This window comes from Arachis stenosperma, chromosome 6, assembly GCF_014773155.1.
Source record: "Arachis stenosperma cultivar V10309 chromosome 6, arast.V10309.gnm1.PFL2, whole genome shotgun sequence".
NCBI classification, from domain to species: domain Eukaryota; kingdom Viridiplantae; phylum Streptophyta; class Magnoliopsida; order Fabales; family Fabaceae; genus Arachis; species Arachis stenosperma.
This window is the reverse complement of record NC_080382.1, coordinates 136,074,117-136,218,295: the sequence shown is the minus strand read 5'-3', so window position 1 is coordinate 136,218,295 and position 144,179 is coordinate 136,074,117. Positions and strand designations below refer to the sequence as shown.

General features: G+C 32.3%; 10 protein-coding genes and 1 long non-coding RNA gene across 15 annotated transcripts; 5 read left to right on the top strand and 6 right to left on the bottom strand.

Moving 5' to 3' along the window:
* The first annotated feature begins 13,142 nt into the window (after positions 1-13,142).
* Positions 13,143-13,612, top strand: LOC130934735 (uncharacterized). The gene is made up of 2 exons (XM_057864276.1): positions 13,143-13,320; positions 13,374-13,612. The coding sequence occupies exons 1-2, from the start codon at positions 13,143-13,145 to the stop codon at positions 13,610-13,612; spliced, it is 417 nt and encodes a 138-aa protein (XP_057720259.1).
* A 22,608-nt stretch (positions 13,613-36,220) lies between these two features.
* LOC130935885 (protein ABIL2-like) lies at positions 36,221-39,873 on the top strand. Its single transcript, XM_057865796.1, has 10 exons — positions 36,221-36,491; positions 36,785-36,953; positions 37,211-37,293; positions 37,368-37,518; positions 37,800-37,899; positions 37,979-38,071; positions 38,147-38,189; positions 38,489-38,580; positions 38,656-38,810; positions 39,572-39,873. Exons 2-10 carry the CDS (start codon positions 36,828-36,830, stop codon positions 39,737-39,739), a joined length of 1,011 nt encoding a protein of 336 aa, XP_057721779.1. The 5' UTR covers positions 36,221-36,491; positions 36,785-36,827; the 3' UTR covers positions 39,740-39,873.
* Positions 39,874-42,418: 2,545 nt separating this feature from the next.
* On the top strand, positions 42,419-47,044 carry LOC130935672 (uncharacterized). The gene is made up of 2 exons (XR_009067939.1): positions 42,419-42,530; positions 46,540-47,044. It is a non-coding gene; the product is annotated as an uncharacterized LOC130935672 (long non-coding RNA).
* LOC130935671 (uncharacterized) lies at positions 43,525-50,183 on the bottom strand. Of its 3 annotated transcripts, none has more exons than XM_057865530.1 (11): positions 49,300-50,156; positions 49,018-49,198; positions 48,296-48,378; positions 47,756-47,856; positions 46,583-46,678; positions 46,353-46,406; positions 45,860-46,008; positions 45,278-45,395; positions 45,042-45,129; positions 43,930-44,158; positions 43,525-43,815 (listed from the first exon to the last, which is right to left on the bottom strand). In XM_057865530.1, exons 1-10 carry the CDS (start codon positions 49,448-49,450, stop codon positions 43,944-43,946), a joined length of 1,236 nt encoding a protein of 411 aa, XP_057721513.1. In that variant the 5' UTR covers positions 49,451-50,156; the 3' UTR covers positions 43,525-43,815; positions 43,930-43,943. The 3 variants fall into 3 exon arrangements, with proteins under 3 accessions (XP_057721513.1, XP_057721514.1, XP_057721515.1); XM_057865532.1 differs by lacking the exon at positions 43,525-43,815 and adding an exon at positions 44,919-44,953 and having other exon boundaries at positions 43,928-44,158; positions 49,300-50,183; XM_057865531.1 differs by lacking the exon at positions 43,525-43,815 and having other exon boundaries at positions 43,917-44,953; positions 49,300-50,183.
* Positions 50,184-60,764: 10,581 nt separating this feature from the next.
* On the bottom strand, positions 60,765-61,878 carry LOC130934734 (uncharacterized). The gene is made up of 3 exons (XM_057864275.1): positions 61,867-61,878; positions 61,187-61,348; positions 60,765-61,031 (listed from the first exon to the last, which is right to left on the bottom strand). The coding sequence occupies exons 1-3, from the start codon at positions 61,876-61,878 to the stop codon at positions 60,765-60,767; spliced, it is 441 nt and encodes a 146-aa protein (XP_057720258.1).
* A 22,649-nt stretch (positions 61,879-84,527) lies between these two features.
* LOC130935330 (uncharacterized) lies at positions 84,528-89,915 on the bottom strand. Of its 2 annotated transcripts, none has more exons than XM_057865029.1 (3): positions 89,548-89,915; positions 87,008-87,951; positions 84,528-85,226 (listed from the first exon to the last, which is right to left on the bottom strand). In XM_057865029.1, the coding sequence occupies exons 2-3, from the start codon at positions 87,901-87,903 to the stop codon at positions 84,770-84,772; spliced, it is 1,353 nt and encodes a 450-aa protein (XP_057721012.1). In that variant the 5' UTR covers positions 87,904-87,951; positions 89,548-89,915; the 3' UTR covers positions 84,528-84,769. The 2 variants fall into 2 exon arrangements, with proteins under 2 accessions (XP_057721012.1, XP_057721013.1); XM_057865030.1 differs by having other exon boundaries at positions 84,528-85,211; positions 89,548-89,907.
* Positions 89,916-93,596: 3,681 nt separating this feature from the next.
* LOC130936820 (acyl-CoA-binding domain-containing protein 1-like) lies at positions 93,597-97,793 on the top strand. Of its 2 annotated transcripts, none has more exons than XM_057866981.1 (6): positions 93,597-94,305; positions 94,668-94,776; positions 94,899-95,008; positions 95,878-95,969; positions 96,693-96,786; positions 97,082-97,793. In XM_057866981.1, the coding sequence occupies exons 1-6, from the start codon at positions 93,818-93,820 to the stop codon at positions 97,137-97,139; spliced, it is 951 nt and encodes a 316-aa protein (XP_057722964.1). In that variant the 5' UTR covers positions 93,597-93,817; the 3' UTR covers positions 97,140-97,793. The 2 variants fall into 2 exon arrangements, with proteins under 2 accessions (XP_057722964.1, XP_057722963.1); XM_057866980.1 differs by having other exon boundaries at positions 93,602-94,305; positions 96,689-96,786.
* Positions 97,794-97,947: 154 nt separating this feature from the next.
* LOC130936610 (glucan endo-1,3-beta-glucosidase-like) lies at positions 97,948-100,362 on the bottom strand. The gene is made up of 3 exons (XM_057866701.1): positions 100,090-100,362; positions 98,472-99,801; positions 97,948-98,297 (listed from the first exon to the last, which is right to left on the bottom strand). The coding sequence occupies exons 1-2, from the start codon at positions 100,169-100,171 to the stop codon at positions 98,732-98,734; spliced, it is 1,152 nt and encodes a 383-aa protein (XP_057722684.1). The 5' UTR covers positions 100,172-100,362; the 3' UTR covers positions 97,948-98,297; positions 98,472-98,731.
* A 20,362-nt stretch (positions 100,363-120,724) lies between these two features.
* On the top strand, positions 120,725-124,215 carry LOC130935978 (uncharacterized). Its single transcript, XM_057865927.1, has 3 exons — positions 120,725-121,148; positions 121,322-121,551; positions 123,490-124,215. The coding sequence occupies exons 1-3, from the start codon at positions 120,845-120,847 to the stop codon at positions 123,766-123,768; spliced, it is 813 nt and encodes a 270-aa protein (XP_057721910.1). The 5' UTR covers positions 120,725-120,844; the 3' UTR covers positions 123,769-124,215.
* A 375-nt stretch (positions 124,216-124,590) lies between these two features.
* LOC130935764 (uncharacterized) lies at positions 124,591-128,046 on the bottom strand. Its single transcript, XM_057865649.1, has 5 exons — positions 127,703-128,046; positions 125,671-125,711; positions 125,232-125,291; positions 125,093-125,149; positions 124,591-124,982 (listed from the first exon to the last, which is right to left on the bottom strand). Exons 1-5 carry the CDS (start codon positions 127,830-127,832, stop codon positions 124,908-124,910), a joined length of 363 nt encoding a protein of 120 aa, XP_057721632.1. The 5' UTR covers positions 127,833-128,046; the 3' UTR covers positions 124,591-124,907.
* Positions 128,047-131,102: 3,056 nt separating this feature from the next.
* Positions 131,103-136,209, bottom strand: LOC130932721 (uncharacterized). The gene is made up of 8 exons (XM_057862129.1): positions 136,109-136,209; positions 134,421-135,690; positions 134,212-134,302; positions 133,934-134,091; positions 133,799-133,850; positions 132,891-132,970; positions 132,695-132,788; positions 131,103-132,559 (listed from the first exon to the last, which is right to left on the bottom strand). Exons 2-8 carry the CDS (start codon positions 135,579-135,581, stop codon positions 132,045-132,047), a joined length of 2,151 nt encoding a protein of 716 aa, XP_057718112.1. The 5' UTR covers positions 135,582-135,690; positions 136,109-136,209; the 3' UTR covers positions 131,103-132,044.
* Positions 136,210-144,179: the final 7,970 nt, after the last annotated feature.

Genomic DNA, 144,179 nt, shown 5'->3' with positions numbered 1-144,179 from the left:
TTTATTCTTCCGATTCGATTTGGGGGTACAAGTGGAGTAAACAATGTTCAAAATCCACATCAGCAATCCGAGCATTCTCGTGATTATAATGTGGGTTCTACATCAAATGCTTCTAATTCAATAGCAACATTTTGACAACATGTAGAAGAAAGCTATCATGATTTAGTCAATTTTTTGACACAAATGACCACAAATCCTATGATGAATGATCACGAATCAAAGTTCGATCGTCTTGCGAGGCAAATCGAGCGAATTGCACGAATCGTTGATTATGATGAAGGAGAAAGGCAAGATGCTAGAGGAAATAATGAGGGTTTTGAAAATTTATTTCAAAACGAAAATGATATTTTTAGAAACAGAGAAAATCCTTAATTAGTTCCTCGTGGTTAAAATGCAGATGATGTCCTCGGTCGATTACGCGCTAATCAAGTCGGTGAACCTTATCAGGTTATAAGAATTGTGGAAGATGTTTTAAATAGGGTTGGATTCAATATAGGATTCATGAATTGACCCCACTTTGTGTCAGCTTTTTCTTATAATGTTCAAATGGCTGAAGTGCCAAGAGGAGTGAAAAATCCTAAGGTAATCACAAAGTGTGCAGGAGAAGTTGGAGAATCGACTACTGAACATGTTGCTCAATATTTGATTGAGATTGGGAATTTGGCTAATGATAAAATTTTGAAAATGAAGTTTTTTCCTTCTTCGTTAATGAAGAATGTGTTTACTTGGTTCTCTAATCTTAGACCAAATTCGATAACAACATGGGCTCAGTTAGAAAATGCTTTTCATGCCCAATTTTATCTAGGAGACCTAAATGTGGCAGTTACTGACCTAGTGGCTTTGAAGTGTGGAGATGGTGAAACCATCGATGAAAGTCGTTGTTATCTGTCTCTTCCTGAAAGTGAAGTAGTAAAGATAGCGATTATGGGGTTAGAATTATATATGCATCGAAAATTACTCAATGTGCATATTTCTGATTTAGTCCATTCGGCTGAGAGAGTTCGTCAAGTAGAAATTGTGAAGAAAGAAAAAGAGAAATATAAGAATGAAAGGAGGTAAAAAAGTATACCTTTCTCTCGTAAGAAGAAAGTTTCTTATGTGGCCATGGAATCTTCTATTAAGGAGTCCGATTTAGATGTAGAAGTTGATTTGGCTGAACTTAGGAAAGGCCCTCCTTATGTCTGTTCTTTACTTAAGAAAATCCCTAGCAATAATAAGTCGAATGATTCAAAACTGAAAAGTGGAAAAAGATATAGTTTTGATATTTCGAAATCTGAGCATATTTTCTATGTGTTGCTTAAAGATAAACAGTTAATTTTACCTAAAGGCAGAACTTTGCTTTCGATAAAAGATTTAAAAGGAAAACTTTACTATAAGTTTCACCAAGCAACTAGTCATTCGACTAATACTTGTATTAGTTTCAGGGATTTGATACAAGAAGCCATCATGGAAGGACGGTTGAAATTCGATGATGGTAAGAAAAAAATGAAGCTTGATTCTGATCCTTTCGATAGTGAAGCCAGTTTTGCTGAACCGTATTCCGGGGTTAATATGGTTGGGATGTCTTATGACTTTGACATGGCCCTGGGAAACTTTGAATCAGATGTTCAATCTGTATACCCTAGCGCAAGGATGGGTTGTTGGATTTCCTGGTGCAACAGAAATTAAAGGATCGGGATGTATCTCTGTGTCCTCGATGCAATACGATTTTCGACGTTGAAGCTGCGACAATTTTTAAGAAGAAAAGGATGAAGAAGGAATTGACTCACAGAGAGGAACATGCCCATCAAAAACATCCTATTCGACGAATGGAAGGGCAAAGTTCTAGAGGTCCTCAGAAAGGCACTATTGCACCTATAAACCGTTCTCAAGTTATAGGTGTACAGTGGATTCGAAACTGCCAAGAGTTTCAAAATAGGGACGCTCATTATAAGTGTAACCCATAGTGGAGCATAGAGGTCCTTCTCGAGGTCGATATCCTTACTTCCATGGCCGAGCCAGAGTGTATCCAAGGGGTAGAGGACGGAGAGGACAATAGCCACCCAAGGTATCTCCAGTTGATAAAGTCAATGGGTCAACACCTTTCGTGCATTCTCGAATAGTCTTCTCGACTGATGGAGAGACATATCCAAAGGGAGTTTCCTCCCCTATGAAGTTGGATAAAGGAAAAGCAGGGGTTACTGTTTCTGATGGTGATAAGGACAAGGTTATTGGTTTAGATGAAGAGTACTTCGAAGAAGAAGAAGATGAAATGGTCGGTACCATTTCGATTATCCCGATTGAGTATTTGGGAGAATATGAGGGTAATCCAGTGGAGTATTATGATGTTGATGATGAGGAAGCCTTTTCATTCATTCGATATGAGGATGAACCTACTGGTTATTTTCAAAGGCCTTCCGAGAACAAAAAATCTCATTTGCGCCCATTATACATTACCGCAACCATGAGTGGGATCAAAATAAACAAAGTTCTGATTGATGGAAGATGTTGATGAAGGTCGGAAAATATCATGATGATTTAATCCTTACTAATATTTCAGTAACAGACTTCAGTGGTACTTCGACCCCTGCTAAAGTTTTGGTTACTTTGGAAGTGAAAGTTGAATCCTCATATCGAAACACTGTTTTTGTAGTGTTGTCTTCAAAGGCTAGCTATAATTCCTTTCTAGGACATGATTAGATCCATGGAATTGAAGTTGTGCTATCCACTTTGCATCAAAGCGTCCTTCTTTCAACAGATGATGGAAAACCTGAAGTAGTTAAGGCTAATTCGAATCTGTATGTCGAGCAGTTCACGTCAACTTCAGGGTGTATAATCCTAAACTAAAACCTTTGAATGTTGACAGGGTACTTAATTCTTTCAATTGTGAAGGGTGCTATCTGACTTCAGAGGGTTTAAGTGTGAAGCTTCGTCTTAGTATTTCTCCGACTGGGTGGGATTGTTCAACAAGATGTCTCGGATTATCTGGTAACTTTAAATAAATATTTAAGTAATTTCTTTTCAGTAGAGAATAAAAGTGATTCTTCTGATGAAGTTAAGTCATTTAGGAAAGTAGTTTCACCTTCTTCTTATAGTGTAGGTTCGATCCCTTTGGTCGAATTTAGTCATGGTTTAAATTCTTTCTGTTCCCGTAATTCTAGTAAAATTTTCAATCAAACTACTGCTAATATAGCAGAAGTACATTATATTGAAAACAAAGCTGTTGTTAATCTAGTGAATGATCAAGTTTGTTTCAATCCTAATGAATTTGTTAATTTATCTTTTGTTTGTATCTATGATTTAGAACCGTTGGGTTTTGAAAAGTATTTGGTAAAAGATGATGAAAATATGAGAGGTTTTGTGTCGCAAGATCCTTTAGAAGAGATTAATCTGGGATCTGTTGATGATGTTCAAATTACTTACATATGTAAGGACCTTACAGTCCCATTTTGAACTGAATTATATCACCTTTTGCACGAGTTTAAAGACAGTTTTGCTTTGGATTATCATGAGATGTCTGATCTTGATCGTTTTCTTGTGGAACATTGACTAGCGTTAAAGCCGAATGTTCGACCCACAAAGAAAACGCCTCGTCGATTTGCTCCTGAAATTAATCAAAAGATTAAAGAAGAGATTGAACATTTGATTAAGGTAAAATTTATTCGAACCGCACATTATGTTGGATTCAAACATTGTCCCTATAATGAAGAAGAATGGGAAATTGAGAGTGTGTATTGATTTTCGATATTTGAATAATGCCACTCGAAGGATGAATATTTTATGCCCATAGCAGATATGTTAATTGATTTTGCTACAGGTAATGAGATTTTAAGTTTTATGGATGGTTATTCAGGATATAACGAAATCTTCATTGCAGAAGATAAGGTGTCCAAAACTGCTTTTTGATGTCCTGGAACATTAGGTACATATGAATGGGTCTGCCATTCAGTTTGAAAAATGCTAGTGCAACGTATCACGTGCCATGAATACTATTTTTCATGAGTATATCGGAAAATTTATGGAAGTATATATCGATGATGTTATGGTTAAGTCAAATTCTGTGACTCAACACATCGATCATTTGAAAAAAGCATTTATTACTATGCGAAAAACGGGACTAAAAATGAATCCTTTAAAATGTGCATTCGGTGTATCAGCCCGGAATTATCTGGTGGGCTGTAGCCTGTGGCACGATCCTTATGACCTTACCACTACTACGTGTTAGGCATGCTTTCTCTCTCTCTTTTTGTCTTTTTCCATCAACCCTTACACTTTCTTCTTCGACTAGCCCTCTCCACTCCTCTCTCTCTCTCACTACTTGTTCACATTTCTCAATTTTCCTTTGTCCCCCATTCTCACTCTAAATCAACATGAACGGGGCACGCCAACTTCTGTGTTGCCAACGGCCATCCCAACTTTCTCAACGGCCATCCTAATGGGCACGTCGAAAACGGCCATCTCCACTTGCCGGCCGCCAACAGCCATCCCAACGAGCCCATCAAAAATGGCTATTCCAACGGCAATATCAATGCCAATATTAGTAGCAGCGGCAGCGAAGGAAGAAGTAGCAGCAGTGATTGAGGCACCAACGGCAGCGACCGCAACGGGGCGATGTCGAGGACGATGACACGGACATGGACATCGATGGCATTGACGATTCGGACAACAGCGACCGCGGTGGGGGCAACGTCGAAGACGATGACACGGACGTAGAGATCGTCGGCTTTGATACCGACAGAGAAGCCGTCAACGGAGACATTGGCTGAGACGACGACAGTAGCAACGTCAACGAGAAAAGTGAGGAGGCGATAAGGAATGTGACAGCCAAGATGACGAAGGCCACGGCGACCATGAGGAAATTGATGACCACGATGATAAACCTTAATCGTATCTATAATGGTCCAATGTTTCTTCTATATTATATGATTATGATTATATTCCGTTATTAGAAAGCATATGATAAACAGATTGATAAGCTAATCTATGCTTAATTCTGTTGTTTTGGACGGGATATTATTTTATTTTGTTGCCTTTTATGGAATGAGAATATTCTAATTGTCTCTACTAAAGAGATCTTAAAACTTAAAAGACTATTTTTTATACGGTTCAAGTGTGTTAAAGTTAAAAGTATAGTGTAAGGGTAGCCCAAATGTTGATAATGTCAAAATTAATTAGCATATATCGATATTAATAGTTGCTATTTGTTATTATAATTATATATACCTATATACAAGTAAATAACAAAATTTTGTTATAGCAACCTTACCACTGGTCACCAAAAAATGATTTCCACTTCGTTGGAAGAGAGAGGTTTGCGGGTTGTGGCCTGTGGAACGATCCTTATGACCTTACCACTACTACGTGTTAGGTGTGCTCTCTCTCTCTTTTTGTCTTTTTCCCTCAACCCTTACACTCTCTTCTTCGACTAGCCCTCTCCACTCATCTCTCACTCTCTCACTACTCGATCACACTTCTCAATTTTTCTTTCTATCCCATTCTCACTCTACATCGACATGAACGGGCACACCAACTTCTGTGTTGCCAACGACCATCCAGACGGGACCGTCAAAAATGACTATCCTAACGGCCATCCCCCCTTGCCGGCCGCCAACGACCATCGCATCGGACACGTAAAAAATGGATATCCCAACGACAATGCCAATGCCAATATTAGCAGCAGCGGCAGCAAAGAAGGAAGCAGCAGCGATAGAGGCACCAGCGGCGGCGACCGCAGCGGGGCGACGTCGAGGACGATGACACGGAGTAGACATTGACGGCATTGACGATTCGGACAACAGGGACCGTGGCAGGGCAACATCAAGAACGATGACACAGACGTATACATCGTCGGCATTGACACCGACATCTTAGCCATCAATGGAGGCATTGGCTGAGACGGCGACAACAGCAACGTCAACGAAAAAAGTGACAAAGGCAATAAGGTAGGCAATAGCCAAGATGACAAAGGCCCCGGCGACCATGAGGAAATTGACGACCATGACAATAAACCTTAATCGTATCTATAATGGTCTATTCTTTCTTCTACATTATATGATTATGATTATATTCCATTATTTGTAGGCATATGATAAACAGATTGATAGGCTAATGTACTGCTTAATTCTGTTGTTTTAGACGGGACATTATTTTATTTTGTTGCCTTTTATTGAATGAGAATCTTCTAATTGTCCCTACTAAAGGGATCTTAAAACTTAAAAGACTATTTTTTGAATAGTTCAAGTGTGTTAAAGTTAAAAGAATAGTGTACGCGCAGCCCAAATGCTGATAATGTCAAAATTAATTAGCATATTTTGATTTTAATAGTTGTTATTTATTATTATAATTATATATATCTGTATATAAGTAAATAACAAAATGTTGTTAAGCAACTTTACCCCTCGTCACAAAAAAATAATTCCCACTTTGTTGAAAGAGAGAGGCTTGTGTGCTGTGGCTTGTGGCACAATCCTTATGACCTTACCACTACTACGTGTTAGACGTGCTCTCACTCATTTTGTCTTTTTTCCTCAACCCTCACACTCTCTTCTTCGACTAGCCCTCTCCATTCCTCTCTCTCTCATACTACTCGTTCACACTTCTTAGTTTTTCTTTCTCCCTCATGCTCACTCAACATCGACATGAATGGGAACGCCAACTTCCTGTTGCCAACGGCCATCCCCACTTGTCGGCCGCCAACGGCCATCCCAACTTGTCCAACGACCCCGTAAAAAATAGCTATCCCAATGGCAATGCCAATTCCAATATTTCCAGCAGCAGCGATGAAAGCAACAAAGGCGACGACAGTGGCGGTAGCCGCGGCGGCGGAGACCGCAGTGGGGAGACGTCAAGGACGATGACACGGACGTAAACATTGATGGCATTGACGATTCAAAAAACAGCGACCGTGGCGGGGACAACGTCGAGGATGATAACACGGACGTAGGCATCATCGGCATTGACATCGACAGCGAAGCCGTCAACGGAGACATTTGCGTAGACGGCAACAGCACGTCATCGAGAAAAGTCACAGAGGCGATGAGGAAGGTGACAACCAAGATGAGAAAAACCACGGAAACCATGAGAAAATCGACAACCACGGCGATAAACCTTAATTGTATCTATAATGGTCTACTCTTTCTTCTATATTATATGATTATGATTATATTCCATTGTTTGCAGGCATATGATAAACATATTGATAGGTTAATCTACTGCTTAATTCTATTATTTTGGACGGGATATTATTTATTTTGTTGCCATTTATTGAATGAGAATCTTCTAATTGTCTCTACTAAAGGGATCTTAAAACTTAAAAGACTATTTTTTGTATGGTTCTAGTGTGTTAAAGTTAAAAGTATAGTCTACGCGCAGCCCAAATGTTGATAATGTCAAAATTAGTTAGTATATATCGATATTAATAGTTGCCAATTGTTAGTATAATTACTAGTAGGATACCACATATTCGCACGATCTTAAATATAATTTTTTCTATTAAATATAATTATATATGTATAACTTTAAACGGTTATGTATATTAAACATATAAAAATATTTAACTTAATGTAATAGAAATATTTAATTTACAGATATAATAACATTAAAATTTTAAACACATTCAACAGTTTAATTTAAAATTTTGGCATTAACACAATCAATTTCTAAAGATATTTATATAATAACGCATTTAATATATAATCAACTAAAACACATATTAATCAAAATAAAATATTTCATACAAAGTTCACCAACATCTTAATACAATTATAATAGTCTTTACTACATGAGAGATAACGAAAATACATATTAATTCATTCTTGGATAATTTTACTCTAAATTCATGAAACCAAGATAAAATCCAAAAAGAACAAAATACAATTGAAAACATATTTTCATTTTAACATTGAGGTCGGATCAGATTGATGTTGCATGCATATTTTAAATAACTTATCTATATTGAATTAACTATAAAGTTAACCAATAAACATGAGCATTACAAACAACATATATTCCACTAAAAGTAACTCATTCAATGAAATGAATGTATAAACATTTACCATAATTAATTCCAATGGTTTTATCTCCAAGTTTTCTTTTAACAACTAAGAACGAACAAACCATGGATAGAAGAAATAAATAGGAAATGAAAGTAAAACCAATAAACTTATATTAATAACTATGACCGACTCTAACCCAGTAAAAAGAAGGGCAACACACCTCTTATATTCTCATATTTCAATGCTTTCTTCCTTTTCCAAATATTAGTTCTTTTCAACCTCGAAGCCTCAGGATTGGAAGACATGATTTTAAAGGAAATAAAAGACAGTAGTCTACAAAAAGACAAAATGACGCATCACTTTATCGAGAAGACTGTTGAATCACACATACGCTTGGATTTTTTATAAGCACAAGTAGAAGTAATGACTAACCATCGCATGGATATTGCTCTGTATACTTATATACATAACACAAAAAAGTTGAGATATAAATCGATAGAAACAAAAGATAGCATATAAGCACAAATACAAAAGGATAGTAGCAAACTTGCAATATAAATCAAATATTCGATCAATTACAATACAATCAAATGAGACTATTACATTGGAATCTACTGTAACTATATGATATGTTGAATTAAAACACATGTTCAAAGGCAATTATGGAGCATAAAAACAATTAATCATGAACAACACAAATGAATAAAAGACAACATACGAAAAAAATAAGAATTAAGACTAATGAAGCTATTTTCTTCCATTAATATTATTAAATTCATTACACTTGCTTGCTTACATTCACAAAAGTGACATTATAATTCAACACTCTGTCTATAACCTAGGTCCTTCTAAATACATGACAAAATGTCCAATCTTTAACAGAGTACATTTGAAATTAACACAAACCCTTCCTGTTCAAAAAAGCATAACATTACTTACAACAGACAAACCAAAACATGAAGGAATAAGTTGTGACTCTCCTAACAGTTTGACATATCTTAAAAAAAAAGACACTTCAAATATAAGTCAACATGAGAAATATGAAATCTAATTCAGAATTTAAGTCATATAACCCTAATAAAGCTGCTAACTTTAGTTAAATAATTGTCCATCCTAATTATCTTCAACCTTGATCATCTTTGATGAAGGACCAATAGTTTTCTCCAAGGCTTTCTGAAAATCTGATTCAAGATTTCTCTTTACTTTGGAATGCACACAATCATTGCAAATAGAAGAAACATCAATGTTGTCCGAATTATCCAGAAGATGAGATAAGAAGTCCTAGACAGATAAAAAAAAATAGAAAATAACACAAAACCAATGAATAAAAAGAGAAAATGGAATGAAATAATAAATTGAATAAGAGATTTGATTCAATGGAAAATTCAGACTGTGTGACCTGAGTTTCTTCAACACCTGAGTTGAGCAATGAGCCAACTTCATCACTAAAGACCTTTAAGTCTGAACCTATAACGACATCACGATAAAATAGAAAAAAATAATAAAAGACCTTGTTAGAATTTAAGTAAACAAAAAGAGCAAGAAGTAATTATTTGAAAAGCTACAAATCATGAAGATAGAAACTTTGGAATAACATTTGTCACATGATACATGCAAACATCACAGAAATAGACCCTAGACTCAGGATAAATTGCCTTTCCACACACACAAGTGGAATACCACCAACAACCCTCTTCAAGAATATCAGTGATAGTACTCATAATAAAAAAAAACTCTCATCCTGCATACCATGCACAACAGAACACCACGTGAAGGAAAAAAAATCTAATCGAGGAAAAAATTAGTTAAAACCACCTTCAAGTGTATTCAAACATACGAATTATGTATAAACATAAGAGGGCAGAATGAAAAAAAGTACAAATTTATAAACCTCTTTGTTATCATGTAATTGATCTTTTGTGGATGGCCTAGTTAAGCGCATGAAGTCATCCTCCAATGAAATGAACTTTCCCTCATTCGCAATGAATAAAGGTTGAGTGCCATTAATCCCTTGTTCTATCATGCTAAGATTTAACAAACACTATTCAGTTTCACATCAACAGAATAAAAAAAACAAAGAAAGGACTGCAACATAGAGATAATTTGGGAGGGATAACACAAATCTTTTTCGAAAATCAATAACTTCTGACAAATCAGTATTAAAGTAAATTTTTGTTGCTTTCATAACATTCTGGAGACCAGGTTGACATATGGGTAATAAAAGAATGTCAACAGATCTAAAGATCAGGATAACATAACCGTACATATAATAAAAAAATATTTAGTTACAACACCTCGAAAAAGTTTAATCTTAGCAAGTTGAACAATGACAACCGGTTGCTCAACATAACCAGAAGCAAGAAAATCATTTAATTGGTCCATGTACTCTCCAAATAATGCGCATTGCAGCATCATCTTACCATAAAAAAAGGAAAACTCAGTAGAAGCTTTTTTCAGAATGGAATCCAATAAATCTAGAAACAGAAACAAAGGATGAGAGAAACAAACTTTTGCGAAGAAAGTTCGACAACAACCATCTTAACCATTTTACCATCCCTGTCATAGTTTTTCTCTTCCCTAAGCAATGTCAAAAGACCAATTACATATACATAGATATGTTAATAGGAGTAAAAAAGATGTAAGAATTTTCAGAAGAAAAGAAACTGAAGAAGAAACTGAAAGACACGAGGCCAAGACTCACCAACTAAATAGTCATAATCCTGACTCATTTGCAATATGTCTTCAAAGGGATATATAGAAAAATAAGACTTGGGTATTATATCATTAGGAATTGTTGTCACTGTTGTACAAAACAAAAAAATAAGTTTGAACTCATGCTTTGTAGCTCTATAAGAGCCTTGGTTTGAAACAACAACAAAATAACTCATCTTATAACAACTACCTTCAAGAAGATGATCTTTAAACTTGTGTATTAGTTGCTTTCTTATAGTGGCCTGGATTTTGGTAGACTATGAACAACCAAAAGAACAAAAACATACAACTCATTAAGAACGAAAACAAAAGCACAACAAAAAAATTGAAAAAATTAATAAGAAGAAACTGAGTATATGAACACAACAAATAAAAAGAAAAGATCAATCGCTCACATTTTCATTAACCAGAATAAGTTCCATTGAATTTGGAACATCTGCATTACCAAAGCTAGGTACAGTCCAACCCCTTAGTACCCTGACTTTGATCCTCCAGGCCTCACGTGGAGGAATGATCTTACTGATAGGATCAAAAGGAGGACTCATTGCAAAAAAATCAAATCTCACAATATCACACTTACAAAAGGCAGAATAAACTCAACAAAGAACAAACAACAGAAAAGAGAGCAGAAAGACAGAGAAGAGATGGGGGTAGAAAATGATGTGCACGATATCAAAGAGAGGCAATAGCCTTTTATAGGCAAAAACTAAAGAACAACTCAACATTTGAATTAAAAAAATTATTGATAGTGGAGGGAAATCAGCATTGCTTACCAATTGAAATCTTTCTCATATCCAGGAATGATAACATCAACCATTCCACCCCTTCTCTCAAACATCAAAACAACCACCACCTTCATCCCAGTTATCAACCTTACCTTTTATTAGTAGCTCTAGTTTTTAGTTTAGCTCTATAGGAAGAAAAAAGAGCAAAAAGATGGAAAAAACTAATGAAGAGAATGTCGTAATCTATTTAAAAGAAGAATATATTGTAATATTATATACCAACTAACATGACATGAACAACATTCCAACTGACATCAAGAAGGAAAAAAAGTAAAAATGCATACCACACGTCACAATCTCCTACCTAAACTATGACATCAGTTCCAGATTCAGAAACATCACTATCCATCAAAATTCAATTCAATGAATGACCATAAACCCTAAAATGGGACAAGATCAGTAAAATTATACATAAATAATCTAATTTAAGATTTCAGCAAAACATGTATTATCCATAGTTCACACATAGATGGATAAAGACAATTTAATAGTAAGAAGAAGATAGAAAGAAACAAATAATCGAAACCAGACATAACAAAACATGTATTATGGTTCATTACAAAAACATGGATACAAACAATTAAATAGTAAGAAAAACATAATCTTACTTTAAATCGATTACCACAATGAAAGTAAGAAGATGACGACTGTCACTCTGTTGCCATCGATCTCCATATCCAATAGCTATGCCAATTTCTTGCCCTAAGCAACATGTTTTGTATATACATAATAAATATAAGCTAAATGTTATCCTAAACTTCTAAATCCTTAGATCTCTGCATCAAAGAACGCACCTATGTAACCCTTCTCAATCCTAATATTTACCCTACCCACTCTTTCTCAATACAACTTTATCTTCTGGTATAGATATTCACTTTTATTACTTCACCATTATAAGAGATTGGATTGTTTTTATTTTGTTTTTTTTTTAAACCAAATTTGGTCTCTTTTTCAAAAACCTGTAATGATACTTTCTTGAAATGAGGGCCTCTAACCTTTTTTATCCGTATACACAAGCACAAACACATAAAGTGTGGGCCAAGTATAATGAAAAGTCATATCCACTACTATTGATTATACATAAAAGCCTAAAAATATTACCAACCCTACTAAAACCTATAAATACAATTGGTAGTGGTTGAAACCTAGGACCTACACTACAAATAGATACATAATTACATACATAGATATATAACAGAAATGAAATTTGTTCATGTTAAAAATAAATTTACAAAAAAGTCTAAATTATAGGAAAATTCCATGTCAGCTTGACTTCTTCCTAGTTTACCAGTTTAAAAGATATATACCTGTATACAAGTAAATAACAAAATATTGTTATAGCAACCATACCACTCGTCACCAAAAAATGATTCCCACTTCGTTGGAGGAGAGAGGCTTGTGGACTGTGGCCTGTGGCACAATGCATACGACCTTACCACTACTATGTGTCAGGCATGCTCTCTTTCTCATTTTGTCTTTTTTCCTCAACCCTCACACTTTCTTCTTTGACTAGCCCTCTCCACTCCTCTCTCTCTCACTGCTCGTTCACACTTCTCAGTTTTTCATTCTCCCCCATTATCACTCTACATCAATATTAACAGGCACACCAACTTTCCTGTTGCCAACGGCCATCCTAACTTGCCTAACAGCCATCCTAACGGGCTTGTTGAAAATGGCAATCCCAACGACTATTCCCACTTGCCGGCCGCCAATGGCTGGCTATCCTAACTTGCCCAACAGCCATGGCAACGGGCCCGTTGAAAACGGCTATCCCAACGGCAATGCCAATGCCAATATTAGCAGCAGTAGCGGCAGCGACGGAGGCGACAGCAGCCTCGACAGCAGCAACAGTAGCAGTAGAGACCACATCGGGGCGACGTTAAGGACGATGACACGTACGTAGATATTGACAATTGGGACAACAGCGACCGCAGAGGGGGAAACATTGAAAATGATGGCACTGACGTAGACATCGTCGACATTGACACCAACAGCGAAACCATCAATGGAGACATTGGCAGAGACGGCAAAAGCAGCAACGTCAACGAGAAAAGTGACGGAGGCGATGAGGAAGGCAACAGCCAAGATGAGAAAAGTTATGACGATCATGAGGAAAGCGATGACCACGTTGATAAACCTTAATCGTATCTATAATGGTCCATTCTTTCTTTTAAATTATATGATTATGATTATATTTCGTTATTTGCTTGCACATGATAAACATATTGATAGGCTAATCCACTGCTTAATTTTGTTATTTTGGACGGGACATTATTTTATTTTGTTACCTTTTATGGAATGAGAATCTTCTAATTGTCTCTGCTAAATGGATCTTAAAACTTAAAAAGTATCGTGTTAAAGTAAAAAGTATCATGTACGCACTGCCCAAATGTTGATAATGTCAAAATCAATTAGCATATATTGTTATTAATAGTTGTTATTTGTTATTATAATTATATATACCTGTATACAAGTAAATAACAAAATGTTAAGCAACCTTACCACTTGTTACCAAAAAATGATTCCCATTTCGTTAGAAGAGAGAGGCTTGTGGGCTGTGTCCTGTAGCATGATCCTTACGATCTTACCACTGCTACGTGTTAGGCGTGCTCTCTTTCTCATTTTGTCTTTTTTCCTCCACCCTCATACTCTCTTTTTCGACTAGCCCTTTCCACTACTCTCTCTCTCTCTCTCACTGCTCGTTCACACTTATCAGTTTTTCTTTTTTCCCATTCTCACTCTACATCGAAATGAACGGGCACGCCAACTTTCCTGTTGCCAACGGCCATCCCAACGGTCCCGTTGAAAATGGCTATGCAACGGCCATCCCTATTTGCTGGCCGCAAACAGCTATCTCAACTTGCTCAACAGCCGTCCCAATGGGCCTGTCAAAAATGGCTATCCCATCGGTAATGCCAATGCCAATATTAGCAGCAGCAGCAGTGAAGAAGAAAGCAGCAGTGGTGATGGAGAAAGCAGCAGCAACGACGACGGCGGCAGCAACGGTGACAGCTGCATGGGCAACGACCACAGCAAGGCGACATCGAGGAGGATTACACGGACGTAGACATCGTCTGCATTGACGATTTGGACAAAAGCAACCGTGGTGAAGGCGATGTCGAGAACGATGACACAGACGTTGACATCGTCGACATTGACATCGAGTGCGAAGCCATCAACGGAGACATTGGCAGAGACGGCAACAGTAGCAAGTCAATGAGGAAAGTGACAGAGGAGCTGAGGAAGGCGACAACCAAGATGAGAAAAGCTATGACAATCATGAGGAAAGCGATGACCACGTCGATAAATCTTAGTCGTATCTATAATGGTCCATTCTTTCTTTTATATTATATGATTTTGATTATATTTCGTTATTTGCAGGCATATGATAAACAGATTGATAGGCTAATCTACTGCTTAATTCTGTTATTTTGGACGGGACATTATTTTATTTTGTTATCTTTTATGGAATGAGAATCTTCTAATTGTCTCTACTAAACGGATCTTAAAACTTAAAAGACCATTTTTTGTATGGTTCAAGTGTGTTAAAGTTAAAAGTATCGTGTCTGTGCTGCCCAAATATTCATAATGTCAAACTTAATTAGCATATATTGATATTAATAGTTGCTATTTGTTATTATAATTATATATACCTGTACACAAGTAAATAAAAAAAGTTGTTATAGCAATCTTACCACTCGTTACCAAAAAATGATTCCCATTTCATTAGAATAGAGAGGCTTGTGGGCTGTGGCCTGTAGCATGATCTTTACGATCTTTCCACGACTATGTGTCAGGCGAGCTCTCTGTCTCATTTTGTCTTTCTCCCTCAACTCTCACACTCTCTTCTTCGACTAGCACTCTCTACTCCTCTCTCTTTCACTTCTGGTTCACACTTCTCAGTTTTCCTTTCTCCCCCATACTCACCCTACGTCGACATGAACGGGCACACCAACTTCTCTGTTGCCAACGGCCATCCCAACTTGCCCAATGGACATCTCAACGGGCTTGTCGAAAATGGCTATCCCAACAGTCATCCCTACTTGTCGGCCGCCAACGGCCATACCAACTTGCCTAACGGCTATCCCAACTGGCCGTCAAAAATGGTTATCCCAACAGCAATGCCAATGGCAATATTAGCAACAGCGATAGTTACCGCAGTGGAGCAACGTCGAGGACGATGACACGGACGTAGACATCGATGCCATTTACGATTAGGACAACAGCAAGCAGCGGGGGCAATATCGAGGACAATGATACGGACATAGACATCATCGGCATTGACAACGACATTGAAGCCGTAAACAGAGACATTGTTGGAGACAGTGACAGTAGCAACATCAATGAGGAAAGTGACGGAGGCGATGAGGAATGTAACAACCAAGATGAGGAAAGCCACGGCGACCATGAGGAAAGCGACGACCACGGCGATAAACCTTAATCGTATCTATAATGGTCCACTCTTTCTTCTATATTATATGATTATGATTATATTCCGTTATTTGCAGGCATATGATAAACTAATTGATAGGCTAATCTACGGATTAATTTTGTTGTTTGGATGAGACATTATTTTATTTTGTTTCCTTTTATTGAATGAGAATCTTCTAATTGTTTGTACTAAATGGATCTTAAAACTTAAAAGACTTTTTTTATGTGGTTCAAGTGTGTTAAAGTTAAAAGTATAGTGTACACGCAGCCCAAATGTTGACAATGTCAAAATTAATTAGCATGTATCGATATTAATAGTTGCTATTTGTTATTATAATTATATATATACATGTATACAAGCAAATAACAAAATGTTGTTATAGCAACCTTACCACTCGTCACAAAAAAGAGGCTTGTGGAATGTGGCCTATGACACAATCCTTTATGATCTTACCACGACTATGTGTCAGGTGTGCTCTCTCTCTCTCTCATTTTGTCTTTCTCCTTCAACCCTCACACTCTCTTCTTCGACTAGCCCTTTCCACTCCTTACTCTCTCCCTCACTACTCGTTCACACTTCTCGGATTTTCTTTCTCCCCCATTCTCACTCTACATCGACATGAACGGGCACGCCAACTTCTCTATTGCCAACGGCCATCCCAACGGGCCCGTCGAAAATGGCTATCCCAACGGCAACAACGAAGGAGGGAGCAGCAGCAGCGATGGAGGCAGCAATGACAACGACCGCAACGGGGTGACGTCGACGATGATGATATGGACGTAGACATCGACGGCATTTACAATTCGGCCAACAGCGACCGCGGCGGGGGTAACGTCGAGGACGATGACACAGACGTAAACATCTTCGGCATTGACACCGACAGCGAATTCGTAAACGAAAATATTGTTGGAGACGGCAACAACAACACATCAATGAGGAAAGTGACAGAGGCGATGAGGAAGGTGCCAGGCAAGATGAAGAATGCCACAGCGACCATAAGGAAAGTGACGACCACGGCAATAAACCTTAATCGTATCTATAATGGTCCACTCTTTGCAAGCTTATGATAAATCAATTGATATGCTAATCTACTGCTTAATTCTGTTGTTTTAAATGAGACATTATTTTATTTTGTTGCCTTTTATTGAATGAGAATCTTCTAATTGTCTCTACTAAAGGGAACTTAAAATGTAAAAGACTATTTGTTGTATGGTTCAAATGTGTTAAAGTTAAAAGTATAGTGTATGCACAGTCCAAATGTTGATAATGTCAAAATTAATTAGCATATATCAATATTAATAGTTCCTATTTATTATTATGATTATATATACCTTTATACAAGTAAATTACAAAATGTTGTTATAGCAACCTTACCACTTATTCCCAAAAAATGATTCCCACTTCGTTGGAAGAGAAAGGCTTGTGGGCTGTGGCCTGTGGCACAATCCTTACGACTTTACCACTACTACGTGTGAGGCGTTCTCTCTCTCTCATTTTGTCTTTTTCCCTCAACCCTCACACTCTCTTCTTCTATTAGCCCTCTCCACTCTTCTCTCACTGCTCATTCACACTTCTTATTTTTCCTTTCTCCCCCATTCTCACTCTACATTGACATGATCAGACATGCCAACGTCCCTGTTGCCAACGGCCATCTCCACTTGTCGGCCGCCAACTGCCATCCCAATGGACCTGTCGAAAACGACTATCCCAACGGCAATGCCAATGCCAATATTAACAGCAGCGGTAGCGAAGAAGGAAGCAGTAGTGATGGAGGCAATAGCGGCGGCGATGGCAACAGCGGCTGCAGCGATAGTATCGGGGCAACATCAAGGACGATGATATGGACTTAGACATTGACGGCATTAACAATTCGGAAAATAGCAACCGCGGCAGGGGCGACGTCAAGGACGAGGACACAGACATAGACATCGTCGACATTGACACCGACAGTGAAGCCGTCAACGGAGACATTGGCGAAGGCGGCGACAGCAGTAACGTCATCGAGTAAAGTGACGAAGGCGATGAGGAAGGCGACAGCAAAGATGAGAAAAGCTACAGCGATCATGAGGAAAGTGACGACCACGGAGATAAACCTTAATCGTATCTATAATGGTCTACTATTTCTTCTATATTATATGATTATGATTATATTCCCTTATTTGCAGGCATATGATAAACAGATTGATAGGCTAATCTACTGCTTAATTTTGTTGTTTTGGACGGGACATTATTTTATTTTGTTGCCTTTTATTGACTGAGAATCTTCTAATTGTCTCTACTAAAGGGATCTTAAAACTTAAAAGACTATTTTTTATATGGTTCATGTGTGTTAAAGTTAAAAGTATAGTGTACGCGCAACCCAAATGTTGATAATGTCAAAATTAATTAGCATATATCGATGTTAATAGTTGCTATTTTTATAGATTAATAGTCAAATTCGTACTTAAAAGATCACCCATTATTCAAATTTGTCTTTGTTATATTAATTCTTAAAAGATAAAATGTAAGTCAAATTGGTCCTTCCGTTAGTTAGATGATTATGTGTCACGTTAAGTGCCATGTGTCACCAGATGATTGGTTGACGTGCTAGGTCAGTGACACCTAGCACGCCACGTGTCACTTGACATGTAAAAAAGTTATTTTTGGCGTGCTAGGTATCACTGACCTGACACGTCAACCAATTATCTGGTGATACGTGGCACTTAACGTGACACGTCATTATCTAAGTAATGGAAGGACCAATTTGACTTACGTTTTATCTTTCATGGACTAATATGACTAAAAAAAATTATTTGTGAACCAATTTAAAGAATGGATGATCTTTAGAAACGAATTTGACTATTAACCCTAATTTGGTATAACAATGACGAATATTATCACAAAATCATTTGATGACGTGTTATTGATATGAGTATTTTATATATGGTCAAACTAGTCTCTAATTTTAATGTATAAATTATTATAGTATTTGAAAATTTTTTAAATAAATGAGTAAAATATAATTTTGTCTTTGGTAAAATTTAAAAAAATATCACTACTATTAATTTGATTTAATTTTTTTCTCGATGTTTGAAATAAATTTAAATCTTATCTTTATCCTTAATTTTTTTTAAATCAATAATTAATCAATTTATTTTTTATAATTTTATTCTTCTATAATTATAAACCCAAATTCATTTCGAATTACAACCTCTAACTTTAATTTTAATTCAATTCAACTCAATCTCATTTCTAAATTTAAATTCAAATTCAACCCTAATAAGTAATGTTTCTTGTTGTCATTGCCACCACTTCTATACTACAATTAGCACCACCTTTTTACCCACAAATAAGAGTGTTCAAGACTCACCTCAGCTCAAAATTCGATTCAGACTCAAAATATATTTTGTCGGGTTTAAATTTTTATTTTTTATCCAGTGTTATTTTTAGATCGAATTCAAATTTTATTTCTGATCACTCGGTCCAGTTTAAAGTTACTCTTTACAATAAAAAAATACATATTTGAGTTAATTAGTAATGTTATATTATATTTTTATAATTTAATTAATATCTTTTATATTATACAGTATTTTTTGTTTTAAAATTATTTATTTTAATATAAATATGATATAATATTTGTTAAATTTATTTTTTAAAAATAAAATTTTATTATTTTAATATATAAAATTTACAAATTTGTATATAATAATGTTTCATTGGGTCACCCTCATTTAACCCGATTTTTTTTTAGTCACTTCGAGTCGGGTTAAAATAGACATGTTGTTCTTTTAGGACCAGATCTGAATCTACTTAAACTTAATTCGATCCGGTCCATGAACACTCTTACCTACAAATAGAGAGAGACAATGATCAGAACATATATAACAACAAAAATCAAAAGATTTTTTCAATAATATTTTGATTCTTGAGATTAATAAAATTATTTGTTTTGCTCTTTAAAATTTAAAATATTATTTTATTTTTTAATTTTAAAAACTAAAATAATTTATTCATTAAAATTTGAAGATTAATTTAATCAAATATAAAATAGTAACATGATGATTTGTCATCAAAATATTTTGTGACATGGACAATTGGACATGGTCAAACAAAATCAGCATGCGACATATCAAACAAAAGATGTAATAAGCACAAAATTTACTTATAGTTTTTATATTAATTTACCACACGGAAGATGCAGGAATGACCCACGGAAAACTACTATACTTCTCAAGAGAGGACAAAGGGGAGTCCCTAGCTGCTTCACTATCACTATCACTATCACTGTTGCTATCTTTGGTTGATAACAAAATTATATGGAAGCTTCTTGGCTAGTAGGTTCAAGATTTTTGGTGCTGGTCTTAAAACTTATAATAATAAGTTAACAACTTCTATGTTTAGTTGAATGTTTTTTTACCAAGTACACTGAATTTTGGTTTGATCCTAAAGTTTTTTCTTTTCTAATTTTAGTCCAAACATTTTGTTTATGTCCCAATAATTATTTTGTTTGGATTTTGCCATAAAAAAATTTATAGAGATCAAAACCTGATACTTCGGAAACTAGGTAGAGGGAAAGTACAAAAATTATAGAAAAGAAAGTAAATATTTATCATATTTACAAGAATAGAAAAACTTAATAATGTCTTATTTCAGTTTTTGACTATTCCCAATAATCTAGAAGATAATCTTGGCATGGACAACGCGTATTGGCCCTATTTTTCCAAATGGTAACTCAAATCCGTGAGTTATTATTTAAGATAAATTTATGAATGTTCGTATGAAATTAACAAACAACAACAGTCCTATTTGATTAGGTGGGATCCACTGTATAAATTAGACAATATTGTTGAATTCTATCATACATATTGTCTATAATGAGATTATTTGCATATAAATTATAAAGATATTTTTTTATCATTTTATCTATGATTTTTTGAATTTTATACTATCTTTTATCTTTTTGTCTTTTTTTTTATCTTATCTATCATCCTAACTTATTTACAAATCTTCTTTTAACATATTAAATCATCTGAGACAAATTTTTAGGATCTTTTAATAATAGATATTGTTCCAATTTTTTCTTTTACATCTTCATTCTAAAATAAATAAAAAAAACTTATTATTTCTTTATAATATTTTATTATCAAAAAGGCTAATTTAGTCATTTTTATTTTTTGAAAATAACTCATTAAAATTAATTTTTTATGTTTGATAAATCTAACTAAAAATAATTTTTAATAAGTATAAATAACAATAATTATATTTAGTAACACGAATTTAAAAATTTAGAAAGATCATAACAAACATAAATATAAAATTCCCTCTTATATTTATTGAGTATCCCACTGAATGAGAAAAGGATCTTTATCATATTGAATCCGAAATTAAAAGGATATGATTTAGATTTAGGTTTAGTTTGGTAAAACTTTTATTTTTTAAAAATAGCTTATAAAAGTTAATTTTTAAAAAATAATTTTAAAAGTTGCAAGTACAAGCACACGGTCTTTTTGATTTACCAAGCACACAATGAGAAGCTTGAACTTTTAAAAGTACAAACACCTCTTCAAAAAGTTTTACCAAACTAAGCCTTAGTATTTTTTTTTTTTTTGTGTCAAAGGATAAGAAGAAACAAAAGAAAACACACTAAACACTAGGGATGTAGTCCCGTTGCAACAACATTGTTAAATCTTTCTAAGGCTCATCCCATTCCAATTGCTGTGTGCAATTAGATGCTGCATATTTGGCCAAAGCATCAACAATTTTGTTGGCATCTCTTTGAATTAGATTGATTTCTGCTCTCCAATTCCAACTTAAAACCTCTTTGATTTTAGTCACCAAATCATTATTAGAACTTTGCATTTGGTTGCTTCTATCATTAACTTGGATAAAATCATCCAAGCAATCCGTCTTAAAAGTGACCTCTCTAAACCCAGCTTCCCATGCTAGAATTAGCCCTCTCCAAATTGCAAAAACCTCGCTTCAAAGAATAGTAGCAGGTGGTAAAGAATCAGCACAACCATGCAACCAAGAGCTATTATAGCCACGCAATACACACCCAAAACTAATAGATTCACCAAATTTACTAGCATCACAGTTTACTTTAACCGAAAATTGGGTAGGAGAAGACCAAGAAAACAGCAAATAAGAAGGAGTAGACACATAATGCATAGATAAGAACTTATGAAGTTCAAATTGAGAAGCATGAATAAAAGCTATAACCTTACTCATTCTCCATGGATTTGACAGATTAAAAACATCATTGTTACGATCCCTTCAAATCTACCAAATAGTCACCGAGAAGAGGAAGGCATTGGAATCCATGTCCCTGCGCAACCAGTAATCTAATTGTTGACCGTGAACTTCCAAATTCAAATTATGCCAGATAGCTTTAGCTTTGGAGCACTCACAAAGACAGTAAAAAAATCGTTTCAGGTTCAGTATTACACCGAGTACACAAATTAGAGCTGCCCAAACCTCTATGAAATCGAAAATCAAGCCTTAGTATCTTATAGCTCAATGATCCCTCCAATAAGTGGTGTCGTCTGTACTAATATGGTACCTCTGAGACCCAAATAGGATGCTAGATCGTAATATAATAAATGTCCAAATTTGTTATACTTAATTATACTTTTATATTTGTATAGATATTCAAATAAATTTAAATTTGTGAAGTCTCGAAGTGCTTTTTAAGATTGGTCGCTTGCACAGAAAAAGTTTACGAGATTTTAATTGCACCACATTAGTTCTTTATTTTTTTCATTGAGTTACTCCTCATGCCGTAAGTAAGGTGACACATCCTTTTTACAATGGACTAAATAAAACGATGTCGTTTTAGTTTTAGTGCTAAATTCTTAACGAAACGACATCACTTAATCTTAATGGTCATGTATTTTTTTACGAGGATAAGACATTTTGTGGTTCAATAAAATTAAATGATGTCATTTTACCAAATATTTAGTGCGAAAACTAAAGCAACATTATTTCATCTCATCTAGCATGGAAGATTATGTGTCAGGTCACTCTCAACGTGATAAATATCTCGACAGAAAAAGTATGGAGACCAATATAATATAATTTTTTTAATCTCAAAAATTTTTATGGTGCAATTAGAATCTTGATAACATTTTTGATAAAAAAAAAAATAGTCAATTTTAGAGTTTATAATTTATCTCAAATTTAAACTACTTCTACATATTTAAATAATGAAAAATTATATAGCTTTAAGAGTTTTGGATTAAAGTGATCCTGCATTACTATTGATAACTTCAACAACTAGATAATGAGCTCGTTAGATCTCTAACATAATTTTAAAGCCACTTTTTAAGTTTGGTCTCTATTGTATAGTTATCATTTGCTACAATCCCCTAAATACGTTTGTCGGCGCTTTAAAAGCCAATGATTCACCAGATTTTGCTAATTTATTTTTTGCGATAGTCTAAAATCGTCGCAAATCCGTTTTAAAATTGCTATTATTTTACGTGTTCCTTGTAGTATACAATTATTTTTATTAATAAAACATGTACATTACATGATGGCCCCAAAAAATTAATTACTCAAGGGAAAAAAAAACCGCAAACCCACACACAATATTTTGTGCTTCCAATTTAAGAAAGTTGTTTCTAGGCTTCGATTAGCTGAAATAGATGATTATTCTAGAAGATGGAAGCAAAGGAATGAACAACACAAGAAAAGAAGGAAGAAAGCGAAAAGGATAAAAAGAAAACGAAGAAAGTGTACAAAGAAAAGGTCTGCACATACAAGGTGGTAAAGGTGGTGAATGGAGAGTGAAGAGTGAAGAGTTCAGATATGGCGATAAGGGAGAGAGGAAGAGGGATGTGAAATGGCTAAAGTGCAACAAGAAAGCGAGTTGAATCTTGCTTAAAGACTTTTTCAAAAGAAACTTTTAAAGTTTATCAAGTCTTAAGAATTGTGATAAGCCAAAGAAATTAGTTCAAACATAGGTTGGATTTTAAATCTATTTCTAAGGATTAAGAGAGTATGAAATCTTAAGCTTTAGTTTTGAAATTAGTTTATGTGATCTTTACATAGATATAACAAATGGTGCTAGAGGAAAGAAGATTTCAAAAGGTGGTACACTAAGAAGTAAGAAATATACTGGTTCGACTAATATTTGCTTATGTCTAGTTATCCTAAAACAGATTGAGAAAACTATCAAAAAAATGTTGAGTATCGTCGGATTTACTGTTGGAAAAATGAAAAAAAATAGACGATAATTAACTTACCGTCAGACGAAATCAGATGGTATAAATTTTGCCAATAAATATTTACCGTTAGAATTTTTTCGTTCGACAGTAATTTAGTGATAAAATATAGTTAGCATGAAAATAGAATATGTGGGGTGTTAACATAAAAAATTTTCCAATAGTAATATTGATGCAACATCACCTGTCTCCCCCGCCATATAACCGGTGGATTAAGTCGACGGAAATGTTTTTAAATTTTTTCTAAAAAAATTGATTGGGTTGTTTTCGTCGGTAATTCCGATGGTAACATTTTTATTTTTTTTAATTATCTTTAATTTTCCGTCCATCTCTAATGTACCCTGATAATTAACAATTGAAATAGTGCTTTAAACTAAGGTTTTAAGAACCGGACTAATCATCGAACTGTTCTAGTTATTGGTTTATTGGTCTAATCGATCTAACCGTGGTTCAACCGAAAAAATTATTTTGGAATAAAATAATAAATATATTATAAATAAACATCCTGAAATATAATTATAGTCTAATATAAATCTTAAAATATCTTTTAAATTTAAAATACTACATAAAATGTCATCAACCAAAGTCATATGATTTTATCAAAATATAATCTTTGCCAAATGTTTCTTCATTCTGTGAATTCCTTCTCCATTAAAAACTTGTAGACAAAATAAACATTGATATTGTGTTTTTTCATTTACTACTTGTAAAACAACATATTTTCAAACTAAATATGTTTTTCTCCATAAATTAGAAGAACTTTGTGACTGACTATCATTAGAATTAGGAGGATTAGGATTAGGATTAGCAGCATCATTCGAAATAGGAGGACTGACAGAAAAATTATTATTCACAGATGCATTATTATTAGCAATTATTGCTTGATTAATATTATCCTCCATAACTGAAATCAATAAATCATCCACAAAGTTAAAAACAGTAGCAGCACAAGCAGAAATCAAATAATCATCCATAACTGAAATTAATAAGGAAACACTACAGTAAAAAACAACAGCTCTCATAAACCCAATCAAAAATACCATTACCAATAGCATAACAGACTGAACAGAGCTAGAAATCAAGAATAATCAACAACAAAAATTAAAAAATAACAATAAATAATCACCCTAAACCTTGAAATCAACAAATCTATCAACAAAAATTAAAAAATAGCAGCAACATAACAAATCTATTTTTAGCAATAATTTTAAGACAAAATCAATGATTTCACATTCAAAAATCACTAATCAAACATTTAGATTAGAGCATAAAAGAAAAAAATTCAAAAGCCTCCTGTAAGCAATGCCACTAATCTTCGATAGAGAGTAGGACAACGAAGAGACAACAGCGAGCAGCTCGAAGCCTCAGACAGAGAAGCCACGGGAGGATGGATGACGTGCCGAGTTAGAAGCAGAGGGTCTATGTTTGGGACAGGGGGAAGGGGGAAACCACGGAGGTGCCAACAACCATAGACGGTGGCGGTGGCGGAAGTGTTGAAAAAGCTAGGGTTTTAGTTTGGTTCTTTTGAAGAAGGGCTTTGCTTTTCAATTTTCCCTTTCTTTGCTGTTGACACACTCACGAAGGAGGGGGGTTAGGGGAAGCGAGCGTGAATGTTGAGTCACGTGTAGGGGTTCTTTTTTCTAAAAAAAAATCTTATTAACCAAAACGGCGTCATTTAGAGTGAACTGGCCGGTTTTTGGTCCGGTTTAGCGATTTTTATGCAGTTTTTAAATTGGCGGTTTTTGGCATCATAATGGACCGTTTTCATCATTGGTTCCCAATCTGACTGGCCGATCTGATCCGGTTTTTAGAACCATGTTTAAACCTTATGTGAAAGACATAATGATGGTAACTAAAATATCTTAAACAATGCTAACTATATTAAATTCACATAACTATGTTTACATTTACTGAAATATATAGTACAAATATGCAAAGTTTCTTAGAGAAATACATATTATAGAACTATGTTTACATTAATTCTAATCAGATTTATCATATTCTTCCTCTAATTCACCATCCTCCTCTTCTGAAGTAGTTTTCTAATTATCTTTGAATTCGTTTTCCTCTTCTTCATCGCCATCGACCCCATTTTTTTTCATGAAGATCGTCGTCCTCTGGTGAAAGTGCGTCGGCATCTAGTTCAAGGTCAATGATGTCATCATTCATAACAGTAGACCTAAGGGTGATTAGCTCACCGGTATGAACCACCGTTTTCAAAGGAGTTTAGTCCTCAATTTGGTAAAGTTCCTGCCCTCTATCCTATCATCAGATTCAATGCAGCCTCTTGGCTTAGCCTTATCCACAACCACCCAACTAGACTTGCATGAACCCGGATAAAGCAAATAGTATACTTGTCGTGCATTTTGAGGTAGTATAAAAGGATCGTAGTGCCTATGTTTCTTGGTTACATTAACTTCAGTGATATCGTCGTCCTTGTGCTTTCATGTCCCTTGTCACGAACTTTGATTATACCATTCATATTTAAACACATACACCTTGTACGTAGTGCGACAAAAATACTGTAATTCAATTATGTTGTGCAATACACCAAACCAATCAGAATGACCCCGCCTGAATCCCCACGAACCTAAACTCCAGTATTATCTATTTTCTTTCCAATCGACCACTGTAAGGTATGGAACCGATATTCATTAACATCGTGTATCAGGTAGCTAGTGACCTTATTCATTGGGCCATAACTAAGTGTCAGTTAGCTGGACGCTGACGTATTCTCTGAACCAACGTAAAAAATTATTCAATGGGGTCTCAAGATTTGCCTCTTGGAATAACCTACACGATAGAATAGGATAATGAAGTTTTAATTAGATTAAGAAGCTAGTATCTTACTAATTGTAATATTTACAAAGACTTTAAAAACTCACATGAGGTAGGGTAAAATTTGGTCACAGTTAAGCAACACATGCATATGTGCAACGTCAATTTCCTTCTACTCTAACCAGTAGTCACTGTTCGCACCCATTGGAAATGTTGTTCCACTTGACAAGGATTCTTCCCTCTCACCTTGCAACCCTTATTCTACGTGACTCAACATGAGACTGAAAATAGAATGAGCAAAATACAGAAGTTTCCTTAGCTAGGAATGCTACGCCGATGCTTCCCTCAATCCAAGCTCTGTTCTTCACGGTGTGCTTGAATGATCCAATCATCCTCTCAAACAGGTACATCCAACAAAATTGGACTGGCCCACATAGTATTGTTTCGTACGGTAGATGGACTGCTATATATTCCATAACGTTAAAAAATGATGGAGAAAATATCCTCTCTAGCTTACAAAGTATGATGAAAATGTTCTTTTTCATGAATGTGGGGTCATTAATGCCAAATTTTGTAGCACATAACTCCCTAAAGAACTCACTTATTTCTGTTAGGTGTTTTTAGATATTGGTTGGAAGTTCTTTGAACATGACAGGAAGCAAACGACCCCATGAAGATGTGACAATCATGACTCTTTAACACAACAAGTCTACCTTGTGTCACGTTTGCACACCTGTCCAAATTAGAGGTGTAACCACCACGAAATCTTAATCCTCTAATCCACTTACAAATATTTTGTCTCTGCTTCTTCATTAGAGGGAACACTGCCTTTGGTTTAGCCCATCGCCCGTTATCAAGTCTTTTTAAGTTCAAATCTGACCGCCTACCAATGTCCATCAAGTCAAACCTAACCTTATCATTGTCCTTTGTTCACTCATCGTCCATTATTGTGTGCATGATGTTATCAAACATGTTTTTTCAATGTTCATCATATCAAGACAATTTTGAGAAGGCGTCACCACGCGACCTTCTCCTACTTCTGTCCTAAAACTCTATCCTAGGAAAAGTAAGTCCAACATAAAATTTAAACAATTCATTATATTCAAAGAAGGAAACTCCAATTTAGTTTAGATGAAATAGCACCACCCTAATAAAAAGGATTACTTATTAAATTCACAAATTGAAACTAATTTTGAAAACTAATTTAAAAAAATAGTTAAAGCTCATTATTCCAATTAATTAAAACCTAATTTTTAATTCAACCAAACTAACATGAGGCATGACGAAGTCAATTTTTGCTTACATTAAATTAACACAATTACTTCTAATAATATACTTCATTAAACAAATTTAATCACAGAATTAAAAAATAACCCTAGCAAAATGTTAAACTCACAAAATAATATGAAAAATATAATAACCATACCAACAAATCAATCTGATGATAGTGACTACAGTCTCATATATATTTCGTGGTGACAGAGGCAGCAGGGACAGCAATGTGAACAGTGCGACAGGGAAAATAACAGGAGCAGATTCGACAAGCACATGCAGCGGCAGTGACAGTGGGTGCTCCATGCACGATGGTGACGTCGACGGCAAGCTCCGTCGGTGGCCATGGTGAGCGCTGAACGACGGCGGTGAGAGCAGACGAGAGAGAGAGAGAGAGAGAGAGAGAGAGAGAGAGAGAGAGAGAGAGAGCAGCGTCATACAAGTGAGGGGAAAGGGCTTTGCGTTTGAATTTAGCCCCAATTTTCCCATCGGATTAATCCAATCCGACGATAACTCACCAAAATGAAGCATTTTATTAAACGAAGATACCGTCGGATTCTGTCGTCGCTAATCCGATGATAGAATTGGCGTGCGTGACTTCCGTCTTCACCCTAACAATCACCGTCGGATTTAGCAACGAAAAATCTGTTCCAAGGGTAATTTTTTATGGCGAAGAATTTTTTCTTTTTGTCAGAAAATCTAACACTAAATCCACCATTATATATTGATATTAATTCTGACAATAAATCTGATGGTACTCAATATTTTTCTTGTAGTGAAATTCTATTATTTAAATAAATTTTATAAAATATCATTTTTTCGAGTCTTTTTAGACTAAGCTTGACTTAGATCACCATTGAATCTATAAATTTTATATATTATTACCTCAAGTCTTCTCAAGCTAAGAATGATAACTATTAAATCAAAATACAAAAAATAAAAAAATAATGTGTATATGATAGATGTACAAATATTGTCATATCCTTTTATAGAGATGTCTTTTTCAAGGATTATATATATATATTTTTTAGTTTGTCATAAATGACTTAGAAAAATTCACTAAGCAAACTGTTAAATGTTAATTAAATTTGCCTTGTTAATCATTAAATTCATTGTAAGATATGAAGCGTAGCATGGTGGAAAGGAAAGGGGAGAAGTGCAAACGGAGGGGGAGTGGTCACCCACCAAAGAGGAGAGCATATGGCGGGCCCATGGACAGCTCGATTCTATTTTTGAAGTGTTTTCCTGTATGGGCTTACTATTGCATATTGGACTAGGCCCATTTTTATAGTACAAGGTCAAGAGCCCAAAAGCTGGTTGCATGGAGCCGCCTCCTGGTATTAACAACAACAACAACGAGTCAACGACTAATAATAATAATAATAATAATAATAATAATAATAATAAGGTGCAAACTTAGTTACAGTCGATTTCACGTAATAATGATAATAGCAAGCGTTCGACTTCTTCTGATATCGAAGTGCCACCGTCCGAGTTTCTCGGGAAGAAGTGGGAGTAGTACCTACAAGAAATTTCGATACTTAAGTTAGCAAGGGTTTAAGTAGATTTTTAGTAGATTGAATTTTGAATATATTTGAGAGTGTCAATGTATTTATAGTAAAAAAAAAACTACCTTTTAGAGAGTTCCATCTTTAATAGTGGATGACCATTCCCTTTTTCTAGAGAAATTGTTGAGATCTCCCTTTTAGATGAATGAAAGATATCTTAGGGGTTAGTTACTTGTTCAGATAAGTAGAGTTGAGTTATTTGTCGTTGCGCGCCGACCTCTATGAGATCGAGTATGTGTAGATGAGGTTAGACCGGTTTCTTGTGGATTAGAACATCAGCTTAGGCAAAACGCCTTCCTTAGGGCTAGGTCGGGTACTTGATGTGTTTTAAAATTTGAGATGCTATATCTTTTCGTAGTTCTGCGCACGTTATTCTACGGTTACTTTAGTAATCGTGCGGCGATAAATGAGAGGTATGAAATTACTCTTTTGCCGCTAGTGTCTTATAAATACCCAAATTCTTTCTCTTTCTTCTTTTTTCGCTCCTTCTGAGACATTTTTGTTCATTCCTCTCCCTCTCTTTAGATTTTTCAACTTCTTTACTGTGACCATTCTTTCATTCAAAATTTTCTTATCTTTTGAAGGTTTTCTTATGCTTTCTTTGAGAGGAACGTTCATGTTTTTACTTACCTGTGTGCGCTTTGTTTCGCTTTTCAATTAAGATTGATCTTCCTTTTCTATATTTGCATTCTTAGTGATATACTTCTGTCTTGAATTTTCATTTCAGCAAAATTCTTTGTTTGTTTGATGTGTGTTTGAAAATTTGCTTTTCTTAAAATTTAATTGTTGTTGTTGCTATGAATCTGAGTGTGAAATTTTTCTATGCTTTCTTTGAGAGGAACGTTCATGTTTTTACTTACCTTGTGTGCGCTTGTTCGCTTTTCAATTAAGATTGATCTTCCTTTTCTATATTTGCATTCTTAGTGATATACTTCTGTCTTGAATTTTCATTTCAGCAAAATTCTTTGTTTGTTTGATGTGTGTTTGAAAATTTGCTTTTCTTAAAATTTAATTGTTGTTGTTGCTATGAATCTGAGTGTGAAATTTTTCTCTGTGTTATCTCCAAATTGTGTCATTTTATCTATTAAAGATGGCGCCGTTTCTATGTTTGGTAATGTTGTATATTTGTTTTGTGTACAAGAAATTGTAAGAAATATAACGTTTTTGGATTTGTTGAAGACTACCCGACCTCCTGCAGACTTTTCTGAATACTTGTGTTGTTGTATCTGACTTGTTATGATGATCTTCTTTTGTTGTATTGTACGTGTAGCTTTTATGTCTCGTTCAGTAATTCTCAACATGTCATTTAAAGTCCCGTCTGACTTAACTTGGGTAGATGTATCTGTTCTTTTTGGCATTTCTATTATTGATAATGAGTATGTTGAGACCCTTCATAGGTATCATAGGTTGTGTAAAAATCGGGAGGATGAACATAGATATGAGGTCATAGTTGTCGATCCTGAAGAAAGGATTTGTTTTTTTCGACTTGACAAGTCGAAACGTCATTTCATATATGTGTATAAATGTTTTTTTACATAGTTGGGGGTTATCCTTTTTTTTCACCGACTTTGAATCCGAGGTCCTTAGTCTCTGTAAAGTCGCTCCTTTCCAACTGCACCCCAACTCTTGGGTTTTCTAAAAATTTATAAACTTCTCTATCATGAACTCGATGTCCTTCCTTCTATTAAAGTTTTCTTTTACCTTTTTATACTTACTAAACCTTTTAGTTCTAGGAAGCAGGAATGTATCTCCTTCTGAGCTGTTTAAAGGAGGAAGGTCTTTGCCATCTTTGATGACTCTTTCTACGACTTTAAAAATTACTTCTTTAAAGTCTGATCTGTTGAGGATGTCCGACCTTTCTTTCTGGATGAGAGGGATGAGTCCCTTTTTAGCTTGTATTGAGAGAAAAATCCTGTAGTTATTAAGTACAACTTGGATAACTTGGATGAAGTTGAGGAGAGTGTAGTCGCCTTATTCCAAGAGTGTTTGGGGTCGAGTTCCTTATCTAGACACCAAGAAATATTCAGAAAATCCAAGCCAAATCCAATCCGAGCTAGATAGCATTTTTTCATTTTGTAGTTACAATTTAATTGATTATTTTGTTGGCTAATATAATCCGACTTTGATGTCATGCAGAAAAAATGACTGAAAAATCAGCTATCATAAAAACTCTTCATTCTGCTAGAAAGAATGTTATTGCTCGAACTATTCTAATTAAAAGAAGCTAGCGAGTCAGGCAATCTTCTTTCTCCTTCCAAGTCAGAATCGGGTGCCTCTACCTCCCTTAAGGTTACTCCTGATCCAACTCATCCCCCTCTTACTCCTCCTTTTAACTCTGGCAATCAAGCAATTCTCCTTGCGCCTCCTTTTTTCCGAGCCTAAGCCTAAAAAATATAAAACTTCTGAGTTAGGAAGCGTCTATGAACCAGACTTTGATGGTATAGAATTTTGTGAGAACACATTCTTTCATATAGCTTTGTTAGTATGGATGATATTTCTGCGAAGAACCCTTTTCAAGTACTTGCCCGATGGTGGAATTCAGACGGTCGGGGTGTGCTCTGCTTTGTTGAGAAAATTGGAGAAAACTCCTCTAGGTGCCACTCGACACTCTTTGGCTGACCTGCAAGCTAAAGTGGCATCTTTGGGGGAATCCAAAAACAAGATAGAGGGTAAAAAAAAGGCGCTTATTTCTGACCTTGCAAAGGCTCGGGAGAGGGTGAAACAATTTGAAGCCGCTTGTGCCATGGCAGAAGGTTTAAAAAAAAGGATGAGGAGAGCAATACCACGGTCTTCGAGAAGAAGCTAGATTTGGTGGATGAGGTCGCTAAATCAAGGGAGAGGTAAGCGGACTTGGAAGAGACTATAGCTTAGGAGATGGATGAACTAGTTCAGAACCTGAAGGCCCAATTCTGAGTTATAACTCTCGAGGTAGACCTCTCGGCCTCTCCCTTATCAGTCTTGATATAATCGTGGTTGATAGAAAGATCATCTCCGGTCCTGATGACGAAGAAGACACTTCCGTTCTCGACCCAAAGACTTCGGATGTCCGAGTTGAGGGAGCTTTTCAGAGCTTTCCGACTCGGATTGAATATAAGCTTGTTTCCTATCAGCCTGAAACTCTCCCCATCTTCTCTAGTACAGGCCAAAGACACCTCCAACATAACTTCCAATGAGCAGTTTTCTCTATCTTAGTTTTACTTTATGATATCTAATGGCTCGACTTGTGGGTCTTTTATGAACAACCTTTTATAATAATTGTAGTTTGGATATTTTATTTCTTTGCTTTAGTATGTTGCTTAAAAAATCTTTCCCAATATTATGTTTTGTGGTGATTTTTTGGATGAATGTCTTTTTTCTTGGATTGCCTTTAGTTGGCGTAGTTGTTTCCATAGTCTTTTGTGATTTAATAAAAATTTTTGTTAAGTCACTTGATAACTTTTGATGTTAATGATGTCGGTCAATAATAGGTCGGTCACGATATTGATCTTTTTTGTAAGGTCGGGACTATATGCTTTTCTTAGTTGGTTTCGCTTTGACTTTAAGTAGTTAGTTTTAATAAGTTATTTTTGCGATTCATTTTGGGCTCGTCTCTTTTTAAGTTTCAATGAGGTCGGACCACAATCTGTTTGTATAACTCTTTATACTAATTTGGATCTCGTCGCTTTATTTTGTCGACCATCTAAGTCGGACAATAATTTTTGTGATTTTTCGATGTTAAATTAATGCGTTTTCACGAAAACTTAATAAAAAAATGAACTATTATTAATGAAAAAATAATTTACATAAGTTAATTTAATATTAAAAGTTTTTTTTATATGTAAATGAGGTCAGCTCTCTTAGATAGATTTTTATTCATTTTAGGATTGGCTATATTTTTTTATTTTGATCATAACAATAATAATAATAATAATAATAATAATAATAATAATAATAATAATAATAATAATAATAATAATAAACTGGAAAGAAACATAGTGGAAGGGGCAATCCAGGGACCCATCCACTTTGCCGCAAACAATGGCACTGATTATTATCAGATTTCATAATGGATACCGAGAACTTGGCAAGTGACATTGTTTAATTAGAAAAGGATTTAAATTTGTCAAGTCCAAAAATAAAGAACTATTTGTCATTTGCCTATGCTCGTTATTATTGCATATCAACTGCATGATTCCTTATCCCCTCACTCACTTTTCAAATATAAAAAAAAAAACATCCAACGAATACACTAAAAATCATTCTAATCGATTATTCATATAAAATATATATTAAAAATAAGTTAAATACAAAATAAATATGGTGAATAATTTGATAGTAGCTTTTTGTGTATATGACAATTTTTTCTCGAATTAGTATTCTATAATTTTTGTGTTGGACAATTTTATTTTTTATTATTTTTAATTTCGTATGAAAAATTAAAAATAACATTCATTACTTACCATTAATTGTCCAAAACACAATTTTAAGAACATGATGATAATTTGCTTTAAAAATAATTTACTTTGAAAAAATAGGGTCAGAAACCCCATAAAGGTAAAAGCAAAACACTAGTGTGTATAGTCATTGCCTTTTCACTTTTCAGATCTAATTAAGTAACTCCCGAAATTGATGGAAGGAAAAAAAAAAATGGAGCCCATAAGATGGCAATGATGAGAAGTGAGAAGTGGTTAGTGGTTACCACTACTCAGTTTCTGTTTCTCGAAGCAAAGAAATTGAGGGAATGAATGTTCTCTGCTAACCTTTTCTCATCATTAGTATCTATTTATGTCTATCTTCTATCTAATCTATTAGGCTCGGTTTTTTTATATAACACTGAGCCATACACACACATATATATATTAGAAATATTAAATTAGTATATTTTATATTTATTTTGATAAAAAGAATATATAAATATTAACAAGAGATATCATTTATATTTTATTTTTTAATATTTTTTATTATTATATTATTTTTTAAAATTTTTTAATAAAAAAATTAAATTTTTATAATTTATTTTAGTTTATTAACAAATAAAATATAAAAATATTGATTTTTATATTTCTATTATTTATATCTTATCTTGTCTTATTTTTAAAATTAAATACAATTTTATAAAACAATAATTGAAAAAAATTTATTATTAAAATTCATACTTAATGTATAAAAAGATAGATTAATAGTATTTTTTTTTATCAAAAATAAAAAGATTAAAATTTATAATTTTTTAAGTGAATATAAAAAGATTATATCATTTGAGTTATTACTTATGAACTAGATTAATAGTATGTTAGTTTCTTATAATGCATTAGTATCATATAAAGTCAATACTTAATACTCAATAGTAACTCTGTTAGTGCTAAGAAATTTAGTTATAACTAGTGTGAGATATATAATTATTAAAAGTTCAAAGTGACACATTTGGATATGGTCATGCTAGTCTTTATGTGTTAAGTAAAACTTTATCTTTTCAGTAGTTTTAGTAAAGATTGACTCTAATTTAATCATGTTTATTAGCTGCATCTCTTGCACATTTTCAAAGATATTCTTTTTCCAAGATATATATATATATATATATATATATATATATATATATATAAGTGTGTGTATGTGTGAGTTATATTTTTAATATTATAATTCAAAATTATTTATTAATAATGTATAAAATATTTATTATTTTAATAAATCTCATATTTTTTATTATATATTTAATAAAAATCATATATTAATAGGTGCACCGGTAAACATAATAGCCTTTGTAAATGCTTAAGAACTCCCAAAACTTAAACTAACATTTTGGATTAAACTAGATCCACAACATTAGCAAATTAGTATAGAAGAAGTATTATATATAATATAACAATCGCTAAATCAGTCACTATTATAAATATTAAAAATAAATTAAAAACACATTATTTATATATAAATATATAATAACTTATTTAATAGTTAATTTTGTTACGTACAAATAATATATTTTTTTATGGAAAAGTATAAGGAACCAAAAGCTTATCAGCCAAAAACTAAACAAAACTACATTAATTTATATTAATAATTAATTAATTTTAATTTTTTAAATTCAAAATTTTAAAAAATTTTAAATTGATTAAGTAAACCTAATTAAAACCTATAAAAACTTTTCTCTTTTCTCTCACATTAACTTATCCACTTCTAACAATCACAAATTCAAAAAATATATAAAAGAACATCCATTTAATATGAAAAAGAAACATTCTGATACTTAGTAGAAGAAACATCTATATATATTAACTCGTAGAGATTTTGAATTCATCCAAAGATATTTGGCTGGATTTTGGCTGATATGCTTTTGGTTCCCTAGCTTTACTCTTTTTTTATATATAATATTCCTGTAAATGAAATGACTAATGAAAAAGAAAGCAAAGTTCCCATTTATTGTTATCGAATTCCTCTACCTATGACAATGGCATTATGATTTATGTGCACTATTATATTCCTCCCTATGTTTCTGTCTCGATGACACTACTTTTCTCAATAACTCTCCAACTTTAGTGGTTGGCTTGTTAGAAACTTTGATGCGTCACTTTCTTTTGTTCATGCTTAGTCAAACACATCGAGTACCACCAAACCACTCTCCTTAGTGTTGGAGTGAATGAAGGGTTGGTCCACAACGTGCTCCTTTTGACTTTTCTTTTTTCTTCTTCCCTCTCATCACTTTGGTTCAAATTAATGTGTCGTCCTTGTATTCCATACCACTCATGAGTTGAAACAAACAACATCAAGAATCTCAACTGAAAAGAGATACAACAAAGGTTAGTTATTAGTTTCTGTATTTTGGGTTTGCATATAAACAATTTTTTATTCTCTAGTAATAAACCAATTGGTTAACATAGAGAGTAGCCTTTTTTTAATTTATTAACATAATGAAGTTACCACGTTACATTCTGCTGATTTTCTTAAAATTAATGTTTATGCACGTTCACATCTACTATTTCAGAATTCAGATACATATTCCTTGATAATAATGTCTCATTATCTCTTTTAATATGCATTATATAATGATTTTTCTTGTGTCATAACCTTATTTTTTTGCCATTTTCTATAGATAGATAAGAATCGGCCAAAACTTTTTCCATTGATTTTCATTCATGGGGAAATTTGCAACTTCTGTGCCGGCGGTGGTACCTCCGCCGCCGGCGCCGGTATATCGGGTGTCCTCTAATTATGATGAGGTTTTCATGCAGCAGAGCTTGCTTTTTGATGATAGTTTACAGGTAATAACTTTGATTATGTTCTAGTTTTTTTTTTGTAATTTTGTCCTCTACTTGATACCCTGTTTTTCATTGTCATTAAATTTGTTGAACTATTGATTTTGATTTGAAATATGTAACTCTTAATTAAGTAAGTGGACTCTAGAAAATATTGGAATTTCAAGCGTGAAAATCTTGTTTTAATTTTTTTTAGTTAAATTGGTATTAAATAAATAGTACATATTACATAAGTTCATTTTTTCACCTATATATATTCTCAGGATTTGAAGAATCTGAGAACACAATTATACTCAGCAGCTGAATATTTTGAGCTCTCATACAACAATGATGAGCAGAAACAGATGTGAGTTGAATTAATTAATTAATTAATTGGGTTGGTTGGTGTGTAAGCTAATTAATTATATGGTGATGTTTCAGAGTGATAGAAACATTGAAGGATTATGCCATCAAAGCTCTTGTGAATACGGTGGACCATTTAGGATCTGTGACGTTTAAGGTCAATGATTTGTTGGATGACAAGGTTTCTCAACTTTCTCAAGCAAATCTTCGTCTTTCTTGCATTCAACAGGTATATTTTTCTTCGGAAATTTTTGCTAACTAAAGAGTAGAATTTAATTTTGATGTATTATTAGTGTAAAATCGTTTTATACCGATATCCAATCATATAACGTCATATTTATAAAAATAAGTACAATTTACATTAATCACGTGAATGTATTTTACGCTATCAGTACATCAAAATTAAATTTTCAAAAAGTATTTGTCGAAAATAGTCAAATTTAAATTGTTTGTGCTGATTATTTTTTATCTTCTTAATATTACGGATTTCTCCATTAATTAATAATACAGAGAATAAGGACGTGTGAAGCATTTATGGATCACGAGGGACGAACCCAACAATCATTGGTGATTAGTGCTCCAAAATATCATAAGCGTTATATTTTGCCAGGCAAGTTTGTTTATTTATTTATATCCCATTTTCTTTTCCAAAACCAAAAACTCTTTATTATTATTCATCATAATTTCAGTTGGGGAGAGCATGAATGGTACCAGCTTGAGAAGAATGAAATATTTAGGATGCAGCCTTGATGATGAAGATGATTGGCATCACTTCAGAAATGGTATCTGTTTTCATCTCTACTCTTTTCATTCTATTCATGCTTAATTGTGTTTCTAATTTGTTTTGCAATACAAAGCTGTTCGAGCTACAATAAGAGAAACGCCTTCATCCACAGTCAGGTAATTTCAAATCCAACAAATATAATTAAGATCAATTAAATTATTTAGTATATCTGAATATTTATTATAAGAGATTATATCTTTATTATTACGATTCTCTTCGTAGTTATAATTACCTTTTTATATTGTATTATTTCAGACAACTTGAATACACTCAATAATATACCATCTTTTCTCTAGTTTAATCTCTTGTTTCTAACAATGCCATTGCTAAATTCTGAATTTCTCAAACATTTCTAGTTGCTTTTAATTTCTAAATAAAAATAGAAGACATGTTGTGACTCTTGACCATAATGTAGCAATAAAGGGCATTCCCCTTCACCTTTACAAGTTGAGAGACCCGGAGCTTTTGCATTCACTTCAAGTTCAACCTTGCCTAAAAAAGATTTAGGTACTATCCACATTCATAATTTCACTAATATTATAATAAATCTTACTCATTGTTCACTAATACGAGCTTCTGCAGAGAAGAACTCGGTTTCACCACATAGATTTCCACTGTTACGTACTGGATCTTTCTCAAGTAGACCTACAACACCAAACAAGACAAGCAGACCAACCACTCCAAATCAAAGGAGCACAGCAACCACACCAAGTCCCTCTAATAATGCAAAATTAAGGGTAGGTGAACTCGATACAGTGCTAATTTGGATGGGCGTTTTTAAGTGAAAAAAGTATTTTTATTCAATTTAAAATTTATTTAGACACGTTTTACAAAAAAAAATTATTAAAAATAAATTATTTACCTTTTTTTGTAAGTTGCCAATACTTTGTTTTTATAAAAAATAAAAGTAAAAGACGTTTTTAATTTTTTAAAAAATTATTTAAATATGAAAAAAATTTTGCCTGTTATAAAAATATCTTTTTTAAAAAATAAAAAAAAATTCAAAAGTAAATCCAAACATGCTAGTTTAAATTAGTTTTTTTTGGTGAAAAAATTACTTTTTTTAAAAAATAAAATATTTTTATTTAATTTAAAATATATTTAGATTTGTTTTTTAAAAAAGTATTTTTATTAAAAAAATAAAAAATCGTTTTTAATACTTAAAAACTTTTTTAAAAAGTCTATTTCAAGGTAAAATAATTTGTCTATCAAAAAATTTTTTTTGTAAAAAATAAAAAATAAGTACTTTTTTTTAAAATCAATCTAAATTTACTCATAATATAATGTATTTCTTTTATTCATCTTAAAAATGCACCTAATTAAAAATCTGTTACCAAATTAATTATCATGTATTTATGTATAAATATATGATTTATTTGGGAGCTGATTTTTAATGTACACTTGTTGTAGTTATTCTTTTTTTTGAAGTTTAAATAATTAAATCCTTTAGTTAATTATTTGACAGTTATTCTTTATTTTTTAATTATGTGTTTACCAGAATCCTTCGGAACCCAGGAAATCAGCTTCAATGAGGTTCACAGGAGAAAGAGAGGAAAACAGAAAAATGGAACCTTCTAGTAAAAGTAAACGCCTCTTGAAGGCATTACTTAGTAGGCGCAAATCTAAGAAGGACGAAATGCTATATACTTATTTGGATGAGTATTGATCTTAGTTTTACATCAGAGTTTATCAAAATTAATTTGGAGTGTGTATTTTAAATTGGCATCTCATCAGTTTTGTATTAGATAAAATAGTTTTTTTAATTAAAAAAATATGGTTGTTGATGTTGTCATTACAATATATTTTTTAATTTTTTTATTTTACGAATGACTACCTTTTTTTTTATTATACACTAATTTGTCTGATATGAAAAAAAATTAGAGATCAATTTAAAAAATGACATATGATCTTAAATATAGCTAATGATAGTTACATCATTTTTAAAATACTCTTTTGTGAATATAGTTAATGTTAGTTTAACTAACATTAACTAGATTTCCTTTCTCCTCATAAAGCCTTTCCAAAGAAAGAAATGAAGTGGCAAATTGGGTGACTGCATGCCTCACCAATTTCTTGCCATTTGTGAATTGTCTCAACATGGATAAAGTGCTAGAGTAGCTATAAGTAAAGCTAACCAAAGAAATGGCACTTTTATGGTTTTTTGGATTAACGGTAACTTCCCAATGTCTTCAAGCATCAAATCCAAATAATGGGCAGCACACGGGGTCCAAAACAAATTCGGTCTTTTCTCCATCAGCAACTTACCGGCTAGAACATAGTTGCTCCTGTTGTCAGTTACAACTTGAACAACATTTTGCTCCCCAATTTTCTCAACAATACCATCAAGAAGCTCAAACATTTTTTCACCCGTCTTCACATAATCAGAGGCATCAATAGACTTCAAAAACATTGTCCCAGCAGGAGAGTTTACAAGAAAATTGATAATGCTCCGTTGTCTCTTATCCGTCCAAGCATTTGACATAATAGAGCAGCCATATTTTTTTCATTGTTCCTTATGACCCTTCAACAAGTCTTTGGTGTATTCTAATTCTTCATTAAGGAGTGGCACCCTTAGAGCATGATAAGTGGGAGCAGGTAAATTAGGACCAAAGCTTCCAACAGCCCACAACATTTCTTGAAAACTCTTCAACCTCACTGGATTCAATGGAATCCCAGCTTGGTAGAACCACTGGGCTATGTATCGATGAACTCTACGAACCGCTTCCTTATTACATGCTTCCTTGATATTCTGTTGCCTCAATTTCTCCTTTTTGTTTCTTGCAATGGCAGTTTCGGGTCTTTTCATAAACAAGTCCATTGGACCTCTCATAGAACTTGCCCCCCTCTAGCTGCTGCCATTGGAGTTGGATTTGGAATTTCATCAATTCCTTGAGCATCTTCCTCTGACAATCCAAAGCCCAAACTATCTAAATCAAGCTCCCTAGCATTGACACTATGTTCCTCAGTGCTTGCCGGCGTAGAACTTTGTCTTCCTCGATTTTTTTTTTGTTGTAGAACTCCCATAATTCAGCAATAACATCCTTCGGGACCATTTTACATCCAGCAACATTCCCAGGCTTAATCATTAAGTGCTCCTTTGCCCGTGTAATTCCTCCTCTCGTAATTTTTCCACAAAAATTACATATGGTGTCATTGGTATTTCCCTCTTCTACAGTAGTAACATATTTCCACCCTGGATCAATCCTAGTGGCACGGACAGCAGCTGCAGGACGAGCAGCAGTTCCAGCAACATGGCCAGCAAAGGCAGAGACAGGGGCAGGGGTAGGGACAGGGGTAGAGGCAGGGGCTGGTCTAGAAGTTGACATGATGAACTGAGCTGAAAGGGAAAAAACTTGGAGGAAGAGAGGTTTATGAGGGAAGAGCAGGAGAAGGAGACAGGAAAGTGGGTGAACTGATTCACTGAATGAAAAAAAAAGAAACGGTACTTCTACAAACCAGAAAAAAGAGAAAATTGTGGTGATGAACGGCGGTGACCACCACCGACGACGGTCGGCGACGAACGGCAACAGGCGGCGGCGACGGGCGGCGACGGGCGGCGACGGGCAGTGGCTAAGTTCAGCGGTGATTGGAGGCAGAGAGAAGAGAGAAAGAGAACAGAGAAAAAGAGCCGTTTTGGATATTCAGAGAGGAAGGCTCGTTTTTGAACTGCAGCTGCTGAAGGGGGGTTACTCTTTCATTTAGAGTTTTGCAAAATTACCCAATCACCCTCGAATTTTTTTAAAAAACCCGAAAAAAACCCGCCATTTTCGCCATTCTCCATTGCGGCGCCTTTTGTCCCGCCGTGATAAGCACATTGCGGTGGCCTACATATGGCGGTGAAGTCAAATCCCGCCACGCCATTCCGCCATGGCCGCAATTTTAAAACACTGGTTAGTTACATCATTCAATTTACCTTTATATTACATTTCTAAACATAGCTAACTTAACCAACACAAAAGAGTCTCCAACTAAATATAGTTATTAGTATTACTAATTCTAGCCAAGCTTAACACCTGAATTTACCTAACTAAACTTTACATTTATCACTTTGATTGTTTTGCAATCTGAATTTATGAGGAAAAGAATTGAAAAATAAAAAGTAAAGTAAATGTGTGGGGACCAAAGCCCAATTGGAGCCCAGAGTGACGCAGAGGCGGGCTATTTGGGCCCATTTGAGCTTTATTGGAGTTTTAACTTTTAACGTAACTCATGACAAAAAAAAAAAACACTTTTTTAACGTGACTTGTGAGCATATAAGTATATTCCATAAGAATATTTTCCAAGTTTTCGTCCGAATCCAAGGCATATTATTGAGCATAACAAATATTCTCTGCATTCTGTTTTTTTTTTTTCTTTTTATTTGAGCTGTGTTGTGTGTGTTGTGAACTCTTTTCTTCAATGCTTGCAAGCCAACATTGCCAGAATCATCATCTCTGTCTCAGTAACCAAAGTACCTGGTACGTTTTCTCTCTAATTTATGGTTTAGGATAATAGGATGAATAACAAATCATGGCAGTATATATCATATGGATTTACTTACAAAGTTTAGAAAACAAAAATTACGTTTCTTTTGGAGTAGTTACGTGCTAGAATGAGAAATTCATATTATGGATAAAACCTCTTTCGTTTGGCATAGGCTTTGTTTAGCACTTTAACTATTATGTTTTCTCTTCCCATGCATGAATTGTAATTTTTTTTGGTCTTGATGCATGAATTGTTTTAAGTTTGAATGATTATTATAGGGTTATTCTGATTTTGTTTCGTGTCCATGGCAACGGCTTTTCGTACTAACATATTTTCACCCCAAATTTAACATTTCTTACACTAGCTTAAAAGTCTCTTAGATTGATATAGCTATTTATAAGAATATGTTTGGAGTAAGAGACAACTCTAAGATAGATAGTGTATTTAAAAAATACAAATTTGTTGTAGTTTTTGTTCTTGTAAAAGGTGACATATGGTCTTAAATATTCTTAATGTTAGTTAAATCATCTACTAAAAGGTATGGTGATACACAGGTAAAATTATGAAATAGTTCAGCCTTAGAATGAGCTTCATGTTCTTATCAGGACTTTTGATCTAACTAATTGCTTAATATTAAAATTAGTTTTAATTAATAAGGCTCAATAATTTTTCAATCACTACTCTGTATCTTCATAAGTACCTCACTAATCTCCTTAAATTAAATGTTTGAGTTAAAACATTGCAAGAAAATATGTTACATAATTACTTAATTATATATCATTATTTATTAATTTATTTGTGACACATTTTGTTTCCAAGATAGCCTTAAGAAACAAACACTCAAATGATTCACAATCAGGTAAATTAAGAATTAAGAATTTACTAAAATTTAATTCTAAAGGTTTTCATTTCAAGGTATCTTAGATTTGCTTTACATTATCCAATATACAATTTTCACAAAAGTATTTGGTATTCGTAGGGAGGAACTACTTTCTCTCTCTCTCTGTGTTTTTTTTTTTTTTGGGATAATTGTATTGTTAATAAAATTATAGTATACAAAATGATGATAATCATCCATCATCTTCTCTGACTCTGAATTTAGCCAATGAAGGGAAATGTTAGGTCACGCTAGAATCCTCTTTGAACTTTTCCTAAGAAGAAACCCTTTACTCCTTTAGAAAACACAGAATCTACATTGCCGCAATACATGAGCCTCATCTTGCACAACGAGTGCTGAGATCTCTCACATTGAGGATATAAAAATTAAATATCAACCACCTGCAATGAGAGGGAGTTAAGAATTCTTTAGTCTGAATGCACTTATAATGTGTAAAAAGCTAAAAAAAAAAGTAATCATGTAAGGATTGTTGTGCAGAAAAACTAAATAATTACCAAAAAAGAAGAGGTTATGAACTATTAACATTAATATATGAAGGGGAACATCCAACTCGAACTGGTTTTAAGCTTCTTAGAAGCTTTCTTCCGTTCTCGAATGCTAAAACGAGGATACCAAACAAGTATAGTAGGCAAAGATAGAGTTTTTCTATTAGGGAAAATTTAAAGGAGACACTGCTTCCACCCTGAATTGTTCTGAGAAATAACATTCTGTTCTCTTTCAACCCTGCACAAAACCATTATAACGTATCAGAATAAATTCGAGTAAGTTAACATGTAAGCAAATTAAGAATGACATGTTACTCTTCCATAATCATTGTAACTTTAGCCACATAAGCCTATAGTTGGATTGATGAGATATCTGAGTAGCCTAAAAATAGATCCTTTAGAGCACATTGCGCTCTTATTGACTAGTAGTTTATTTTTCAAATAAGGATGAATGTGATATAAGACAGTATGCTCACTCACTGAAACTCACATGCCCAGAAAAGTTTTAGTGGCCTAGGGAGGGAAAACCTCTTGGTCAACCTTGTTAGTAATAATTTTTTTTAATTTAAACATTTGTTTTGTTATTGTTAGTAAACTTCCAAAGGCAGGCAGTGATAATGTCAGTGCAAATATCGTCATTCCTTCCATGTGCACGGCAGCCAGTTAGTTCATGTCATAGGAATTCACCCGTGAATCAATCTGGGACAAGGCATGCACTGAAAACTGGCTCTTTGCTGTGTATATGTGGAGGCTCAGGCTGTTAGGTGCTAATTAAGTCATCTAGCCAAGTAGAAAACAATTAATTCAGTGAAATGGGTTTGTGACTGGGAAGAGAAGGATTAGCTATGGTTAGTTAGAATTGGAATTTACTCGATCAACCTTGTTATGGGGAAAAGCTTCTTAGGTCGACTCGGCAAATTAGCAATTGATGCACAAAAATGGGAAAATGTGAATATAGCAATATAGTATTGAGTCGGAAAATGTGCCCCAACACCCACCAATGTGGGTCCATCTCCGCTTGGAGCTTAACGAGCTACAGGAAACATTGATGGCACTTATGTGAGCTCATGCCAAATAGCATAGTGCAAGAGAAAGAATTCCTTTCAATATGGAATACTTACAAGATTGGTTCGTCGACAAATTAGTCCAATCATGTGGGCTCTTATTCTCTCCTGCTGCCTTGATCAAGTCAAACAGTGCTTGATTAACCTGAATTTTAAATTCTTTCAAGTTCATTTCCAGTATCAAACATTGCAAATACTACAAATGCCAATCTGAACAGGCAAAGTACGACATGCTACTTTTACAGAACTCAAGTAATCAGGTATTTATCACATCTTTTACATGCATAATATACCTCTTCAGGCCGCTCATGACTCACTAAATGACCTCCATGAAGATCAACCATTCTGGCTATCGGGTGAAGCCTCTCAGCAAGTCTCTTTGCATGATCAATCTGAGCAATTATGTCATGCCTGAATGTGCAGGAAATGTATAATCAGAATCTATAGGATACAAAATATGTCAAAGATGAATTCTCTGTGCATGTGTACGCCTATTCATGCATAATTCTGTGTATGTTTCATGCATAATTTTAATTTCGCTTCTGTGTAAGGATAATATTGCAGACTAGGTGACAAGCAATATTACATAACAGTGCAGTTATGATCATATGAATCACGGTAAGATTTTTGTGATTCAATCTGGTTCCAGAAGCCAGCAATGTATTAGCAAAATTCTGGGTTTGGAGGTATGTATTGCAATATGCTTCATGATTCTCGTGATTCGATCTGATTACTAAAGCCAGCAGTGTAAATCGCATGAACTCTGTGTGAATGTAGAGCTCATGCATTATTTGGCCTGTCAGAGTAATCTTAACATGACCAAGTGTCAAAATAGTATTACATTACATATTACATAAATGTCTGCAGTTATTCACCTTCCATGAATGACTGAAACAAGAAAACCTCCAGATTTCATTGCATCAATATCTGGTTGAGTCACACTATGTGTCCAACATGCATGCATTTGGCCATCAAAACCACTGCTAGATTGCATTCCAGATGATGATATACATTTGACATATTGCTGAGAGAAATAGTGAAACTGAATTAGGATACCTTAGGAAAACAATTTCTGAATGCTTAAACAGGCATTGCATGATGATTAGTAATATGTGATCCATGTAAGGGTATCCAGGAGTTGAAAGGGGAAAAAACAGAAAGGAATGTCTACATGATTATTTTTCAATATAGGGCAAGGAAATGGAGGATTGCATAAAAGCTAATGTTTTATTGTAAAATATTTGCAAAGTTAAACTTTTGTTAATTAAATATTTAAATTATGTATCAAAAGTTGAAGTTAGAAAGAAACTAAATACATAGGTTTCCACAACAACTGCTTAGCTTAAAAGCTTATTTAATATATCATACCTGATATAATATTGCTCTCCTCTTTTCGGTTCCAACATATTCATCAAGATATTCCTGCATTTTTTAAATAAAATGTTCATGAACATAGATCTATAGCTTGTGTACAGCCTAAGTAATTCAATTTATCGATTCTCCTTCCACACTTTCATAAAGATTGGGCCTTTTCAACTATACTTTATGGCGACAGATTATCAAGAGGATATAATCAACTAATACAAGAAATGTTTTACCTGTGAGTAATGGGTGTCCAAGTCAACAGCAGCCCGTTGCTCAGGAGTCTTTGCTTTCAAGAAACGGAAAGCGACAGAGAATGTTCGTCGGTCAAGCTGATGAAAAGAAGGGGAGAAAAAGGAAAGATAATGAGGATTTTAGCTATTCTAACTACGTTCGTGGACATAAATTGAAAATCATGGTAAAAGCCTATAAAACTTATATGCCATGGATCAGATTGGATATATCATAACTCAACGTCAAATACAGATTTGTGAACATATAAACAATTGATGAGTCTACAAATTACCCATTTTCCCCCAATAGCTAAGATTTCTGTACTTTTCTTTTCTCTTTCTTCCCTTTGCCCTAGTTGTAAAGAAAATTATTATAGTTCATAAACCTGTTTCTTTCAACCCAGCAAATGGGGAAGTTTATAGAATTTTTAATGCCACAAAAAATTTCTCTGGCAAGTTTGGTCAGTGAATTGTCTACCTACACAGCAGCATGGAGTGTGAGGGCCTGCATAGTTGCATGAGGTTCCAAAATACCCAAAATACAAAACATAAAAAGGAAGAAGGAAAAAAAGAATCTTTACAATGTGCTATAAGCCTGAAACTGTATCGTGATTGACATGTGCTATAAGCCTATGGCACACACTCAGTGGGGCTTTTTCCTTGGTCAAAATTTTTGAGCCTTGGTGATAGTTAGAAAGGTCTTTTTAATAATAACAACGGAAAGCAAGAATCTAAGGAAGAAGGAATAATACGGATGCACTACGATCATGTACAAATGCACTTTCTTCTTCCTTTTTTTCTCATTTAACACCCCTTGTTTTATGGAAAGAGACGTTTTCAACATTTCTCCTAAAAGAATTGCCTTATTGTGCTCAAAATTCGAATTAAAAACAAGAATAGGGTATAAACAAATTTATGGTATGCAAGTTCACACATGCCACATCCTGACCCGAGCTGGTTTGATAGTTAGAAGGGAGTACAAAAATTCATGATATTTGTTCCCCTAAATCACTGACGGGCAGAGAACGAGTGAGAAATTAAACTTTGTAATATAAATTGTAGATAACTCTGTCTAAAATGTTGACTGGGAAAAAAATGAAATCCTTCATCTAAAAACAAATCAAATTACTTTTTAGATTTGACCAAGTGTTGAAAGATATAGTTATATAAAAATACCTTTGGAAAACATTGAAAACCTCCCCCTGTTGCATTGAGCAATGCCAAGGAGAGAACTCTATCAGGAACCAATGCTGCTACTTTACAAGCTATCATAGCTCCTGTTATGATAGGGAAAAGTAATTAAAATTGTATACATATAAACAAAACCAGAAAGCAGATTTTTCTATAATACAAAATAGAATCACAACCAAATCTAAGGAAAGGATAGTCACTCCTATTTCCATTGACTATTACATGAATATGTTTAAAAAAATCATGTAAAAGTGTCATTAATAAAGAGTGTCATGATCAAAATAAGAGTGGCAATATAAATTCTCCCAAATCATCATAAGCAAAAGATGCTGTTGTCAGCAGCATGTTAATCTTCCAAAGCACCGATTCAATTTTCAAGAAACCATCTCAGGAGGATATATATTAGCTACATTTTGGAATCGTATTAATCAACATAAAGTTTATATCAGGGATTAATTTATTAATGCAGAAACCTACTCCAAAATTCCCCAAATGAAATTTTCACTATCCAATACTAGTACTTACCCATTGAGTGACCAAAAACATGGGCTTTCTTCCAACCTAGATGATCTAACAATGCAATTGCATCCTTCGCCATGATCGTGGTTCTGCAGCCAATAATAATCACCAATCAAGACAAGCCAAAATCCATAACCTTCAACAAAACTTCCATTCCACTTTTTTCATTTCAAAATTGAAAAAGGTGTTGGAGAACATAAATAAAGAAAGAGTTTAGCTAATATGTGTCCTTTGATAAACTTATTATTAGTGGAAGGTTTTAAATTTTTTTATTTAATAAATGTAAAATAAAATGATTGAAAACTTAAATTTTTGTATTTCCAATAAAAATGTTCTCAATTTGTAATCCTAACGTGTGCTGGACATAAGATAGATAAATCTATAAAGAAAACAAAAATTGTTGCATTGTTAAAAACAAAGGATAACTAGAACCTTTGCTAAAGTAGAGAATGGTGGAGACCACTTCTTCATCCAATGGTGGGACTCACAACAATTTCATCTCATTATCACAACAAAATTCTAGCAAAAAATCTAATTGTCTACGATTTTCCCATTTAATGAAACTCAAGCGTGGCTCATAGTACAACCACTCAACAAAAGAACAAAATAAGAAATCGAATCAGTGGAATCACCTTCAAAATTAAAAAGACAAAAAAAAAAAGGTGCCAAATTCAATCCAAAATGCGGAATCAAATGAAAATTGTAACGGAATGAAACTCGGAACTCACGAGTATTCGGATTTTTGGACTGGCACGGAGCTCCTACCCACGCCCCGATTATCAAACGCGCAAACCTCGATACCCTCACCGCATTCATTGTCATCTCCGCTCGAAACGTCGTCGTTAGGGATGGTGGTTCCGGTGAAGGCATCTATCTGTGGGCCCCAGGCCTCGTGCGTGGCAGCCAATCCTGACCGTTCATCTCCACAAAATCAGTAAAATCCAATAAAAAAAGAGGAAAAAGTAAATTATAATTGTTAAAAAATAAAATAAAATAGAAGAATGGAAGACCTATGATGAGGAGAACTTTAGTAGGGCCGCGACCGTAGGTTTGATAGAATAGCTTTATCTCATTGTTGATGGGACTATCGACGGGAACGACGGCGGAGGATGCAGCCGCGGAGGGGGCGGATTGGTGGACTCCGACCTCGCAATACGGCATCTTTGCGTCGGCGCGTGAGGGAGCGAGGGGATTGGGAATTGAATAAGAGAGAGAGAGGAGCAGGAACAGGAGCAGGAGGAGGAGAATGGAGGGCGCATTTTTGGGGGAGGTAATATAGGGTAGCGGTGGAAGTTGGGCGGGGACACGTGGCGGATAATGAATGGGTGGATTCCACGTAGGATGGACGGTTCGGCGCGACGCGGAAATGGGTTTGTTTAAATGTCAAAGACTCAAAGTGGCAACGCCAACATTGAATTGAACCGAGTCAGACAGATCCGGGAAAAGTTTTATAAAACGTGCTTAGTTTAGTTAAGCGATTTGTTAATAAAATAAGGGGCAAAACACTATAATAAACCAAGGAGAAGGAAATTTTACACAAATCAACCAAATAGAAAATTGATTCATGAATCCACCAACACACATTATTATATAGTTCGAATCAATATGTTTCGAACTAGAATTTCATGTAATTCGAATCAATATGATTCGAATTACTCACACATACAGACACACCATAATTCGAATCAAGCTGATTCGAATTACAGCCATAGTAATTCGAATCATGTTGATTCGAATTACACTCACATACGCTGCACATGGTAATTCGAATTGGCTAGATTCGAATTACTCATGATTTAATTTTGCCCATTATTTTATTAAAAAATTAATAATTGATTAAAAAATTAATAATTAAAAAATTTTAAAAAATATATTTTTATTTTATGCATTAAAAAAAAGTTAACAAAATATTTAATTACGAGACTTCTTTAAAATATTAATGAGCAATTAATTCGAATTTCATACAATACTCTTTTGCCCATTTTTAATAGCTCATGAAATTTTTTTAATAAATTTATTTAAATTATACACACAAAAAATATTTTATTCTATACAAAATAATTTTAAAAAATGGCTTAAATATTAGGGGTACTATAAAAATTTATAATGTCCTAATGACTTGGGACATTAAAGAAATACTCTACATAGTCAATAATAATTTAAAAATTAAAAAATATAGTTATAACCAGTATTTATATAAATTACTAGAATATTACAAACTTTTATAGTACTTCTTATATTTTTTAAGCCATTTTTTAAAAATTATTTTGCATATAAAATGGCTAAAAATGGCTTAAAATGGCTTAAGATGCCCTTTATTCTATGCAAAATAATTTTAAAAAAATAGCTTAAAAAATGTTAGGAATATTATAAAAGTTTGTAATATTCTAGTAGTTTAGGTATATACTAGTTATAACTGTATTTTTTTTAATTTTTAAATTATTATTGACTATGTAGAGTATTTTTTTAATGTCCCAAGTCATTAGGATATTACAAATTTTTATAGTACTCCTAACATCTTTTAAGCTATTTTTTTAAATTATTTTGTATAGAATAAAATATTTTTTGTGGTATAATTTAAATAAATTTATTAAAAAAAATTTCATGAACTATTAAAAATGGGCAAAAGAGTATTGTATGAAATTCGAATTGATAGCTCATTAATATTTTAAAGAAGTCTCGTAATTAAATATTTTGTTAGCTTTTTTTTAATGCATAAAATAAAATATATATTTTTTAATTTTTTAATTATTAATTTTTTTAATAAAAGAATGGTAAAATTAAATCATGAGTAATTCGAATCTAGCCAATTCGAATTACTATGTGCAGCGTGTGTGAGTGTAATTCGAATCAACTTGATTCGAATTACTGTGTGTCTGCATGTGTGAGTAATTCGAATCATATTGATTCGAATTACATGAAATTCTAGTTCGAAACATATTGATTCGAACTATATAATAATGTGCGTTGGTAGATTTATGAACTAATTTTCTATTTGGTTGATTTGTGTAAAATTTTCTTCTCCTTGGCTTATTATAGTGTTTTGCCCTAAAATAAGAGAGGTTAATTAAGATGTTATAAGTTATAACGGATTATATTAAATAATTTAATCAAATATATTAGATTACTTAATATTTTTAATTAAAAATATTAAAAAATTATTAAAAAGTATTATTTTTAATTATTAGTTAATTATTAATGTTTAAAAATATAAGATAAAATATATTGTTAGATTATTAAACTAAAAGAACTAAATTAAAAGAATTGAATAATTATTATATTTTTTATAAAAATATCTTTATGAATAATTATCTAGTAAAAAAGATTAAAAGTATTTAGTTGTATATTTTGTGTTAAATTTTTGTAGTAAAATAATTAATTTTTAATAAACATAACAAATTAATTATTATTGTATTTTATATTTTCAGTTGCATTTTAACTATAAAATAAACACATTCTATATTCTTATAGTAACTAATTTGTAACTATATTTTTTTATATCTAGATAGCATATAGTTGTCCGTTAGTAGTTAATATGGAGAGGTAGGAAAAGTTGGCTGAAATAATAGTTTTCTGTTTCAAAAATATATTTGGCATGTATTTAGATAATTTTTTAGTTAATAACTTTAGAAGTTTGTTATTTTTGTTGGCCATTCAATTCTCTTCACAATTGTTTGACAACCTGTTATTCTTTTAGAAAATTTTTTAAGTATATTAATATATAAGTGTTTCGATAAATTTTAACGGTTGATCTTAATTATATATATTATATATATTTTTTACAATTAAAAATTATTAAAATATCAATGTATTAATACATTTAAAAGTTTTTCTATTTTTTTAACTAATTCAACAACAAAATACTTTTCTTTTCTTTAATAAATATCACTTCACAAGAACTGTAGATCACACTCAAAAAATGCAGTGATTTATACAATGTATGTTAAGTGACTTTTTATAAAATTAAAAAATATTTTGTCAATCATACAAGTTATCCAAAAAATAAGGGGATACAAATTTAAAAATAGTACAACTAAGTATTTTCTAAATAAATCTTTAAAAAATTTGATTAAAGACTACATTTTTTAAAAGACAAATAACATTTTTTGTTTAAAAATTGACCAAACCAGGATGATTATTCAGCACTCTTTTCATAACTAATTAACACAGCACTCTTTTTTTATGTTACTCATCAAGTACGTACTTTATCAAAAGTTTTGGGTTAAAAAATTATTCTCTTCAATTTGAGTTTGTCAAACTATTTTGTAAAATTTAATTTATACATGTGGATTCATTTTTTTAGAGATGGGATAAGTTTTGGTATAATATTACAAAATAAATTTTTATCAAATACATTCAAGTTAAAGGGCAACTGTTATATTTTTTTAGATGATGTTAAGGGCAATTTACCCAAATAAATAAGAAAAAGTATATGAAATCAAAAGGTTATCAGCCAAAAACTAAACAAAATCACATTAATTTATATTAATTATTAATTTTAAATTTTTTAAATTTAAAATTTAAAACCTAATTAAGTAAACTTAATTAAAACCTATAAAAACTTTCCTATTCTCTCTCACATTGACCTACCTACCTCCAATAATCACATATACAGACCTCTCTCTCAGCAATGCAGCTGGAAGTGTCGGCGACTTCCATACTCTCCGCGACGTCCTCAACAAACGCATCCAAGACAACTGCTTCAACATGAAATCCACCTTTAACTTCGTCACCCACTGAGGCAACGCCCGAACGGATTCACGCACCTTGATTTCCGTTTCGCAATCTTCACCGTTGACCGTCGCGGTTCCAAGACAACTGCTTTCCGATTTGTTAAAATAAAAAACAAAGGATAGGATTTTTGCTTAAAAAAAAGGAGAAGATCAAGTCGTCTGGTGTTGTTTAATGCTATGCGCGGACGCACCGTGAGGAATCCAAGATTTTTGTGCGCTCTCTCTCTGGAGTCAAACCTTGATTTTTTTTTTGTTTTCTCGTCCACATGCTTTCAAGGCTTCGGCCTTCTTTAAATTTTCTTTAACTCCAATCTATTGGCTGACTTGGGTTATTGTCTCCGGTTCTCCGATGGCTATGAGGATAAGGAGATGTCATAGTCTACATTAGACAAGACGGACAGGTCATGAATTATAAAAAAAAAAATATTCATTTAATATAAAAAAAACATCCTAAAATTTAATAAAAGAAACATTTAATTATATTTTAACAAAAAATAATTAAATATCTATAAAATTTAAAAAATATGAAATTAAAAAAATAGAGATATTTATATTTGTAATACAAAAAAATTCAAAAAATATATAAAAGAACATCTATTTAGTATGAAAAAGAAACATTTTAATACTTAGTAGAAGAAACATCTATATATATTAATTCGTAGAGATTTTGAATTTACCCAAAAGTATTTGGCTGATTTTTGGCTAATACCCTTTTGGTTCCCTAGCATTACTCAATAAATAAAGTTAGTGAAACTTTTACCTAAATACACAAAACAGAAATATATTACGTGCACATGCATTTTCACCTTTCTATGTAATCCGTGGGAAGTAACCACGGTTTCTCATTTATACATAAACCGTGGCTGCCAGAGACGGATTATGAATGGTGGGTGTTGTGTGTAAACCGTGACAAGCCATCACGGTTTACTAAGGCTGTGAGGTGATGATAAAACGTTGTGGGCTACAACGGTTTATGAAGTATTGGCCTTCCATCATTTTCACGTAATGTGGCCTTCCACCATTATTTTCACGTAATGATTTATCTGCTGAAAATATTGATCTTCCACCACCATTTTAAAACAATGGTCCATCTGAACTATCTATTGGATATATTCCTTCCAGTTTTTTTTACTACTCTATTTTTATTATTAAATTTGTATTTAACATGATGTGCAGTATAAAATCTCAGTTTTAATTTTATTTTTTCTATGTGATTTTATTTTTATAGAGCTGCTATTATTTTTATAGTTAGTTATAGCAAGTTCTTAACCCCAATAAAAGAGGAAGAAATTTTAATAGAAGTAAAAAAATTAAAAAGAAGCAACAAAATATACATTGACACATATTTCACATTTATTTTTTATTTGTATCTACCATATCATACACAATAAAATAGCAAACACTAACTACACAATAATTTCTTTGGCATCGCCATCAAGATTATTGTGAATTAAAATTTATTACTATTATTTAAATTATTTACCCAAAGTGGGTCCTAATTATTGTAATCACCAAAAAAATATTAATTATTGTTTTGGAGGAGTTTGGAGTTGATTGGTGAAAGTACTTGCAAAGACTCTTCAATACTTAAATTATTTGAGTACGAGATGTACAAATATTAGAGCTTAAGTTACCTTATTGGTACGGGTGAAGAAAAGGTCAGTTTGACGAGGATTTTTGTTTAATTTGATTTGTTCTAGTTTGTTATAAAATAAAAATAAGTTCAAAATTTTAATATATTAATAGATTAGATTTATGTTCATTAATTAGTCTTATTAGTCTTATAAATAATAATATATATTATTTCTAAATTCATTTTAAAAATTCATATTAAAAATAAAATTGAACACACTGATACGTGATAATATTTTAGTATGTCTAACTATGATTGGAGTAAAATTTTTTATTTTTTAATAAGATACAAAAAAAGAAAACATATTGGATGAATATCAATAATTATTATTGGAGCTTCAGCGGATTATGTATTTATAGCCCCTAACACGTAAACCGTGGGAAGCTAGAGTGGTTTACGTTTACTGCACCTCTTCATAAACCGTGGGAGCCAGCCACGGTTTATGCCTTGCTTTCTCCCTTTGTAATCCGTTGCGGCTTGCCACGGTTTACACACAACACCCACTATTCATAATCCGTCCCTGGCAGCCACGGTTTATGTAGAAATGAGAAACCGTGGTTGCTTCCTACGGATTACATAGAAAGGTAAAAATGCACATGCACGTAACATGTTTCTACTTTGTGTATTTGGATAAAGGTTTCATCAACTTTATTTATTTGGGTAAATTGCCCTGATGTTAATTATACCATATCATATGTGTAGTATGTTATTGTACATATTAAATGAATATGTCAATTCTTTCAAGAATTTACGTAGCATATTTATGACACGAATATGTATTATATCATTGAATTTCAGTTCTCGAACAATGGCTTTATTAAATTCTTGTGTTATTCTTATTTGTTATCTTATCTTTCTTTTCTAAAAATAAAATTTGTATGTTTATCTTTTTTTTTTTAATTTAGTTATACTTATCTAGAGATTCTGATTGTTTTATCTTATTTTAAAGGTTTAATTACTCTGTTATTCTCTATAGTTTTACAAAATTTTTAATTAGATCCCCTATACTTTTTTCCTTTTAATTGAGTCCTGCACCAACAAAATTTTTATTGAGTCCCTACATATTTTTTTTTCTTTTATTTGAGTCCCTACACTATTTTTTTTAGTTGGATTCCTATACAATTAAGCCAATTACTATCAAGAGGGACCTAATTGAAAAAAAATTGATGTAGGGACCCAATTAAAAAGAAAAAAAATATAAGGACCTAATTGAAAATTTCGCAAAACTATAGGAACCAACATAGTAATTAAACCTATTTTAAAATTCAAAATCAGTTTAGTGATTAGTATAAATAGATATCATTGTTCTCCCATATACAACAACAACACAACAATAAAAATTCTTTCATAATTTTATTATAGTATCAGAGTTATGGTATTTTTCTTAAAGAGGATATATAAATTATTATCTTTTCGGTGAGAAATTATCGTGCTTCTTTTTTTTTCAATCCCTCCCACAATGAATAATCAAATTTTCAATTTAGTTCAGGATCCAATTAATTCCTATTACATCAATCCAAGTAAAAATCTTATCTCAAATTTAGTTTCCCCTATTCTAATAGAAAACAACTACCATTTATGGAATATATCATTCACTATGGATATAATTTTCAAAAATAAATATGAATTTCTTACCGACAGTTCCATTTGCGCTTCTTTTTCGCAGTTCCGTCTGCGCTTTCTTCCCGTAGTTTCGTCTATGCCTTCTTCTGGTAGTTCCGTCTGCGCCTTCTTCCCGTAGTTCTGTTTGTGCCTTCTTCCTGCAGTTCCGGCTGCGCTTTCTTCCAGCAATTTCATCTGTGTTTCTTTTCGACAGTTTTGTCTGAATTCTGTTTCAACAATTTCATCTGCACTCTTACCGCACTCTACACGCCATTTGAAGATCACTCTTATCGCGCTCTACGCGCCCTTTGAAGATCAATCTTATTGCGCTCTACACGCACTCTGAAGATTGATGCTTGCTCTTTCTCCCTCAAGCACAACATCTCCTTCAATATTTCTGCATTACCTTCATCTTTTCTTTTCTTATCCTTCTATGTCCAATAGACCTAAAATTGTTGCACTCTACGTGTTCTCTATTATCGCACTCTACGCGCCCTCTCTCATTGCGCTCTATGCACCTGCTGAAGATCGCTGCTTGCTCTCTCTCCCAAAAGCACGACATCTCTTTCTATGTTTCTATATCACCGCGCCACACTCGTCTTCCACAACTATTTCATCGGAACTTATCCGAGTTGTGGACTATTGACATCTTCCATCTACCAGCTTGCGGAGGCATATTAAATTCTTGTGCTATTTTTATTTGTTATCTTATCTTTCTCTTCTAGAAAGAAAATTTGTTATGCTTATCTTTTTCTAAGTTAGTTATGCTTATCTTTTTCTAATAAAATCATTTAGAGATTCTAGTTGTTTTATCTTATTTTAAAATTTAAAATCAGTTTAGTAATTAGTATAAATAGGTAGTATTGTTCTCCCATATACAACAACAACACAACAATCAACATATAAAAAAAATAAAAATAACACAAGAATTTAATAAGCTTTTATGTCACCGCTCATGTTGTGGAATTTTCATGAATGAGTCTTATGGAGCATCTCAAATCATGATTTTTCTATAAATAAATGAGAATCATGTAAATAAACTATATTTATAAAAAAAAAATTGAGTTGTTCAAACATATATATGCTTACATTATATTTTGGCGCTTCTTTTTTTTGTCATTTTTTGTAAGGAATAAAAAAAAGTTTAATAGGTAACAAGAGCACCAAGTACACCTCAATTCACATGAAATACACTGAAAGACAAACCAAATATACCGCTATTATTTCTTGATTATATCACACAATGTAAGTTGAAAAAGACATGCAACTCAATCAAGCATGCATAAAATGATACCAAAAGTACTACAACAAGATTTTATGGGTTAATTATAAGAAAAAGAAGACAAAAACACCAAGTACATCTCAATTCACATGAAATATATCGAAAGACAAATCAAATACACCAAAATATAAACTAAATACACCGCTTTTATTTTTTATTATATCATGTAATGTGAGATCAAAAATACATGCAACTCAATGAAACATGCATAAAATAATAATAGCTAGAAGCATTACAACAAAATTGTTCTATGGGTAGTTACAATAAATTCATAAACAAAATTCTTGAAAAATAGACAAAAACATATGCAAATCACTCAAATATGTACAAAATAACATCAGAAGCACAAGAATAATATTTTGTTGTCTAGTTACAATATAAAGAGGACAACAGTACTAGGTATACCTCAATTCACATGAAAAATATCGAAAGGCAAACCAAATATACTGAAACACAAACCAAATACACTGCTATCATTATTTAATTACATCATATAATGTTAGGTCAAAAAGACATGCAACTCAATCAAACATGCATAAAATGATACCAGAAACACTACAACAAAATTCTATGGATTGTTGCAACAAATCAATGAACAAAATTCCTGAAAAATGGACAAAACATATGCAAATCACTCAAATATGTACAAAATAACATCATTAGCACAAGAACAATATTTCATTGTCTAATTATAGCATAAAGAGGACAACAACACCAAGTACACCTCAATTCACATAAAATATACTGAAAGTTGTTACTGATTGCTACAGACAAACTCAGTTCGAAACATGCAAATACTTAAACATGCACAAAAACACATTCAAATCCCTTAAACACTGTAAATATAGGTTAAACTATACTACAAACACTATGTAAACATTTTTACACTGACCTAATATAGTTATCACCAAATGAAGCGTATAATGAGAATAGTAATACGTACTTCAACGCAATAACACAAAATGAATCTATTAAATAAACAAAAATATGACTATGTAGTATTTTATGATCGAAATGAGAAAGAAAAAATTGAAAAAACTGGATGATTAATAAACAGTGTCTTCAATAATTTTTTGTGTTCCTTTCCTGTGTTTTTTGGTGAAGATTTTGAATTTAGTTTTGATTTTTTTTTTTTACTTTTCGTGATGATTTTGAGAGATTGTAGGCCTAGTTTAAATTTTGAATACTGTGGTTTTAATCGAGAGAAAAGAACTATTTTTTATTTTTCAACAATTATCACGTACTCTAATTTGAGATTAATTTTTGTTAAATTTAAACCATGTTAATTAGACTTAATTATTAAAAAGACTTGTATGTTAGTAATTTTTTTTAGAAAAGCTCTGCATACAAGTCATTAGGGCTTGTATGCTTTACAAATTAATTAATGAATAAACCAAAAAACGCGATGCAAGGTCTACGTTCTTCTTCTTCTTCCTCTTCCTCTTCTTCTTCTTCTTTTCTTTCGTTTCTTGCATTCTCTTTCTCCTTCTTCTTCTTCTTGCTGCACGTTCTTCTTCCTCTTCCTCTTCTTCTTATTCTTCTTTTCTTTCGTTTATTGCTTTCTCTTTCTCGTTCTTCTTCTTGTTGCACGTTCTTCTTCTTTTCTTTTGTTTCTTGCCTTCTCTTTCTCCTTCTTCTTCTTCTTGCTGCACGTTCTTCTTCCTCTTTCTGTTCTTCTTCTTCATTTACGTGCTTTTCTCTCTGTTTTCTTTCTTCGTTATTCTCGATTTCCATTTTTTTTACATCAACCTCTGAAACCGTTTTTGAAGAAGAAAAAGCAGCAGAAGATGAGGAGGAGAAAGAGAAAGAGTTCTGAAATATGCATAAGGTGTATTTCAACAAATTTTGGGTGTATTTCTTAAATCCTTTGGGTGTATTTTTGTAATCCTTTGGGTGTATTTCTGTAATCATTTGGGTGTATTTCTATAATCGTTTGGAAGAATTCCTGTAACCGTTTGGGTGTATTTCTGTAATCCTTTGTGTGTATTTCTGTAATCGTTGGGTGTATTTCTGTAATCGTTTGGGTGTATTTCTGAATTTCCATTATCTTCAAATTTGGCAAGAAAATTGTTTTCATGGAGGAAGAAGAAGAAAAGTCATTCATAATACATGGTGAGTAGCGCGCTTTGGAAACAGGAAGTTGTTGAATAACGTGCGTTTTATTTACTCTTGAATGTGAAAGTGTGTAATGCGTTAATTAAGTGTAATGCGTGTATTTTATTAGACTTGTAAGACTTGTAAGTCAAAAAGACTTGTATATATAGCAGGCCTCATTTTTTTAAGATCAGGTAGAGTTTTTTCAAACTCGGATCCTCTTTCTCCTCTTTAGCGGCATTGATGACGAGATTTTCGACAAAATTCTACCATTCTAAGTCTGAATATTTGAGGAAGTTAAGGATTCAATAAAAATATTGAAAATATACCAAGTTCAATTAAATTACGTGAGAGTTTGGTGGGATTTAAATTTAATTGTTTAAATGCTAATAAGTAACTTGAAGATTCTGTACATGGTTTCTTAGAAAAAATTAGAATAAATAGAGAAAAAAAAGTGTAAATAATAAAAGTGATGGTGCAAAAAATAAAAATAATTTTAAAATTTAAATTAACTTTCAAATATTTTTATTATATAAAATTTATCTTTTATAAATAAATTTTTTTTTCATAGATAATTCTATTGGCATTTTAAATATTTATTGAAATAATAGTCTTTTCTTTCTTTAAAAACCTTTGAAATATGAAAAAGTTTTTCATTAAATAATAAAGGTTTAATTACTCTGTTGGTCCCTATAGTTTAGCGAATTTTTCAATTAAGTCCCTACACTTTTTTTCCTTTTAATTGGGTCCCTATACGTTAATTTTTTTTTCAATTTAGTCCCTATTAACGTTAAACGTCAAAAAAATGTTAGTGAATTGTGAAATTACTTGTATACCCTTGGGGACCTAATTGAAAAAAAAAATATAGGGACCTAATTAAAAATTTAGTAAAACTATAAATATTCAATGAAAGATATTCCTATAATCCCTATTCACACTACAAGAAATTACCGGAATAGCGAAATTGGGAATTCAAAATCAATGTATAATCCCCATAATCTGAAATATAACTAAGTTATAATAGAGTTGTGAAAGATCAAATGGACCATTCAAGAAAAATGGGATGAAAATCACTAGTTAAATTCTTTAGTGTGACAGCATCATATTCATATGGTAGGTACTAGGTAGTAGCTAGTTCCTTGAAGTTCTCTTAGTTTTGGTGCTGATTCTGAGCAGGACATCAAGTAATGTGGGTATGCAAATGCCTCCAGACACATCCACTTCTTGTACCTTTGAGTTAGATGAATCAGAACAAGAAGCATCTCCTAATGTTTTCTTCTCAGTAGTGTCTTCAAACCTCAGCGTGTTTGGCAAGTACAATCGTCCTCTCTCCCCTCCTCTTATTCCTATAAGACGCCCAAGGGATACACTCTTGTCTTGGAAGAAAGATGCTATTGACTGCTGGTTTCCAATGCAAGAAAAGGCAGTTATAAACACCAATTCTTCTGCTTAATTCTCGATACATTCTTATATTGGTGTCTTTGGAGACTAATTAACTTGGTGTATATATTTCAATACAAAAAGGGGACAAAAGTAGATTTGCTTCATTTTACCTCAGTATCAAGGTTGGAGGATGAGAATGAGGAGAAGCTGGTGGATGGCATCTGCGTCGATGAGAAAGGCTCCACCGGTGCAGCTGCGGGTGCCTCTGTAACTCTAAGCTTTATATTCAAAAACCCAACACCCAGTGGCCATCCATTCGGCATCTCATCATTCTGAAAGTATGTGGCAATGAAAACAATATCAACATTATTACAAATTACTTCAACTTTAAAATAAGTCTTAATCAAAGGTTAGCAAGCAATAAGCATTTAGAAAAGGGTAACAACATACATCAGCAGATTAGTCACAAGAATTCCCAAAAGAATTTGGCATCTCCAACACTATATAGTCAACTTCTATTCATGGAATTTTCTACCCAAAGATGTACATTGATTTTTTTCCTATAATCCCTATTCACACTACTATAAATTTACCTTGTATACCCTTCGGTTTTTACTGCCTAATTCTGCAGAAACAGCTTTGGTGTATTTTATTGATTCTCAACTATCCTTAAACTTAATCTTTCATATCCTTGGTTCTCTTATCACTTTTCATCATTTAATCTCAGCCCCAAGTGTTTGATTAGCATTCAATCATCACAATATAAAATCACATATTCAGAAGATCAATTAAACATTCGCCACAACATAATCAAGCACAAATTCAGAAGATCAATTAAATCACAAAGAACCTGGAAATCCATTGTTAACCATTACTAAAAATTTTGCAATTTGCATCCATATATTTCTGTTTAGCTTTGGCAGGGAATAAAATACTGCTAAAAATTCACAAACATTGAATAAATTGATGCAGTTAATTTCTGTTTTGCATCACTAGATTCTATACAAGCACAGCCACATTTCTTCAATTTTTTTAATGATCCTATGAACAATGAAGTTGCTGAAGTGAAATATCTATGCTTTAACAGTATGCTAGAACTAGAAACCTGGTGCTATATCTCAACATCAGAGTAGCATGATGAATGAACAGGAACAAAATTCAAAAATAATTAAAGAATTTAAACACAAGGCAAGGCAAATACCTGGTGCTTGGTGAGCCTCTGCGAATGGTTCTGGTCTTCTTACTTCTTAGGATGGAGATCAAGAGCTTGACGTGTACTTCTTCTTCTTATAAACTTCCCTCAAGATAGCCTTCTACTTTTGATGAGTCGACTGTTTAAGGCCTTGCATTCTTGGATCACCTCCTCTTCGTCAATAAGCTCTTCCAAAGTGAACGCAGAAGACCACAGAACAAAGCAACGCAGAACAGAGCAGCGCAGGAAGAAGGATGCGACAGACGGCCGACCACCACGGCTTTGAATGAAGATCACGGACTGACGGCTATGGATGAAGATGCCGAAGCCTATGGATGAAGAAGACAGACCCCTGGAGGAGAAGCGCACTTTCCACGATTTTCAGAGAGAAAATTAGGGGCTGGCTAGGGTTTTGTTTTCCTTTGTGACCAAGGAGTTTTTGGGTATTTTGAAAAAATAGAGATATGTACGATTGGAATATCTAACTCAAATAAAAGAATATTCGTTTTTTAAACAGAATATTCCATTATCTTAAACGTTATCCTCACGGCAAGGACTTAATTAAAAAAAATTAACGTATAGGGACCCAATTAAAAGGAAAAAAAGTGTAGGGATCTAATTGAAAAATTCGCTAAACTATAGGGACCAACAGAATAATTAAACCAATAATAAATAAATAATAAGAGGAAGATTGCACTTCTAGACAGGACGGATCTAGAAGAAGACGATAGATGAGTAGTAACTTTGGTTTCCCAAAATTTTAAAAAATCATGCTAATATATGAGATATGTGTTTAAAAAAATAAAAAAATATTGTATGATTTAATAATTTAATATATATTATTTTTCATTATATAATAGATTTATGTCTCAATTATTTAATTTATTAATATTTTTTATTTAACTAATTTAATATTATATCTTCAAATCTTTGTATCTTTTAAATTAATTTTTATATAATAATTTTAATATATATTTAAAAAAATTTATTTATCTTTTAATATTAACGTATTTAATATTCATATTATTATATAAAATATTAATAATGACTTACGTAGTTATGTTTTGGTAATCATATTGGATATTTTAGATTTTTTTTATAAAAAATACTCATTTTTCTTTTAAATTTACATTGTTAATAGAAAAAAATTTATGAAATTATTCTATAAGACTACTGTGTCTCACATAATTGTTGATCGAAAATTATTTTCGATAAAGGTAAATAGTTTGAAGTGGTAAAGCGGTCGAAGACATAAGCAGTTTTCGAAAAGACACGTGCAAGTATTAGACAGAGGATCTCGACACGGATTCGATTTCAAGGCCTTTCGATAAAACGAGCAAGTCAAATTGAATAAGGTGCTCGAGTCAGGTTATCGAAATAAGTTATTCGAATAAGTAATTCGAGTAATTATGGTAGTGGAAAAGTTAGAGACTTTTATCACGCGAGGAAATTATGGGAAACGTTTAGGTGGGAACAGTTACCAAGGAGAATTCATTCAAAGTTGTGTTTTTATAATTAATTGTAATTAATTGTCAGTTACCAAAAATAGATTATAAATACTAGGAAGTCATATGGAATAAGGGTTGGAATTTTGTTTCAGAAAAACACTTAAGCACACTCACATCCGAGCGAATTTCTGAGTCAGCGATCGAGTTACTTTTTTGTAGGGTTCCTTCCATGTTTATTTTTCCTCTTTCAATTTACTTTCTTATAAACTTTATTTTCTCAAACAAGTTTATCTTCCAAATATCTTTATCTTCAATGTTTAATTTACATTTTTGCATTGTTTAATTTCTATGTCAAAGACCTTTGATCCAATCGAAGGCATTTTACTACTTTCTTTTAAATTTTTATACAAACTTTTACGTTTCCAGCATATTTCCTTCTCGAAAACCTTACTTTTTCATTTCTTTCTTTGATTTATAATTTTTTTAAATTCATCTTTATTACCAATTTTCATATAATCGAAGAAACTTTGATGCACTTTTAGAAAACTGGTACCTGCAAAGAGGAGTAGGTTTCACTCCCAGACAACTAGATATCGAACCACCATCGATTTGCTAAAAATCGACAAAATAAATTGGCACGCCTGGTGGGACACTTTTAAAAATTTGAAGTGTGTCAAATAAACATTTTGTGGTGTTATTCAGGGTATGTGATTACGAAGTGGAAAATCATTCACATGGCTGATGAAATATCAAATGTGAATGGTAGTTCATCCACCAATGATAGCATACCAGTGTCTATGCAACAAGCGGACATGACTTCACGTTCAGAAGGTACAATTGGAACTGAAAGTATAGCAGTTACGACTGTTCAAACTGGAAATGTTGGATGTAACACTCGTCCACATGGCACCTTGCCACCATTCTAGCCTCCACTGACCGCTGGTTGGCCTCCATATGGTCTTCCTCCTGGTTATAACCCACCAGTGGGTGGTTTTGTTCCACCTATTTATTTTGGGAGTACAGGTAGAGTGAATAATATGCAAAACCCACAACAGCATTTCGAGTATTCTCGTGATTATAATGTGGGCTCTACTTCGAATGCTGCTAATTCAATGGCAGTATATCGAAAACAAGTAGAGGAAAGTCAACATGACTCAGTCAATCTATTGACTCAACAGATGACTACAATTCTAAATGCAATAATGGCTGATCACGAATCGAAATTCAAATGTCTTGCTAGACAAGTTGAATGAATTGCTTGAATTGTGGATTATGATGAGGGTGAAGGGCATAATGCCAGAGGAAATAATGAAAAATTCGAGAATGTTTTTCAAAACAAAAATATTTTTAATGAAGAGAATCCTCATATAGTTCCTCATGGGTAAAATACAGATGAAACTCTAGCCAGATTACGTGCTAATCGTGGATTATGATGAGGGAGAAGGGCATAATGCCAGAGGAAATAATGAAAAATTCGAGAATGTTTTTCAAAACAAAAATAATATTTTTAATGAAGAGAATCCTCATATAGTTCCTCACGGGTAAAATGCAGATGAAGCTTTGGCCAGATTACGTGCTAATCGTGGCGGCGAGCGTTATCAAGTTACCAGAATTGTGGAAGAAATATTGAATCAAGTGGTTTGAATGTTGGTTTTATGAACCGACCACACTTTGTGTCTGCTTTTCCCCAAGTTGTTCAAATGGTTGAGGTGTCAAGAGGGGTAAAAAAATCTAAAGATAGTCACAAAGTTTGCTAGGGAAGTCAGAGAATCAACTACTGAACATGTTGCCCGATATTTGGTGGAGATTGGTAACTTAGCCAATGAGGAAAATTCAAAAATGAAATTTTTTCCTTCTTCATTAACGAAGAATGCATTCACTTGGTTTTCGAATCTCAGACCTAATTCGATAGCAACATGGAATCAGTTAGAAATCGCTTTTCATGCTCAATTCTATCGAGGAAATGAATGTGACAGTTACTGATCTAGTGGCTCTGAAATGTGAAGATGGTGAAACTATTGATGATTATTTGATACGTTTCAAGAATGCTAGGAGTAGGTTTTATGTATCATTACCTGAGAGTGAGATAGTGAAAATAGCAACCATGGGGCTAGGGTTTTATATGCGTAGAAAATTGCTTGATGTGTATATCCCTGATTTAGCCCATTTGGCTGAAAAGGTTCGTCAGATCGAACTCATGAAAAAGGAGAAAGAGAAGTATAGAAGTGAGCAAAGATCAAAGAGTAAACATTTTACTCGAAAAGAAAAAGTTGCTTATGTGACTATGGAGTCCTCAGAGGAGGAATTTGATTTCGAAGCAGAAGTTGATTTGGACGAACTTAAGAAAGGCCCTCCTTATGTTTGTTCTTTACTCAAAAAGCTTCCTAATAATGAAAAGTCGAATGATTCAAAACTAAAAAGTGGAAAGAAATATAGTTTTGATATCTCAAAATCTGAGGGTAGAATTTTACTTTCAATGAAAGATATAAAAAGGAAACCTTATTGCAAGTTTCACCAAGCAACAAGCCATTTGACTAACAGTTGTATTCATTTCAGGGACTTAATTCAGGAAACGATAATGGAAGGACGGTTGAAATTCAATGATAGCAAGAAGGAGATGAAGGTTGATGTTGATCCCTTTGATGTTGATGCCAACATTGTTGAGCTATGCTTGGGAGTAAATATGGTTGGTATGTCATATGATTTTCATGTGACTTTGGATGATTTTGAGTCACAAGTGAAATCTGTGTATCCCAAGGTAGGGGATGATTTGTTGGATTTTCTGGTTCAACAAAAGATTAAAGACCGGGATGTATCCCTGTGTCCACGGTGTAATGCCATTTTTGATGCCGAAGTAGCGGCAATCTTCGAGAATGAGAGAATGAAAAAAGAATTAGCTCATAGAAAAGAACAGGCACGCCAGAGGCAACCAATTCGGCGTTTTAAGGGTCAAAGTTCTAAGACTCCTCAACAAAGTACTGCTGTACCTTTAAGCCGATATCAGACCATAGGTGTTCAGTGGATTCGAAACTTCCAGGAGTTTCAGAAAAGGGACCATCTGTATCGACGCAATCCACAATGGGAACATCGATGACCTCCTCGAAATCATCACCTTTATTATCGTGGTCGATCTAGAGGGTATTGAGGGACAGAGGAGGCAGGAAAAATTCCAATCAAAGTAAAAAGCCTCAGGTGGAAGTAAGCAAGGGGGAACTCCCTCTGTGCATTCTCAAATTGTCTTTCCTTCTAATGGAGAGACTTGTCCAAAAGGGATTCTGTCTCCTGCTAAAATGGAAAAAGGCAATGCGATAGCCCAACCTTCAGGAGTTGACAAAAATAAAAAAGTTGATGTTGATGAGGAATATTTTGATGAAGGAGATGATGACATGATTAGAAAGATTTCAATCATTCCAACAGAATATCTGGGTGAGTATGAAGGTGACCCAGAGGAAGATTATGACATGGAGGAAGAGGAAGTTTTTTCCTTCATTTGAATTGAAGATGAGCCGGGATATTTCTCTCAGCCCACTGAAAAACAGATGTCTCATCTCCGCCCACTTCATATAACCACCACCTTGAGTGGGATCAACATAAACAAGGTTTTAATTGATGGTGGGGCGGCAATCAGCCTTTTGCCTAAGAGGATGCTAATGAAAGTGGGAAAGCATCCTGATGATTTGGTCCCCACAAATATTGTTGTGATGAATTTTAGTGGGACTTTGACTCCTGCAAAAGGGTTGGTTACTCTGACTGTTAAGGTTGGTTCATCCAAACGGAACACTGTGTTCGTGGTGGTTCCATCGAAGGCAAGTTATAGTGCTTTGTTGGGTCGAGACTGGATCCATGGTATAGGGGCTGTACCTTCTACTGTGCATCAAAGCGTGCTTCTTTGGTCAAAGGATGGCAAACCTGAAGTCATCAAGGCAGATTCAAACCTTTATGTCGAATAGCTGCACGTTGATTTTAGGATGTACAATCCTAAATTGAAACCTCTGAATGTCGACGGAACACTGAATTCTTATAATTGTGAAGGTTGCTACTTATCTTTGGAAGGCCTCTCAGTGAAGTTGCGTTACCCAGAGTTAGGGTTTGCTCCAACCGGTTGGGATTGTCTATCTTGAAGATCTTTTGGAGGTTGCTCTATGGACCAGGCTGGGAAAATTTTCGATTACCTGGTAACTTTACGTAATTATTTAAATAATTCTGATCTTGTAGAAAATAAAGATGGTTCTTTTGATGAAGTTGAATCACATAGGTTTAGTAGTCCTTTTAGTTATGATAATATCGATTCGACGTCTTTGGTTGAATTTAGTTATGATTTTATTGCTTCTTGTAATGAAAGTAATGATGCAAGCCGAACTACCGATTTTATAGTAGAGGCTCATTGTGTAGAAAATCAAAGTAATGTTAAGTTAATAAAAGATCAAGTTTCTTCTATTTCTGGTGACATCATTAATTTTACTTTTGATTGCATCTATGCTCTAAAACCATTGGATTTTGAGAAATATTCGGTAAAAGATGATGATCGTTATAAAGGGTTTGAATCTCAAGATCCCTTAGAAGAAGTTAATTTAGGGACTGTTGATGATGTTCGAATTACGTATATATGTAAAGATCTTGTTGATCCGTTTCGAACTGAACTCTTTAATCTTTTACATGAGTTTAAGGATTGTTTTGCTTGGGATTATCATGAGATGTCTGGTCTCGATCGTTCACTTGTGGAACATCGATTAGCATTAAAACCAAATGCTAGACCTGTGAAGCAAACTCCAAGACGTTTTGCTCCAAAAATCAATAAAAAAATTAAAGAAGAAATATAACGCCTGATTAAGGCAAAGTTTATTCGAACTGCACCCTATGTTGAGTGAGTTTCGAATATTGTCCCGGTGATGAAGAAAAATGGGAAGTTGAGAGTATGCATTGATTTTCGAGATTTGAATAATGCTACTCCAAAAGATGAATACTTTATGCCAATTGCAAATATGTCAATTGATTCTGCAGTAGGAAACGAAATCCTTAGTTTTATGGACGGTTATTCAAGATATAACCAAATCTTCATTGCGGAAGATGACGTGTCCAAAACCGCTTTTTGTTATCCTGAGGAGTTAGGCACTTATGAGTGGGTGGTTATGCCTTTTGGTTTGAAAAACGCTGGTGCGACATATCAGCGAGCAATGAATGCTATTTTCCACGAGTTTATTGAAAAATTCATGGAAGTTTATATTGATGACGTCATGGTCAAATCGATTTCAGTAAGTCAACACATTGACCATTTGAGAAAAGCGTTTGTTACCATTAGAAAGAAGGGATTGAAAATGAATCCTTTAAAATGTGATTTTGGTGTATCGGCGGAAAACTTTTTAGGTTTCGTTCATAAAAAACAAATTGCAATTGATAAAAGTAAAGCAGATGCAATATTAGCATTATCTGCACCCAAATCGAAAAAAGAAGTGCACTCCTTTTTGGGAAAAGTGAATTATCTTCGAAGATTCATTTCGAATCTTTCTGATTGAACTCGAGTGTTTGCCCCTTTGGTAAAGTTAAAGAATGACTCATAGTTCAAATGGACAAAGGAGCATCAATTAGCATTCGATTCGATCAAGGCTTATTTGTCTAAGGCTCCAACTATGGCAAATGTTCATCCACGAGAGCCCTTAAAATTATACATTGCAGCATCTGAGAACACAATTGGGTGTATGTTAGCCCAAGATGATGATAATGGGTTTAAACGGGCCGTTTATTACCTTAGTCGAATTCTGACTGATATCGAAACAAGGTATTCCTCGATAGAGAAATTGTGTTTATCTCTATATTATGCCTGTATTAAATTAAAGTGTTATATGGAAGCTAAATCAGTAAAAGTTATAGCACAAACTGATCTTATCAAATATATGTTAAGTTTTCCAATGTTACGCGGGCGTTTAGGAAAATAGATGGTGGCATTAACAGAGTTTGATTTACAATATGTCCCAGCCAAAGATGTAAAAGGTCAGGTTATTGCAGATTTTCTTATAGACAATTCGAAAGATCTGAATGACTAGGGGGCAAATGTAATCGATATTGAGGTCGATTATTGGAAGTTATATTTTGATGGATCGAAACATAAAGATGGCGCAGGTGTTGGAATTTTAATGATCTCGCCAGAGGGAATTCCATCGAATTCTTGTTTGAACTAAAATATCTTTGTTCGAATAATGTGGCGGAGTATGAAGCTTTAATTTTTGGTCTCAAAATACTAATCGGTAAAGGGGCTTTGGAAGTTCAAATATTTGGGGATTCTCAGTTAGTTTTAAAGCAGTTATCAAAAGAGTTTAAATGCAATAATGAGAAGTTGCAAACATATTTAACTATTGCTTGGGAATTATTGACTTCCTTTCGAAAAGTTTCTTTGGTTCACATCCCCAGGATCCATAATGAAATTACTAATGAATTAGCACAGATTGCTTCAAAATATAGAATCAGTCCAGAAACACTTCAAAAGTTGTCTACTATCAATCAAATATTAGTGCCCGCGAGTGAAAGAGAAGTTTTGTGCATGGATGAATGGGAGGATTCTGACTGGAGAAAGCCTATTGCTTAGTATTTAAAGAATCCCAATACTCCAGTCGATAGAAAGATAAAATTGCAAGTAATAAATTTTATCTTAATGGCTGATGAATTGTATAGGAAATGGATCGATGGGAGTTTGTTGAGATGTTTAGGTCGAGATGATCAGAACATTACTTTGGGTGAGGTACATAATGGGATATGTGGTGCCCATCAAGCGGGAAAGAAGATGAAGTGGGTGTTATATCGTAATCATGTGTATTGGCCATCTATGATAAAAGATTGTGTTGATTATGCAAAGGCATGTCAAGAATGTCAGAAACATGGTTTGATACAACAGATCCCAGCATCTGAGTTGCATTTAATAGTAAAACCATGGCTGTTTAGAGGCTGGGCTTTGGACTTGATTGGGTTAATTCACCCTCCTTCATCAAAATAGCATAAGTTTATCTTGGTAGCAATTGATTATTTCACAAAATGGGTTGAAGCAGTTCCCCTAATAGAAGTTGCTCAAGGTGTAATAATAGACTTTATTGAGGAACATATTATCCATCGATTTGGAATTCCTCAAACATTAAGCACTGATCAAGGAATGATGTTTACTGGTCAGCGAATTAAAAATTTTGCAGCTTCGAGGAGTATCAATATGGTTACTTTAACTCCTTTTATGCGCATGCTAATGGGCAAGTAGAGGCAGCAAATAAGATCCTGATAAGTTTGATCAAAAAGTACATTGGAAATAAGCCTCAAATACGGCATGAAACTTTAAGCCAGGTATTATGGGCTTATCGAAATTCACTGAGAGGGTCAACGGGTACTTCACCCTATAAATTAGTTTATGGCCATGATGCGGTGTTGCCATTAGAAATTAATTTAAATACTTTGAAGGTGTCAAAGCAAAGTAGTTTGCCAGTTGATGACTATTGGAATGCTATGTTTGATGAATTGAATGAATTAGATTCAAAGCGAATATTGGCACTTGAAAATATAGTTCGACAAAAAGAAAGTATTGCTTGAAGTTATAATCGTCAAATCAAGGAAAAATCTTTTGATATAGACAAATTGGTTTTGAAAGTTATTTTGCCAATGGAAAAAAAATCAAAATTTTTGGGCAAATGGTCTCATGCTTGGGAAGGCCCTTTTCAAGTGATAGGGACATATTCTGGAAATGCCTATCAGATTAAAGATATCGAGTCAGAAAAAGTAATTAATTCGATTAATGAAAAATACTTGAAGCGATACTATTGTTGGCAAAATTAGAGTTCAACATGCATAAGTCCAGAAAAGATGAAAACTGTCACACAAAGAGAAACCTGAAATGAAAAAGAAATTCAAGGTGCCATTAGCTTTGTTAAATCGGAGCGCAGCTTTGCCCTTTTGCTGTCCAGAGTTGAAAGCGCTTTTGCATGTTTGAATTTGTCAAATTGGACTTTCTTGAGTTATTTTTCATATTCTTCTCGTTTAGTCTTAATTGAAACAAGCTCTTGGATAAGGTGTTGTTGTTCTTGTTGGGAAGTGGCCAGAGGTTTGGCTATGGTAGCTCGTCTCTGACGTATTTTGGCAAGCTTTTCATTAATCTGAGCTAATTCCACTTCAAGTTTCGCTTCTTCTTTGTCATAAAAAGCTTCAATGGAAATAGCATGAGAAATTCTCAGATTGAATTCCTCACGGGAAACTTGGACTGGTCGAAGGGCTGCAATACAACCTTATATGTTAGTTTTGATCTTAGCTTCCTTAGTCCCAGTTTCCTGGAATTGAAATTGAAAAGCTACGCTCTCGTTGAGTAGTTTTTTAATTCTTGAATCAAGGCAGAATGTGGTATATTAGCTGGGAGTTCAAAGGAAGAATTTAAAAGATCAGACAAGAGTTTGTAAGAATTGTATCATTAACCCATGTGGAAGGTGGATGATCCAAGAGTTATATGAGTGTCCGAAGCTGTTCTCGAGTGTCAACACTCAATTCAAATGAAGATCTTAATGTAGCAGGTCTTGGGAGTGTTGGCACTGGTACAGGTACTTCATCTTCTTGGATAACTTGGTCTAGAATGGAGATCAGGTTGGCCAATGTAGCACTTGTAGGAATGGTAGGGGAATCCAGTGTTTCAGATCCTTGTCTAGGGGGAGTTTGAAAGTCAGCCTATTGAGGGAGACTAGATAGTTTTGGAGGAGTCTTTAAGACCCTAGATCGAGGAGAATCTGAATTGGTAATGTTAGCAATTCTAGAAACAGAGTCGGAGTCTGGAGCCACTTGGTTTTCTGCAGAGAGTGCAGCCCGGTCATTTGGTGAGTTTGACTCAAGTATTTAAGTGTCTACTGGAGAATGCTGCGGGATCTGTCGTCAGATCAACCACCTGTGTTACATGGGGAGGTGAAAAAATAGTCTGAAGTGACTGGGTGGACCCTGTGACCTGGATCGAATCATGAGACGTGGAGTGTCCTTGATCATGATGTTGTTGCATAATTGGTTGATCAGGTGCCACAGAAGATATAATTGAGTAAGCAACTGTGGTAGGCTGATATGACAGGTACGTAATTATAAGTTAAGATTTATTTTAACTTAAAAGAAACACAGATAAAAATGATAGTGTTACCTGAATAAGTCTTGGTCTCCAAATTAGTTTAGAACCAGGATCTGAATCAGCTGTATCCTCTGATTGGGGAGAAGCAGCAAGAATGTTCCGAATGGTTTGCTCACTTCCATCAGAGCTCTCACTTGACGATTGTAATCGTAACTGGTGAGAAAATTAAGATTGAAGAGTGGTTAAGTAAGTTTGAAGTTTGGGATACTTCGATTTAAAATGCAGGAGAATGTATAGAGATGGTTACCTTTCTAGAAGTCCTGGTGGGAATCCTCTGACTTTTATGTTGTGTTTGTCGTGAGGAGGCTACGGACTCAGCTTTTCTTTTTTGAGTTCTTTTTGGAGAACCCTCAACAACAGGGTCTGTTCGAATGGCAGATTGCCAAATTGCTTCCAAAGTACGATTGTGTTTGGAGTAGTAAGCAGTCCACCATTCGAAACAAGATTTAGTGATATATGAACTACGATCATAAACAAGGAAATTAAAATGTTCCCTGTGTTGCTGATTTGTTGCAAGGAGAAAATCGAAATCACTTTGGGAAGACAGAGTGATATGGCAAAGTGGCTTGTTGTTCCGAGGAAAAGGGGTTGGAATGACCTGTAAAAATCCCAGTTGCCTAGCTGTAAAATGAGGAGTGTATAGGGTCACCTTGAACTTTTCTTTTTTGTGTTGAGGTAATCCTGTAGGAATTACTTGCACGGCTAGCAGGTTTGCCCAATTTCGATTAGCCAGTTCACTTTCCTCTGTGTCATGTGGAAAGAGCAAGCGATCGAGCCACGCAGGACCACAATTTCAACGCAAAAAAGGGGGTGAAAATCTAGACCCTCATTGTCGAAATCTTTACAGGAATAGAAGAGAGAAAAAACAGCACATAATCGGTCTTTATCTGTTTGTGCATTTGGGAAGTTGGGTTTATAATAAGCTAATCGAAAACCTTCAATGTGCTGTTTATCAGTACCACCACCTCCAAGTTTCGTCATAAATTTTTTGAAAATAGCATTGAGCCATAGTTGGAGGAGCCAGAGAGGGCCACCTGTACTGATTATACTGTTGTCTCGGAGACAATGAACGAATTGACCAAGCTCTTCGAAAATGTGCGCTAAAAGAAGTTTATCCAAATTAAGAACTTTTCCTTCGTGAAGCAGAGCAGTCAAGGGAAGAAAGAGTTTTGACATCTGGACGCTTCGAGAACAGAAAAAGATTGCATTCAGCCAATTGAACAAGAAGGCTACATGTTCATCATCTGTAACATTATACCTTCTTCACCCATGTTATTAGCAATGAAATCGCTGTAAGAATTGGTTAAGAAAATATTGTATTGGCGCTCAGGCTGCATGTTAGGAGTATAGTTTGGAGAGTTTATTGGGAGCCCTGTGATAGCAGCTACGTCCAAAAGGGACATTTCGATCATTCCACAAGTGAGATGGAAGCTGTTGGTTGTCCTATTCCAAAAACAAGTGACAGCCCCAATCATCCAAGGGAGCGTTGTAAGTGATAAATGAGATAGCCTTAGTAGTTCTTGTATTCATAAAGCCCCCCAGTCAGCACTTTTCGTAGGTTCAAGGCGTTGGTACCAGGCTGAGAAGTCGAATCCTCAAGGATTAATCTTTGGATTATTTCTGAAGGGTTTTTGATTAATGAAGTGGGAGATGTTAAAAGCTTGGTTAATCAACAGATCTTCCCCTTTGGCACTAGAGAAGAAAGAAAGTTTTTTGTTTGCCCTATCTAAGGATTCAATCGGACCGAGGAAACAATGGGTATCTGCGCCTATTGTGAAGGGGGATTAAGATTCTAGTATCATTAGTTTGCAGTTAAGGATCGTCAATGACTTCATCATTGACTTGGTTTAGTATACGAAGGGCTGGTGGAGCTGGCGGTGCTACTGCATGACCTTTACTTTTGTCTTGAGCAGTAGCATGAGAAGAGGAAGCAGCCATGGTAGAATGAAGGAAAAGGAAATGAAAGGTTAAAGATTCTGTAAGGAGGTTTGATGTAAGAAAGATTCAGAGAACAATGAGTTCAGGAAAAATTTGAACAAGGGTGAGATTGATGAATTTAAAGTATTACTGTAGTCGTTACTGTAGAAGGAATGCGAATAGAGGTAACTTCGCAAGGAAGATGAAGTGGAAGAAAGAGAAAGCGTAAGTCTCGGAAAACATGTCGAGTGGGTCAGTATTAATGGGAAGTTAAATGATAATTATTAATGATTTAAAAATTGAAGTTTGAATTTGGATTAAGTGTTTTATCTTCCAATAATGTTATCGAAGGCAAACACATTAATCCAAGGGGGCAATTTGTTGATCGAAAAATATTTTCGATAAAGATAAATGGTTTGAAGTGGTAAAGCGGTCGAAGACATAAGCAGTTTTTGAAAAGACACACGCGCAAGTATTAGACGGAGGTTCTCGACACGGATTTGATTTCAAGGCCTTTCGATAAAACGAGCAAGTCAAATCGAATAAGGTGCTCGAGTCAGGTTATCGAAATAAGTTATTCGAATAAGTGATTCGAGTAATTATGGTAATGGAGAAGTTAGAGGCTTTTATCACGCGAGGAAATCATGGGAAACGTTTAGGCGGGAACAGTTACCAAGGAGAATGCATTTAAAGTTGTGTTTTTGTAATTAATTGTAATTAATTGTCAGTTACCAAAAATAGATTATAAATACTAGGAAGTCATATGGAATAAGGGTTGAAACTTTGCTTCAGAAAAACACTCAAGAACACTCACATTCTAGCAAATTTCTGAGTCTGCGATTGAGTTATTTTTCTGTAGGGTTCCTTCGATGTTTATTTTTCCTCTTTCAATTTACTTTCTTGTAAACTTTATTTTCTCAAGCAAGTTTATCTTCCAAATATCTTTATCTTCAATGTTTAATTTACATTTTTGCATTGTTTAATTTCTAAGTCAAAGACCTTTGATCCAATCGAATGCATTTTAATTACTGCTTTCTTTTAAATTTTTATGTAAACTTTTACGTTTCCAGCATATTTCCTTCTCGAAAACTTCACTTTTTCATTTCTTTCTTTGATTTATAATTTTTTTAAATTCATCTTTATTACCAATTTTTATCTAATCGAAGACACTTTGATGCACTTTTAGAAAATTGGTACCTGCAAAGAGGAGTAGGTTTCCGCTCCAAGACCACTATATATCGAACTATCATCGATTTACTAAAAATCGACAAAACAGTAACTAACAGTTTATAATTTATTTTTAATTTTTTAAAAGAATTAATTTTAATTAATAAAATATATGATCATTTTTTAACTAAATACACTATAAATTATTAATATTTTATAATTTTATAATGTGTTATTGATATTGTTGTATTTCTTTTATATAGCTATCATGTTAAAAATTAAATTGTGAAAAAATTTATAATTTTATATATATATAAAGTATAAACCTTTTGATAAATCAATTTAATAATTATATGTAACTTAAATTATTTTATGAAATGAAAAAATATAATAAAAAAATAATTAAAAAATTTGTCTAAAATTTGACACGGGTATTACAATGTTTGGATCGGTCTCTATTTCTAGATAACCATGCCAGATTGACATTTCATGTCGTTATCCAAATATCAAAGTCCAAACCCGATGGACGATGGTTTATCCTATTTTAGTATTTTAAATCGAATGACAAGATTTTTTTGGGTTCTTGGATGGGAACCAGAAAAAATAAAGAAATAATAATTAATAATAATAAGATAAAAACAAAATATTCTAAAACTAATAGAATAATATATTAATTTAATATTTATATATTAACTGTAGTTTCCATGTTAACATGATAAATTAGTAAGAATTTCTCATGTAATAAGTATCTTCGGATGTACATGACCGACAGAAGAAAGAAAATGGTGTGTCTATTAGTAGGGAAAAAAAATTAATACAGTTGGTTAATTGGTACGGAATGTTGGGTGATTAAAGGGGAGCATAAATATAAATTGAGTGTGATAGAGATGAAAATGTTGAGATGGATGAGTGGTCATACGTGATTGGATAAAATAAGAAATGAAGATATAAAAGAGAGAGTTGGAGTAGCACCTATTGTGAAAAAGATGGTTGAATCGCGTCTCAGGTGATTTGGACATGTGAGAAGAAGATCGATAGAACATATAATCAGAGGGTGGATGAGATGAAAGATGGACAAGAGCCGAAAAGTAGAGAAAGACCTAAGAAGACTATCAATAAAGTGGTCAAACAAGATTTAAATGTAAACAGTGTCTCTGTAGACATGATAGATGATAAAACACAATAACATCGTTTGATTTATATAGCCGACCCCACTTAGTAGGATAAAGCTTTGTTATTGTTGTTGGTTAATTGGTGATATTTAAAAAATTGAGATTACGAGTGAGTGATTTACGGAAATGAGTTTAATTTTAATATATAAATAATATATAATATTTTATAAAATTATTCAATCTAATTATATTTGTTTTTTTAATGGCTATTTATGTGATTAATATAAGAAATAATTATTTTTAATAACGTAGGATTATTAACTAAAAGTAGTATAAAATTATTTTATACTAATTTTATAAAATTAAACTTAAAAAAAGGAGAATAACTGAATAAGATAAATCATTCGCAACAAATTGTGATGTTTTTTTATTTTTTAAAAATAAATTTGTTTAGACGAATTGTCTTTTTTATAATTAAAAAATAAATTGATTCTTAACTTTTTGATTTATATATATTTAAGTCTCTAAAAATTTAAGAATATATTTAAATTTATGACCTCTTCAAAATTTGGATTCATTGAGTCTAATTTGTCTCATTTTAAAATTCTCTCGTGTGTATCGTATCAACCAGATCATGTTTGATTTTTTTAATTGGATCTAAACAGGGCTAAGGATTCGATGGTCCCAGAACATTTGGACTATTAAATGGTCCTATAACAAAACATATTTTTTAAGTTTTTTTAATAACTGTTAAATAGTTTTTTTCTAATTTTAATTACAAATTAACCCCATATATTTTATTTAATTATAAAAACTAATTTTTATTTTATAAATTATTATTTTATCATTCATCTGTTTATTTACAATTAAAATAAAAAATAACGAATTAGATCTTCATTGATCGTAATAAATTTTTTGGCCATTCCAATCGATTAAAAGTTTATATTTGATCCGTGACGTTCGTCTAGGGGTGTGAAATCGTTTCTTTGAAAATCAATCGATTGAATTATCAAAACGATTGATTGAATTTCAGGTTTCCCATAACTCAATCGATTGGACTACAGGTTATCACAAAACAATCGATTGAAAATTACAAGATAGCATGGTTTTCGCAAAAATCAATCGATTGGTCATATTACCGAATCGATTGAACGATGACTAAAATGTGGGTTTTTTAAAATTCAATCGATTGCTTATACTACCCAGTATTTCCAGTTGGGGGTGTTTCATATGAATTTCTCAAAAAGGAGGAACATTTCAAGCAACGAATTTTCTGTCAAAAATAAGAACATTCATTACCACTCTCTCATGATACATAAAGAGATTAATATATGATTCTAATGGTAGGATTAAATAATTGGTGATAGATTATTCACCAATTTATAATGTTAATATTAAAGAAAAGATAAGATTAGAGTATCTAAATCAAAATAAAGTCTTAAAAATTGAAGATAGAATTTTAAAGTTAAAATATATAAATAATAAGATAATATAATTTATAAAAACGATAAGAAAATTGAAAATGGCGTAGTACACCATTCAATGATTAGGTAACACAACCATTCGATTGAATTGGACAAATTCATATTGCTTTGATGACTCGATTGGGTAACACAACCAATCGATTGAATTGTGAGACCTCAAGTTACTTTGGAGCATTCAATCGATTGGTAGTATAAGAAATCGATTGAATTTTAAAAAACCAACATTCAATCGATTGGGTAATATGACCAATAAATTGATTTTTGCAAAAATCATGCTATCTTGCAATTTTCAATCGATTGTTTTGTGATAACTGTAGTACAATCAATTGAGTTATGAGAAACTTGAAATTCAATCGATTGTTTTGATAATCTAATCGATTGATTTTCAAAAAAACACGATTTCACAGCCCTGGATGAACGTCACGGATTAAATATAAACTTTTAATCGATTGGAATGACCAAAAAGTTTATTATGATCAATGGAAGATCTAATTCGTTATTGTTTTTTTTATTTTGATTGTTAATAAACATAATAGATGAATGATAAAATAATAATTTATAAAATAAAAAATAGTTTTTATAATTAAATAAAATATATGGGTTAATTTGTAATTAAAATACTATTTAGCAGTTGTTAAAAAAACTTAAAAAACATGTTTTGTTATGGTACCATTTAATAATCCAAACGTTCTGGGACCATCGAATCCAGTGCCATCTAACGGACCAAAGGAACATGAGGTATCGATATGTCTAAGTTTTGAAAAGGTCAAAACTTAAATGTATTTTTACATTTTCAAAAACTTAAATGTTTACATATCAAAAGGTCAAGGACCTATTTATCATTTTTTTCTATTAATTTTTTAAAATACAATAATTCACAAGAACGAATGCGAATGTTCGTTTTTAAGGCCCAGTTTGGATAAATAACTTAAATAAGTTCTTTTGAAAATAATAATAATAAGCTATAAAATTACATATGAAAAAAATAAAATTAAAATTGAAATTTCATACCACACTTGAATACAAATTTAATAATAAAAAATAGTAATAAAATGATAAAAAAAATTATTTATAAGAAATATATGCAGTAAGTTGTTCAGATGTAATATTGTCTGAAAATGTGGTAGATGATCAATACTTTCATCAGATGTAATATGTTCTAAAAATGATCAGACTTGGAATATTGCGTGAGAATGATAGTGGAAGGCCAATGCTTCTAGCAGACCTTGTGTGAAAATGGTGATGAAGGGTCATTATTTTTCATAGAGTCAAGAAGGAAAGTAGATTTTTGTTTTAAAATTAATTTTTTTTAAGTAAGTGGTAGACTTCTCGAGAAGCAAGAAGTCATATATTTTTACTTCTTCAAAAAGCTGCAAATTAACTTTTTGAGAAGTTAAAAACTTTTTTTAAAATAGTGTCAAACACATAGATTATGACTTTTCATAATCTAAAAGTTAAAAAAGTAGTTTCTGCTACTTTCCAAACGGACTCTAAATTTTCAATCTTTTGAAATGCATTTTGCTAGAAAACAAATTTCCATTTTCAATTTTTAATTTTTAAAGAAAAACAATTCGCGAGAAACAAAGGATAGGATGGAAGTTCTTGTGGAATTCCCATATCAACCATATCTTGATAAATAACAAAATTACACTATGTTTATGTAACTCACCTTACACATTATCATGTTAAAATTATGAAAAATGTGTTCAGTAAGAGGGGTGCATGGTGTGTGGTCCATTTGCTCAATTTAGCCACTGGCATGTTACATGTGTGTGGTTGAAAATAGGGATTCCCGTTGTTTGCATTTCAGAATCAGAATTGACTTATATCTATCAACGTGGCACACAATCTCATCACCTACATTGTTTCGGTGCTGATGTTTCATTCTTATGGATTTAACTCGAACATATTGCTATTGAAAATTACAAAGATATAATATATTGGAAAATGTTTGTAATATTAAGGAAAAACAAATGAATTGTTTTCTGTCCAAATTTGTACCAATTTTCGAAGAAGAAAGCCGTGCAGTGAAATTATCATGTAGTTGTAAAATTCAATTCTCAAAATAGTATTTCCAATTTTAATTTGCGAGAAATAAAGTAAAACTATATTCATGTAACTTTTAGAAATTGAAACAGTAGTAAACTTTTAATTTTTTTTATATTTATAAGATACATTGATTTTATATTATTTATTATTACTTAGAGTTAAAGTTTGACCATTTTTTCCCCTTTTTTTTTAATTTGAAAAACTCTGCCTATGTTACACTTGCGGTACATAGCTGGTCCCAAGCCCAGATAAAGGAAGAGGGTTGTGTTAGGTCTTCGACAACCAACATAAAAATATAGTCGAACCCCATGACATGAATCAAAGACATTATTGCGCTAAAGTCAGGTCGTTGCCCAGAAGTAACGCGCTGTATGGCTCGAGTACGGTGTCAAATGAGCAAAAACCGCTGCATCGGTGCCCGGATGTAGTGTTAAATGAGCAAGGGTTCTCGCATTTTCGTGAACGGACGAGGGTAAATAAGCTAGTTCACAATGTAAAAGGTAAAAGTCGGAGCGACAGAAGGTTGAGATTTGGGACATGGAACATAGGCACCCTAACAGGAAAGTCCATGGAGGTGGTGGACACCATGACAAGGAGGAAGATTAACATTATGTGCCTACAAGAAACAAAATGGGTTGGTGCAAAGGCTAGGGAGTTAGATACTTCTGGTTTCAAACTTTGGTATACAGGAAATATGAAGAATAGGAATGCGGTTGGAATAATTGTGGATAAGCAGTGGAAGAAGGACGTAGTGGATGTCAAGAGGATGGAAGATCGGATCATCTCTATCAAACTTGTGGTGGAGGGAGGTGCTTTCCATGTGATTAGCGCCTATGCACCGCAAGTGGGTTCAGACGAACAACACAAGATAAGATTTTGGGAGGACCTAGAGAGTTTGGTTCAAGACATACTTTTGGGAGATAAGATTTTCTTAGGAGGAGATTTAAATAGCCATGTTGGTAGAGAAGTGACTGGATATGGGAGTGTTCATGGAGGCCATGGTTTTGGGGTGATCAACGTCGAGGGTAAAACTATTTTGGACTTTTTCTCAACTTTTGATCTTCTCATCGTAAATACATGTTTTAAAGAGAGAGACGAACATCTTATAACCTGTAAGAGTTGCATGACAAGCTCTCAAATTGACTTTTTCCTGTTGAGGAGAGTCGACCGAAAATTTTGCATTAATTGTAAAATTATCCCGAGAGAGAGTTTGATAACACAACATAGGGTGCTCGTCATGGATTTCCGCGTTGAGCAAAAGTTGAGGAAAAGGCATTATACGAAGAACCCAAGGACGAGGTGGTGGCAGATGAAAGGTGAGGAACAAAGAAACTTCCTAAGACGGGTAGGAGAAGAGGCAAAGTGGAATGGAAATAGAAGTGCGGAAGAGATGTGGAGGGAAATGGCAGAAGTTATTAGAAGAACAACAAAAGAAAGCTTTGGTGAATCTAAAGGAATAGGACCAAGAGACAAGGAATCCTGGTAGTGGAATGTCAGTGTACAAGAAAAGATAAAGATAAAAAGGGAGTGCTTTAAAGAGTGGTCTTTATACCGCAACACAGATAACTAGGAAAAATATAAGGCGGCTAAGAAAGAGACAAAAGTGGCTGTAAGTGAAGTAAGAACAATAGCATATGAGGGTCTCTACCAGTCTTTGGGCACAAAAGAAGGAGAAAAAGGTATATATAAAATCGCAAAGAGCCGTGAAAGAAGAACGAGAGATTTGGATCAGGTTAAGTGCATAAAGGATAAGGATGGAGAGGTGTTGGCTCAAGAGGAGAAAATTAAGGAAAGGTGGAAGAGCTACTTCTACTAGTTATTTAATGATGGACAGAAGACTCTTCCGAGCCTTAGTCGATTATGCACAAGGGAAGAAGATCAAAACTTTGACTACTATCAAAGAATTCGAGACTTCAAGGTAAAAGAGGCTCTAAAGCAAATGAAAAATGGCAAGGCAGTAGGACCTGATAATATCCCGATTGAGGTTTGGAAGGGTCTTGGAGAAAAAGACATCAACTGGTTAACCAAGCTTTTTAATGAGATTTTACGGTCAAAGAAGATGCCTAATGAGTGGAGAAAGAGCACCTTGGTATCCATCTACAAGAATAATGGGGATATACAAAGTTGCGAAAACTATAGAGGGATCAAACTTATGAGTCATATCATGAAGTTATGGAGAAGGGTGATAGAACGAAGGTTGAGAAAAGAGACACAAGTAACAGAGAACCAATTTGGATTTATGCCAGGCAGATCTACCACTAAAGCGGTATACCTTTTAAAAAGGATGATGGAGAGGTATCATAGTAATAAAAGGGATCTACATACGGTGTTTATTGATTTGTAAAAAGCGTATGATAGGGTACCAATGGAGGTCTTATGGAAAGTTTTAGAAAAGAGGAGGGTAAGGATCGCATATATTCGTGCAATTAAAGACATGTATGATGGGGCCACAACTAGTGTGAAGACTCAAGGTGGTGTGACAGAGGAATTTTCTATTGGTATAGGATTACACCAGAGATCATCCTTAAATCCATACCTTTTTACATTAGTCTTGGAAGTACTCACAGAGCACATCCAAGAGCCTGTGCCATGGTGCATGCTTTTTGCCAATGATATCGTCCTTATGGGAGAGTCAAGGGAAGACCTAAATAAGAAGTTGGAGTTATGGAGAGAAGCTTTAGAAGTGTATGGTCTGCACATAAACCGTAGTAAGATGGAATATATGGAATGTAAATTCAGTCCGAGAAGGGAAAACCCTAATATAGAGGTGAAGATTGGAGAAAACATCCTACGGAAAGTTCAAAGTTTTAAGTATCTTGGGTGCATTATACAGGATAATGGAGAGATTGAACATGATGTAAATCATAGGATCCAAGCAAGGTGGTCAAAATGGCGGAGTGCATCTGGTTTTATATGCGACAAAAAAGTGCCTTTAAAACTTAAAGGTAAATTCTATCGCACCGCTATAAGACCAGCTATGCTTTATGGTACGAAGTGTTGGGCGGCTAAAGGGGAACACGAACATAAGCTAAGTGTGGCAGAGATGAAGATATTGAGATGGATGAGTGGTCATACGCGATTGGATAAAATAAGGAATGAAGATATAAGGGAGAGAGTTGGAGTTGCACCCATTGTGGAAAAGATGGTTGAATCGCGTCTTAGGTGGTTTGGACATGTGAGAAGAAGACCGATAGAACATCCCGTCAGGAGGGTGGATCAGATGGAAGATGGACAAGGAGCGAAAGGCAGAGGAAGACCTAAGAAGACCATCCATGAGGTGATCAAACGAGATCTACATGTAAATGGTCTCTCTGTAGACATGATATATGACAGAGTACAATGATATCGTTTGATTCATGTAGCCGACCCCACTTAGTGGGACAAGGCTTTGTTGTTGTTGTTTTTTTTTTTTTAATTTGAAAATTCAATGTAGTAGTTGTTATTTTTATGTGAAATTGATAGTTAGATAACAATTTAATTAAATGTATTAAATTATCTAACCATTCTCGACTAACAATTTTATAGAAAGAAAACTGTTTGTGAGTTTTTTTTTTTTTTTTGGGTTTATTTTCAATTAAATCTTTGGCTCTATGTAAGACTCCGGAACTTCTACCATTTAACTAACGAAAACGACTTTGCCAACACTGACAAATTAGTGGTTCTAGAAATGTTTTTGTATACTCAAAATAGTTTAGTATGATTGCGACTTTTAGTCTTTATCCTGAGGACTTTTCTAGCTTTTTCTTTTCTATATTTACATACAGTTTATGAATAAATTGTTATTCAAAATAATTGTCTCATTTGAAAAAGTAACGCTGCATTACAATACAATTGTGTATCACGCTTGTTTGGAGACACTGATTTTTCAATATATTTAGGTAACTTAGGAACCAAGTCAACTATAGGTTAAATGTTCCACTCGGTAATTAATTCCTGCAGAATCTAAGGGGAATAGTTTCCTTAGATTTATAATTCAATCAGACTTTATTAAGCTCAAGAAGAAGCAACATATTGCATATCCAATTAAAGTCTGAAGCCACATAATATAAATTTCTAATCGAATTTTGGTACACTATCCTCTGTATTGTATACAACTATTAAGTCTGCATTGATAAAGAATATTTTACATATAATGGAAATCACAGACAGCACCACCATATACACACACACACACACATAAATACATTTCTTTGGATCTTTATAAGCACAAAAGAACCTATCTAGTATTAGTATGAACTATGAAGCACAGGAGAATGCAATTCATATTAGTGGGAACATCCACCCTAAGGTCCAACCAAGAAAAAAACCAGCACCAACAAGACTTAATCCCAAAGCAAAAGCAAATGCACAATTTCTAACCCCACATCTTCTGATTTTCCTCTTTGCACCTCTGCGATAACTCTTCTTAACATCTGGGAGGAGATTCAACAATGGTTGGTTCTTGTTCCTGAGTTGAAGGCAGAGATTCTCGAGCTGAAGCATGTGGAGCCATTGCTTGTAAGCAAAGAGCTGCGAAGCCTGTCTGAAAAAGAGGCTCACGATGTGCTCCTTCTCGATGTAGGCTTGTTGTGCTGCCATTTCGGCCTCTCTTGCGCGCGTTTGAGAATGACACAATGCTTTTAATAGCTCCGCCTTGTGATTGTCCTTGGAAATTGTTCGGTCATCATTGTCACATGAATCAGAATCTTTGCCCTGGCTGGAACTGGAGATATGCAAACTGAATTGATAATGTGATAACAAATATTTGTTTGCTAGAGTCTTTGGTGTAAATTGAACATAGCATGATCATGACAGTTCGATTAACCAAAATATATTGTTAAATTTAGGAATTCAATGTGCACAATGCTTATATTTTATGGAAAAACATCATGTAAAATGTGCAAAAACAAGAATAAGTAGCATCAATTGTTATCATATATTATTAACTATGCAGCTGTAGAAGTACTCCGATTTATGAGTTCACCATTTATGAGTTCATATGAGATACGACAAAGATCATACCATGTAGATATCAGGAAATTTTAGAAACCATATACTTAGATGCTTGCTTACTAAAATGCTATTTGAAGTAACCTCTATGAGGTTGGAGAGAAGTGTTTAGATTGCTAAAACATTAGTATCCTGCAAAATTCAGCTTTGTTAAAGAGAAATGCAACTTGTTTGATTTACTCAAGTCCTCTATTTTTCATTCAACTCGGTTATTCATCATTTGTTGCTATAAAAAAAGCATTTAATAAACACATCAACTGCTTTCAGCTATAATGATAGTGTTAATCTTATATGTTTCAGCATCATTGAGTTCACTGTTTAGAACATGGATAACCAAACCTAGTTTTAGAATAATCAGCATGGTTCTGAGCCATAACTTGGTAAGATTAAACAAAATGTGATATTATCATATAACCACATTCAGGTACACCTAAAGTGAAGTAGGTGTAGAACCTTCCAAAAGGAAAATACAAAAGAAAAAGAAAAAAATGCTGCATATCATGGAATTGGGACCCATTAAACAAAGAAGGCAGTCTTGGAACATGGATATTTGTAGAGGTACAAGAGGCAAATAGAATGACCAAGTATTTATTGAATAATATGCAAGAGGTTTTGAAATCCGTCCAAATGCTTAATGGTGAGAAAGAATGTTATTTGATGACAGCTAGTTGACTGAGGTTTAAAATGGATTAATAGATATACTAAAGGCAAAAGAATAATGTATAGAGTAACAATTAGAACATAGAACACAACAATATTTCATGGGACTGATGGGAGCAATGAAAGCTAAACACATGGTAAAATTAGCTTCCATCAAGCCAACAAAGCTGCAGACACAAAACAAACGGCATAGAGACTAACACTAATATGGCATCCATCAGGTGCTGCTCATGAAGCAGGACATGCTTTTCTGAATAAGATGTCTCATGGATGACAACTTGACAAGTAATAATCACTCGCTATATTTTACGCCTATAATCTGATGACTGGTGTTTCAATGATTTTCAACTAATTACTATAAAGCTAAATACCTATTTGTACACAAAATAATACAAACATTGAGAGTTCTTATACGCGATGAATTTCATTAATCCAACAGTTGAATTCCAACATTTCAGTATATAGATCACTCTACCAAAATTTTATAAAAATTTGGAATTGATTTGATATGCCATGATCATAACACTATATTATAGTTTTAGAAATAAAAGAAAATATGACTATTACTTTCTTAAATGTTGATATTATCATAACACTTTATTTGATATGTCATTATAATACCTTCTTCTTAAGGCTAATGAGGGTAAATAACTTGAAAGATTTTATTTCTTAACCTCCTATTGTAGTTCCAAACAATGGATTCAAAAGTTCTTTTAATTCCATTCCACTTCGCACCCATCATGTAATATTCACTCCACAAAGAATTAGGTAAATTCAACATGATAGCCAAAAATGCAGAGAATGAGAGAGCAGTAAACACAATTTCTGGCATTCTTCTAAAGCATTTACCTGAGAGCTCTTTCTGAATCCTGAAATGAACAGCCAGAATTCAGCATTCCAGATGTATAATCATTTGCAATAGAAGAATCTATCATGGCTTTCTGATCTAAGGATGATGGAAGACTCTTATGAAAATCAACACGGTTGCTTTTAGGGGATGGTCTATCACTTAAATGCTTAATCTGCGGCTGAGGGAGATCACAGTTCTCAGTTTCCTCTAGTGACTTCTGAGAAATCAATGAACCCAACTCATCTTTTCCAGCATTACACCACCAAGGCCTAGTTTTCTCGGCTCCCATCCATTGCGATTCCAGATCAGACGATGTCCTTTTACATTGTTCAATGACAAAGGAATCAGCACTGCAGTCCACAAAATGATCATCGAAAATCCAGAAGTCCTCCTGACCCATCATTTTAGGTGTTAAATGTAAGTCATTCTTCCGAGCAGCCTCAATTTTTGGGAGTTTCGTATCATTGCTTTTTGTCATGCATTTATGAGAGACATTCCAAGGCTGCTCTGAACTTGAATTAGCACTTTCAACACATGAAAGAGCATCAAAGCTTTTGACAGATTGATCTCCCCCACTTTTGACATCAGCATCAACAAACCGTGAGCACAAAGCATCAACCTCAGATTCCCAAGAATTCTGATGTTGGCACCTATAATTCGCTTCTCCCCCCACATTGGTTTTCACATGCAGCCACCATTTCATATCCGGCAACTTATCAGAGTTTCGATCATGGAGCACTTGACTTGAATTGGACTCACTCGGAGACCAATCAGATTCCAAACCTTTTGAAATTGAAGATGGATGATGGTCAGCGGAAACAGGAGGCATTCTAAAATCCTGGGTAGTAAACTGACGCTTAACTGAAAAAGCAGCCCGAGCTTCTGCAGATGCCATTACTTCTTATCTTGTTCACTGATTTTGTACTTTCTAATGGATGGACATCTGTTAAATCAGTTAGAAACTTAATAAGTTGCATCATTCTATGCAATAAGAAACTCTAATCTTATGAAAGTGTTATCCTCAAAATACATATATAAATAGACCAAGACCAACAAAGTATCATTCTTCACGCTAATCCATAAGAAATACAGAAGAAAAAAAGAAATGTAGGTGGCTCCGAATATAAATTGGTGACCTTTTTTGCCCGCATTTAATAAAGAACAGGCCAAAAGGTTTTATATTAACTAAATACTCTTTTCTTTATTGCCTGTTGTCAAAAATTAACATTTGTTGCTCTGATACCATGTGAGGTATCAGATTTCTTACGAAGAAGAAAACGAAGCAGGTAAAAGAAGGAGAAGAAGAAGATAGAAGTAGAGAGAAACTGAAAGATAGAAGATGCTAGAAGATTTCGAAAAGAGGTTATGAATGAATTCAACAACTAAAAGTTGTTACGAGACTGGTATATATACACAGACAAAGGCTTAAATTTCTAACAACTATGGCTTAACTTTCTAACAACTTTGCTAATTTGGCTTGATAGTTCTAACTAACTGCACGTGTTTCTGTGTGTGCAGGTCATTGCTATTAACATCAACTCTGCTGCTGAACTCTACTCTTTCATTGCTGCTAACATCAACCCTGCTGCTGTTAACATCAACTCTGCTGCTGGACTCTACTCTTTTGTTGCTGCCAACATTCTTCCCCGTTCCCCCTACATTAAACAGCTCTAACCTCTAAGCTAGTAAGCTATATAACATTCCATACAAGTCATCAAAATGCATGTTAAGTATGACCCTAATCCACAAAGATAATCAAATATCCTAGAAAAAATAACCCATTCTCCAACTAAGTAACACTAAGGATATGTTTGTTAGGGTGGTAAAAATTGAGTGAATTTTTTATGGATGAGCTCTCTGAGTAAAAAAATTAAAAAGAGATGTTATCCAAGCAAGTTTTCTCTCCATTTTTCCCCCAAGCACATTAAGGTTTTTTCCATTCTCTTGGAACATGAAGGAAGAATCCAATAAGAACAATATTCTATGTCATTTTTGCTTTTCAACAAAGGATTAGTTTGTCAGAACGAGGTAACTTCCAATTTGTTCCCTGAGTTTTATATCTACGAATCATGATTCTTCTATCACTAAACTGATTTAAAACTTGATTGACGGTGGTATAAAACTCAGAATCAAACTCATTATCAATGATGATCAAATTGAGCCTTACCTCTTCTCCATCACAAAAGTAATTAGTTTTTACAGATCAGGGAGTTGAATTGCGAACATGTCCCATAGCAAGCATCACCATCATGCTAATTTTCTTCGATTTCTAAAATTCAGACTCTTATTTCAAAGAAATTACTGAATCGTAACATACATCCAGGAAAATTTGGCATGCAAAGAAAAATCAAATGATTTCTTGCTAATTAGACAGACAACAATCCACCAAAACTAACTCGCGAACTCAGATAGCGAAATTGCCATGCCGAGAAGAAATAATTCAGTACGTGAAGAGCAAGAAAAAGAAATAACAATCAGATCATAAAAAAAAAAAGAAAAAGAAAAAGAAAAAAAAAACAGTGAGTGAGAGAGAGAGGACCTGGTTTCCTTACGAAGAAAGGATCTGCTTTGGATCTGCAAGATTATCCGTACGGTTTCAGTTTTTCAAGAACTAATAACACTGGAACTAGAACTGAGAGAGTGAGAATAATAAACATAATTTCTTTTTTTTTTTTTTCTTTCTTTCACACACTAAGCATTGTCCTTTATTTTGTCCCCTTCGGAGATGCTGAAATAATTATCCCCCAAACTATTGTGAACAAGTCGTCAAAAAAATAAAAGCAATAAATATCTTGAGCTTCTAATCTTCTATTACATTTTTTGTTTTTATTCCCTTTCGTGTCTCGGTGTGTTTGTAGTGTAATCACCACGACCACAATTATGAGCGAGTTAAGTTATAACTTCATCGAGGCTCTGGAAAATTGGAAACTGGAAAGGGAAAGGTGGTGTGATAGCTAAGTAACGGTGCCACTGCCACATTTCGTGGCGCTATATGCTTTCGACACGACACGCCACCTTCTAATTAATTACACGGCTTTTTCAAGCTTACCACTACTAATCAACTTTATGTTTTGGATAGCCAATTTGAACTAAATCCCCATTTTAGTCCTTAAGATTCACGCGATTATTCATTTGGTTCTTGAAATTTAAAATTATCTATATTGGTCCTCCAGATTTAAGTTTGGGCACCAATATGGTTCTTCGACTATTTTCGACGATAATAAGACAAATGAAGTGCTGAGATAACACCTTTTCTGTCACGTTGAACACTGTAACAGCTAGTTGATGTGGCAAGAGTTGTATTTGTATCCAATTTAGTCCTCTCTTATTAAAATTTTGTCATTATAACTCAGATAAATAATAAAATAATGAACTAAATTGGATACAAATACAACTCTCGCCACGTCAACTAGCCGTTACAGCGTCCAACGTGACAGGAAGGGTGTCATCTCAGCACTTCATTTGCCTAATCATCACCGAAAAGTGTTGAAGGACCATATTAGTGCCCAAACTTAAATCTGAAGGACCAATATAAGTAATTTTAAATTTTGGGAACCAAAATAAGTAATCGCGTGAATTTCAGGGACCAAAATAGGTGATCATTGGCCAACAAGTGAGCTCACTCGAAAATATTAGGAGATTTAAATTTTTGTCTTTATTATGTGATAAATTTTAAAATAGAGTTCATATTTATCTTAAATACCGTAGACTTCGAAAAACTTTAATATTAATGAAGTTCAGCAGATTTAATAAAACAGTTTAACTACACAATACTTTTTATAATTAAATCTAACTAAGTTAATTTAAACTTAATAAAAATCATTTTTAATATACTAACGTGATGTAAATTTGTTATTATCATCAATAAAAACACATCAAATTCATTTTTAGATCTAAATAAATTTTAATTAAATTGAAAAATGAATTAAAATTATTTAAAAAATAAAAAAATTAGTAAATATTTATCAATAACATCAAATAAACTTTAATTAATATATAAATAATCTAAAATTAGTTCAGATTTAAACAAATAGTAAAAAACTCAAACAATAATATTATATGATCAATTTTTTTTATAACTAATTTCAATCAAATTGATCCAATCATTTATTGACACAATAAAAATAATTAAAAAAAAGACCGTAAGAAGAAGAAAAAAACTTAATTGAAATTAGTTATAAACATACCTTGTTTGTCTAGAATTTTTCATATATTTTGTTATACTTTAGGAAAAAACGGTTTTAATAAAATCAATATATCACTTCATGGCGTTACATATAATTAATAATAGAATAAAATATATTTTTTATTTTAAAATTTGTCAAAAATTTTAAAAATATCTTTAAATTTTATTTTTTATTTTATCTCAAATTGTTTTATTTATCAAGTATATCCATAATAACTTAATTTTTTAAAAAACTTAAGACCAATCCAACAAATACTAATTGACAACGAGAAATTAGTGATAAAACTTTGTGTTTAATTTAATTATAAATTATTTTTATAAAATTATTACTGAATTAATTCTAAACTTTTTAAAAATTTAGTTGTTAAAAATATATTTAATACAAATAAAAAATTTTTAAAATAATATTAAAATAAATTAAAATTTAAGAATAATTTTAAAATTTTTCATAAAATTTTAGGACAACATATATATTTTACTATGTGATTGATAAATCATTACTAATATAATATATAAGCCTCTTTTAAATCTCTATACACTTAAGTAATAATCTTTTGCTTGTCTTTTCCAATCATATCAATTATCATCTTCTATAAAAAATTAATTGAATAATCTCATAATGTTTTTAAACTTATTAATTTTCAAAATGTAAAACAACACACATAAATCATGGACAATCGAATGAAGATAACTTATGCCAGCAATGGTATTTTAGTCCATTGCACTCTACTCTCCTATATTTGGCACTCTTGGTAATACTATAATTTTTTAAAAATATTATTTATATATTAAAATCAGTCACAAAAATCAGTTATCATATATTTATATATAAATATATATAATTTAATTTATTTGTAATATGTATTTTTTATTTCAATGTGTATTCAATTCTTATAACTGATTTTAATATACGTATAACATGATTAATAATTTTTTAAAGCAAAATGCACAATCTTTTTGCTTCTAAACCTATACCCCACAAGAAACTCTATATCTCTATCTACATTGTAAAAATTTGCGTTGTGATATTCGAAAGCATTATTCTCTTACATTGTATTGAGATCCAAAAAAGAATAATGACTCAAAATCACTAACAGTTCTGAAATAAAAAGTAGTGCTGATAAAACAAATCGGGTTGTTCCAATGAGTTATGCTCAAAAAAATCTTAAGTAGAAACTTATTCGACTTGTCATTCTCATCGGAGAACATTGAACTCAACTACATACTCCTTGTCAGATTTTGAATTGTCCTCATAAATTAGAAGAAAGCATCACACCGGAGTAAAATTATCATATCCAACTTGACCTTGTATTGCCATTGTTGAAAGGGTTGTCATGAATCCCAGTGTACTCAACCTCAACATAGAACTTCATCATTTGTGGCACCATAAATTTTCTATCACACACTACATTACATCCGGCAGTTAGCGGTGATTATGAAGTCAGATAGCAGCGATTTTCAATTTACTAAAAGATAGAGTGGTAAAATTTTTAGTGGCGGTTAATAGTAACTGTTAGAATAACTGCTGCTAGTTAATATTTTGTTGCACATTGTTTTGACGGCGGTTCTAATTGCTACTAAAAACGTAATAAAGTCTACTTGAATAAGCGTTGCAAAATATCAACTGTCAAAAAACCTTGTTTTTAATATAGTGGCGGATGCGTAACCACCGTTAAATGTCATATTATAGGTTTTATTTTTAAATTTAAATTTTTTAAATATATAATTCGAACATATAAATTGTGGTATGAGAAAGTTGGATGTTAAAGGCTATTGCTTATTAGAAATTAATATATTCAATATTATTATTATTATTATTATTATTATTATATCGACTATTTTTGTATTTATCAAGATGAGAGATTCTTTAACTCAGTAAAAGATTTAACTTAATGAGTGTGTAACAATGTAATTATATAGAATAAACATGTTTAAATAATATTTTATTCTCACTTTTTTTTTAAATCGCCTTTCGAATAAACACTCACAAAAATATATGGGTTATTAGCTAAGAAAAAAATAGAAAAATATATAATTTCATAAAAAAAAAAAGAAGAACTAACTAAAAAATTTGGTATATAGTTATAAACATAGAACTACTTATATATATATATATCAAATTCTGATCAAATTTCTAACGAATTAAATCTCTACAAGTTACAGATTTAAGTCTCACGATCTCATCCCTAACTTAAAAAAAAAAAATCTGATCAAATGATTTCTTTGTATAATAACCAAGATGATATTGTACATTGTTCGTTGACAGTACAAACGTGCTGCTATTAGTCATATGTTGTCATTGTTAAGGAGAAAATTAACATAATGTAAAGAAATATACATTTTTTAAATAACACAGAAATCCATAAATATTAAAACAAATCCCTTTTGTAAGTCAATATTTTTAGAACAGATAGTAACTAAACTTTACTGAGGTGCAAATATTTCTCCAACAGCAGAGCAGAAAACAGCTTTCCCTGCCCTTCCTCCGCTATAAGTGCTTCAGTATCGGAAATCCCTTCCTTCGCAATCTTCCTCGATTTTCTCAATCTAAAACCAAAATGACCATCCTCTACCCCTAGTCTTCATTTTCCGTAACCCTTCCTCCATTTCTAGGGTTTCCGCCATGGCTGAGTGGCAGCCCCTCCTCCAATCCATCTTCGTCGGCCTCATTGTCTCTTTCCTCATCGCCAAGCTCATCTCCTCCGTCCTCGCCACCAAGCACGACATTCGCGCCTCCCCTCCCGAACCTCACACAACAACCGGTGCCGTTCCTGGGCCTGGGCTTAGGCTTGGGCCCGCTTTCGCATGGTCCGATGCTGGCGATGCTAACGAGACCGAGTCCTTATCGGCTGAGCAGGGGAGCCCGACTCACAGTGGAGTGGGCAGCGACAGTGACGACGACGACGACTGGGAAGGCGTGGAGAGCACGGAACTCGATGAGGCGTTCAGTGCTGCGACCGCGTTTGTTGCGGCCGCGGCGGCGGATCACCGATCTCAGAAGGTGTCGACGGATGTGCAGCTGCAGCTCTATGGGCTTTACAAGATTGCCACCGAAGGTCCCTGTAGTGTGCCGCAACCCTCGGCGCTGAAAATGACGGCTCGAGCGAAATGGTAGTGTGCTTTTTTCTTCTTTCCTGCCATTGCCGTTGATTTTTGGTTAGTAGCATTTTAGGCTTAATGTTTTCATTGGATGCTAAAAATTAATGGAAGTGTGCTTTTTTAAGTTTCTATTTATATATAGTAGCTCACTTATGGTGTTAGATGTAGAAAATTTGTGCTGGAAAATTCAGAATTCCGAGTTTTCCAAGTATTTATTGTATAAGAAATATAAGAAATATATAAAGGTTTAGGGAACTTGTTAGTTAAACTCTTAATTATATGCCTTTTTGGGATTGTAGCTGATTCAATATAGTTCTTTTCTTTTTTGTTTTGTCATAGTCTTCTTTTATTTTATTTGGCAACCATTTTTACAGGCAAGCATGGCAAAAATTGGGTGCTATGACTCCTGAAGATGCAATGCAGAAGTACATTGATATTGTTACAGAGCTATATCCCTCATGGCTTGATGGCGCTTCACTTTCGGTGATCTAATAAGATGTTTATCGTGTTATTTATCAGATGAATTGCTGTATTCTTTTGTCAAAATGGAGAATGGTATATTTAAAATGAATGTGATCAGTCTCTAATTGTTGTTTCAATGACAGAGGGACAAAGGCAGAAATGGTGACAGTGGCGGCTCTGGTTCAGAGTCTAAGGGACCAATGGGACCAGTATTCAGCAGCTTCGTGTTTGAAGAGGACTCTGGTAGTGACTTGTAAGATTCTTAGAACTTTCCAGTTGTATGAAAATTCAATAAATATAGAGGTGGTCATGCTTTGTAAGTAGTTTTATATCCATCCTTGCATATTGTTGTTAGACATCATTATATGAATGTTCCCATGGTGCGTGTAATGGGAGGATAATATTAATGGGTTTAATTTCTTCTACTTTTCTGTTGACATTTCAGGACCTTTTAGGGATTTCTTTCACATTATAGTTTTCCACTTGATATATCTTTTTTCGATATTATTCCTCTTGTATTCCACATCTCTATCTTATTTAACTACTTTGAAATAGGATTGAGACTCAGGCATAGTTATATGTGCTTACCTAGAAAGTGTCCCACGTCAGGTTCTGTTTTGGATCCACTACTCATCTCTTGCAATGTTGAAGATAAGCAGTGTAAAACATTAACAGTTTTATAAACTTTCCAAATTCGTATACTACTTATTTCCACGTGGCATGAGGTGATTAGTGGGATTATAGAGAAGGGGACATAATTTGGGACGAAGAATTTCCATCCTTGTTGACAATACTAGTATTTATCTGTCTACTTGCCCATTTGCCTTTCTTGTATGTCTCCTACTCAGCATTTTTATTTATGTTTGAAAGCATCAGCGATCCTCTCTATTCTAGTGAAGAAGTTTACGGGCTAATTTAAGTTATACAATTAATTGTTGTTGAATCTTTCCGTGCTTCTATTTTGTTGTATTCTAATATATCAAGAACCAATAACCAATATATCCTGTGAATTTTTGAGCAATTATAAAACATTAAAACTTAAAATGGGGAGCTTTATTCAAAAGGTATAGTTTCTATAAAAAACAGAAAATTGACAGATATTGTTTTCCCTATTTTCTTCAGGAAAATGGACGCCATTCATGGATTTGCCAGAGAAGGGGATGCGGTTAATCTACTCAAGTGTGTTGAAAATGGTGTTTCAGTGAATGTCAAGGGTGAGTTATTCATAGTTATTTCCATTCCCCTTTTACTTATCATTCACAACTCACAAGTGTGCTGAAAATTGTGAAATGATGCTTGTCTGGTTGTTAAGTGGAATGAGGTTATCATAATGGCCTGCAAGCATTAAGTACCATTGCTAATTACTTTTGGTAGCATTGCTTGGCAAGCATAACTTGAGCTTGGCAGTTATGAACATTTTGTTGCTACATGTTCAATTTTTCATTTTAGTCTTTCATTTGTCCTTGTCTTACACTGTATTTTGCACATTTGAGTAACATGGATGATTCCCAGTTGTCTTTTGAAAATGGGGAATTTTGATTCGTAATAATTGAAGTAGCTATAGTAAAATTGTATTTTTTTTGTCCTTCATAGTACATTCTCTCAACAAACTATTTTATGAAACAGGTTTTCAATATTTCTTTTTTTGAAAATGGTAGTTGTGTGCTACAACATTGGTCATCATCACATTATATCTGATATTAGTAGATAAATTGCTCTTCTAGATCGCCATTGATCTCCTGAAATGATTCCTCTTTGGTATTACCATGAATATTGTTTATGCTGTTTTATTGCCACAGTGATTTAACCATCAGTTTCCTATAGTCAAAGGATCTTTTGTATCATTTTTCTGTGTTACAACACTATATCAAATCATTTAGTTTGCTATTATGATTTCCCTTTCTCAATATTTGATTAATGAGAGTGGTTGTAGACAGTGAAGGTCGGACACCATTACACTGGGCCGTGGATCGTGGCCACCTTAATGTCACAGAGCTACTTATTAGCAGGAATGCTGATATTAATGCCAAGGTACTTCATATATTGCAATTCAAAACATTCCAATTTAAGTACGTAACATATTTGAGCTAATCTATATGCTTTAGAGTTTTAGAGGTATTGCCACTCTGTTTCTGGAATGGAAACAGGATGGAAGTTAGCTTGAATGTTAAATTAAGTGTTATTCCTTATTGCAATAGTTGCTTAACTCTTAACTCTCAAAGTTTAGCATGTGCAGTAGAAGACCATTCTATGCATTTTTACTTATTTTCCAATTGCTGAATTTGAAAATTTGCTTATATTGTCGTGTGTGTTATACTTTTATAAGGATAATGATGGACAAACACCACTGCATTATGCTGTTGTCTGTGAGCGGGAAGCAATAGCTGAGTATTTAGTGAAGCATAATGCAGACACAGACTTGAAAGACAACGATGGCAGTTCCTCACGTGGCATATGTGAGTTTAACTGGCCTTGTATGCAGCACATCTCGGAAGCAAATTGATTCCCAGCCTGTTTCAGAACTGCTTTTGGCTGTATATCTTGGCAAAACACAACATTGGGAAAATCTATCCATACACAATGCACATACTATATAACTCAATTTTTCACTCCTTAGTCGTTAATAGCTACCATTTTCACTCTACTCCACGGATATGCACCTACTAGGAAAATGGTTTAAATCAAGTATATTCTGAAGATTTCTAGTTTCCTTTGCTCAGCTCCAAATTTATGGTCCATTACATTTGAAATTTGATCACAAAAGATGTATACAAGAAAGACTAGCATCGGTATACTTTTTTTTTAAAGAGAGCATGCTTCAGGAAATAGGTAGTGAGAAGGGAGAGGTTTATGAGATTTGAAGTGGAGGAGGAAATGAAGAGATTTATAGAGTATGGTTCAGGGAAATATGTATAACTCAACTTTTATTCTTTTACCACTTTATAGGAGAGATATGTTTGAGGATTTTATTTATTTTTTATAGATCTATTCTCATTTATGATCCTCTTAAATGGAGTAATTTTATTTAATTTAGTATATGGGAAATTTTGCAAATATATTTTGAATTCCTCATTTTCTTCCATACTGGTATAATATTATTATACTCACATATGAACTATGAAGTACATTTATAGAAAAGGATACAAATTTTATTCTTCTTTTGCATGTTTTTATTCACTAAATGGTATTTCTTTTATTTTAAAACTATTGGTTTGAGAAGTTTTCGTATTTATATATATTAGTAACTCAAATATATGTATAAACACAAATACGTGAGCTTCTCAAGCTTGTACAACAAAAGTTGTTAACCTAGCACTAGTTACCAAATGCGGCTTAAGAGGCTTCAGGAACATTATGCTACCACTAACAGCTGTGAACACCACCCCAAGCGATGTTGTCATTGTTTGTAGACATGGTTGCGTAGATGCATCAAAGGTGTGTGGCATACTGTCTGTTTTTTGGTGTCTCTGCATCCAAAATATCCAATTCTGCTATGGCTTCCATATCAAAGCTGTAATCTGTGGATAATGCTCTTATTGTTCCTACGAAAGAAAGAGTATATGTCTTTTACAAGTAATAAACATATGGCCAAAATGTAGTTTTGACGTATGATTTCCACTAAAAATATCTGCAGTCCAATTTGAGTAGAATACTCAAGTATACGAATAGAATACAAGTATTCGACTGAGCATGTCAAAATTAAAGTTCCCATTTACCTTTTTCTTTGGCTTTATATGCGACGATACTGTTCCGAGAGGGAACAAATATTTCTTCTTCCAGCAAAATATAGATCCAATAGTACCAGGAGCAGGTCTATTTATAATGGAGCATTCCAAAAGTCAAACGGTCCCATAGATTGTAGCTTTTACCATTGGTTTCTGAGTTGCATTCTTTTATCTCCCTCATTCCAATGATAAAATTCAAGTGATCACAAATTGAACCTTCTTTAAATACTCCAGTCTGCAAGATATTGAACCTACAAAAATATTGAACCCTGCCAGGAACCAATGAAGCTTAAAATAACCACGATTATTAAACGTGATTTATGACGATAATGAGCAACCCCAATGGCAGTGTTCCTCATTATCTGAATGTCATAGACAGGAGTCATATTGGGCCAGAAAAGCCCAAAATTCCTTTCGCATATTGGGCCGGGTTTCAAGTTCTCATCAAACAAAGCAAAAATATAAGTCTCAAAAGTCCGGTTAGGCATGAGAGGAGTTCCAACCCCGGAAGTGACATGACGTATGAGATTCCCATTATACTCCGAAGCACTCATTGGATCCACACCAATTTGGGCCGGATCTCCCTTAGTGGGCCAGCCCGTTTCACCGATCACAATCTCAACATCTTCGAATCCCAAAACCTTCATGGCAGAATAAACAGAATCAAGTTGTGCATCCAACATGTTGGTGTAACGTAGCTGAGTGACGTCATCAACCATGCCAGAATTGGGTAAGAAAAGTGCATAATCAAGGGTATCAACGGAAAATCCAAAGAATGGGTAAGGGTTAACCATGAATGGTGAATTCGAATCTCTAAGAAAACTAAGCATTGGTTTAATCACATGAGTATCATAGCCTTGCCTAAATCTCGCACCGGAAGGTGTAGTTGAATTTACCAAAATGCCCAGAGAGTGTGGTGTGGTAACTTTTATGTGGCTATCTATTGAGAGCTCAACAAGTGCCACGTGGAGTGTTTGCATTGCAGGGACTAAGTTGCTAATTAGAAGTTTGTTGGCAGTGGATAACACTTCGTTGCCAACAAGGATTCTAACTAATTTAGTTGAAGGGATGAACGGTTGGACGTTGGTTTGGACCCATTCACGAGCAACGGTTAAGTTAGTTACACGTGGGATTTGGTTGTTAGGGACGGTTATTGTGACCTCGATTCTTGTGTCCTTAAAAGCGCGTAGGAGTTCGGGGTTGGCATCGAAGAGTCTCACCCGGTTAATGATGGTGGATTTTGAAAGGAATTTTGCTACTTCAGCTGGTGGAGGAAGGTTATCTGCTATTGTGCCATAATTAACACCAATTCCTTGCACCTCTGTAATTTATACATAAATTTATTTAGTTTAAATTTATCTATCTTTTGGGATATGTAAAAATAATCAAAACATTAGAGACAAATAAAAACAGAGTTTTATATCTTGTCTTTATCTTTTATTTCCATATTTTCTCACCTTTACCTAACATATTTCTAAAAAAGAAAACTCGTTTAACCACGCATTAGAATATCAAATACAATGTCACAATTTTTGGATATAAGTATAGTCTCTAGGATGTGGTGCAAAAGGTGTGGCAGAATGGAGAATTTGCAAAGGAGTAAGCATACCTTGTATGAAAACTAATGCAAGGAGTAGCAAAGTTGCGTGTAATATTGAATCCAAGGATATAAGAGGCGTTTTCTTCTCCATAGCTACATACACTATTTGGATGTTGATAAAAAAGGGGGTTAGATTGGTGAAATGAGTGAAGTTGTTTATGAAGAAGTAACCTTGATGCTTTGCTTTCTGATAAGGCGAGTTCAATTCCTGCCATGGTTTCTGTGATGCATGACAACTTTTTCTCTTCAGAATTGGGATTGCGTAAGTTACTATTGCATCTTCCCTTTTCTCCTTTGAATCTTCCCCTTTTTGAATTGTAAAATAATAATGTTCTACCCACTAGAATTGATGCCAGCAATTTGATTCTTCTGTCTCATTGTGAAGACTCTTTAGATAAACAATTTATAAACAAAAATACTAACTGCACACTAAAATTTAGTTATCCATCAAATTAATTATTGTTTAACCTATTTTTAATGTATATATAATTTATATTTTAATATGTATTCTATACGATAACTAATTTGATAATTAATTTTTGAATCTTAAAACCTGTGAAAATTTAGGGTTCGAACAGATTAGTTGTTAAAGAAAAAAAGTAATAATAAAATCATCTAAAATAATAAATATAGACAAATTAATTCAAATTAAGACCTTCTATCTTAATTATAGGGGGCTAATGTGAAGATAGTATATCCACATTTGATATCATAAAAAATTTTATTGATATTTTTGTTTAAAAAATAAAAACTAATATGTTTAAAATAGTGTAAATTTTCAGAATTTATTTGTCATTTTGTTTTTAATTTTTATATACATATAGGATAAATAATTTATAAAATTCTTATAAATTGCTTAATTAATCTCTCTCTCTCTTTCTATATATATATATTCGTTTGCCATTATTAAGTATAAAAAGGTATATACAAAATGTGCCATATTGCTGGAAAATTTTAACTGTCATGAAACGACAGTTAGTATTGGGATCTGAAATATATATAACATAAAGTCATATGCTTCATCTGAGTTTTTATTATAATTAAGAGATGAGTAACTAAAGTACTTAAAGAACACGTTTGCTTTAGTTGGATAGAGAGGGGAATAATCTTTACTTACATTGCTGGATGGACAAGGTATTGTCACGTTGTAGAATGACACTCTTAACAAGCAATGCTTCTATCAAATAAATAATAATAAAGAGATAATCATTTTATTCTGCTTAATTAATAATCTCTACATAAGAAACTGAACAACTTTTCTTCCTTCTCTTCTCTTCCATCCAAGCAAAAGACAAAATTTTAAATTTGTATTATCATTCAAGAAATTATTCTATATAACATCAGATTAATTAGATCGAATTTTTTGTTCTTTATTATGATGAATCTTCTACTATGTCTATTTCAAAACAAGGATACCTCGTACAAAATAAATCAGATTATGCTTTTGGAGAAGAGGTAGAAAAAAGCTGTGTTTTCTAGAAGAATATTGAATATATATATATATATATATATATATATATATATATATACTTTAATTTAGATAAATCGATGTAGTTAAAAAAATTAATATAACTTAATACAATGTATATCTCTGAATACATTAAATTTTGAATGTATGATCCAAAATTATTATTTAGTCATCAGTGGAAAAAGGTTTAGGAACTTACCGGATATTTAGAAAAAGGAATATAGTAGTACTCTAGTGTTTCATTCCTATGATTGCACATTCTCTTCGATCTACAAAGCATTTTTCATTTCTATGCGAAAGGTGAAACTATAAAATTTCTTTCCATGAAAATATTTCCAATAATAAATTTAAAATATCTATTTTGTCCCTCTATATAAGTAAATATTAATGTGCTAAGTAAAAAAATAAAAAGTACAACATTTATTGAAAATAAAAAAGAAAATAACAAAATATGAAATTTTATGAATTTTAAATCTTAAATTCTGAATTATTAATATAAAATAAAATAAATAAAAAATTAAAATGTATTTAAGTAACAAATAGTATAACGCGAGCATTTAAAAAGAGGCAATAAATAATGTTTAAAGATGAATTTTTTGTGTATAAACTAAAATTGTTTGGCCCAAGCCTTAACCTTATCCCCACTTTTTTAACATTGCTTACTCAAATGAGCATCTCAACGTGCATACATGCGAACTGCAACTATATGGTTGGAATACTCATTTGAGCAAGAAATGTTCAAAACTGGGACTCTCTCTCTCACTTCAACAAACCAAATGAAAAAACAATTGCCCTTACATTGGTTCTAACTTCTAAGTATATGTAGAGACATTAAATAATAATGATGAACAATGTATGATGTATTATTATTATTATTATTATCTTATTTGAGGTGGTTGAGAATTGAGCCGATTGCACGGTGGAGTAGTTGATCTTTTGATAGTCAGTTAATGAGTGTAAATGAAAAGGACTTGTAGTTATTACTTTCTTTTTTAGGTTTTCATAGAATGGCAGGTAAATGACAGTTAAGCTCAACAACCACAACATCTAACTAGGCATATTTATTTACTACTGAATATACTAATTAATTAATAAGATGTTACGGTCTAAGTATCTCCAATTGAACATAAAATATAGATATTATCGACCCAAACGCACCTACTTACCCCCTTTGGAGACATAACACCCCGTTTGTTTGATATGTGTATCACCACAAGACATAGACTCAGTAAGATGTATTTATTGTTTAGTTTGTGAGACATAAAAATATTTATATATAAATATAAAATATATGTATTTTATGTCTCAATAAAATAGTAAAACACAAATTTTAAATAATGAATACAGATTTATATTATTTTTTTGGATTATTTTAATGTCATATTTATTATATTCAAATACCATACATAAATAATATAAATATTTTATGTTTATGTTTCTATTATTTATGTCTCAATACAAGTACGGATCTAAACTACTATAATAGGGGGCACTTGGCCCACTTCCATTTTAATTTTTTTCTTAAAAAAACATATATATAATATATCTCTATTTTAAATTTTAAATGATTCTATTATAAATAAATTAAATTTAATTATTTAAAGTTTTAAATCCACTTTATCTTTTTATCATTTTGACTATTAGTTAACCTAATTAAATTTAATCTTTTTCTATTCTCAAATCTCAGCTGTCACCACTCTTTTATTCTTTTAAATTCTCTTCTTAGTTTCATATTTTTAACCTTCTTTTTTTATTCCTCTTTTAGTAGTCATTTTCTTTTCATCAAAAGGTAAATTTTAAATATTTTATATTTTTTATATAACTCTCTATAACTCTATGTATCTTTCCATTTTATTATTTTTTTGATATTTTTAATTGCAAATTTTAATTCAAACAATTATAATTTAGGTATTAATCTAATTTTTTATTCTCTTCATAAATTTATATATTTTATTTTATTCTCAATTTAGTGATCCTTATTATTTATTTGTTTATCTTTCGTTTTATTTTATTATATGTAATTATGTTACATATAAATTTCTAAAGTGAATTGATCAATTTACTAATTTAGAATATATGTTTTTTATTTTTAAAAATAATAATAATAAATATTTTAAAAAATATGTTTCGTCTTATTTTATTATATGTAATTTTTGAAAATTTTTTGTATTCGAATAATTAATGTGCATTTTTATTTTTTTATTTAAATTAATATATCTTTTAATAATAATATATATTATTTTTGCCCCTTAATATAAATCTTCTAGATCCGTCACTGTCTCAATGTATATATCTTAATACATACATGAACCAAACAGAGTCCGAATGAGTCACGAGATATATAAACTAGATATCAAATTCGGCTAGAATTTGGTACAAATTAAATCTCTTTCAAATCTATGAAGGTTACCATATAAATGTTAGGTGATATATCCATCTCTAAGATAGGCTATTTTTTCTTCTCTTAATCTTATACCTCTTGAACATTTCGTTAATTTTATTGTTGGTCTTCTGTAGATACCACTCATGAATTGCGACTGATTGGAAGCCTCCATCCCCTTATTTTTGAGAAATTGATGCTAGGAATATAGTTGGAAAAATGGTTCTTTTCAAGATGGAAAGTGAGAAAGTGGTCTAAGTGGTCGATGATAGAGCTAGAATTGAAGATGGATAAAGAAAGATGCTATAAAGGTGGATAACTGAGCTTGAGATTGAAGATAGTTTTAGAATTTATGTATTATTCATGTATAGGAAAATATATTATGAACCAAATACATTAGTAATTTTTTTGGCAATATAAAAGATAATTTTAAAAAAACTTTTAATGTTAAACAAACTAACACTTGTGATACTTGAGAATAATAATCTAGGATATAACTCCCATAGATGTAATTAAAAAAATGTACTTTCAAGTAATAAAATAAATTATCTTATAAGATGTGTGTATATAATATAGATTACGTCTTTTATAAAATATATCTCAAAAAAAATGTTCTTAAACTAGCTATAATCTTAAACCTAATTTAAGAATTAGACCATAATCGATTTAATATTGATATCAATTTTCAAGTTTGGATTTTTGGTACAAGAAGAAGTAATAATTTTTTTTATTTGAGTAAAAAATAAAAAACCAATATCACTCTATCAATATTATAATACCATTGCTCAATCAATTTTTTTTAGGTAAATACCCTATTCGACTCTTGATTTTTTTTCGTGAGATATAATGCATTTTAATTATTTTTAAATCTCAATCAGACTCATCTATTAAAAAAAATGGATAGACCGACCAATGCTACAGGATGACAACCGGTTATCCACTAATTTGTTAGGTAACATTGCCAAATATCAATCCCAAATAATTGCAAGGACTAAAAATCCTCTCCTCTTCTTCTTCTTCTTTCTTCTCTTTTTCTTTATTTTTTTTCTCTTTGTTACATCCATCATCATCATTATCCACCTCCACAGTTAGGGGTGTGCAAAAAAATTGGTTTCACTGAACTGAATTGAAATTGATTTAAAACTATTTTAAATAAATCAATTTTTTAAATAAAAAACTAAACTGAAATCATATTTTTTTTATCAAAACCAATTTATTAAAAACTAGTTTTTATGATTCAGTTTAGTTTTAAACTAAATTGAAACTGGTTTCATTTAAACTCTAAAATTAGTTTTTATATACTCTTTTTCTCTCTCTCCCTTCACTCTCTCTCCCCTTCCTCTCTCTCTCTCTCTCCTCTTTCTCCTTTTCTCTCTCCCTTCTCTCTCTCTCTTTTTCCTTTCTTTCTTCTCTCCCTTCTCTCTCTCTTTCTCTCTCTCTCTCTCTCTCTCCCCATCCTCTTTGTCTCCCTCCTTCACTCTTTCCTCCTCTCCCTCTCTCTTTCTCTTTCTTTTCTTTCTCCCCCTTCTCTCTCTCTCTCTCTCTTTCTCTCTCCTTTTTTTCTCTCCCCATTCTCTCTCTCTCTCTCCCTCTCCCTTTTCGTCTCTCTTCCCCCCCTCTCTCTCTCTCTCCTTCTCCCTCCTTTTCCTCTCCCTTTTCCCCTTTCTTTCTCTTTCTCTCCCCTCCTATCTTTCCCCCCCTCTCTCTCTCTCTCTCCTTTTCCCTTCTCACTCTCCCTCCTCTTTTCTTCCTCTCTCTCCCCTTTTTTTATCTCTTTTTTTCTCCCCTCTTTCCTCTCTCTCTCTCCCCTCATCTGTCTTCCTCTCCCTCCTTTCCCTCTTTCTCTTCCCCTTTATTTCTCTCTCTCTCCTCTCCCTCCTCTCTCTCGCCCCCTCCCATCTCTCTCTCTCCTTTTTTTCCCCTCTCCCTCTCCATCCCCCTTCTTTCCTCCCTCTCTACTCTCCTATGTCTTCCTCTCTCCCTCTTTTTCTCTTTCTCTCCTGTCCCTCATCTCTCCCCTTCCCCTCTTTCTTCCTCTCTCTCTTTCTCTTTTTCCTCTCGCTCTCTCTCCCTCTCTTTCCTTTTCTCCCCTCTCCCTCTCTCTTCCCCTCCCTCCCATCCCCCTTCTCTCTCTCTCTCTCTTCCTCTTTTCCCTTTCTCCCCTTTTATTTCTCTCCTCTCCCTCTCTCCCCCTCCGTTCTCTCTTCCTTTTTTTCTCTTTCTTATTTTTCTCTTTTTTCTTTCTCTCTCCTATTTTTTCTCACCTTTCCTTCTTTCTCTCTCCTTTTCTCTTTATTTCTTCTCCTTCATCTCTCTCCTTCTTCTCTTTCTCTCCTTTCTTTCTCTAATTTTTCTTTCTTTTTCAGTATTCTTTCACTCTATATTCCTATTCTCTCTCTCCTTCTTTTTTTCAAAACAAGAGAGAAAATTAGAGAAAGAGAAAGAAGAGAAAAAAGAAGAAGATGAGAGATAGAAAAAGAAAGAGAGAGAAGAGAAAGAGAGAGAAGAGATGGAGAAAAAGAGCACAAGGGGAGAGAGAGAGAGAGGGAGAGAAAGTGAGAGAGACAAAGAGAAAGAAAGAGGGAGAAAGAGAGAGAAAAGAGAGGGAGAGAAAAGGAGAGAGAGAAAGAAAAGAGAGAGAGAAATAAGAGAAAGGGATAGAAAGAAAGAAAAGAAAGAGAGAAAGAAAGGGGAGAGAAAGAGGGGGAGGGGAGAGAGAGAGGAGGGGGAGGGAGAGGGAGATAAGGAGAGAGAGAGAGAGAGAGAGAGAGACAAAAAGAGGGGAGGGGGAGAAAGAGGGAGAGAGAGAGAAGAGGATGAGAGAGGAGGGAGAGAGAGAGAGAGAGAAAGAAGGGGAGAGAGGAAGCAAAGAAGAGAAAGAGAGAAAGGGAAAGAAGAGACAGAGAGAGAATATAAAATCTAATTTTATATATGTTGAGAGAGAGGGAGCGAAAGAGAGAGAGAATGAGAGAGGGAGAGAAAGAGAGAGAGGAGGGGAGAGAAAAGGAGAGAAAGAGAGAGGAAGAGGGATATGGGAGAGAGAGAGAATGAGAAAAATGGAGAGAGAGAGAGAGAGAGAGAGAGAGAGAAAGGGGGGAGAGAGAGGAAGACAGAGAGGGGAAGGGAGAGAGAGAGAGAGAGAGAGAGAAGGAAAAGAGAGAGAGGAGGGAAACATAGAAAGGAGGGGAAGAGGGGGAGAGAAGAAGAGAGAAAGAGAAAGAAGGGAAGGAGAGAGAGGGAAAGAAGGGAGATAGAGAGAGGAGGAGGAGAGAGAAAGAGAGAAGGAGAGAGAGAGTGTGAGAGAGAAAAAATGTAAAAACTAATTTTATATATGTTAAAATTAGTTTTAGTCCATAAACCAGTTTAAACTGATTTTTTTTAATTAAAACTGGTTTTATTTTTATAAATTAGTTTAAACTGGTCCACTGTATTATAAACTGGTTTAAAATCAGTTTCTTATGTGACAAAGCAGTTTGGTTCAATTTTTAAATCATTTCAAATAGTTTAATGCAGTTTCAATTCAGTTTATGAAAAAACTGAACCATGAACACTCCTATCCACAGCACTAATATCTGACACCTAATAATAATTATGGTTCGTTAATGCATTATGTCTTACTAAAAGAAGTCAACGCCCAATACAATATTTATCTTTTTTTTTAAATACTTTTTCTTTTTTCAAAATGCAAGGGAAGTTGATAAAGAGCATGTGCTTCGTTATTGCTCAATGTTAGGCACGTTGTAGAGTTGTAGAGTACTTACCACCCAGGTTTTTTATTTTTTCTTTTTGGGGTTCATGACTTACCACCATGTTTTGAAGTTGGTTCAATGAGAATTACTTGCCACGTGACTTGCTCAAAGTTGGTTACTTCTTTTTGTTGGGGGCAAACGTGGATTGGGGGCAAACGTGGAGAGTTCTCGACAAACGGGGAGACTTCGGGAAGGAATCAAGTGAGAGAACATAAGATGAGAAGACACCACATCCAACTCAAAACTTTAAGGTGTTAAGTAAATGGGTCTCTCATCTTATAAACTTCTCACTCTTCCTTGCTTTTTTTGATGTGTGACTAACTTCAACATTCCTCACACTTGCAACACTAACACTTCTAAAGTTAACAATTATTTTTTCTCAATCTTTGAAATTGGAAAATGTAAGTCATGTGTGTCCTTCCATAATTGTTTATTACTATAGCGTCACATTTTCTAAAACATATTTATGATATTATAGCAGAAAAATAATTAATCTTTTAAATTAGTATTCTCAAATATTTGGAGAAACTGTTTTTATAGGAGATTTCTTTTTTACTCTACTGCAATTGAATTATTATATCAATGAAATAATTATTGTAAACTGCTAATAATTTCTACATATAGTGGCCACTATCATTCCCCCGTCTATTTGAAGTATTTGTTAATTGATATAGATTGTTTTAAGTTTGTCTCACTTTATATTTGCTACTTTAAAGATATATGTTTGGAATAAAATATTTTTTAATTTAATTTAATTTAATTTTAAATGAATTAATTGGATATAAATTATTATATTTTGAATTAATTATATAAAATAAAAAATTGATTTAATTTAAAATTAATTATGTGTTCTTATTCGTGATCATAGATATTTATGCATGATGAATTAATCTACTACTGAATATACGTTGGCTGATTGATTGCCATATTCTTAATGAATTTTGAAGGATATTAATCCTTGATTAAGAATTACCTAAAGCAATTGAGTTTGTTGTGTTGGATTGATTATTAGTTTTTAGGAATCAAGATTTTGATTCCTAGTTATTAATTGCTAATTCTAAACTTAACAAAAATCAAGAGAGTATAGTTATAGAAGAGTTGCATTTATCCATACCATGTGTGTGATGAAGTAACAAGTAGTTAATTAAGGATATGCTTTCCAATAATCTTAAAGAACACTTGTGCTAGTATTTTCATTTCTTCAATTACTCTTGTTATAACTTAATTTCTATTCAATTTTTGCTTAAAATTGCTTTGATTTATTACTTCTCAAAAAAAAAAAAAAAAAAACCACAAACCCATAATCAATTATGATATACACTTTTTTTATGGAATAATATACATTTTTTGAGAAATGACTCAAGTTATGCACTCTAACTATATTAATTTTGGTGTAATTTGGTTTATAAATTCTAATTTGGTAACTAGCTATTACTACTTGTTAGTTCTCTACAAAATTACACCAAAATTAATGTAGTTAAAGGATAATTTGAATTGTATCTCAAAGAATGGAATATATTATAGTTGATTAGCAGTTTTAAAAGAGTTTATTTAAGAACTAATAAATTAGGGTAATTCAAAATAGAAAATTATGTCTAAAGAAGAGTAATTATAGAATTGGAAATACTGGCACAAAAGGGTTGAAAAGCATATCCTTAACTTTTGATTTATCAAACATATGATATGCATATGCATAAATGCAACTCTCTCTACAATTACACTCTCTTGATTTTCTTTTTCGAGTTTAAAATTACCAATTAATAACTAAGAATCAAAATCTCAATTTTCTAAAAATTAACAACCAATCCAACATAACAAATTCACTTGTATTAGATAATTCTTAATTAAAACCTATTATCTTTCAAAATTCATTAAGTATATGACCAGGACAGAGTTAGAATAAAATTTGAGGAGGGATTAAAATTTAACTTTTTTAATATAAAAAGACTAAAATTAAAATTAAAAAAAAAAGATTAAACCAAAATTTACACATAGTTTGTAAAAAAAAATTGAAGTTTAGGAGACACTTCCTTTATCTATGAGAGGCTCCACCCCTATATATGACACTGGAATCATCAATGTTAATGTTAGAGATGGCAGATTTATAAAATGGAAGGTTTCTCTGTGTCTACTGTTTTTTATAGATGAGTATGAAGTAGTTAGAACTTTAATATAATAATTAAGCCTATTTTGTTTCTTTAGTTTTGACCATTTCATAAAAATAAAATTGTACAAGGTTAGTTATGCTTTGGGTGTTGAGAATTCCCATTTCTTTATTATTGTTGATTTTTTATGATCCATCAATTACTGAATTTTTTATTTTATAATTGGAGAGAAGAGTGTGTTTTACTTTAAAATGAAAGAAAATAAAATTTAACAGAATATTGAGGACGTCATCCTAATAAATCTGCATTCTACCGTATACATAATATACTGAAAATACGTCCTTCTTGTATTATTTACATGTATTACAATTCTTTTAACCACCTTCTTGCGACTTAAAACAACCACTTTTTTAAATCTGTACCTTATCTTCAAACTCATTATTTTTAATTATATCTCTATCAACATCACCAAATAAGTATATTTTTTAGTAATAATATTTTTAGTTAGTTAAATTATTTTAATTGCTGTAAATAAAAAATAAACTAAATTAGTTTTTAAAAATAAATTTATGTTAATTAATTAATTATTAATAATAAAAGTGTTGAAGCTAGTGTTAGTTAGTTATACAATTTTAATCAGATTAAAATAATACTAAAATATATTTTTAGCTTGTCAAAAAAATTTGTACTAAATATATTATATATCATTGTAAATAAACTTAAATACTTAAATATATGTTTAAATAAGTACGAACATATGTTAAAGATCTAGGACAAATCACGATATAAATCATTGGCATGAAAAAATTACGTGTATCACCCAAATAAAATTACCTTACGTGCATATCCCTAAAGAATATATCTATATGAATCGAATGAGGTGTATTCGATTTATTAGGAGAACACATGGTATTGAGCTCACATCATAGTAATTCGAAACAAGCCAGTTCGAATTAGCATATGATTTTCGGATTGTTGGTAAATCGTGAATGTTGTGGTAGACTTAGAGAAGGGGGTTGAATCTATGCCTTCTTTTTAAGTTGCTGTTATAACCCTTTTAAACAAACTTTCAATTTTGCTTCTGTTTGTTCTTAGCAGCGAAAATTTATGAGACAATTTATTTTTGTCTCATGAATATCAGAAAACAGAACACAACAGAGAAGAGAAAAGCTAACATCAGCATGTATCCTGATTCGGTTGCCTTGTGCTATGCAACCTACGTCCAGTCTCCTCCACAACAATAGAGAAATTTTCACTATAGTTAAAAGTATTACATACACCAATTTTACAGGATTGACCCAATCCTTTCACACTCAAGTTCTAACCTAACTTGACATTGGTTATGCTAATACCTAATTCTTCACTCTTAGTGTTAACCCAACTAAGAAAGGGATACCTTACAGGTACAAGATACAAGACATAGACATACCTAAAGAAATCAGAAAATAACTCTAGACTTTTCTCTCAAGTGTATCACTCAGCCTTTTTCCACTCGTGGCTTTTACTTGAGCTTTCTCACTTATGCCTTTTCTCACAAGAAATTACAGAAAGATAAAAATAGAAAAGTACATCACAATCTGTAAAACATGAATGAGATTGACTTCATCAGCAGCCTCTTTGCTATGTGAAAAACCAGATTTGCAAATCTCAAATACAGTTCTTCAGTATTGGCCGAATGCTTCTTTGAAAGAAAGCATTATCCAAGTAGAGAAACTTCTTCGCAGAACACAATTCTCAAACTCTGGTTTTCTCTCCTTGGTTCTGAATGAGCAGAAAGTCTTCTTTTATCTCCTTGCATGTTGCTAGGTTTTTCCTCCTAGGTCAACTCCTAGAGCCTTGAGCTTCACCAACCCACTGTCTTACTTTTTCTCATTAAACCTCAGAGTAGAAACTTTGCTTTTAACTTCTCCATCTTGACCGAAAGCCATAAAACAGTAACCACCAAAGTCTTCCAATGGTAAACTGAATCTGAACCCTTGAAAACCAACTTAGTCCCCAAGACATGTTTGAGACCGTGGATTTATAGCAGAGAAAAACAGAAATCTTCTTTTCCATATAGCTCAAAACGGAGTGGTAGAGAGTTGAAGATGAAGAGAAGAAAGTGTGTTGCATGTAAAAGGAAATGGGTTACCTTTAACCTAAGCTTGATTTGGTTTGAAATGGTTGATTAGACTTCTGAGTTTTAACCTTGGACTTTCTCTTTCTTGCTTCTTTGATAATCACCTTAGGGAAGAAACTTTCTCTTTCTCTTTCTTACTTTTTTGAGTTTTGTGATTTGACATGGTCAGAGAAAAAAGGAACGTTGAGTCGGTCAAAGTAATTGAGAGGGAATTTGCTTGCTGAATATCAACTCGGACTTGGGTTAGATCACTTCTCTTGGCCCGTTTTGATTTCTCATATTTGTTTCTTTTTGTGCTTTCTTTATGTCATTAACCCATCAGCCTTGTTTTATTTTCCATTCCATTTTGGGCTATAATTCAAATTTTGGCCTACAATATTTTATAAATAATTAGTAATATACAATTAAAATTAATCAACACTAATTATTTATTTTGTCCAAAAATAATATTTGTCATCACTAATTAATTTAGTTAATTTCTTAACTCAACAAACGAATCAAGGATGTTCAAATTAGCACATGGTTTTTGAACTGAAGGTAAATCGAATCAGGGCAGTTCGATTTACATGGAAGGTGGCTCAAAGGTAAATCTATAACACCTAATTTGATTTACTCTTATTCCTGCTATATATAGAGTTCGAATTTAGTTCATTCAAATTACATTTCACCTCCATACTTCACCATATCCAAAAATCCAAAGAAAGTGACGCTATTCTACATGTTTGATACCGTACAAATGGAGGACGACCCAAATCAAATCTATTGGTTGGATGGAGTCGCGCATATATATTGCTGGTAGCGTGCATGATGAGGTTAGTAAATTTTTAATTTTTTTTAAATTTAAGAAATAAATTGTTGTTATTAATATTGAGTCACTTAGAAATTAATTATTAGAATTATTAGAATGTCTAAACTTAAAGTAGTAGCTGGAATATTGATTTAGGAGTGATAGTGTATTAGTAGATTGTTAGTGATAGTAAAAACTTGAAGTTTATAATTAATAAGCTCTGTAAACCTCGAATAGTAGTTAGAGTATTCATAAATAGATAAGAATCTTTAAGGTAATTTCGATTTCAAGCTTTGGATTATGTAGGCAGCAGAAGATTGGCTTAGAGTATAGAATAATTTAATTTATTTTAAAAATTGAATTATAAATTGTTAGACTAACGAGGCACGACAATTGTTGAAATACACTAAAGGGTTTAGCTTTATGCCGTAAAAAGTAGGTAAACTATGTTTTGTTAAATTTTAATGTAAATCTGGTTAAAGTATTTTTCGATTAATATTAGCCGTTTTAATTGAATATTGTTTTGTAAAGTTTTATGATTCTAAGAGAATTTTTCCGATGTCATGCAGCCCCACCGCTGTATCTTGAACATGAGGAGGCAACATGGTATGTCGTTACACAAGAGGATTATGTCGTACGTCCAGATGGTTGGCTTGGCCTATCTCGTAAGGCTTAACTACCACTGGTTTAGGTTGGATGAGTCGTTAGTCAGTGCATTTATGGAGAGATGGCGTCCGAAGACTCATACATTTCATATGCCATTTGGTGAGTGCACGATTATGCTATAGGCTGTAGCCTACCATTTTGGATTCCCGATCGACGAACAATACGTCAGCAGATGTCTGACGGACTTCGAGCAGTACATCGAGGGAGGCCGTCCGGCATGGACTTAGTTTGAGGAGTTGTTGGGTGTGTCGAATTACCCTAAACTGAAATACCTAGCATCCATTTATGTATGATGCTAAAACTATAGTAAATCGACATGTCTTGTGTCGATTTATTCATGGTGATTTCGATGGAGGTAAGTCGAATTGAGCTACTTCGATTTACTTGAAAACGTACCATACATAAATCGAATGGGGCTAATTCGATTTACTTGGAACATAACCATGCATGCATAAATTGAATGAGGCTAACTCAATTTACATGAATAGCTACTAAATTGAATTTCACTGTTTCGATTTACATAGAATTATGCTAAATCGAATTTGACTGCTTCGATTTACATAGAAATATTCTCTAAAAAAATACACGTAACGTTTTTTTTAGGTAATTTGCGTAATATAAAATTGGCATTGGTTTATCTAAATGATTTGTCCAAAGATTTAAATATATATAATTATATCTTCAAATTTGAACATAAGTACATATTTTTTGTTTAAATTGAAATATGATATATTTTATATAATGTATGTTGATGAAACATATTAAATTTATTTCATTTAAATATATTTTTTATATATTATTTAAATGTATTTTTTATATATTTAAAAATAAATTAAACATATTTAACATAATATGTTAATATATATTGTTTACATATATTATTTATATGAATATAAAATATAAGATTTGATGCTATATATTGTTTAAATATATGAAATATATTTTAGTTTTTAATATTTATTAAACTTATATTGAATAAATGTCAAAAAGTAGGGTATGTTATTTATTTTAAACAGAATCGAAAATTTTTTATATATTTAAATATATATTTTAATATATTTAAGCATATATTTTATATATATAATATTTAAAATATTTAAAATATTTTAATTTTGAACATATATTTAAATGTATTTAAATTTTAGTATTTAAATGTAAATGTCTTTAAATGTATTTTAATTTTAAACATGTATTTTAATATTTAAATAATATTATATGTAATATTATTTAAATATATTTTTATTTATTTATTTAATGTTGGTTAAATATTGGATATATGCTAAATATAGTTTATATAATGTAACAATTCTTTTGTTTCAGAAAGAATAAAAACAAAAGATGGTTCCTTGATACGCAGATTATGTTAATGGTTTAAATCTTTTTTTATACACTTTTTTAATCTCATCCATTCTGTATATCTCATGAACATATTGTTGCCAATCAAGTCGTTGGTTCGCATAACACGCAAAGATATGACAACAAAGAATTCAATCTGTCTGAAACTCATCACAATCACAATGTCGTCGACAGATATTCACTGTATACTCCATATCGCTGGGCATATCGCGTACCTTAAAGACTTCATTCTGCCTGTCAAACAAGTTAACTTGGATGTCCCCCGCTGCCTGCTGATTTAATTGAAGTCAGTTGATCGTATATTCAGAGAATATATGTCCTGCATTCTTTCGAGCCTCAGCCTCATCCCTTTTCCTAGTGAACAACTCATTTAGTCTGTAAAAAGTTGTCTTGACAAGTAATGTGATAGGAAGATTTCGCGTCCCCTTCAATACTCCATTGATGTACTCTACTAGGTTTGTGGTCATATAACCCTAGTGAAATCCATTATCAAATGCGAAAGTATACTGTTGTCGAAGGATCCGATCAAGCCACTGAGTGTAAGTCTCAGCATGCTCACGTAATTTTACATACTATACATTAAATTCACGCACAGTCCTACAATAACCTATAAAAAACAAGAAAATAAAAATAATAAGTATCACCACATAACCCAAATGTCAGTATTTCACTATAATTTACTACCCATATTTACAATCAACTTCTGTAAATACGGTGTCTTGAAAATTTTCAAGAAGTTAGATGCTATGTGCCTAACACAAAATATGCAGATAAATTTCGGAAGCTCCCATAATTCATTACTAGCTACATGCTATTGCTGAGGTAATAGAGTCTTGTCATCAAAGATAAGTCCAATACCATCTCGAGCCACCACATATGTGCACAAATGAATAAGAAAGAAGTGTCATGCATCAGAATTCTCACCCTCAACAATGACATATGCAAGAGGCACAATATTGTCATTGTCACTCTGAGAAACTGCAACTAAGAGAGCGCCTTTGTATTTGCCATACAGATGTGTGTTATCTATTTGAACGATTGGTTTGCAGCTCCTAAATGCAAAACATCCGTGTTAGTATCCTAATATCCTGGACTACCTCATTTCCTTGGTATGCTGGTGCAGTTTTGATTTCGACTACTGCTGATAGATCTTTTTGTACCATTGCTTCAAACCACAACGGCAAAACTTCATAAGAAGCTTTCCAACCACAAAAAGTTTTTGCAATTTTATTTTACTTAACCAATCATACTTTGTGGTAACTTATTGTATAATTAAATTTTGATTGCACTTTAGCAATCACAGATTTTATCTTTTAAAGATGGATCAACTTCAACCAATGCTTTTATCACCTCTGCAATATGTCTGAATTTAGCTTGACATGATCTTGAGAAATTGTCGTTCTGGTGCATGTGTGACTACTATTGTACTGCTTTATAACCCAACAAAACTTTCTCTTGATAAGACTAACTCTGATAAGCCAATCACAACTTGATCCATATTGTATACACTTAGCATAAAATATAGTTCGCTCAGATTCACACATTCAATAATTCGTACCCCTATGAATGGTATAATCTTTAATTGCTACAATCACAGTTTCTCTAAAACTAAACTTCATGCCGATGACAAATTCACCATTTGTAAGAACAACGTGGTCTATACCAATAATAACAACGAAATAATTCTGACTATTACTAATAATAATAATAATAATAATAATAATAATAATAATACACAAAAAATATGAAGACACAAAAAAAATAACAATAAAAAAAGATGACTACTTACCTACATTGACAAATGAAATTTTGGTTCATTCATAGTGCCTAGATCCAAAGCGTGCATAAAAGAAAGCTTTCTGAATGGATATTGGTTTCCAAATGCGTTTGCCACATCTGCAACGTAAGGCTCAACTATGATATCATCTTCGTCTACATCTTCAGTTGTACGAACAATATGATAAGTGCCCTCAAATTCCTCTTTGCTTTTGGTGTTATAAATTGTCCAATCGATGTTAGTCTCACTCGGATAAATCAACCTCAACTAATTCTTCGAACTCAACATATAATTCGATAACTGACACTTGTGCCATGTTTGCTAGTAGATTAAAAACATCCCTTGCATACTTGCATTGTCAACCACATACATTATTTGAAATTAAATAAAATCACTAAAATATTAACATAGGTTGTCTATAAAAAATATTTATGACTCTCTTTAATATTTGATTATCAACACATTGACAAAATATACTATGAAATTTCTTATATGTTGTTCCAACAGGAATAACAACATCATATGAATTTTCACATACAAAACTCACACCTTCAGACATTTGAAAAAAAATTTGACCATTATAATATATTATCAAACTAATATCTCTCCATTTTTATTCTTACTCTTTCAACGAAATAAAACACTATCATTCTCACATTTAACAAATTCATTCTTCCTTTTTTAATATTTGAGTATATTTTTTAAATTGAAAATTACAATATGCCCTTGTGTAATGTCAATTCGTCCACTGCATTGTGACAATATATCTCCTTTGTATTGTCAATACATCTCCTTATATTATCTTTTTTAATTTTTAAAAACGCAATTCGCCCTTTTGTATTGTGTTTTTGTATATTTTAAAAAAATCTAGCTAAAACAATTTGCCTCCTATGGATTGTTAGCTCCAGGTACTTTGTAAAACACCACAACATCCAATAATAAAACATTACACCAAAACTAACTGAATATCCAAAAATATAAGTCTCAAATACTCTCTTTTCATAGATAATTTTTCTTTATCTTTGAAAAAAATAATAAAATAATATCTTACATGATATAAAAAATAAATTAATAAAGAATATAACTGCATTATTTATATTAAAAATCAATTATTAAATTAATTATTAATATAAAATATATATTAAAAATAAATTAAATAATATATAAATATATAATAATTAATTCAGTATATAAATAATATTTTAAAAAATTTTGGCTATGAATATTGCAACGTGGTTCCTGATATTCGTGTGACCAAAAGTGGGTGACAACTACCTGCCTACAAATCTTGTGTGTTTGAGTGGAAGAAACTACCTAATTAAAATATCAAGAAAAATAACAAACAAAGATCACGATCAATGGCAGTCCATGAATGGGGTATTTTTAGCTTCCTGGAAAGGTAGAGGTATTCACAAAGCAGAAAAGTTTTGACTGGACCCTACCCGGTTTTAGTTGAGTGAGAAATTCCATTAAATAATTAAAATTTAATTTTCAGGTAGGTTCACACTCATGTTTACGAGACTCTTCTTTGATTTTGCATGTTCATATTCTATCAACTATACTATTGTCTATTTCTATTTTCCGATAATTGACCGGTCAAGTCATGCTTTTTCAACCTTACTGGAAGCTTTTTACTTTTTTATTTTTGGGTTATTTTCGGGGTTCATATAAGCTTCCTGGAAGTTAGTGAGCCCACTTTAGTAGTTTAAGCCTTTAAGGGCCATGAACACAAACCAATTTGGACTTGTCTATTTAATTAAGTATTAAAAATTTAAACTACATCTTATATATACAATAATTTATTAGTCAATTATAAATTTTTAAATAGAATTTATAACAAAAATTTATTGGTCAATTGAATTATAAAATATTATGAATATATAAAATAATAATAAAAAAGCACAATGAATAGAAGAATATTTTGAGTTTTAAAAATCAAAATTTGATCGAACAAGTAAAATTAATAGTACAAAAATTTAGCCAAAGTTTAATAGAATTAAATTAAATATAATAAAATAATATTTTATATTTTATTATCTTTAATCAATTAACTACTAAAAATGAATCCATTCAATAAATTTATCTATTTTTTAGTTTTAATCAATTTGTTAATAATTATATCAAATTATTTAATAATTTTACTTAACAACTTCGAATGAGTTTCGACCTTACCTTTATACCTCAGAAGTTGGTAAGATTTGGGGCCGCATGCTTATTTGGTGTAAACGATGGGAAGCATTTCAAGTGCACCGGGAGTACCGGTGCACCAGTTGTTTTAACCGTTGATCTGAATTATAAAAAATATATATAATATATATTAATTCAGATCAACGGTTAAAATAACTGGTGCACCGGTACTCCCCGGTGCACTTGAAATGTTTCCTAAACGATGTCCCAAAAATTAGATAGCTCTTTTATTTGCTGTCTCATCAAGGCCATGATACAATAGAGAGAATCATGGTGTGTCTAATTCACCTGAAAGTAATACTCGATCGAGATCTCTAAAATATAAATAAATTAAAAGCATAAAAAAAAAAAGACAAGCAAATGTATAATAAAAAAATGTATTATAAATAAAATTAACATAAAATAAAACACACATGTAGAAAGAAATAAGAATATGCATGAAATGAGCAATATAAAAAATTATAGCAATAAATAACAAATGTAACGATCTTTCTAAGTAAATAAAATAAATTATTTAGATTTTAAAAGGAATTAAAATTTTCTCTTAATAATTACTTATTTATTTCGTTTAAAAATTCAAAAAAAAAGTTTTCAAACCAATAAATTAAAAATAAAGGCCATTATTAAAAAAAAAATCAATATATCCTTTGCCCAAACTTATAACAATTGATTTAATTCCATTTAAACAAGACGTCAACTTCAAACAACAAATTCGTCATTATGCCTAACTTTATCACTTAAATCTAATTTCATTCAATACAAATAAATATTCGCAACTAATCCCAAACATAATCTATACTAAATATAAATGTTTTTAATTAATCATAATAAAGTAAATTTTGATCATGTAAAATATTTTATACCCATTGTTTTTTAAATTAAAAGAGAACTTCAAATTTGAGATTTTTAAGTGAAAATAAAAAGACTACGTCATTTAAATTATAGTTCATTACCAAAAAAAATTTATATACTTTCTTTTATAAAAAATAGGAAAACTCGAAATCTGTGATCTCTTAAATGAATATGAGAAGATTATGTCATTTGAGTTATAATTCATTGGCAAAAATATTTTATAAATATACAAGATGTCTCTGGTACGGGTTGAGAGATGGATCGAGAACTTGCGGGTCGAGTTGGATGCCGGATTATCTGACTAAAGCAATGGGGGGTGGTGGCTACAAAGACACTCCGACGCTCAAGTCAGAATGGATCTAAGAGGTATAGGATATGTAGAGTGAATGATGTACCTGAGGGGTCTGAGACTCCCTTTTATATAGGTGGCGGTAATTATCTTATCTTATCTTATTTGGTTAAGATAAGAGAGGTATTTGAATTTGATTGTTGATTAGAAGCTCTAGTGGGTCAGTTCCAAACCTTCTAGAAGGGCAAATCGGGCCGGACCCGGATAACTAGGTTCGAAGACCCTTCCGAATGTGGAATCCGTGAGTTGCATCTGTAACAATACACTTGTTTGATCACAATCGTTCTTTTAAATGGGCAATTTTACTATCAATGTAAAAGATAATTATTTTTTTGATATATCATCTAATTGAATACATGTATAAAATATAGGAAATATTTCAAGTACACCGGGAGTACCGGTGCACCAGTTGTTTTAACCGTTGATCTAAATTATAAAAATATATATAATATATATTAATTAAAATCAACGGTTAAAACAACTGGTGCACCGGTGCTCTCCGGTGCATTTGAAATGTTTCCTAAAATATATCACAATTAGCCAATAAGTTACATTTCAAATGACATAATCTCTCCATACTCACTTATAAGTCGGAAATTCGAGTTTCACTCCTAACTTAAAAAAATATATATATCACAATTAAATTCATTTAGAGACTTCCGCAAACTTCTGAAAAAAAAAAAAGTTTACCGATTTTTTATTATTACTTATGTCAACGTCAAGAAAATAATGAATTTATTTTATTACAGATTCCAGCGTTGGATTGGATGGAAGTTGGTTTAAAAAACATATATGATTGGGTTAATAAATCGATATTAGGTTCGTCAACTTCCGCAATGATTTTAAAAGCAGGCAAAGGGGTTGATGGGGACAGCAGGCGCAGATTCTGTTTTCGAAATATAAAAATGAGCACTTGACGTACCCTCGCCTCAAGTTCCATGAGCCTTTAGAGCTGAAATTAAGAAAGGAATGGCAAACTCTTCAAACAAGCGAGTCCTTCTCACTTCCAACGGCGACGTCGTTTCGAGCGGCATTGCTTTTCACTTAGCCAAACAAGGATGCAGGTTGGTATTGCTGGGGAACGAGCCCATCCTTCGAACCCTTGCTAACCAAATCAACGGTTCCCTTTCCTTAGGGGATTCTCATCCCAAGGTTGATGTGGTTGGATTGGACTTGGAGGATGATAGGGAATCGCTTTTTCATGATGCTGTTGATAAGGCATGCCATATTTTGGGAACCTTGGACGCTTTTGTAAACTCTTACACTTATGAAGGTACGCAAACTCTTCAATTCTCTTTTCAATAATGTAATTTAATCGCAGAAAGTAGCGAATTGCGTTCGGAAACATGGTTTCGTTTGATTTGATTTGATTTTTAGTGTAAGGTGCATGATGAGGTGTTACATTAGTGGATAAACTGAAATTGGATTCTAATGATTTGAGAACAGGGAAGATGCAAGATCCTCTAGAATTATCTGAGAGCGAGTTTAAGAGAATAGCAAAGGTGAATTTCATGGCTGCTTGGTTTCTGTTGAAGGCTGTTGGTCAACGGATGCGGGCCTCCAAGACAGGGGGCTCTATTGTGTTCTTGACATCGATAAATGGCTCTGAAAGAGGGCTTTACCCCGGTGCTGCTGCGGGTGCTGCCACCATGGCTGGAGTACAGCAATTAGTAAGGGTAAGAAAATTATCTATGGCACCTTTTTGTTCTGATACTAAACATAACTATCTTAGTGCTTGTATATTGCGGTCTGCATTGATGATTTAGCCATGAAATTGCAGTTTATGTGGCCTTCATTTTTGCAATTGTTTGGTTAAATACATGGCTGGAAATGGTTTATGTGCAAATTGGCTTGTTTGGTGCATTTAAATTTAGTATAAGAAATGGAACTCTGGGAGTATGGGAAGTTTTCCATGACTTTCTGATTCCAATATTCCATTTTCATGTTATTGCTTTACATAGCTGATAAACAATGGGAAAAAAACCAGATTGAATCGGTTGAATTAGATTCAAGACACAAGATAACCAGATTGTTTGTTCTATTTTTCTTACCCCATCCAATGGGAAAAAACCTAGGTTGTTTTGGGGTCAAGTATGGAGTTTCTAGGTTGAGAGTTTGATACTGCTAACTTCTGTTGACTTCAGTGGAAGATAAGCTTTTTGCCTATCTTCTTGTGGCGAAAACTTGTTTTGTCTTTGCGGCTGATTCGACAATACACATGAATATTATATCTATTGTATAATCTCTTTCTGCTTAGTTAGTCAACTTCTGTACTTCTTCCCCTGGTTTTGATCGAAGTATTTGCATTTTAGCTGTCCTTGTTTTATTTCAACGAAGTAAATGAATTGCTCAGGAGATAAGAGGAAAATGGATCATATGCATCTGTGGCAAGTTAGAAAATGACTAATTAAAATGGGAATTTTGAGAAGGATAATGAAATTAAAGGGGGGCATCCAAGGGAAAATGGAGGAGCATGAAATCCCCCTCATTGAAGGGGCAAACTACATGAAACACTTCTTTTTCTTTAGGCCACTAGGAGTAAACCTTCGGGTATCAGTTGGCCAGGAGCTAACGACTAATCCTTAGCCCCTATCTGAGTTCACCTTTCGGTAGGGAGAGGGTTGACCGTGAAACCTGCTACATACACGCCACCCCTAAGGAAAATCTTCTTCCTTGTTAAAGGGGCAAATTACATCAAATACTTATTTTTAACCACTTTAGTGTGTTTCCATTTTTTTCATTTTCCTCATTAAAATTTTTGTTTATCTATCAAAAGCTTTATTTCTCCTTTTAATCCGTTTGAATAGTTGTGAACTACTTTTACTCTGAACTTACCTAGAAATGATACCCTAGTTGGTAAGTGGATTGGAAAATTATTGGTTGTTGAGATCAATTGAAGACTGAAAGCATGTGATTGAAAATGGAAAAGCAAGCAGGATAGTGGCAAGAAAAGGTCAATTTTGATTTGACTGAGGTCATGATATTCACAAAAGATTTTCTTTATTTATTTTAAAAGAGAGTGATTGTGTGAATACAATTAGTTCTCAAGAAACAAAAAAGAGGAATATTATTGTTTGACTTGACTGGTTGATTTCATTCAACCTAGGAATGCTTTCAGCTGACTAACAATTTTCAGTTAGTTGAATAACAAAGTGGACCTTCCCTGCTGTTTCTTTGTAATTGCTATGAGTTTTCCATGCTGGACTATAACTAGAAGTAAGCGTACATCTAGAACACATACTAGTTGTATTCTGTGCTTGATTTGTTTACTGTTTAAGCCTTTAAGGATGTTTTATAGTGCTTTTTCCACTTATATCGTTATTATTAATTATGGTAGCTTCAAAATTAAAGTAGTCTAAATACTTTAAATACTTTACAAGTTAATGATTTCTTAATGAATGTGATTTTGTGAAAAGTGATCTATAATTGTAGATGGAGAGACCGAGAGAGTAACCGCCAGATTATTTTTCATATTAAACCATGCTCTGTGTAGTTGTTCCAATATATATTTTTTCTGAATCATAATTGAAGAGAACATCTAGTTTCATATCATCTAATGAATAACATCATTATCATTTTAAGTTGAACTTTTGTGTCAAATAAATTTCCTTTAGGCTTCAGCTATGGAGATAGGCAAGTACAATATCAGAGTTAATGGCATTGTGCGCGGCTTGCACTTGCAAGATGAATTCCCATTATCAGTTGGTAGGGAAAGGGCGGAGAAGTTTGTGAAGGAGGCAGCGCCACTCGAGAGATGGCTCGATGCTAAGAATGATCTCGCCTCAACGGTGATATACCTGATAAGTGATGGTTCCCGCTACATGACAGGAACAACCATATATGTGGATGGGGCACAGTCTATAACCAGACCTCGAATGCGTTCCTTTATGTGATTCTTTTCCCCTATGTATGTTATGGTTGTGTTTCGATTCTGTCTCAAACAAAAATACATGATAGTAAACACAAAACTCATTTGGTTCCAAAGATAGAGCAGGGAGAAAGTTTTCTGCCCTAGAAAAAAAAAAAAAAAAGAAAATTCTTCTATTTTCTGTGTTTTCGAAAAATGAGAAAAAAAAATATTCATCTATCTATTTGTGTTTTTTTGTCTGTTTTTGTTTTAGAGACAAAATCTAAACACGAGCTGCAAGAGATGTTAATCATGCATGGATTTTCTCTTGTTTTTTTCTTTGCTTTTTTCTTTTTATTTTATTTTATTTTATATTATTTTAAAAAACAATATCTAGATGGACATGGTGCACATCAAAGTTACCCCCGGCACAAGGTGGAACATTATTTGGACAAAAAATAAGAACTCAGCATTATTTGGATGCATACGTTTATTTGGTTTTGTTGCATTTTACCTTGGTATAAAACTTCAATACCTTAACTCCTAAAAAATACTTTCGATTTCCTCCTCTTAAAGATTTAGTGGCATATGGCCAAAAATAAAATAGAAAAGTTCAGTAGCAGACATCATTGTTGAACTACAATTATGTCATAAACTCATTACTTTAGTCAATAAATAGGACAAAGCAATGATTGAGAGTTCTAATTCATCTTCTAATTATCTTTTTAATGCTTAAATGAATAAAAATTCAAATATTTTTTATTTTTTTTAAAGTATCAACTATGAAACTCAGGATCACAATTTCACAAACATGTCAAGGAATTCCTAAATGTAGTAAAACAAATGTACTACACTCAATGAAATGACATCTCTGAAAAATTGAACAGCCTTAATTAATATGAATACAATGGAATTTTTATCAGTACATAACCTATAGATAACTGGCATACTACAAGACTAACAGAAGTGTCCTTGCATTATGCAACAAAATAACACAGCTAAAAGATCTAAAGTATATTAAAAACAATAAAATTCTTCCTTTCTATTTTTAATACCACTATGTCAGTATTTAGAATGTTGAAGACATCTTTCATGGTACAAAGAACTTCATAACTTGCAATTTAAATGCGCTCTCTCACAAAAAAAAAAAAAGATGCATGCAATACATAAATACATTATGCCCACCTAGTTCTCTTGAAACTGAAAGCCGCAACCGAGACATGTGTAGAAAGTGGTTTGCCCTTCATCTGCTGATCTCATCTGAAGATTACCAGAATTTCACATAAATAAACTAGGAATACAAATATATAATATAGCCTTCAAAATTAAACTGGCAAATCTTTCATTATACAGCATAACTAAAAATTTACCTGTCTGGTATAGAAGGTAGCTTCATCATGACCACATTTATCACATTTCTTGTTGACCTGTCAATAGAATAGATCATTAATACAAAGCAAATACCTGCTTGATGATGATGACCTTTAGACTTATTGCAGGATGCATTACCTTAGACAATTGCACCTTCTGTTCCTCGATTATATTGATTCCAAGTTCTCTTCTTATATCCTGTCAAAGACCAATACCAGATAAGAAACACGTGCCAAAAAGTTCACACTTATTCAAACTCCTACAATGGTGATCTTTCATCAATTCCCACCCAGGAAGAAACAAAAAGAAAAAGCTATACAACCCTTCATTTACTAGCATATACTTAAAAGATAAGCATCACCATATCATGGATTTATGGTTCATATCTGTCAAGTGATGGTTTTAGGTGGACATTTTCAGTTTTCAAAATATAAAGGTTATTGATTTGAGCATATACTATTCAAACTAGGCTCTGCATCCAATTACGAGAGCATATACTGTGTCATATTTTAGACAAGAAATATTCCATTTGAAAAATCTGTGAACAGATGAGACCAGCTGCCAATTTAAAGCGTACCTCAGCAGAAATTTTGTAACTTATTTCCTTTCCGCGAATATCTGAAGATAAAGACATTCAATTAGGATGCATAAATAGTCAACAGATGTAAAATAATATTTGCATATTGGTATATCTATATGCAAGAACAAGAAAGGAAAGTGATATAGCCAGATAGATATAAGATCCCTTGTTATAATAAACAAAAAGACATTACTTGAAATTGATTAAAAAAGATAAATTGAAATTGAAATAGAAAATAAAAGAGATAGGTTGAAATGGAATACAAAGAGAATCACTGTACTTTCTACCCAATTTCTTTGACGCAGCAAGAAAGGGACTCCTCAACCTAACTTGTCCGCATCATAGTTTGGGAATTGAATCGAAGAGACTCCTCAACCTTCTATCCAATTCCCCGTGCAACAAAAGAGAGACTCACTCAACCTCACTTGTCCACACTATGGTTTCATCACGAAACCAAAAAAAAAAGTGCTTTGGCACCTATAATCACTCAATATTACGACTACAAAAGGTCAATAGTTTATGAGATATTTATAACATCTTATTAGGTTAAAACAAAGAAAACCCTAAACCCACAAACATAAAGCCCAATCTAGTAACTACATAAACAAAATTAAAATATATCAAATTAAATTGAACATTTTAAAAATATATACTAATAACTTCTAAATAATGTTTGAAGTCTTCATATCACGAACATTTGAAGCACGTATCACATTGGCTTCAACATACACCACTCAACTATAAATTTTAAATATCCAGAGCACACTAGCACTACAGAAAAGTGACTCTCATATTTTGTGTTTTGATGGCCTTAGACATGATACAGAACCCAAAAAAAATACTATACTCTTTACTATCTTATGATACACCTTGTTAATATAAAAGATTTCAAAATAGCAAAAAGGGTACATAGAAAACATTTGTAATGGCGACCATTTTACTGCAAGCCAACAAGCACATACAATGAACAGGCTGATTGCAATAAGCGAATCACTAACCTAAATCTCTTACACAGAATATGACGAACAACCATAGAGATAGCCACAAATAAAATAAGAGCTAAGCAAACAAGAAACACATTGCACAGAACATTGGCTCAGAAACATAGAATTCTGTTAAGTGTAAATGATCTCACTACAAACAAGAGACACAATACATGATAGGACGTAACGGCATTTTATGCACCCAATTCCACCTAGTAGAAAAGCCGTGTGGCACTGCGTCAACTTACATCTCATTTACCATCGGACAAAGTGTGGTTCTGTTTAGTGTGAACCTACTAACATAACTCTAGAAAGAAACATAAATTTTTACTTCTAGTAGCAAAAAATCAGAGCCAATGCTCAATGCACAATTGTCTCGCATTAACACAGGGTCCAAAGAAAGGCTACATCCAAAGGTGTAATATAAGCAGCCTAGCCTAGCCTAACCTGTTAATTGCGACTTAGTTTGGTAAAACTTTTACTTTTCAAAAGTAGCTTATAAAAATTAGCTTCTAAAAGCTGTAACATCTGTATTTGGTAAATTAAACTATAAATGATTTTTAATAAGCATAAGCAACAAGTGTCTTTAGTAAAATAACTTTTAAAATTTAAAAATTCTATAATAAACATTAATGTAAGAATTAAATTTGAATATTAATTAATGTACGATATTATATTAGAACTTTTAATTTTAATAAGCACCAACTTTGAAAAGCTTCCCTTACGTGCTTTCAAAAGTACGCTGGCTTTTAAAAACTGCAAACATAATTACATAAGCTTTTTATTTGACAAACCTAAAACCAAGTGCTTTTGAAAAGCACATCTTTTCAAAAAAACTTTAACAAACCAAGCCTATATCAGTGGCTTGAACAGGTGACCTTGATAATTATCAGAGCCAATATGCAGTGTATCAAAATTACCACAGTTTGCATAAGCATACTTGATTCTAAATTTCTAGTGAACACTCTGAAACAAAGCAATTGCACCGAATATGAAAATTAGGTATGCTAGATTAATTTACAGAGAGAGAGAAAGGGGTTGCTTACGTTTGAGGTTTCGCTTAGCCTTGCACAAAGGGCAGTGAGCGTGTTTATCCGAAGCCCTGAAAGGGATAGTGAGCATGGTGCCACACAATTGGCAGAACAAGAAATCGCGTCCCCGAGAATATGAACCCATCCAATCACCGAAGGAATCGCGGTATATCGTATTGGACGAGATAATGGAGTATACCGGCGAGAGAGAAGTAGAAGGGCGGCGGCGACGAGAGAGAAAGAGAGTGCAGCTCGTGTGGGGGAGGTGTGTTACCGCCAGGGACCGATGGGGTTTTCTCTGTGAGGGAAAAGGATTTATTTAGGGTTTTAACTTTTAATTATTTGAATAATTCTTTACAAAAGTGTTTTACAGTAAGAACTAAGAAGACATTTGTTGAACTTAATAAACAATTTTTATAAGAGAAGGTTTAGGGAGCCCGGTATTTTCTATTTTGCCAAGAGTGAAAAATTCAACCTAATCCGTCTTTATAATTATTAAAATTTAATAAATAAAATAAATTTTAAAATTTATATAATTATTATCACACATATGATACATAATATTAATTAAAATAAAAATTTAAGAATAATATAATATTATTAATTATTTTATATATTATATATTTTAAAATTATATATATACCAAAGTAAATTTTACACATATCAAAATTTTAAAAGCCTAATATAATTTTATACATTAATTAATATTTAAATTTAATTTTTACATTAATATTTATTATAATATTTTTAAATTTTAAAAATTATTTTACTAAATACATTTATTATTATTTATACTTATCAAAAATTATTTTTAATTTAATTTACTAAACACAAATACTACAACTCTTAAAAACTAACTTTTAAAAATTAATTTTTATAAATTATTTTTAAAAAATAAAAATTTTATCAAACTAAATTTTAGTCTATCTAATCTAACCATATGGGTCAGGTCGACTTAGATACGGGTCCTTAAAACTTGTATCCAACTCCAACTTGAGGAGCAAGTCAAATGCTTCCCACTATTTCGATTATCATCAACCAGGTGGTAATCAATTTAAAATATGAGGTAATTTTTTATTTTACAAGAAAATAATCATTAATAATTTTTAGAAGTTATCTCTAAAAAAGACTAAATTTTACATTGTTATTTTATAAATATTCTAATACTCAAATATTTTTATTAATCCAATTTTATTTAAAATCTGCTTTAAATGTTTACTAACTTAAGTATCAAAAGTTCTTTACAAGTACTTTCCACTATTGTCCAAACAAAAACATCGGATAAACTATTATTTCAGCAAATAAGTTAAACTATTATTACAAGTACTTTCAAATCTAAATCTAACTTAATTATATATATATATATATATATATATATATATATATATATATATGTGTGTGGATGATTAGTAATTATCTATTTTAAACATATAATATAATTGTTTAAAAAATATTTAGTATTTTAGAACTTACGTGGTATTTTTTTTAAGAATCAAAATCATAAGTGCCTCTCTCTTTTGTTAAAACTCTTCAAAGATATATATTGTTTTCCCTAAAACAAGTTTAAAATGACTTTCCATCAAAGGCTTTTGAAAAAAATAGTCTAAATATTTAAAACATGAGAAATGCCAAAACAAAAGAAAGAATTCATTATTCTATTAGAAAATCGATTATTGAACTTTTTTTTATTGGAACCAAGCAATTCTCAGATACAAGAATCAATTCCTTAGTAAAGTTTTATTTGAAAAGTTAATTGTTTAATTTCTTTGACCGGAAACCTGCAACAGTTAATTTTGATAAAATTTTACATTTTCACTTAAATTGTAATAGATATAAATTTTGAAATTCCTATAAATAGAAATAATTGAATCATATATCATATCTAAACATCATTCTAAGCTTTCGTATTCTTTCATATCAATTTTGCAATATGATTTTACACAAATTTGAGAGATCAGTCTAAATACTTTACAACAAACAATTTTAGTTTAAGGCCTACATTATTCAAGCAATATTGGACCTCATTCATGCACTAACGCATGCAATTTCTCTATAGAAACGTTCTCAAAAGTGCTCTCTCCTCTCTCCCGTTCTCTCGAATTCTTCCATGATTATTTTTTCCCATTTTACATTTACTATATAATCTCTTTTGTTATGTTAAATTGTAGATAAAATAAACTGCATATATATGAATATCCCACCTTCCCAAAATTTAATAATAGAACTTGTATTATATTGCTTGTACATGTCAATGTGTATCGCTTAAAGTATATAGTTTAGAGTATTGATTTTAAGTTCAAGCAGAAGCAGAACAATAATGCATCCCCTCTTCTGTGCACTAATTCATCACTATATATATATATACCTCGTTGGACACGTGAAGTTGCCATATTCTCTAAGATCATATTATATTTTCTGAATAATTCCTGGTCCAAAAGTTAATGCATTGTTGCAACTTTCAGCGATGCTAAACTACTCTTCTAACTATACTAAATATATTTCTCCATCTATCTTGTACAATAATTATTTTTTAATGTAGAATAGAAACAGAGGAGTAGATCTAAAGTATGATTTGAGAATTTGTAAGTTTAAAACTAGTTTATTTGTATAACTCTTTTATATAATAAGCATGTTAAAGTTAATTTATGTTTATGTACTTTCTGTTGAAAGAAGTTATTTTTTTTTCTCTAAATATGCTTTGCTAAAAGTTCTTTTAACATAATCTATTTTGTTTAGGTTGTTTAAAAAACGCACATTATGATAATAGGATTTAAGGGATAGCAAGCTAAGTTGGCATACACAGGAATTCAACCGGTTAAATCACTTTTTTATTATTTAATATTTAATATTTTGTGTTAATTTTGTAACATGATAATAATTCTAGAATAATCATATTCTACATATACCATAAGCTTCAAAACAAGTTAGTTATGCTTATAACTTGTTTTTCTAGTTCAAAATGATAAACTTTTAGTTACTCTTAAATGTTACCCAAACAAACTAAACTTTATGCAAGAGCTATTTAGTGAAGTTTCAAAATACGAATTAAATATTTAACTTGAATTTTGCATCAACCAAGTTTGTCAAGTTTTGTTTCAATTTTTAACTCTTTTTTTGTAGAAAAAAAAACTTGAAAAAATTAGAAAGGGTAATTTCCTCAAGATATTATTCAAAGATTCGGTCTCTGACTACTCTGTTAGCTATAGTTACTAGTTAGAGACAATTGACCTGAAACAGTGTACACCACAAATCATTGTGTGGACAAAAATTAATGTTCCTCAAAAGTGCGATTCCACGCGTTTTTAATTCAACAAAAATTAATATATAAAGAAACTTATAATGGGCTAATCCACTTTATATTAAATTCATATATTGTTTTTTCTTATGCATTTATGGAAATTACAAAATAGATACATACACAAGTAAATTACAAAATTTAGAAATCTGGGCACAAATGATCAAGAGTAGAAAATTAAATTAGTGAGGATATAAGATGTTGTAATTTCTCAACTAATCAAAATTTATGTGAGCTATGAGTCAATGACATTGTTAGCATAAATATGAGTGCAGTGAGCTATAGACTAAGACTAGTTTGTATTTGTGGAATGTGAAGTAACATCATCATCCAAAAAATAAAAGGAACATCTTCAAGAATCACAAAATGACTGTCCCAATCATCATCATCATCTTCATATCAATTCCAACCATAAGCTTTCATGGCCCCTACCACGAGCTTGATAGCATGATTGGCAGACAAGGAGATTTTTAATTAGTTATTGCGGCCAATGATGAAACCGAAAAGCATCCCCTCACCACCATTTCTATCTTGAGTAACAAACTCCAGCCACCAGCTCTTGAATCAATCTCTCTCCCCATGATCCGATTCAAGAAAAAGAAGAGCATTTTCCAAAGGTCCCACTCACTCAATCAATGCGTTATGATGATGATGAAGATGATAGTTGATAATATCTCATAGGCCCTATTCCAAGTCCTAAAACATGACTTTGCATCTTTCTTGAGGGCCACCTTATTCTTGTGCAAGAAAAGGCAAATCAAGATTGAGTGTCAAGACAAGCAAAACATGTCCACTTGTGGATTTTTCTACCAGGATTATATCAGAACTTTGAATCACATTAATGCCGCCACATGTCAGCAACCGATATGTGATCTGAATCACCTGAAATCCGAAACGGGGCCCCCTGAAACGGGTTAGGTCTGACCTCAACCTGCACAGTTACTGATGCTGCTGTTACATCACTGTGTCTCCAAGAACTTCAGCAGCATGTAATTAAAATTTGCCCGAGCAAGGCCATGGAATCGTGATTATGTCATTCAATATAGGAAGAGTGGTTTCGACTTAAACTAGTACTGGCAACCCGTAATTGTGGAACGATTTTATCCGGCCATCCCAGCCGGCTGTCAAAATAACCAGACCCCATGCGTGACAATTGGATGTGCACTTGCAAGAAGATTTCAAGAACTTGTATGCGGATTTATGAATTGATGATATTTTAGCCTTGGGGGTTGAAATAGGAAGCTTCTCCTCAGGCCAAGTCGCAGATCCCTTGGGAAGAGACTCCGAGGAGATATCTCGACTTAGAGAAAATGAAGCGGCAGGGTTGAGACACATTGCTTGTGGTGACCCCTTGGCGAAGAAATCTAATTGGCGAGCACTTTCAAAACCACACCAAGGTACTGCGACCGATGCATTCGAAAAGAATCGCTCGCAGGACTTAATCTTCTTCGCTTTCGTGGAGCTAGACTCATTGTCAGAAACATTCCACAGATATACATTAGAGTCTTCGCATGCCGACAAAATATGCTTCCCATCCGAAGTAACAGACGCAGACATTTGTCCCGCTGCACTAAGGCCTAAAAGCAAAATATAAAATTTCCTTAGTACACAAACAATAAACAGAATGAGAACATGAATATGAAGATGATCTTTCAATAATTAAGGTATGCTGTTGAGATCTATGAAAGTTCTTAAGAAATGTAGGAACGTACCTTCGTATTTACTAACCACATTAAGCCCATCAAGGATTCTGACTTTTGAATCAGCACAAGTAACCATAACTTTGTTAGAATCTTGTGGAAGAAACTGAAATTAATAACATAACAGTTAATATTAGAGAAAAAGGAGTTTCAAGGGAGAAAAGACAAAGGACTCATTGGCAGAAAAATCAGAAGTAAACGGAAGTACCTGAAAACCAGTTATTCCTCTGCAAGGAAGTTTCTTTTTACCAAGCAAGCATAACTGGGAATCTAACTGTAAGTGATTCTCTGGTAAAAAATTAAATAAAAATAAAAATAAGAGAAAAATAAGCAGGAACAAGAACCCAGCCCTTAAAATTGGCCAAATCCTTGAAGCTTTAGTACTATACTAGTATTTTAAGGCACAAAAAATAACATTATATCCTCTTCTCATAAGCCTCACATCCTGTCAATTAAAAAATATATAGACCATAAAATATATAGAAAATTCATGAAATAAAATGACTGCGAGAATTTATCCATACATACAATATAGGTAGCCAATTAACTACAGATGACATGATCTATTTCAATTCAAAGCATGTAATGGAGCACATGATCTAAGGAGTAAGGACCAATACTTCATGGATCTAAGATTAAGTTTTTGAATTAGCTTTATTTTAGGTTCAAAACAGCTTGATTAGGGGGGAAGGGAGCAGCCCGATTCAAAGCATTTCTCGTTATGTAAGGTCCAAATAAGGGTCACACCCAAAATTACCTTTTTCAAAATAAGCACTAAGTAAGTTTATCCTACTAAAAGTTCTAGTCATGAGGATTTGGAAAGTATACAACAAATAACAGTCCAAAGCAAAATGCAATCACAATGACCATCTATCAAGTCCATGCAGAAAATACAACTCACGAAACAAATATGAAAATCAGGCACCTAACTTGTGCAGCAATAGAGTAAAGAAAACTATGCTCTTTTATTACTCTTCAGAATAACAATCACCAAGCATCAAACAATTTTGAAATGCAAATTCCACACACCCCATACAATTATCATGGATCAACCAAATGCAGCTAATTGACATTTAGAGGAAAGAAAAAAAACACAGGAATATATCGATATGATACCTGATAGAGTGTAAAACCGGCAATTGCCTGTCATGGACCCAATAATCCCTCCCTGTATAAAGAATATCAGTCACCTGATATTAACTACCATAAAATCCTGTATTCTAGAGATTTAAACCAATTAAGAAATTGTACCTGACCATTCGGCCGATAACAAACTGCAGTCACAATTTCCCGGATATCAGTCCAATCAACAACATGACAATCAGGAACTTCCCAGATGCGAACTTTTCCATCGATAGATCCACTGATGAAATAATTATCATCCACAGGATTGAATTGTATGCATGTCACTACAAGGCATTTCCAGACAACACAATAACAGTAAGCCATATCCAAATGATGAAGAAAACTAGGTAGTTCCATCAGAAACTTGAACTGGAAAACAAGAACAGAAAGGCGGCGAAGCATACCATAGTTACTATGTGGAAAAACTTTCAAGCAGAAGTCGTGTCCCACTTGCCATAGACGGACAGTTTTGTCAACTGAAGATGACAGCAGACACTGAATCAAAATTAAGACAAAGAACTGAATCAATTACTCAATTACCATGCATTTAATCAATACTAGAATGACAGAATGTATGCTTAAATCACTAACTGTAATTATGACATCGACTCACATTATTGGTTGACCAAGAGAGATCCAGAATTTCACCTTCATGACCATGGAACTCATGCAATGGTTTCTCCAACAGCCGAAAGACCTTGGGAGGGAAAATAATGCAAGCCGAATCGGATGTTTTATTCAGGCCTTTCACTTTGCTCAATTTCTCCTTCTCCAGAAATAAAGGTGTTAATTCAGATAGATTATTCACTGTAAAGTAAATGCAGGATGGATCAACTTCTGGAATGTCAACTTCATTACATGTCTCGTCCTCAACCACTTTCCACAATCTCACAATGCCATCTTCGCCGGCACTGGCAAGAAACCGGCCGTCAGGGCTGAATTTCATGGTCAAGATTGAGCCTCTATGTGCTTGAATATCTTGGCCCATGTAAAGAGCTGAAAGTTCCTTTGTTTGCTTCCGGCATTGCCGGACCTTAACCTTCTGAATCCTCTTTGACCCTGAGAACACACATCCGCCATAGTGTCTTCTGCTATCAGATTCCCCTTGCCTATCAACCATGCAACTCATTGAACCAAATCTTTTGAACCAACCCTTATTGTTCCTCTTGGACCTCTGCTTCAAGGCATCTATGTCCTTAGACTCCTTACATATCTTCCCATGCTGGAAATTCTTAGAAACACAAAAGAAGTACTCAGAATCTTCGCATTCCTCGGCTACATCTCGCTGATCCGAGCCTGCATTTCTTCCACCATCATTCCTCTCCCTGTATAGCCCCACCGGATCCAGATTCCACCTCACTCCACTCTCCAATCTCCCATCTCGGCACGGCATGTTCTCCACCAAATTAAACTCCTCTGAAGAATCCATCCTTGACAAACAAGATACCGAAGGCTGATTCGAACAAAACTCCTCCTTGAAACAAGAACTTGTTGTTACACTCGGACTACTATCTTCCATCATATCTATATCCCCTTCCATACCATCAACATCTACCGAATTCTCGAGAGTAACTTGATCCTTATTGAGTCCCATCCACTTCATAAAATTAATCCTACGCTCATGAACACTAGGGGGACTCCGAATCCAAACTTGATACCCAAAGTCATTGAAGACCACATCCTTATTAGGACTTGAATTAGCTTCAGGGGTGTCAGTACCATCTGATATTGCATCAAAGAATGGACATTCTTCATCTTCACTGAAGCTATCCATTATTATTCTATTCTTGTTCAACCCATGAACTCACTCTTCTGGAAGAACTACCATATCAACAACTTGGAATGTAGTTAAATTAAATCCTTCTCTTCACCCAGATAATTAACTACACACATCAGGGAGAACAAAAAAAAATAAAAAAATGCAAAGAAATCAACATCAGACAATAAGCATGTTTAATAAGAGAGCAATGGTAAAACAAGAAAGAAGAGACTCATTACAGATCCAAAACCACAGGCATTGAACCTAGTTTTATGAAGAACAAATAAAGTGTAGTGTCCAAAATTTCAATTATAAATCAATGGTGAGAAATTAAACAAGAGAAAACGGGACGAAAAGAGAAAAGAAATATATATTTTTACTTTTTTATTCCAAAAAGAAAAAATGAAAAAATGCATAAGAAAAGAAAAAAAGAATTTTAGAGAGAAGAGTGTTTGGAGTGGGAGGTAGGGGTTTTACAAAAAAGAAGTCTGTTGTTTGTTTTTGGAAGGAAAGGAAAGGAAAGGAAAGAAGGAAGTGCTTACAATGGGTTTTGTTTGTTTATTTTTGTGTGAAGAAGAAGATTATTTCTTGAAATTGAGGAGGGCGCAGATCGAAGCAGAACATGAAGGAGAAGAACCGTCCATCAAACTTTTCAACATTTTTTTTGGTGTGAACTATAGTGTTTTATCTTAAAATTTGTTATTTTTTTAATAATATGTACTTATTTGGACGTTATTATTTTGATAAAAAAAATTTAATTTTTTAATTTTTTAATATATTTGATAAATTTTTAATAATAAAAATAAAAATAATAAAAAAAAATTTTTAGAAACTGTAATTTATATCTTTTTTAAAAAGATTTTTTTTTAAAAAAATATATTTTTTATGTAATAAATAAATAAATAAGTACTTTTATATTATTATATCCAAATATAATTGATAGATAAAAAAAATTTTTTGCATGAGATATCTAAACATAAAATTACTTTTACTTTTTTATAAGATTTATTAAAAAAAGATAACTCAAAAAAAGATCTTTTTTTAGAAACCCACCCAAACAAACCATATATTTAACGTTTAATTTTATTTTTAATATTTTTATTAATTTAATTTTATTTATAATATTTTTTACTTATATTAAAATTATTTTTTAATTTTATCTTTAATATTTTACGTAAAATTAATATCTTAAAATAATTTTTACATAAATAAAAAACATAAAAAATAAAATTCAATATAACTAAACATTAGAATAATTTTGAAAAATATAGAATACTAGAGAAAAAAAATATACTTAATTTTTTCTTTTTGTTTTCGCTGTCTTCGAAGTTCTCTTTAATACACAAACAAATAATACATAAATAAGAGAAGAAGTACAATTAAACGTTTTTTTCCTTTAACGTACAAAAAATCCAAAATTATTATTAATTGTGGATTTAAGAATTTATCAAAAATAAAAATATATTAGGGTTTCGAAAAAAATAATTAAGAAAATAAAAAATAAAAAGTGTTAATTTTTTGGTATATTTAATGTAAAAAAGAACTACAACTTTGTATCTGCTTTATATTTTTACTTAAATTTTTTTAATTGCAATGTTATTAAAAAAATATTCTTAAGACTCTAGCAACATGTAATCTAGAATTAAGTTTTAAAGTAGTTTTTCTCTCACCCATTAAAATAATATAATTTTAATCATATTAATTATATTTTTATAGTAAAAATTTAATACATTAATTTTTAACAACGTGATGAATCTTTTAATAAAAAAAGATAAATAACATGATCTTATATATTTTTATTAATTTTAGAGACATAATTAACATAATTAAAATTTTAAAAATTATTTTAATATAAAGAACTAATATGAAAGACCACCTTAAAAACTAAACCCCTTCAATATGCAAGGAAGAATAAAAAAATGGGAAGTTTATGCAAGGAAGAATATGAATATACGAGCCAACGAATTATAGTTGGAATAACATAATTTTTTTATACTTATTTAAGATGGGGTTTAAAATTTTCTATCTTTAGTTAAAAAAAATACAAATATACAATCATTTAATATTAGTTTGTAAAATAGTTCATGTTCAGTGGTCACTTTCTAAAATTTTAAAAAGTTGTATATTTAATAAATCAACATGCTATTATTTTTACAATTATCTTTTTATAGTTGAGGGAGGATAACATGAATTTTCATTTATTTTTAATTTACTTAAAATATAAAAGTGGATACTTATTATTTATTTAGAATAAAAAAAAATATATTAATCGATATTAACATAAAGTAATATTATATATTTAAATTTTTTTATGAACTAAATGTAAATAAATTAAATAATAAAATTTAAAATAATATTAATTATAATTAATTTTTGTTATGTTAAATCAATTTGATTAAATTTAATTAAAAAAAACTTAAATTTATAGTATTATTTATTGGCGTATGGCCCGAGAAAGGAGATTTGAAGTAGGGGAGTGTAATGGTACCAAAAAACAGAGGGGCACGTGTGGTATTTATAGTAGTAGTAAGCCAACACTCTTGCTCCAAAAAACATCTTGATGGAATCAAATGCAAAGGAAGGGAGTAATTTCTTGAATGAGAAAATAAATAAATAAATAATTTATTTTTCCTGTCGATCTCTCTGTAATTTTATTAAAATTTTAATTATATATTTATATTTTAATTAAATTTTTATATTATTTTTAATTTTATAATTAAATCTGTTTTATATTAAAATATTAAAATTAATAATATTTTTAATTTATAAAAAATATTCTATTGATTTTAATATTTCTTATACTGATAAAAATTTTAAATTTTTTTATTTGAATGGTCTTTTTGTATTTTTTTTAGATACTTTTTTGTAAATAAGATAATTAATTATTAAAATAATTATTTGTGAAAATAAAAGATTAATCACTTATTTGTCATTGTTATATTCTTTTTAGTTTTATTTTTACTTTATCTAGACACACATTTGAATCTAGTTTTTATATTATTTATGAAGTTTGGTTATAAATATTAATCAATTTTGATTATAATTTTTTTTATAAATGTGAATTTCGTTTAATATTTATAAAATTGGATTATAAATGTAAATATAAGATTATTCTGCATTTTTATATAGGTTATATTTTTATTAAATTTTTAATTAAGTCTTTATAATTTAAAAATTTATAATTAAATTATTATTTTGTAATTAAATCTTTACATTAGATAAAAAAATTATCTAATATAAAAACTCAGTTACTTTAAATTAAAAAAAATTAATTAAAAAATTAATAAATTTTATAGATCAACAGTGTTATTAAATATATATATATATATATATATATATATATTTGCTAGAATGGACGATCAACTAATTTTTAGTGTTCATGTAACTTTATTGTATAAATCTTTGTTGAAAATTTCATGAGAATCAATTCAGATTAAAAAATGAACTATTGGAGTGACATTTTTACTTTTAATTTTAGTAGAATTAGTTGGCATTTTATGTTTTCTAAACTAAAAAGTTTGTATATTTATTTCATTATTTGTACTTTATTTTTTATTTTAAAAATTGTAAGTACGTTTAAAAGTATTTTTAAAATATATATTTTTTATTTTAACAAATAATGTGTTCAATTTTGTTCTTATATAATATTACTATATTAGTCATTTAAAAAATAACTTTTCAAATATTTCTTTTTATACTTGGGTAGTTTTTACGTTATTTTATCAAATATGACTAGTAGTACTTTTAAAAAGCAAAGGGAAAAAAATCAAATTTTAAAGAGTAATTATTTAAAATTAGTGGCTGAGACTTTAATGATGGTGTTGTTAGTGAAAGACAATAAAGAACCCTCTTGACTCTTACTGGAAGGCAATGAAAAGAATTCTCGGATATTTTTCAGGAACAACCAAGTATGGTTTGAGGTTTAGAAAGTCCACAAACTTCAGAGTTTATGATTTATGCGATTTGCATTGAGCGAGTGACATCGATGATAGAAAGTTTACCAATGGGTATGGAATCTACTAGACCCCAACCTGGTATCATGGGCAAGTAGAAAACAATCTGCAGCCTCAAGAAGCAGTACAAAAGCAGAGTTTAGAGGCATTGCAGATACAGTAACTGAGATAGTTTGGTTGCAAAATTTACCCATTGAAGTCAGAATACCATGCTCTACTAAGCCTGTAGTATAGTGCGACAACCAAAGTGCTGTTCTTCTATCCGCCAACCCAGTCCTACACAATAAATCAAAACACAGACACACTTACCAAATCCCTCTCAGCAGCATCATTTCTCAAGTTCCAGAACTTATTCAGAGTGTTTGAAGCAGACCCTTAGAAGGCCCTTGATTTGAGGGAACATGTTAGTGAAAGACAATGAGAAACCCTCTACAACTCTCTACACTCAGTTCTCACAGCTGAGTCAGTTATGACAGCTCAGCACCAGTTAGTTAGACTTCAGCTCAACACGTAATCAACTTGTAATCACTCATCTCACCCCTTATTAACCATGTACAAAACCCACTGTAACAAACAGATAACTTCACTTTTTCTTTTCACTTTTTCAATGAATTTTTAATTTTACTTTTGTACATAGTTATTAGTAAGGGAATGAGATAAGTGATTACAAGTTGGTTAGGTGTTGAGCTGAAGTCTAATTGACTAATGCTGAGCTGTCATAACTGACTCAGCTATAATGATTGAGTGTAGAGAGTTATAGAAGGTTCTTTATTATCTTTCACTAACCGATGTTAGACAAAAAATATTATTCTTTAAAAAAGCAAATAAATATAAGTTAATATTATTGTCAATTTATATCATATTGTTGTCAATTTCAATATGCTTCAAGAAACTTCTAGTTGATACTAGTAAAGCTGAAATAATTTTATTCAATAGCAATAGAGTGTTAAGACCAAAGGAGCGAGAATATAAGTTATTAACTGAGGTTTGAAAAATGATAAAAATATATTAGGAGTAACTATTAAAATTAAGTTAGTTTATAAATAAAAATTTTGGCAAATATTATAATATCAGTTCAATTCTTTTCAGAAAATATTTAGAAATTCAAAAACTAAGTCTCTCTGGTATCATAGAGAAAATAGAAATCTTAAGTAATTTGTATAAAATCTGGACTCAAAATCATAGTTTATTTTTATTTTTAATTAAAAATTTGAAATAACTATTTTAAAATTTTTAGAGACTATTTTAAAATTTTTAAAATTTTTTAAGAACTGATTTGTATTCGAATTAAATTAGAAAAAAATTATATTATCCAATAAAAATAAATATTAAAAATTATTTTGTATATTTTAAAATTTAAAAATTAAAATATTTAATTTTAAAAATATTAAGAAATGATTTGGATAATTACTTATTTTGTAAAAGCAACTACAATACGAAACTCGCTTTTAAAGTTTGCATATTCACAAAACTTATTAAGGAAGGGGTCAATTGTGACCTTGGTTGGCTAAATAATGTCACACCCTATTTATAGTTAATTAAACTTTAAAATTATTAGAATATTCTTCCTTAAAACATGAGGTAAAATGTTTGTTGTCGCACCCACATTTAAAAGTGGTATAAAAATAAATAAGATACTAAGTCGTACGTATATTGCCGCACTTATATGTTTAATTTAATAATTTTAAAATAAAATTAATAAACTAAATCACATTTTTCAAAAAACTTTTGATATCATAAAAGAAATGTTAATACAAAGAGAACAAAAATAAAATTAGTTTATTAATATCATAAATAGAATTTTAAAATAAAAAAGAAATCTTACTTGGTACTCATGAATGAAAATCTGGATTAAAAAATATGAGCTACACACAAGAGGAAACTTTTCAAATAAAATGAAGCATTGTTGCACAAGTGTTGAGGGAATGTTCAATAGAATAATATAATAGACACGAAACTTGGATTTGTTGCAGAAAGTGGGACATAAATTATGTTTATGGGATTCGAGAAGAGGATATCACAATGCAAGAAACAAGATAACATGACAAAATTTCAAATAAAAATTTTACTTGCACATCAAAGCCAACCATCATTATAAATATATATATAATAATTAACTTATTTTTAATATATATTTTATATTTAATATATATTATATTTTAATAATTAATTTTGATAACTGGTTTTAATATACTTAATATTATTATTTTTTAAATAATGTGCATGTAAAAAATAAAGTGATAGGACTTAGGAGAGTCATAAAGATTTATATTTCTCATAATTTAATCACTCCATTATAGTCTATATTTAATCTCCAAATTTTAGTCTAATTTTCTTTAGTAATATTAAAAAGACAAAAAAATTTAAACTTATCTTATTTAATATTTATTAATATTAATTTATTATTAATCAATAAATATTAAATAAGACAAATTTAAATTATTTTTGGCTAATTTTTTTATTATTAAATATTTTTTTAACTATTTATGAAGCCTAAATCACATCTATCTGATTGATAAACCTTTACAAATATAGTGCTTGACACACCTCTAGGGTTGCTCAATCATCCTTTTGTGTATAATTCTCAATCAATCTTAGAAACGCAAGGAATATCTAGTAATAATAACAAGATTATTGAGATAAACATAAATGTATATGAGCTTCCTTAAAGAGCAAATATTATTACAGATGAAAGAGTGCGGTTAATAAATCTTTTAAGATAGAACAATTTTATGTCCCAAGCAATCACAATAACAACCGGAAAACAATATTTTTTTTTTTCAAAATATTTGTCCATTTTTACTCCCAAGATAACATTAATTATTACATATATTGACTTATTTAAGCTAATTTTATTTATATTTATATAATTTTAAATATTATCAAAATTTATATGTATTATTTTCTTGGGCAAGTTACGTTATTAAATTGTTACACCCTCAATATTACGCAAATGCATTGTTTCAAAATTCAATACGCAAATACGTTGTTTTACAATTCCATATAAACCGCTACTACCAGTAGCGGTTTACAGGTGTGCATAAACTGCTACAACCAGCCGCGAATTATGTGTGTGCGTGTGTGAGGGTAAATCGCTGCTGGCAGCAGCAATTTACGTGTGTGCGTGTGTGAGTGTAAACCGCTATAGGCTATAGCGGTTTACGTGTAGTGTGCTACCTATATAGTCAATACATATATATAGTTTCGTCTCCTTATATTGTAATTAAAATATAAATGTTATACCAAATAATTTTATTGAAAATTAAATAAACAAAAGTCACATGTATATATTTTTTAAAAAATAATGTAAATTGTACTATCTTTTAAGAATTAATTGAGGTAATGTATAATTCGGTTAGAGAGTAAATTACACCAAAAACAAGAACAAAAAATACTGTTTTAATATATTATGTGTATAATACATCTATATATCTCCCTAATTTTATATACTCACGTATCTTTTTATTTTGTATATGTTTGATTAAAAATATTATTTATATACTAAAATAAATTATAAATTATATAGGTGTACGTCTTTTATGTACTCGCTGTAACATCTTAATTAGACTTTTCTTGTTAAATATCAGAATTTTTTGTTTGTCTGTTTTTTTTCTTAAAGACAAACATGACTTCTATGTTTTAACTCTTGTTCACTGGAAATAATTAAGTGTAATTTTTACGTTCTGTTCAATTATTAAATTAAAAAATAATTTAAAAAAATATTTTTTTTTGCTAATTTTGCCATTCGATTTTATTTGTAATAAAAAAATCAAGAATAATTATCAGAATTTTTGTATTTTTTTTATAGCTATGTTTTATAAATAAATAATTTTTTGTACTACTATTTTTAGTATTTTTTTATAAGTTTTGATTTTTTTAATCAATTTTTCATTTATTTTGTTTGTTCATAGTAATATGTTTTTTTAGAATTTTTTTTTATATTTTCTAATGCATATTGTTATATTTTTGTAACGGAATTTTTAGTACTCATTATCCATATAAAATTTTTAATTATTTCTATTAATACATATTCTTTTATATGGAACTTAGTTTTGTATGGAACTTAGTTAATTTTTATTTAATTTTGTATAATTTGACTATATAGGCAGTAACACTACACGTAAACCGCTATAGCCTATACCGGTTTACATTCACACACGTAAACCGCTGCTAGTAGCGGTTTACCCTCACACACGCACACACATAATCCGCGGCTGGTTATAGCGGTTTATGCACACCTGTAAACCGCTACTACTAGTAGCTGTTTATATAGAATTGTAAAACAATGTATTTGCGTATTAGATTTTGAAACAATGCATTTGCGTAATATTGAGGAGGAAACAATTTAATAACGTAAATTGCCCTATTTTCTTAATATATGTATGATTTTTATTAGTTTTTTACAGTTACTTTTAGAAAAAAATACTCTTAATGAGCACTAAAAAGGTTTAATTATATATTAAATGTGACTATTATTTATATTTAAATTATAATTAAGAAGAACCTATTAAAAAATATTTAAGAGCATGAATAACTTTAGTTAGAGTTTATTTGAATGCTATTAAATTGTTAAAAATTATTTTTTAATAAAAAATATATTTCTTAATGTGTTTGAAAAAAATTTAATAGTAAAAATAAAAATATTAAAAAAATAAAAATA

Excerpts from the sequence above, each read along its gene's own strand:
- LOC130934735 (XM_057864276.1), top strand. The coding sequence starts at position 13,143 with ATGGCAATCCCAACGACTATTCCCACTTGCCGGCCGCCAATGGCTGGC. Across the intron at positions 13,321-13,373 it reads CAGCCTCGACAGCAGCAACA|ATATTGACAATTGGGACAAC; the intron begins GTAGCAGTAGAG and ends ACACGTACGTAG.
- LOC130935885 (XM_057865796.1), top strand. The coding sequence starts at position 36,828 with ATGGGGAAATTTGCAACTTCTGTGCCGGCGGTGGTACCTCCGCCGCCG. Across the intron at positions 37,900-37,978 it reads TAAGCGTTATATTTTGCCAG|TTGGGGAGAGCATGAATGGT; the intron begins GCAAGTTTGTTT and ends TCATAATTTCAG. Across the intron at positions 38,811-39,571 it reads CTAATAATGCAAAATTAAGG|AATCCTTCGGAACCCAGGAA; the intron begins GTAGGTGAACTC and ends TGTGTTTACCAG.
- LOC130935671 (XM_057865530.1), bottom strand. The coding sequence starts at position 49,450 with ATGCCGTATTGCGAGGTCGGAGTCCACCAATCCGCCCCCTCCGCGGCT. Across the intron at positions 49,199-49,299 it reads TAAAGTTCTCCTCATCATAG|GATTGGCTGCCACGCACGAG; the intron begins GTCTTCCATTCT and ends ATGAACGGTCAG. Across the intron at positions 47,857-48,295 it reads TGTTTTTGGTCACTCAATGG|GAGCTATGATAGCTTGTAAA; the intron begins GTAAGTACTAGT and ends CTATCATAACAG.
- LOC130934734 (XM_057864275.1), bottom strand. Across the intron at positions 61,032-61,186 it reads CCTCCAACCTTGATACTGAG|TCAATAGCATCTTTCTTCCA; the intron begins GTAAAATGAAGC and ends GGAAACCAGCAG.
- LOC130935330 (XM_057865029.1), bottom strand. The coding sequence starts at position 87,903 with ATGGCATCTGCAGAAGCTCGGGCTGCTTTTTCAGTTAAGCGTCAGTTT. Across the intron at positions 85,227-87,007 it reads GATTCAGAAAGAGCTCTCAG|TTTGCATATCTCCAGTTCCA; the intron begins GTAAATGCTTTA and ends TTATCAATTCAG.
- LOC130936820 (XM_057866980.1), top strand. The coding sequence starts at position 93,818 with ATGGCTGAGTGGCAGCCCCTCCTCCAATCCATCTTCGTCGGCCTCATT. Across the intron at positions 94,306-94,667 it reads ATGACGGCTCGAGCGAAATG|GCAAGCATGGCAAAAATTGG; the intron begins GTAGTGTGCTTT and ends CCATTTTTACAG. Across the intron at positions 95,970-96,688 it reads TGTTTCAGTGAATGTCAAGG|ACAGTGAAGGTCGGACACCA; the intron begins GTGAGTTATTCA and ends GAGTGGTTGTAG.
- LOC130936610 (XM_057866701.1), bottom strand. The coding sequence starts at position 100,171 with ATGGAGAAGAAAACGCCTCTTATATCCTTGGATTCAATATTACACGCA. Across the intron at positions 99,802-100,089 it reads TGCATTAGTTTTCATACAAG|AGGTGCAAGGAATTGGTGTT; the intron begins GTATGCTTACTC and ends TATAAATTACAG.
- LOC130935978 (XM_057865927.1), top strand. The coding sequence starts at position 120,845 with ATGGCAAACTCTTCAAACAAGCGAGTCCTTCTCACTTCCAACGGCGAC. Across the intron at positions 121,149-121,321 it reads AAACTCTTACACTTATGAAG|GGAAGATGCAAGATCCTCTA; the intron begins GTACGCAAACTC and ends ATTTGAGAACAG. Across the intron at positions 121,552-123,489 it reads GAGTACAGCAATTAGTAAGG|GCTTCAGCTATGGAGATAGG; the intron begins GTAAGAAAATTA and ends AATTTCCTTTAG.
- LOC130935764 (XM_057865649.1), bottom strand. The coding sequence starts at position 127,832 with ATGGGTTCATATTCTCGGGGACGCGATTTCTTGTTCTGCCAATTGTGT. Across the intron at positions 125,712-127,702 it reads GGCTAAGCGAAACCTCAAAC|ATATTCGCGGAAAGGAAATA; the intron begins GTAAGCAACCCC and ends CTTTATCTTCAG. Across the intron at positions 125,150-125,231 it reads AGAAGGTGCAATTGTCTAAG|GTCAACAAGAAATGTGATAA; the intron begins GTAATGCATCCT and ends TTCTATTGACAG.
- LOC130932721 (XM_057862129.1), bottom strand. The coding sequence starts at position 135,581 with ATGGATAGCTTCAGTGAAGATGAAGAATGTCCATTCTTTGATGCAATA. Across the intron at positions 134,092-134,211 it reads TTTTCCACATAGTAACTATG|TGACATGCATACAATTCAAT; the intron begins GTATGCTTCGCC and ends AATGCCTTGTAG. Across the intron at positions 132,789-132,890 it reads GAGGAATAACTGGTTTTCAG|TTTCTTCCACAAGATTCTAA; the intron begins GTACTTCCGTTT and ends TATTAATTTCAG.